At 41.9% G+C, this 128,157-nt stretch overlaps 11 protein-coding genes across 14 annotated transcripts; all 11 read left to right on the top strand.

Annotated features, from left to right (window-relative positions):
* Positions 1-8,338: 8,338 nt before the first annotated feature.
* Positions 8,339-40,299, top strand: plch1 (phospholipase C, eta 1). Of its 4 annotated transcripts, XM_079560386.1 has the most exons (23): positions 8,339-8,676; positions 12,830-12,976; positions 15,545-15,788; positions 15,925-16,054; positions 19,031-19,201; positions 19,672-19,765; positions 21,585-21,788; positions 21,851-21,971; positions 24,814-24,985; positions 26,965-27,072; positions 28,235-28,390; positions 29,255-29,320; positions 31,529-31,623; positions 32,822-32,919; positions 32,987-33,166; positions 33,274-33,381; positions 33,467-33,591; positions 33,678-33,762; positions 34,786-34,932; positions 35,312-35,391; positions 35,498-35,557; positions 36,140-36,536; positions 37,219-40,299. In XM_079560386.1, the coding sequence occupies exons 1-23, from the start codon at positions 8,484-8,486 to the stop codon at positions 39,636-39,638; spliced, it is 5,601 nt and encodes a 1,866-aa protein (XP_079416512.1). In that variant the 5' UTR covers positions 8,339-8,483; the 3' UTR covers positions 39,639-40,299. The 4 variants fall into 4 exon arrangements, with proteins under 4 accessions (XP_079416512.1, XP_079416514.1, XP_079416513.1 ...); XM_079560388.1 differs by lacking the exons at positions 8,339-8,676; positions 12,830-12,976; positions 15,545-15,788 and adding an exon at positions 36,910-36,934 and having other exon boundaries at positions 15,911-16,054; positions 37,219-37,355; XM_079560387.1 differs by lacking the exons at positions 8,339-8,676; positions 12,830-12,976; positions 15,545-15,788 and adding an exon at positions 36,907-36,934 and having other exon boundaries at positions 15,911-16,054; positions 37,219-37,355.
* Positions 40,300-42,876: 2,577 nt separating this feature from the next.
* On the top strand, positions 42,877-45,771 carry LOC306962152 (extracellular calcium-sensing receptor-like; the record flags this gene model as incomplete). The annotated part of the gene is made up of 10 exons (XM_079555225.1): positions 42,877-42,892; positions 42,962-43,053; positions 43,143-43,322; positions 43,412-43,534; positions 43,691-44,113; positions 44,178-44,387; positions 44,454-44,577; positions 44,701-44,894; positions 44,973-45,254; positions 45,327-45,771. The coding sequence occupies 10 exons, from the start codon at positions 42,877-42,879 to the stop codon at positions 45,747-45,749; spliced, it is 2,067 nt and encodes a 688-aa protein (XP_079411351.1). The 3' UTR covers positions 45,750-45,771.
* Positions 45,772-49,365: 3,594 nt separating this feature from the next.
* LOC306962065 (extracellular calcium-sensing receptor-like) lies at positions 49,366-52,652 on the top strand (the record flags this gene model as incomplete). The annotated part of the gene is made up of 7 exons (XM_079555103.1): positions 49,366-49,404; positions 50,561-51,001; positions 51,066-51,275; positions 51,383-51,506; positions 51,601-51,794; positions 51,876-52,157; positions 52,230-52,652. 7 exons carry the CDS (start codon positions 49,366-49,368, stop codon positions 52,650-52,652), a joined length of 1,713 nt encoding a protein of 570 aa, XP_079411229.1.
* Positions 52,653-53,346: 694 nt separating this feature from the next.
* LOC306978722 (extracellular calcium-sensing receptor-like) lies at positions 53,347-56,446 on the top strand (the record flags this gene model as incomplete). The annotated part of the gene is made up of 10 exons (XM_079577392.1): positions 53,347-53,581; positions 53,650-53,759; positions 53,852-54,031; positions 54,097-54,285; positions 54,364-54,804; positions 54,883-55,092; positions 55,186-55,309; positions 55,400-55,593; positions 55,671-55,952; positions 56,024-56,446. Exons 1-10 carry the CDS (start codon positions 53,362-53,364, stop codon positions 56,444-56,446), a joined length of 2,373 nt encoding a protein of 790 aa, XP_079433518.1. The 5' UTR covers positions 53,347-53,361.
* Positions 56,447-62,718: 6,272 nt separating this feature from the next.
* LOC306978714 (extracellular calcium-sensing receptor-like) lies at positions 62,719-65,407 on the top strand (the record flags this gene model as incomplete). Its single annotated transcript, XM_079577378.1, has 9 exons — positions 62,719-62,757; positions 62,836-63,015; positions 63,072-63,260; positions 63,338-63,778; positions 63,858-64,067; positions 64,161-64,284; positions 64,371-64,564; positions 64,632-64,913; positions 64,985-65,407. 9 exons carry the CDS (start codon positions 62,719-62,721, stop codon positions 65,405-65,407), a joined length of 2,082 nt encoding a protein of 693 aa, XP_079433504.1.
* A 4,571-nt stretch (positions 65,408-69,978) lies between these two features.
* Positions 69,979-73,345, top strand: LOC306970613 (extracellular calcium-sensing receptor-like; the record flags this gene model as incomplete). The annotated part of the gene is made up of 9 exons (XM_079566620.1): positions 69,979-70,038; positions 70,817-70,996; positions 71,056-71,241; positions 71,315-71,755; positions 71,834-72,043; positions 72,106-72,229; positions 72,306-72,499; positions 72,568-72,849; positions 72,923-73,345. The coding sequence occupies 9 exons, from the start codon at positions 69,979-69,981 to the stop codon at positions 73,343-73,345; spliced, it is 2,100 nt and encodes a 699-aa protein (XP_079422746.1).
* A 3,019-nt stretch (positions 73,346-76,364) lies between these two features.
* On the top strand, positions 76,365-79,771 carry LOC306970588 (extracellular calcium-sensing receptor-like; the record flags this gene model as incomplete). Its single annotated transcript, XM_079566585.1, has 9 exons — positions 76,365-76,424; positions 77,245-77,424; positions 77,485-77,670; positions 77,743-78,183; positions 78,262-78,471; positions 78,534-78,657; positions 78,734-78,927; positions 78,996-79,277; positions 79,349-79,771. 9 exons carry the CDS (start codon positions 76,365-76,367, stop codon positions 79,769-79,771), a joined length of 2,100 nt encoding a protein of 699 aa, XP_079422711.1.
* Positions 79,772-83,781: 4,010 nt separating this feature from the next.
* LOC306961994 (extracellular calcium-sensing receptor-like) lies at positions 83,782-87,161 on the top strand (the record flags this gene model as incomplete). Its single annotated transcript, XM_079554987.1, has 10 exons — positions 83,782-83,830; positions 84,363-84,454; positions 84,521-84,700; positions 84,761-84,946; positions 85,019-85,459; positions 85,538-85,747; positions 85,843-85,966; positions 86,123-86,316; positions 86,383-86,664; positions 86,739-87,161. 10 exons carry the CDS (start codon positions 83,782-83,784, stop codon positions 87,159-87,161), a joined length of 2,181 nt encoding a protein of 726 aa, XP_079411113.1.
* A 3,122-nt stretch (positions 87,162-90,283) lies between these two features.
* Positions 90,284-93,667, top strand: LOC306961903 (extracellular calcium-sensing receptor-like; the record flags this gene model as incomplete). Its single annotated transcript, XM_079554860.1, has 9 exons — positions 90,284-90,343; positions 91,092-91,271; positions 91,335-91,520; positions 91,592-92,032; positions 92,110-92,319; positions 92,415-92,538; positions 92,630-92,823; positions 92,891-93,172; positions 93,245-93,667. 9 exons carry the CDS (start codon positions 90,284-90,286, stop codon positions 93,665-93,667), a joined length of 2,100 nt encoding a protein of 699 aa, XP_079410986.1.
* Positions 93,668-111,488: 17,821 nt separating this feature from the next.
* Positions 111,489-115,034, top strand: LOC306961821 (extracellular calcium-sensing receptor-like; the record flags this gene model as incomplete). Its single annotated transcript, XM_079554739.1, has 9 exons — positions 111,489-111,635; positions 112,458-112,637; positions 112,699-112,884; positions 112,958-113,398; positions 113,476-113,685; positions 113,781-113,904; positions 113,996-114,189; positions 114,257-114,538; positions 114,612-115,034. 9 exons carry the CDS (start codon positions 111,489-111,491, stop codon positions 115,032-115,034), a joined length of 2,187 nt encoding a protein of 728 aa, XP_079410865.1.
* An 8,432-nt stretch (positions 115,035-123,466) lies between these two features.
* On the top strand, positions 123,467-126,900 carry LOC306970536 (extracellular calcium-sensing receptor-like; the record flags this gene model as incomplete). The annotated part of the gene is made up of 9 exons (XM_079566529.1): positions 123,467-123,526; positions 124,294-124,473; positions 124,539-124,724; positions 124,797-125,237; positions 125,308-125,517; positions 125,613-125,736; positions 125,860-126,053; positions 126,122-126,403; positions 126,478-126,900. The coding sequence occupies 9 exons, from the start codon at positions 123,467-123,469 to the stop codon at positions 126,898-126,900; spliced, it is 2,100 nt and encodes a 699-aa protein (XP_079422655.1).
* Between the last annotated feature and the right edge of the window lie 1,257 nt (positions 126,901-128,157).

Below are 128,157 nucleotides of genomic sequence, written 5' to 3'. Positions count from 1 at the left end.
TGCTAAAACATACTGCTTAACTTCGGCTTTGGCACATGAGGCGACTACTTGTGTTACAAAGTGTCAGGACAAGAAATAGTGTCTGGGTCACCACCTGCGTGTAGTATATGCCTGCCTAAAACAGCATAATCAGTGTTACATATGACTGACGTGTTGACAGTCTCACTTACAATGTGCCAGTTGAGAGTCCTCTATGCTTTTCAGGTGTTTTAGAATACTAGAATAATTACTATTATACTTGTGTCATTTGATACACTTAAACGAAGCGTGACCATATAGTGCCTCATTAACAATGTTTTGCTGTCATCGTCCCAATGAAGACACTCGGCACATAAGCCCAAAACAGAAGAGCTGGCACAGAAAACCTGCAGATAAACCTCAAGGTGGTTTTAGGGCTAAGACATTAATCATGTGGGCGATGGACAAGCAACAGGTGAGAAACTGTGACAAATTCAGTGGAGTTAAGTGGAAAATCGGAAATCCGGTGTGAATGGAGATGGGACACCAAGGCAAGAATAATGGAAGCAAATGCCTTGAAAGGTGAGAGGGGAATCGAATGGGTGACCTGAAAAAAAGCTTAAGTTCTTTAAAGGAGGTGAGGGAGAGGTTAACACCACACACTGTTTGGTTTACCTGCAACCTAGCTCTTAAAATGTACAGTTAACAGTTAAATAAACAATTAATTATATGTAACTGCTACAATAACCATTGATTGACATTGTGTTTTTCTTGTTTTTCCAGGAGACTCACAGTAAATCAGTCCCTTCCCTTTCCCCGCCATGAGCTCCCGGGTGGTGTTCAGAAAAGGAGAGCCTCAGTATCGCCGTCACTTTCTGACCAGCAACAGCATCTTTCAAGGTAAGTAAACATGTTTTTTTCAGGTATTGTTCAGAGGGCTCCCAGATTAATAGCAACTGAATTGAACTGCATCCAGCAAACATCACTTGGTATTGTATTGTATTGTCCTCCACATACTATAAAAAGTAACAGTCTCCCTGACTTCTTACATGTAAAGATGAATTGCTTGTATTATTTGTATTAGTTTAGCCACATATTGCAGTCTCTCAAATATGAATCCCCCAACCCAGTCTCAACACATAAACGTATCTCCTATATGTGTTTAACATAAGCACTATGGACTGAATTGTGATCGTAAAACATAAATCACAATTGCGGCCTTTTTAGAGAAATTGCTTTTTGATATTTTTACCAAATTGTTCAGCCCTCCTCTTCATACTGTAGTTCTGTTGAATTGTCAGCAGAGGGAGACTTATCCTTAGGACTGTAGTGTGATTAAGTTAACGTACTCTAATCGTTGACATGCTGCATCTTTATAATACAGTGCTGAATGAACACACTCAACCCAGAGCACAGCAGCATGTTGTAACACTATCAGTTTGAACCAAGGGTAATGAGATTTGTTTCCAGTTGCACTCGCTTGTCTATATTGAAAAATCCTGGGAATGTTTCACTGGATGTCGCAACAGTTGGTGACAGTAGCAGTGCGTTACTGCTATAAGACCTACATCTCATCTAATGGACATGTCACTCTATGAGGCATGCCCAACGTACTGCAAAGGTGCACTATTGGTTTCTAGCAGCTTGACAAAGGAGGATTGACAAAAGCGTACTGAGATGTATGGCTAAACAAGCAGCAATATTATCTTTTTTATTCATTCCTTTGCTTCACATAATAGTCTTTTAGGAATACATTTTGTCTTTGGCGTAAAGATATAAGCCTAAATGTTCTTTGCACAGCAACCATGTCCAATTATTTTTGGCTTGGGACCGCCACATTTTTGAGCAATTGTATCTATCATTGTGTTTGCAGTTTTTGTTGCCCCCATTTCCACATGTTTTTCATTAAACTCACAGGAAAGGCTAGAATAGACCTACAAATTGGAAAAAAAGGTGCAGGAGAAGGACACATCACATGATCTTGACTTCACATGCTTGTTCCAATCTTACTGCCCTCATGTTCTTGTAGCCCATGGCATATTGTGTAAACTATGCCTCATTTAGCCTCTACTGTTTATTTTCTGCTTGATTTTGCTGCTTACTGGCCCCTTTCGTTACTCTTTGCTGGATGTTTCCAATCTTTTTGTGATTGGCTGTGGGGTGATGGTTTGTGTTTGACCATGGCTCATAAATCACTTTAGTGTTTGAGGAGGGAGGGGGCAGCTGCCTGTGATCAGGCAGGTGTGGAGAAGAAGCTAGAACTACATTTAAAAAAGAGAGCTCTGAGTTGAGCTTCAGTGGCATTTATACATGGAGGAGATGATTTCATGGCATAAGGAATGCAGTAATACGTATCCTAAAAGATTTCAACAATAACAAGTAAGAGACAGACCTTAAGACTGTTTTTGCATACTATATTATCAAAGGGTCTCTTTTGGTTTCGAAGAAAAGGATTAGCTGGAGGTGCACCCTGGATGCTACGCCTTGTGGTGCGCACAGAGAGTGGACAGAGATTGACAGGTCTGTCCTTCCAGACAGCAGTCGATTTTGTGACCTCTGCCTCGTGGTGTTTCAACACTGGTGTGTACGTGACTCCGTCACTCTTTAGCCTAATTGACTGAATTAAAAGACTTCACTTCAGTGAACTCGAAATAATCCGCGAACTCCCTCTGAGACTAAGTTTGATGAAATGACTCAACATGTGTGACACGGTCAAAGGCGGACTTTTAATAAAGCCATGGCATTAATTAACAAGAACAAGTCTTTTTACATCGCACGGGATTCCTCATGTGTGCGCACCACAAAAGACCTTTTATGTTTTGATGAAGTCTGTCTCTTGCTCCATAGAAGAATTTGCTGGGGTGCAAGTGAGAGAGAGGAAGAGTAAAGTGGGTCATAGCGCTGGTATGTTTGCGCATTGGTTACTTTCCTCCGCTGAGATGCAACTCGAGGTACAGCTGAGCTGACTCCGTGAAACGGCCGTGTTTGTTTGGAGGACAGTTAAACGGGAGCTTGTGTAGACAGCGAGAGAAGCCTGTGTAATTTATGAGTGCCATTTTTAGGTCATACTATGGGCATTTCCATCATCTTTCACGGCGCGAGCTCTACTATGCCCAACAGTAGTCCGGGCGCGTAAAGGATCGTCTTGATTTACCAACTCCCGTGCGTCTGGCGGGCAGGCGCCGTGCGCGCGCTGGAGACTGTGGTTGTGGGAGCTCTGTGACGGGCTGTGGATTCTCTGTGACCAAAGGGCAAAGACAAGTGCAGACGTGCACTGGCACTCGTATTTTTGATTTGGCGATGAAAAAGTGTCAACATGGCGCTTTGCATTGACATGGATTATAAGAAATGTCGACAACACAAGCCGCTAAAATGCTACCCAAAACGCACGGACGGATAATATGAGACAGAACACCCTTGAAATAAATGGCTGAACTTGAAGTTTGCAGAAATCCAAATCTGGAAAAGGGTAAGATTCATTATAAGCTTTTGTCACGTGTTATAGATGCAACCGTGCCTTTTTATGCGCCGTTTTTCCTTTATCTACGTCTTGTCTGTTTGAAATTTTGAAGGCTTTGTAAATATTGACTGTAGATGTGATTACAAGCGTGAAGGGTAAATACTTACTGGCTGATTAAGCTATTTGTAATAACATACAATGAAAAGCCTCTGTCACAATTACGATGTTTACAGACAAAAACATGTGGGGAAACTGTCCCTGGTGCTGAAAATACCCCTTGATTTTTGTCACTAGGGGGCAGAATAGCATATGTATATGAGTGCTCTTTGCATAATATTTTGTCATTTACAGAGCTTGAATTCTCTTGGGATGTAGATGTATTGAGTCAATGGGAACACCCCCTTCACAATGGCTGGGGACAGACCTTCATTTCATGCCATGTGCTGAGATGGTTTAGAATTTGGTTGGCATCGGCTGAAACAAGAGCCCCAGAAGCACCCGAGCTCAATGTGACTGGGCATTGGTCAGTGATGACACACTCAAAGTGTGGTCCCAGGGCTATCAAGGAAATCCTTTTTTCTGTCTCTTATATCTTAAAATTCTGTTTCTTCTATGGCACTTAGAAAGCACTGATGTCAAAATTGTCAGTCATCAACCCCTGCAGCTCTCACGCGTTCCATCTCCAACTTTGTGTCAGTGAGTGGGTTGCTTTATAGTGGATCCACTCTTTATTCATTTTGGCAACATTCGGGCTCAGAGGATGGTGTGATGAGCTCTTGCTGAGAGACAAAAACAGGAAAATGACACAGGGAGAATACCATAGATGGAGAGCAAGCATGCTTTCAAATCTACTCTGCATGCTTTTCAGTGCAAAATGTGTGTCTTTATTCATCTCCACTGTGCTGATGAGGATTTTCAGCATGTTGCCCATCATGACTTTGTCTCTGGCTTTTCTTTGTAGCTCCAGGGCAGAGCAGTAACACACACCAGGGGGCTGCACACATTTATATCCTTCTGCTCCTCAATTCATCATCTAATTCTCTACCCTTTTGCTTTATTGTACAGTTTCAATGTGAGCATATATACAGTTTGCCATTCCAGTCTATCCATGGGTTTCAGTCTCATAATTGTTTCCTGTTGTGGCGGCTATTTTGAGGCTCAATTCAATATTTTGTTGTTAATTGGTGGCAGTCCTAATTGTTTTTATTTGTGTCATTTGGCCTCCATGGATAGCCACATTGATAGCCTGGATAAATAGAGATGATTGCATCAGGATCACATTTGCACATTTTTAGTCCTGATTTTGTTTAACCGTAATCAAGACCTGGTGAATTAAGTGTCATAGTTTTTGCCATAGTCTGAAATGTACTGTCAAAATGGTCTATCTACTAGAGCAATATTCAATCATGTTGCCACATATTCTCCTGTAGCACATTCCTTCTCAATATTAAGGCAACAAATGTTTCCTCCCTTCAGTAGTAAAAGGCATAGGCGAAGATTGGCACTCCGTGTATCACAATATAAAGCAAACCTTGAACACCTAGTTTATCTAAAAGCAGCAGCTGGCCAAAGGGCTTATAGCGGACTCCATACCTGTTCATTTGTGCCTATGTGTGCGAGTGAGTGGGGAGGAATAGCAAATTACCCATAACCACTGCTTTTATTTTCTCTCCTTGTATCCTCTTGACAGCTTGGACCTCTCACTGATGTAGTCCCACTTTTGTGTGATTAGAATAAGGAGGCAGACCATGTAATTTCGCCCCTGTGGAATGGATGGTGAATGATTAGGCTCTGTGGCTAAAGATACTGTATCCTATTTTACATACACTCTTTCAAGCTGTGGAAACTGCCGGATGTGCACTCACTGTTTGTCTCAGCCTTCTTTGATGTGAGTATTGAACAGCACTAAGGGAGCCCCTCGTAGCTTGGCTGCTGAATGCATTATCGTTGTGAACTTGTCATGTGGTATTTTTATTCATGGGCAATTCTCACCGCAGGCGTTGGGAAACCCGCAAGCACATTTGGTGACTTGTTACTGATATGAGTGCTCTTAATTAGACCTCCTCTGTAGCTTAGGGATTTTCACTACTAATGTTTTTTTTCTAATTTGCTTCCTCGCCTTTTACTGTGACAGCACTGGCAACGCTACAACAATTTTGGTATTATTATTATTTCTTTTTTTGTTAATTGAGAGGAAAGTGCTTTTGTCTTTGTTTTTATTTTCTTGGCGAATTTGCTGCCTCTTTGTGTGCAAGAGATTTTAATAGCACAAAAGTACAACCTCTTGTGACCTCTGAGTTATAAACCAGAATGAGTTGATTGTGTTTGTAGACTTTAGCGAGCGTGTACAATTATCTATGTGGTTTTGTCTGTAATAAGACAATTATTGAAATCATTTTTACACACACCTTCATTTTGGACCATTTGTTTGTTTATTTGTTGGGACAATGAAAACACATGAGACTCATGCATGTCAACACATCACACTGGATTGCAGCCATGGGCTAATTTCCATTTGCTGTCCTGCAAACACACACACACTGTCTCATTCACCCCGACTTATTGTACATGTTTTAGTCGCACTACAAACATGTACAAAGCATGCACCCAGAGCAAACCTATGCAGGCACGGAACATGCAAACTCCGCACAGAAAGACCCCTATCTGGCCCAGGAATTGAACCTGGGACCTTCTTGCTGTGAGGCACAAGCACGAATTTCTGTCTAGGAACAGACAGCCCTTATTATTTGTTGCTACAATAAACAAACTCAGCAATGAGCTGGCCTCCCTGCATCGATCCATAAAGCAATACCTGAAAGTTGTGAGAATGTTTGAGTCTTGTTATGAGTGGTAATCTGGTGGTGTTGTTGTTTTGAATCATTCAGCTTTTAAGTTCATCGGGTTGCTAAAATTACAGTTTTGTTCTTTTAGTAAGACAGAAGGTTTAGTTTACCTGCTGTACTAGTTTCGATCACTTCCTGTGATCTTCCTCAGGTGACACTTCTGAGAAACTAGTAAAGCAGGTAAACTAAACCTTCTGTCTTTCTACAAGAACAAAACTGTAATAGGCTTAACCTAAGAAGACAGTATGAACCTTTTACAAAGAGGTTGCTAAAATAGTTAAAGTACAGTACAGTAGAGTACGGGGAGTCCCCTTGATGAAAATTGTCCTCCGCATTTGATCCGATCTTAAATACTGCTTGAGCAACCTGTTCGGGCTTGTGTCCAGGGAATCATGTCCAGATCACCAAGGGTCATTGTCCGGAGTGTCTCGTTACCTTCTGACTGGATGAGGACATACCCAATGATACTCAAAGATGGAGCAGCATTTAGAGAGTACAATGAAACTCCCAATTTCAATCTCAATGTGTAAAGTTTTTGATCAACATTAAATGTCAAGCTGATACATTTTTATGAATATGAAGATCAGACAGTGCAATCAGGGGTGAGTTAAGTATGAAAGGAAAAGTTTACAATCTGTGTGTGGATTGACAGAGGATGAGCCTAGAGCTGCCAAAAAGAGTAGGACTACAGAGGACATGTATGGATGTTGTTGTGAGAGAGAGATGTCTACAGAGGATATCACTGACATGAAGCAACCTACTGTAATAAGTGACATATATGCAGCTTATACCTTTTGTACAGTGTTGGAGCCAGTGATGGTGTTTGGATTAACGGCAATTGTCCCATAGTACAGCTACAGATTTTCACACACCTTTTTCCAGATGTCATCATCCATCATAGCGCGGTGCGTCTGAATAATTTAATTTAAGCCGTCTGAATGTCCTCAGAGAAACTGTAGGAAAAGGGTGGGAAGTGGATGATGTAACTGAGAATTTAACAGGGGCTTTGATGGATTACATGAGGTGAAAAAGGTTGATGGTTGTTTTTCTGCTGTCTGGCTTTGGTGTCGTACGTCATGTTAGAAATTTAAAAAATAATAATAAATAATGAAGTGATACAGTTTTGTATTTTTTATTCTCAATTGGTGTGGCTCATTTCTTGAAACAGAAATTACATTTTCAAATCAGCAAGTCTCCAAACGACTGGGCATTTGTTCACAACAAATTCAGGTGTTCTCCTTTCATTGTTTGAAAATATAATTACGGAGTCTAATCAGCGAACGCATCATTTTGAAATATGTATCTAAAGCTTTATAAACTGTCAAGTTATATATATAAAAAAAGAAAGAAGAATTTTACTCCCTTAACCACAGTGTGTTTCGAGACCTGTGGGGGTGTTGAGCCCCATTCAAGAATTCAGGGCTATAGAAAATGCCAATATTTCAGTTATTCTCCCAGTTTTCAAGCATTTACTTTAAGATAGTTCTGAATGGCCATCTGGACATACATGTACGAGTTTAGGTGGCGAGGCCGCGGAAATGAACAGCCAAAAGTTGCTTAAGCAAGTTGATTAGGACCAACTTTTCCAAACTTCCTTTCTTCTTGTCTCATGGAGTGTTTATGATGTTGCTTTTTGTGCATCCAGTAATCATCATAATGAACTGTCAGGAGGAACAGCGGCGTGTGGGCGCGCAGAGGACTCCAGCCTGAGGGGTGGAGGGGGGGGAGTAAGAGAGGAGCATTTAGTGCAAGATGGACAGATGTGCTGCCTCTGTCTTTCGCTGCGTCTCCCTTTGGCAACACACATGTCAGTCCATTAAACCTTATACTTTAACTGCGGCCGTATTATCATGCCGCGTTATGTCATCGTCCTTATCCCCTGTATTCTGCCTAACGGACTCCAATGCTATCCTGAGTCCCACATCTGGCTCTCTTTTATAATCACTGTACAATCATAATACTAAGAACGGCTTGGAGCTGAGAGCATCGCAGGTCTTTTAGGTGCATGGCAGTGTGGCATCAGCACTGATTCATCTGCACAAACATCAGAGGGGAGAGCAAGAGAAGGGGGGGTGTATTTTAGACAGTCGGATTAGGCGCAGGTCAGGAGGCAGCGCTGAGCATGGCAAGCAGACGGATTTGGGAGATGTTTGTTGGTGGCAGGAGTTGATTCAGACACAGTGTAATTCTAGGCGACAGGTGACACGGGATTCTTGGCAAACATGGAGGATGTGTCTTCTTCAGTCCTGGGTCCGAACAGTCTGTCTGGGAATGTTAAGAGACGCTCACCTTACGTCTGCAAGGCGAATCCTGGAAAATCAGCGGTCTTGACTGTAGCAACTTTGCTGGCTAGGAATGTTTACCATGTCGGGGGCACTGTGGCTGTACCGCTAAAAAGCAGACTGCCTCATAGTGGTAAGTTCACCGAGGTCGAGGCTTTTCCTAAAGAACTTATTTGCTCCTACAATTTATAACAATATAGCAAAATAATAGTAATGCATTCAGTTCATTAATAATTCAGTTACAAGGTGCAGAGGCTGTAAGTTAGTAAAAACCTAATTAATGATCTCTAAAATATGACAGATGCTACTAATGTGATTGATTCTACAGTGATGCTTTTATGTGAATATGTTGAATATTTTAGGTGGCGCACTTATAAGTCCACTTGTGTTGTCTGGCCGTCCCTGCACCTGCACTATTATACTTCTTTATGAAGTTTGCTGTTTTGTGCAAAACAAATACATAAATGAAGAAATAAAGGAATTGCACAGCTCTCCCTGCAGAACATGAAAACAGCAGGGGAATGTAGTTTTAATGAGCCATTACATTAATTACATGCATGAGCAGTGTTGTTTTATTTATGTTAATTAGTGCATGTTATTATATCCTACAAAAGGTTAGTGTGCATTTACATCGGATTTGTTTGGCCAGTCAAGCAGAAGTGATAAATGTTAACAACAGCAAACAAACCAGTGCATTAAACGAGCCAACACTGTCATTCAGGCTGTATTATTGTTATTACAGAGATGTAGACCTAGCCTAAACTGTGTGCTGGGCTGGGGTGCCTTATGTCACATGAATAGTGTATGAAGAATCGGGCAGATGCTGCTGCATATGAATGTATGCAGTTATGAATATATTGAAGTGTGTGCAGTCGTCATCCTTAACAGAGATCTCAGAGCTGGTCAAGGGTGGGAAATCCATTTAAACTCATTACAATAGAAATGAACCTGCCAAAGGAAAAACACAGTTTTTGAGCTACAATGCAGAGTGGCAGTTTCTATTGAAAATAATCAATGAGAAACTAATACAAGCCCAGGTGCAATGTGTTTGTCACTGTGGCCTGGCAGGTATTGTGGTGATCTAAGTGAGGAAAAGCTTTGTTCACAATGCCATCAGAGCATCGCCCGTCACTAAAGCTTATTAAAAATCTATTTGAATTGCAAGAGCTGCAGTGGCGAGACAACGCTTTGATGTGTCCTCAAAAGATGATAAGCTTATTATTGACAGAGGGAGACTAATAAGTATGGGCCAATAGACAGCTATTTTAAGAAACCCATATCTCAAATACAGAACTGAGTTAAGATTAACTAAAACCAAACCTAATTGGTATTAGAAACTATTTTACAATGTATTTTGAATTTTCATGTGATGCATGTTGTGATTTGCATTGCTTAAAACAATCATGTGCCCTTCCTGATAAAGCCCTCTGACACAGAATACAGTCTTGTAACTGAAAGAACTAAATGCTCTCCGAAAAATGCACTGTATATCACGGTTTCTCAACGGGTGTAGCTTTGGGACCCATCATGACACACCGTGACCCAAATAATATTATTCAAAACAGTTAAAAACACTTTGTTATTTGATCCTGTTTCTAGTATTTTCTCACATAGGTAAAGTATTGATCATAAGCTATCAAGCTATCGACAATTTAAAAAAATGGTGAAATTGTACGTTTTTGCAAAGTCCCGTCAGGCAGCTCTGCCCTCAGACGGCTCTGCCACATATGTTCTCTATTGCCATCCCTCTAACAAGCCGGTGCACTGTTGGATAAATAATGCTTTGCAGGCTTTCTCTTTTAATTCTCTTTTCTGTGTATTGTCTTGATGTGTATTGTTGTTCTGTTCAGTCGGATTGAATATTACAGCGATTTTTTTTTTACATGCAGCGAAATTAAACATTTAGTTATATAACATGTTCACATTTTTATTTGTTCTGTATTTAACCAGGACAGTCCCACTGAGATTAGGATTCTCATTTCCAGGCCAGTACTGGCCCCAGAGGAGAACCTATTGTACATGGTTTTAGTGGGGAAAACATGCAAACTCCACACAGAAGCACAAGCTTTAACCGCGCTACCGTGCCGTCACATGACTCAGTTATGAACTACAATACTAATACACAAATCACACACATTTCAGAAGCTGTTACAGATGGCAAGTTTTATACATCAAACCCACCATCTTTCATAGATAAGACCAACAATCTGTAGTTCATGGACATTACTTTACATTATATTACCTAGAAATTGCAGCCTTTGCGATTGGCAAATTGTGGACTTTCAAATTGCGATGCTACATTGAGGTGCATCTATTTCAATGGCTCACATTCTCAAAATGCTTTAAATGACTTCATCTAAATATTGCATGAACAGAGATTCATGAAGCAAGATCCAAATGATGAAAATCAAAACAGCTATCACACCTTCACTTTCATTAGGATATACATTTTGATGTCAATGTTTTAGTCGTTATCTGGTATTCTGCAATACCAGATAACTCTCCTCAATTCTTAAATACTATAGTTTTATTTTGGAAATCCTGGTTAGTTCTTTATCAAACACCTTTGTCCTTACTTCTTGAGCCTGAGAGGAGCCGAGACTTTAAACCTCAGGCATTTACCGATTTACACTGTTGTCCTTCTGAAATAGATTCTTACCTTTTTGTGCTCAACATGAAGCCAGATTCCTTTTAATGATACCTTTGAAGCCTTTGCGCCACACTCGGTACGATTTGAGATTCCTGAAGTGAACTCAGGTGCAGTGGAAGCCCGGAGTGGAGTTAATGTTCAGAGATGTAAAAATCCATGTTTTGATGGTGCTCAGATTAAGAAAAAGCTTAGCAGATAAAATATGTGCTCAAATGTTGTCACCAGAGATACTTGAATCTGATCGAACGGCATGCATTTCATTTCTAATGACTCCACATAAATTTGTATGGGGCTTTTATTTTTAAACTTTTATTGTGGTTAAGAGTTGTTCTGCAGACACTACTGTCGGCATTTCTGAAAAGGTTATCACTCATTAAGCCTAAAAACAAGTAATGCTCTGAAAGCTCTGCGAGACGAGAAGATTTAGGCAATTTTCCTTCAGCCATTTCCGACCTATTAAACTGTCAGCATCACAAAATCATCTGTCACCGGATAGCAGCAAGAAAATCATTATGCAAATGAAACATTTAAAGATGTCAAATATATAAATATTATTGTTAACAAATGTAAATGTGTGTTGCATCAAAGTGCTTTTATTTAAAGATTTATACAGTGTACACTTGAACAGATTGTAATTAGCGTTGGTAAATGGACACAGGTTTAATGACTTTCTGGACGTCACAGCGGGGCTTTGAGGATGCGCCTGTGGGCAGAACATGCTTTGATATTCTTATGAGGGAGTGGAGAAATAATCCACACTTCCTCTCTGATGCGATCATGTAACATATTTTAGTATATTTGTAACTGCTCTGAACCAAACCTTCCGCAGTAGTAGTACCAGTATTCACACATAGCAGACTCACGCGACATAATGAGAAATAGATCCTCCTGGCACTTTGCTGTCATCCCAGTCTGCTCCACCAGCTGTTTGGAACTTTTCAGTGCTGTGTTTTTGCTAGTTCGTCTATAAAAATAAGATAAAATAAAATACAGAGGCAGAACATGTTACCCTCATCTATTGTATTTTCCTGTGAAAATAACACAACAATACCATTTTTGTACATGCCAAGTCCCCAAATGAGTTTGCATAAAATTCCAGATAACATTGATAGCAAGTGCTTCTTAATGAATCCTGTTGTGGGTTGGATTTGGCACTTTACCAGAGCCAACTGTTAACAAATAAGACAAACACAAAGGGAGAGGAACTGCTTTCATATGCCAATCATTGATAGATTGTGTTTTGTTTTACAAGTCAAACATAACTGATGATCTTGTCTTGATAAGGCAGCCGTTTGTGGTTATTAAAATCTAATAGGAGCTCTGTGTACGGCTTTGTGACTTGATGAAAATGGCAGTAAGACTGAAGTGTTTGCCCTGACCCTTGTCCTCAGATCCTCAGTGAAAGATCAGCACAGACAGGTCTTGTGTGGGCTCACAGAGGTTTCTCTGTGAGAGTTTGGACTCAGAACCACCTCAGCTGTGGCTGTGGCAAAGTGCACCATGCTGCAGTTCTTCCACTGCTTCCTGATCTGTCTGGGAATGCAGCACCTGTTACATTTCAGTCTTTATAGAGTGACTTGTTACATACTGTATGTGTTTGCATGCTGTGACCACTGATCCCTGTGTGTCTCTACAGTGGAGCGATGCATGAGTGTGATGCAGTCTGGGACGCAGATGGTGAAGCTGAAGGCGGGCTCCAAGGGGCTGGTGAGGCTCTTCTACCTGGACGAACATCGCTCCTGCATCCGCTGGAAGCCCTCACGCAAGAGCGAGAAAGCCAAGAGTGAGTACACCATGCATTCATCAGCATCCATGCCTCTGACTGCATAAAATAAGCATACATTATGCACACATAGCTGAGCAGCATGTCCTGCACTGCTGTTTACAAAGCACTAGCCTGCACTAGGTTTATTTGTGTTTTTCATTATTAACAGCCAGCACACTGAGTGGATGACTATTATGTTCACTTCACTACTATCGAAGCAGTTACACACTTCTCACCTGTCCTGCTTAATTAAACTTCTGTTTATGGCAGTGGTTCCCAAGCTGGGGTGCGGGCCTCCCACTGGTTTATGGCATCGCCGCTAATGGAAGTAAACAATGGCTCCAGAAGTTACTGTTTTTTTTTTTTTTTTTTTGACACATTACCTTAAACAACAAAAACAAATAATGATTTATCCAGTAATGGCAAGGCAAGTTTATTTGTAGAGCACAATTCATACACAAGGCAATTAAAAGTGCTTCACAGTTGCATAAATACAAGAAAACAAATAGAATCAATAAAAACATCAACATAAAATTAATCAATTACAGTAAAAGGCAAGAGTGCAGATAAAATACTTTCAGATATATGCATGGGCAAAAAGAACTGTTTCCAGCCTGGATTTGAACATTGTCAGAGTCTCACATCCTCATGAAGACTGTTCCAGATATTAGATGCATGAAACTGAAACGCAGCCTCACCGTGTTTATTATTGACTCTGGGAACCACCAGGAGGCCCCTCCCTGAAGTTCTCAGGGCCTGAGATGGTTCATACAGCTGTAGCATGTCAGAGATGTACTTTGGTGCTAAACCATGAAAAGACTTGTACACAAGCAGAGCTGTTTTAAAGTCTATTCTCTGAGTGACAGGAAGCCAGTGCAGAGACCAGAGCACTGGACTAATATGGTTATATTTCCTGGTTCTTGTCAGGACTCGAGCAGCAGCGTTCTGGATGTACTGTAGCTGTCTGATAGCTCGTTTAGAGAGGCCAGTGAGCAGGCTGTTACAATAGTCTAACCTGCTGGAGACAAATGCATGGATAAGTCTCTCTAAGTCTGGTTTTGACACTATTCCTCTGATCTTAGCAATGTTTTTCAGATGGTAAAAAGCTGCTGATGTTATTGCTTTGATGTGGCTGTTTAAGTTCAGGTCTGAGTCCATGATTACTCCTATATTTCTAACCTGATTTTTTTGGTTTTAAAGAGAGAGACTCTAGGTGACTGATAACACTTAGTCTTTGTGTCTGTGGGCCAAAAACAATTATCTCAGTTTTGTCTGCGTTTAGCTGGAGAAAGTTGTTTTGCATCCACAAACTGATCTGTTGGATGCAGTGACAGAGTGTCATCTGCATAGTTGTGGTGCAACACATTGTTGCTGTTTATTAGCTAACCCAATGGAAGCATGTACAAGTTGAATAAGAGGGGTCCCAAGATTGACCCCTGGGGGACTCCACAGGTCATGGCAATTTTGTCTGAGACACAGTTGCCAATTTCAACAAAGTACGTCCTGTCCTCGAGGTAGGACTTAAACCAGTTTAGAGCAGTACCAGAGACCCACTCAGTTTTCTAATCTGTGAAGTAAGATCCCGTGGTCCACTGTGTCAAAGGCAGCGCTCAGGTCCAGCAAAACTAAAACTGAGACCTTACCTGCATTGGTGTTCATGCGGATATAATTTGTCACTGCAATGCAGGAAAGTCCTTCAATCACACCTTACTTTTGGATAGTCTAACCAGTGAATATATAGTGATGCATTACTCAGAACACAATATTCCAGAAATGTGGGAGATTATATTATTCACTGTTGACCCCCACATTGCCACCTTCGATTGGAGTGTTTTAATGCACCAACCCACTCGTACCAAGTGGAATAGCTGAACCTATGTGTGTGGGGAGGTTGTCAGCATAAGCCTCTTTGATCCTCTCCTTTGACATGATTAAGAGAAACACAACAGATGCCCTTTTCTTGTTTTGTTTGAGCGTGCTGTCACACTGCCACAGTTACTTTGAGAACAGGTGGTATGAAATGTGAGTAGATGAAATAGTTGTGGAGTACATGGTATAACATGCTAATTAAAACCACATACTCAGGAAACTGCAATATGACATTCATTAAATCGGTGAGATAGATAAAGACGGCGCATGCGGAGTATTATTAAGTTTGATCAAGGCCCAATTTTGTATGCTGCTATGATACAAATTACTCTACATTCAACTAATGGTGCTGCATTTGGGCATGTGGGAACAAAGTTGTGTCTAAGAAACAGTGGTAGCAGGAACGGTTAATGGAAATGCAGCACAGAATGTGATTTACCTGGAGCCATTTCACACATACAGTAAACTGCAATTGCTGACATTACACTCCAATCCTATTAGACCATGAGGAAGAAGCCTCCTAAATCAGAATGTCTATTTTTTGCGGACGTTGGCTGCTTAAGCCTTTCAGACTTGCTGCAATTCTGTGCAAAAGTTCTGACACGTTTTAAATGAAAGCAAAAATTTTCTAGAAGCTTTTGCCCAGTGCCATGTTTTGTCGTTTTGTTGTGACAGTAACCTTTTATTGCTGATAATTTTATTTTCTCCATTGTTCAGTAACCATCGATTCGCTCTACAAAGTGACAGAGGGCGTACAGTCAGATATCTTTCACCGTCAGGCGGAGGGGAGTCTGGACCCTGCCTGCTGCTTCACTCTCTATCATGGAAATCACATGGAGTCTCTGGACCTGGTCACGTCCAACTCAGAGGAGGCTCGGACCTGGGTCACTGGCTTGCGCTACCTGATGGCAGGTATCAGTGACGAAGACTCTCTCGCCAGACGCCAACGCACACACGACCAATATCCTTTTAAAGTTCCAGTAATTTCCTGTTATTGGCGCTATTTTGAGGACTTTAATCAACATCAGTACAAACGGGGCAATACAATGTACAAGGGATCTTTTGAAAATATATAGATTTCCTTAATGTATTTCAACGTGGATGAAGCAGACGTTTGAGGAAGCAGATAAAAATGGAGATGGCCTGTTGAATATCGATGAAATCTACCAACTTCTCCACAAGCTCAACGTCAATCTGCCAAGACGGAAAGTCAAGCAAATGTTCCAGGTATGTTGAGCAGCGGGACTTGAAAATGCTGCGTTTTTAGTTTGGGTAATTTTGACATTGTGCTAGTGTATTTTCTCCTGTTCAGCTTTACCCAAATCTAAACGTAACGCCTCATTTGAAAGCTAAGACCTACGAAACTCATTTAATCTCTAATCTGTTACCTTTTTTAATTTTTTTTAACCTTTTTTTTTAAATGTTTTTTTGCATTTATTTTTACATATTTTTGTGGCTTTTTGTTGCATTTTTGCCACTTTTTTGTCACATTTTTGTCATTTTCTCGTCATATTTGTGTCAGTTTTTCATCGCTTTTTCGTGACTTTTTTGTTGCTTTTTTGTGGATTTTTTGACTTTTTCAAGACGTTTTTTGCTACATTTTTATAGTCACATTTTCATCCCTTTCTCATCGCATTTTTGAAACTTTTTCGTCATAAATTCGTCACATTTCAAGAAGCTTTCAGATTTGGGTAAAGCCAAACTAGAGAAAAAGTGCTTGGTTCAGGTGGGGCTTAATGTTGAACGTCTAAATTGAACTCTCAGAGCATCTCAGTCAGTAAAATGTCAGATATACATCAGGGAATGTATTGCAGGTCAGCCACTTGCTTACGCAACACGAGGTATTTGTTGACCCTCTCTTTATTGCTATTGTGCTTGCAGCCACTATGGTAATTTCGCAACAACGTGCTGTGGTCTTTCCCTGGGGCTTTCTACACCCTGCATGATATCTCACTAAAGAACACTCTGATCATTTTACGCTTTGCACTTCACAAATAACAAACAGTGAATATGATTAGCATGCATTTTTATTGTTGATTGAAATGCATTTATTGGCACGAGCGGAAGACTTTCTCTTTTGAATCGGTATTTAACCATCTATCTAAAGGGGACTCCTGGAAGCTTGTGTGGTTGTTTGAAATACCCTCAGTGTTTTCTGCCCGGACTGGGAATGATGTGAATCCCAAACATGGTGATTTATCCTGGCTCCGGCTTGCAGATTGTGTGTGTGTGTGTGTGTGTGTGTGTGTGTTCTGTGGTGTTCCTAGAGCCCACAGCCAGCTCATTACAAGAGTGTGATGGAGGCATTAGCCGGTATTATTAGATTTGGTGTGGATAGGAATAGATCCCTCTGAAATTCGGCCCGTATGAGCTCCTGGATCCTAAAGAAAGGTGACAGGAATAGAATGAGCACTGTGACTCTCGGTAAATATACTGTAGCTAAGGGAAAGGAGAATAGATAGCAGAAGTCTTGCAGCAGAATCATTTGTGTTGTTTTGGGGGATGTGATGTTACTAAAAGATGGTGCATTTGAACATCTGCTCTTCCTGTGCGGCCGACCCGGTCATTCAGGTGCACTGACCCGGCAGCAAAGACATGTAATCACAGTCTATAGTGTGACCTTTTTATCCTTTTGATCCATAATCCAATCAATCAATCAATCAATCAATCAATCAATCAATCAATCAATCAATCAATTACTCAAAGTGATAAAGCATCAATCGTGATCAGACCTGTGACAATCTGTTAAACACATTTCCCCAACCATCCGTTTGTCTTGCCAATGAGGATGCAAAATATAATGTTAACCTCTTAACCCCCACCTGAACCGAGCACATTTACTCCAGTTTGCCTTTACTCAAATATATAAGCTTCTTAAAAATGCTTTTTTTAAATAGCGACAAAAACAGAAACACAAACGTGATGAAAACGTGACGAAAATGTGACGAAAACATGACAAAAATGTGATGAAAACATGACGAAAAAAACTATGAAAAAGTGATAAAAATGTGACGTAAACGCAAGAAAAGAGCAACAAAGAAAGTGACAGAAAGTTATGAAAATGTGGCAAAAATGTGATGAAAACCCAACAAAAAAACAATGGAAAAAAATCTCCAAATAAGTGACGACAACACGTGGACAAAGCTCCATTCAGATGAGTTTTGTAGGTCTTAGCTTTCAAATGAGGCGTCACACTGGCCTATACGGATATGACTTTTAGTAAAGCTGAACTGGAGAAAATGCGCTTGGTTAATGCGGGGGTTAAATAAGCTCAGTAGTTCTGAGCAATTTTTTTGGAAACTATCAAATATAGGAGCGACAGCTGTTGTTTCTTACTTCCACACTGTTTGTTTACGTCACAGCTCGGTCACAGCACAAGGGAAGCATAGTTCTGTTTGTGAACTTTGTTTTTGCCTGTCATAGAACCTACATTACACCAAAGCCCCGGACGTAACCATCGATCAAAACTCGATTCATTTAAGCCATGGTTCACTCTTATAACTTGTCCAGAAGTATTCATTCAAATTTGAGAGACTCAAATATGATTCATAATATAATTCATAAAATCACATGCATCTCTGAACGAGGATAAAAGATTACCTAAAAATGAATTGCAGTCATTGCGATTTGTTTTTGCAGCCATTCAAATTGTGATTGTGATTTGACAAAGACCTCTGGAAAAATACGTAGTAGTTGTTTGCACTTTTGTCTCTAATTTTCAGAATGGGTGGAGAACCAAGAAAGAAGTCTGTATGTTCTCCCCGTGCTTCCCCGTATCACCTCATCCTCATTCATACACAAACTTAAAAAAATATAACAAAAGGACAAGTCCGTCCATCTGACTGATTTGACTGATCGCAACACTAGATCATTTGTTTGCTGTGCCAAATGTTTAAATCTTCCATGTTTATTTTATCCATGTCTCTTTCAAATGTACATAGTAAAACTGTTAGAGAGAGACTTTGTGAATCACAGAAAGAAGAAATAGACAGTAGAAGAAGTTTTCTGAATGAACAATAACACTGGCTCATGATGGTGATTATAAATCTCTCGTTGCCTTCCAAAAACCTGCTGACTTCTGCAGGGTAAAATGCTTATTATCCCAATGCCCCATCCACAAAGCAATAAAGGAGTTACACACAATGTACTGTTTTCGCCAGGTTCCACTCATCACTCCTTTTCATGCTGTTTGAATTGTCGCAGGAAGCGGATACGGATGACCAACAGGGGACATTGACGTACGAGGAGTTCAACGTCTTCTACAAAATGATGTCAATGAGGCGCGACCTGTTCCTGCTCATGATGGCCTACAGTGACAGAAAAGATTACCTGAGCACAGAGGAGCTCGCCAACTTCCTCCGGAACGAGCAGAGGGTGAGGGTGGAACCGTTGTTGTAGGTTGCAATATTTTTGTGAGACGTTGCATCGACAGTAGTGGTCCCCTAATCACTTCCAGTGTCACAGTGATATCCTGCCACTAAGTCACTTGTCACACTGTCTGCCCAGCCTGCTGCCCTTAGGTAATCTCTCAAGCCTAAAATGACTTTGTCTCGAAGGGGGCACACGTCTTGTCCTCTGCAGTCCTTTATTTATGGTCTTACTGCTGATACCATTGTGTCATACCTGCATTCATCAGATACTTGATCTTGATCGTGCTGCATCAAAATGGCTTATTATTCAAAGTCACCTTTTGAAATTAATAATGCATTAATAAACACAACAGCGTTTCTGTCAGGGGAAAACTGGACACCACCGAGTATGGAGTGAATGTATAATTGTCTCATGTAAAGCGCTTTGTGTCTGTGAAAGGTGCTATATAAATAAAGTTCTTCTTCTTTTTGCAGATGACAAACGTAACGCCGGAGTATGCAGAAGAAATCATTGAGAAGTTTGAGGAGTCTACAGAGAACAAACAAAGAGGAATCTTGGGCATTGAAGGTATTTTCAGTCGAGGTCGACTGATATGGGTTTTTCTCAGGCTGATGATCAATGTTTGTGGATTTTGATTGGCCGATGCAATGTTTTTGGCAGATTTTTAAAAATGTCTCACCTGTAATCCCGTGCATGCGCGTGTGCGCAGGCTCTTGGGAATTGAGATTTTCCAAATAATGGAGCTACGCACTATGCATCTTTGCCACTTGCAAGAGGGTGTCGCAAGAGGAGGCGACGATGGGAGAACCACTGACATTCATTTCCTCGTTTACATCACGCTGCCTTGCATTCTTCCTTAAAGAGACTAGATGCAAGTTGATCATTTAATACTCACTACTGCCACCTCAGGTCTTACATGTAACTGCAGTCTCTATATTAAGCTCGTGCATGACGGCATTTCACACCCGAAAAAACAACTTTTTGAGTGACAGTGCAGGATTTTAGAGGCCATTGTGGTGAATAGGTCTGAGCTCATTCTACACATTAGGACATGGCTGGACCATGTAGGGGGAGGAAAATACTTAGTTTTTAACATTTTAACATTTTTAAACTCCATTTGGTCCCTTTTAGCATTACAGGCTCTCACAGGACAAATTAACTCCATCATGAGCTAAACAATGTTCGTGTCTTGAGAGAAAGAGATGTTGCCTATGCCCTCGCTTGACCGTAAATGCGAAACAAAACAAATGCACATGTTCACTCCCTACTCCCCCACAACCCCTCTCTCTGGCCCCGCTTTGGCCAATCTGGTTGGAGGAAAAAAGCGTTTCTCCACCCAATGTACATCCCACTTAAATGAGCTAAGTCTAGAGCTGCAAGATCACAAAGTGCGCTCCTACTCAGCGCAAAATGTTACACTATAGTCTGCCTTTTGATACACACGATTGGGCCCTCTATCTCTTATGGTTTCAAAATTATGATAAAATATATAAAATAGGTGTACAAACTTCTGAAATGTTCCACTTTCGGTTCTGGAGATATAGGCCTGTTAGCGGCATGATATCAGCTGCAAGCCGATATAGTAACATTGCCAAATGTAGTCGGTCACTACTAATTTTGGGTTTAAAAAGTCAATTTTCCGTGGAAAACTCACACACTATATATGCACAGTAATATAGTCTTTCATTTGAAAACATAAATTGAACAATGGCAGTCTTACGTCTTGGCTGGAGTTCCATGATGGAGTTTGCCCCAACTGTCTAAATCGTCTCTATTTGCCAATTTATGCCAATTAGCTAACAATCATTATTTAAAAACTAATCAGAGTTAAGTTGATTTACAGCGCTGTAGTATTTAGTATGTAGAGTAGTGGCTCAGCTGTTATGAAGGAGGCAGTTGAAGGGTGAGACTAACACCAGCCTTTTTCAATTCTCTGTATGTCAGACCAGGCAGCCTCCTCCCACAACCCCTCACTTTCTCACACGCTCAAGCGAAAGCTACAATTTTTTTTTTTCCCACTATGTGAACACCTTAGACGCTCACCAAACAAATTGTCCACATTTCACATCAAATCTGATCATTGATTTCCAATGACAACATTTTTTCCTCCCTGTACTACAATCACCCGGTTCCTCTTGTGCCTCTGATTGAACGAATCACTTCCTCGGCTCTTGGCATTCTCGTCTCATTTTCTCTGTATAAAGGTTGCTTTCTTCCCCCTTCCCCCTCCCGCTCATGCTGTTCCACCCTAAAAAGTTGATTTTCCCAGCTGCACTGTGGCTTCAAGGCACACCATTGGCCTCAAAGCCTGTCGCGGCACGGCCAAAGCAGCTGGCTATTGTGAATACTGCATGTTTGCCCATATAGACTTTGTTGTATTTTTCAGGATTCACAAGTTTCATGCGCAGCCCAACGTGTGACATCTTCAACCCTTTGCACAATGAGGTGAACCAAGATATGGATCAGCCTCTGTGTAACTACTTCATAGCCTCCTCCCATAACACGTACCTGACCGGGGACCAGCTCCTGTCGCATTCAAAGACAGACATGTATGCTTGGGTCCTGCAGTCTGGCTGTCGCTGTATAGAAGGTACCTGCAAAAAATTAACGCAAATGAATGAATCTGTTATTATAATGGTTTATTTCTTCTAGTGGATTGTTGGGACGGTTCTGATGGAGAGCCAATGGTCCAACACGGCTACACGCTAACGTCCAAAATCCCCTTCAAGTCTGTTATTGAAGCCATCAATAAGTATGCCTTTGTGAACAACCAGTAAGTGAAGCATTTTGCCTTGCTTTATTGTGCCTTAAGATAGATTTTATGCAGATTAGATGTTGTAAATGAATCGGTCGATGACATCATGACTAATGGCAGTTTGTGGTATTGCAGATTATTGTTTCATCATGCTAAGTGTATGGATTTAAGTGACTTTGAGAAGAATCGAAATATGCTGGCTGAATATCTGGGTCAGACCATTTTGAAAGCTGCTTCTTGCTTGTGTGTCAGTATCTAAACAGAACTGGACCAAAGTAGAGATAGAGAATAACCAGAGAGTCACTGCATGGGAACCTCAAATTTCTGCGCACATGTAACAGACAGGTGTTCATACATACATTCAACATTCGCATAATTGTTGAAAATACTGAAAATACTCAGAATGCAACAACAACAAAACATCAAATCAGAGCCAGTTGTCAGTAATTCAATGTAACCTATTCTATCTCCTGTGAATAAGTGCGTCGCAATATAAAACAATGTGAATCCTGGCGGTAATTACCACTTATTACTGTGCCATCTGCTTCCTGTGTTTCCCCAAGGAGCCCCTGTTTGTCCCTGCTGAGACCAATAATATCCAAACAAAGTATTGTGCGCCACGCTGCTGCCACAATGGTTTTATTTAGCATCCATCACTTCTTGTAATGGCTTTAAAGCACCAGTTGTTGGAAGCGCGAAAAAACATTTTTACTTTTCTCCATATGGTTAAGATGAAAAGACTTGGGATACTTTTTTTTTTTTGCTTATTTGTGTCTGGGTATTCAAGTAGCTTTGCATTTCAATCAGGATTCGGTTTGGAGATAAAAAATAACCAGAACAATATTTTGGCCTCTCATTTCACTGATATCAAAGAGATTCGGGCTTGTCATCATTTTATTTGAAGGTGTCTAATGAAATTGTTGTATTTCCCTGCGGCTTTCTCCTGGTTAATACAATTATAGCATCCCATTTCTCTAATTAAGAGATACCTATTGGCAGTGGTGACTCTGATTCCTGCCGCTTCATATTTTATCGGCACCACCAGCTGTTAATGTGCCTAATGGCTTGAGGGCCGTGCTCATAGACAGGACACATCACAAGGATCGCTGGGCTCTCCTGGTACCTACTTCTGTCTGATTCAGATTGTGGCAAAAGCAAAAACGACTTTCCACTTGAGTGTGTGTGTGTGCATGTGTCAGAGGCCGCATCCCCTGAGGCAAAGCTGTCAGTCTGACAAACCTGACATTTGAGCTGCGTTTCGCTGTGGCCACAAGTTATTTAGCTGTTTCCGGATACAACTGCGTTACACACTAGACCTAGGGGTTCTTTATGTCATATGCCTATCTGCCAAATATAAAGCTTATCAGATAGTTAGATTGTAGTATCTGGGGTAGCAGCAGTTCATTTTACTGTACAGTTATAGCATGGTTATAGTATGGAAATAGCATTAAACCTAAAAGTAGAGATGCACCGCTCCAGCTTTTTTGCTACCAATACCGATACTGGGTTTTGAGTATCTGCCGATACCCAATATTTAGTGATAGTGAAAAATGGAATTGACTCTTTTCTCCATTTTAAGATCAACAAAGTCATATTTTATTGTCATGATAATACGGATCAATTATCAATTATATCTATTGATAAACCTATGGATAAACATTTAACAAGGATGACTTTTCTACACTAAATATCCTTGGGTAAATGACAAGCTTTTTGTTGCATTAATATAAACAACTCACGTGATCTGATCATTACAAATATGTTAGATCAGTTATTTCTTAAACTAAAATACTAACGCTTGGCTTCAGCAGTGGTCTATTTTATTTTACTAGGCTACTTTAGGTATTTCTATGTTAGTTTCTGTCCCAGCCTTGATTAGTTTTCGCTAACGCTAGCTTTAGCACACTGATGCTAACTGCAGCATTTTACATGATGATAAATAATGCGTTTGCGGAAGTTGAAGCTATTCTCCAGATTCTTAGCTTTCCAATGACATGCCCATATTCACCTAGATTTAGGTGGTAAACGTCATGTTTTTAAGGCGTTGAGAGCCAAAACCAGCATCGGTTCAGCATCGGATATTTGTAGCCAATCCCCGATATCGTATTTTTTTCTCCAATATCTGATACCAGTATTGGATTGGTGCATCTCTACCTAAAAGTCTAATAATATGGAAACAGAAGTTTATTTATTTCACAGATTACCCTTTCTCTAACACGGTAACTCTCTAAAATTGGCTTTGTTTTCGTGTAGTAACTGATTTTCTCTGGACTTCTCCAATCCTATGTTAACTGATAGGAGAAAAGGGGCGGGCACAATTCATGGGGCATCCACGCGACTTTCCGGAATAGGGTGAATAAAGACTGTAGATTCCCAGAAAACATGCTTATTTTCTTGGTTTGAAAACAAGGCTGTAAAATGAATTATAGGCTACTGTATCCTGTTTCCTTTTGTTGTTGGCAGAAGTGATAATCTAGATGAAGGTGCTTTCAATAACAGCGTGGTGAAGATTTTGAAGCATCCAGACGACAGTTTAAGGATTAAGGTTTTTGTGCACAACTCAATTTCGGTGAATGCCGCAGCTTAGCGTAATGGCGCTTTTTGTGTTAGCTTTATTGTCAATTCTGCCACATATAAAAGCACATGCAGGGAATCGGAATAGCCCTTCTCTCAAACCCTTGGTGCAGAAAGACAATGATATCACCGTCAAATGTGCACAAAAGGGGGTGGCAGAGAGATTGTTGTCATATAAGGATACAATCTTAATATTCTCTCCTGAAAAGGGAAATGTTTGGAGCTGTGAATATACACATAATATGGCCAGCCCCACTCCAACAAATTTCCTTTCCATTTTTCTCAGGTTTCCAATCATCCTGTCCATAGAGAACCACTGTAACATTCAACAGCAGAAGAAAATCTCTCAGTATTTGCGTGAAATCTTTGGAGATAAGTTGGACGTTGGACATGTGTTGACTGGAGACTCCAGGACTTTACCCAGTCCTCAAAGTCTTCTGGGCAAGATACTCATTAAAGTAAGTCACCAGCTTGTGAGGCAGATGGAAGCCTGCCTTTGTTTAAAACCCATCCATGAATTCCTATTTGATGCTCCAACACACTTAAATAAGCCATTTTGCACGCACGCCTACCACTTACATGAGAGGGGGGTGGGGGGGGTTGAGAGAGAAAGGAAGTGCTCATTATCTTTGTACTTATTTTTACATTATAAGCGATGCTGCACCGAGAGAAGTGCAGCGGGCACCCAATTATTTTCTATAAACAGGAGATAAGAGAGAGGAATGGGTGAGGAACAATAGTCCATCATAATTATTGAGCCCATGTGAGAAGGGAGCATGACAGTTTAACATAATTCTAGTCCTCAGTGTTGACAACAATTGACTATTCCACTAGTCTGCACAAAAGGTCTTATTTTGTGAAAACATTGAATAAAAGACTTGCAATACATTTTCCCCTCATATTTAAGTCAGTAATCTACAAGAAAAGTTTCAAGTTGATATCCCTAAAGGATCTCCTCCATTTATCTGGAGTGTCTCCTGTTAATTAAGGTTAAGGCTCTTCCAGAAACTAGTTGTCGCTTTACAATTTTGTATATTCATTTGTATGTCACATTCATGGTGCATAGAATTGTAGCGCTAACCTTTGGGTTTATAGGCAACGCTTGCAGTTGCTCTACCTCTGAGCCGGTGCAAGTAAATGTTAAGCCCCAGATTTTAAATGCAGTGTTCATAACAGAATTATGAATGTAATATAGTAAATCCTACAAAGAACGTAAAGAATGAATACCTAATCCCTTTCTAATTGCTCTCGTGTAAATAATTAGCACTCTTCTGAAATGTATCTTGTATTTACCGAAATATGGTTAATAAATAATGCAGCAGGGATTACTGTGTGTAAAGCCCCTGCTCATACTTAAATCAGGTCATTCATCCAAAACTCTTACATCAAAACATAAAAATGACAGCAAATTTGCATTTATTTCAGACAAATACAAATAAATTTCAGTGTTTTTTCTGACACGACCCTCTAACCAGACTCAGCTCAGGTTTGACTTGTAGTTAAAGAAAAGCAGAAACATTTCCATGGAAAGCCAGTCAGGTCTGAGAAGAGGCGAGGCCGCTCACTGTACAGAGAATTTTCTTGTGGTATTTTTCACCATCACAAAACACCATTAATGAAATATTAAATTCTTTATTTTATTCTATGTATTGAGTGAAATGTTATGAAATCTTGATTTAAAGAAAACTGTACGATTAAGAATAAACCAGTGGGATTCAAATCGGATGCATTGATATTCTCAAAAATAAATGGCCATTGAATTGTGGATATTCCATGGCGGCATCATGATTTCTATTATACCAACTGAACACAGGCCTGTGTCCAGACCAATCATCTAACAAGCCAAATAAAGAGGGAAGGCAGACTCAGACATTATCATTATGTCCGAAACCGCAATCAAATTTTTTCGGGATCAGTACAAATCTTCTTTCTGGCTTTATCCTGTTTCCGGTCTGGCGTCTGAAAAAGTAAAAGATCAATATTGATTTTCTATAAAGCCCCTTTGCTCTTCTTATACACCCTTCCTCCCTCCCCCTGAACTCATCCTTTCACCTCTCCATCCCCCGGCAGTGTCACAGACCAAAGAGTCACAAGACAATAAAGAAAAGTGCATAAAGCTTTGTGACGCTTGGTGACAGACAGAGGATAAGACCACAGCTGACTGTGGCTGTGCCACATTTTAATTTATTTTTTGAGGGACCAGAATATCTGTTCTCCCACCTCCCACTCTGTAGCTTATCGGAGGAGTCTGAGATGTCTGTCTGTGTGCATAAGTGCTTATTAATATAATAAAAAGCACCATAGGGAATAACAGGGGAGGCTGTCTTTTATGCATATCACCAGTGTTTTACGTTGCATCCTTAAGAGCTGCGTTAAAATCAGTTGTGGGTGTAAGAAAATAACATTCAATTTGATTGCTCCTGCTCTGTCTTACCAGGGGAAGAGGCTGCCTGCCTATTTGTCTGCAGACGCCGAGGAGGGGGAAGTGTCCGACGATGACAGTGCGGATGAAATTGAGGACGACTTCAAGCTCAAGAGCACAAATGTAAGAAAGTACACACTGTTATTGTGCATAAATCTCCGAGCTGACACAAGTGAAGTTTGGGTTTGGTACATAAGCATCCCCAAACACTAATTCTGACAGAAAAAAAGTAAAATGTTCATAACCTAAAAAAGCCAAAGATGGGAAAAACTCCCCTGATATTTCACAGCACCATTATTCAAAGAAAGAAATCAGTAAATGCCAGGTTTAGGTAAAGTTCACACAAAGTCCGGCTTTTGGGGAAATAACACACACAATCAACTAGTTCAATAGACTCTATTGTAATAATTATTGCTCTTCTAGCAGCAGGTTGATAATATACCAATACAGCTGGGAATAGTGGAGCTTGTAATAGGTACCACAGAACAGCTGCAACACAGTACAGATGGCAGCTGAAGATCCTTTAGCCGACGCCTGTACGACTGAGAGCATATTTACAAACAACCTCTGACAATTCCTTTTCTTCGCTAAAGGGGCTAGCCATGAGAAAACACATTCATTCCCTAATGTCGCATTGTGTGTGGCTGCATTCTTGAATATTCAGTTGAGGGCGTGAAACTGGTTGGGATAATCAGTGCCATTTAGGCAGCTCAATGGTTGGGTTCCTCTCAGGTCAATGCAGTCTATTGAATCAGTCACAGCAGCTCCAGGTCTGTGTGCATAGACCGTCGCAGCAGTAGACATAGACAAAACACAATAGCAGTGCACTCAGATGACTGATCCAACAGGGATATGTGGGTGCGGATGGGTAAAGGCAAAATGTATTTTGGAAATCACTTATCACTACAAATTTGCTTGGGGTTCAAATTTGAGAGTGTGGGGATTTTATGAGCCAGTGGTGCACTACAATTTGAAACAGTAACAATGTAGATTGGGCTTCTTATCATTGAACTTTGAAGTATATTTTGTCATTAATGTTCGATTAGTTTATGCTGCCAATTTTACTTTCACAATCTGCTCCAATTTCAGAGTGTTTAAAGGAAGCAGCACTTAATATAATTTTATGAGTTTTTTTTTTAGCTCATCGACCCATTTTTAACAGCAGTTTGGACCCTCAGGAATGTACTGTTCCGTAATTGCTTGTCTGTGAACTGGCCCATCCACATTTGTTTTAATGACTTCATTATGTCTCGCTGCTTATTCACACAGTTTTTTTTTACTGCAGGGCAACGGTCAACACCAGGTGGAGTCTCACATCAGGAAGAAGCTGGACTCTCTGCTGAAAGAGTCTCGGATCGGGGATAAGGAGGACTCGGACAGCTTCAGTATCAGGGCTTTACTAAGAGCCACACACCAGGGCCTCCAGAAGAACCTGCGCCAGGTACTGCCCGAAAGGGGTTTATTACCAAGATCTTTTATTGACGACTGATGCTGTCACTCAAGTCTGCCAGGTCACTGTTAGACTACACCATTATTTCATGTCGGATGTGTCACCCGCCAAATGTGCAATAAATAAAATCAGACACTGCCTTAATATTCCTTCTATGAGCCCCATCTGTCGGATTGACCTAGATGCGAGCAGACTTAAGGTATCAAATTCCAAACAAGAAAGCTTAATTGCAACAATTTACTTTACACATCTGACAAAGTGAAGTTAAATCATAGAGTCATAAGCACTGTTGTTGACACCTTTACCTACTTTATGTTTGGATGCCTTTTTGTCGAGAAACAGGGAAAACAAAGCACCAGCCATTTTGCGGGCATCATCTTGGGTGTCATCTAATTGAATCATGTCATAACACAAGATGAGAAGCCAAAAATCTGCAGAGGGTCTTAATATTTAATTGGCCCGCATGCTCCTTGTTCTATTTTTAGCCACACCCTGACAGCCGTTTTCAAGCACTTGGGCGTGTGTATTGGGGTTTCCTATTCTGTTTGTTGTCTCTTGCCTTCTCGGTGTTTCCCTTTACCTCATTCTGTCTGGCTGATTCTACGCGCGCCCATCTTCCCGACTGTATCCCTGCTCCTCGTTTCTCTCGCACACGACCGCTGTCTTTGTAGGCCGGTCTCTGATGCAGCCCCCCCCCTCCAGCCACAAACTCGAGGCTTTAGTGATTACCACGAGTCTCACAATGAGCTTTTAATCTGGAGTGTTTGTTTGTTTATTTACACACCGAATCACCTGTGGTCTGATGAACCAAAAGTCGAAGCACGTCTGAGCCCTGGCGTTTCTCTCTGTCCCCAGGGATCCAAGGGGGTTGTTTTGAAGAAATCTCAGAGCAGATCTCTCATCACGACGCTCAAGCAAAAGGTAAAGCAGGAATGTGTATCTACAGCTCGTGCAGTTTGTGTTAACAGTTGTCGGAGTACTTCACTTGGAATTTCATGTTTTTTTTTTTCTGTTGAAGTGTAATTGGTTTGGTTCATTTTTGCAATTTCAGATTGGGATACAACTTAATAAATAAAATCACATTATAATATTAATATTTGGACACAGTGAACACAATTTTATTAGGGTTGCAACTGAACAATTTAATTTCTAGAGCAATAAACAACAATAATTAATCCTAGTAAGTGCAAAGAGCATCACAATTAAAAGAGCCTTCCTTATCTGTCAGTGCCACCCGTTAGATCAGTGCAGCAGAAGCAGCTGTAGCACCACCTCTATCATGCAACTGTGATGTCTTTATCAATCCCCCTCTGAGGCATGGGTCTGTCCCTCTGAGTGTTGCTGATGCTGGAGGCCTTGGAGAGAAACCATCTTCAAATGTGTTGTCGCTCAAGTCAGCCAGGTTACTATTGGAGCACGGAGTTGCCCGCCAAATATGCAGCTCCATGAGAATTAAAGTTAAATCGGAAACAACCTGACTGTTTCCTCCTTGATCCACATTGTTTTTGTTGGACTGACCACTATTGACCGCTGACTGGAGACATAAGACCTGACCTGCTGTGAGAGATGCTCATGCACAGTCGTCTATCCATTGTAGCTTTGCACAAACTCACTCCCACCTTTATCCTATTTGGAAGAAATATCTCTGAATTTTACTAGTTTTTATTTGACAACCTCATCTGTATTTAACAAAGCATTCGTATGGCTCCCTCTTGTTTATCCAGCCACCATATTCTCTTCATTTGTGATTCTCCTCTTTGCATGTTGTACTACCTCCTCCCACGTGTGTTAATGTGCATATGCATGGGTGCATGTCATCTGCTGGCAAGTAGCCTAAACCATGTAATTATTGCAACCCGCATTCTCCTCTAAGCCCTTTTTCTCTCCATCAAACTGCTACTACATGAGTTAAAAATACCACACTAGAATACACATGTTTCCCAAGAGACACCACCAGCATCTGTGCCCACTATTGAAATCTGTGTGGGCAGTTTCGACCCTATGGAATACGCACTATTGGATAGGTTTTTCTCGCTTCACTGTTAATAACATGTTTATTGTATGTGTTAGGACCGCACGATTTCTGAATGCTTTTTTTCTGACAAGCATTGCAAAGTATGTTTTAAAATCATGAACATTTGATACTGAAAAATGAACCTTTACAAGAAGAATAGACAAGATCACTGGCATTTCAGAATACATTAGTAAACTAATGAGTTTGTAGCTTTTATAAATAATAACACATGGAGATTGAATGTTTTGTAGTCTGCAAGAAAAATTCTGAATCCTAATGTTAAGAGCACACTAAATTGCACGTTGAGATTTGCTCATTGATTGACTGCGGAATTCTTCCACAGTCAATTATTGGTTTTCATGTTCTTTATTATTATTCCTCTTCCATCTTTTTCCCGATTTTCTAGAGCTTTCAGCACCTTCATGCTTTGTGCAATGTATGCAAGTTATGCATCAAAATGTTCCGCATGTTGAGGAGAAGGGTGCTATTACTTTTGGGACTTCTTCAACTTACGTTTTTTCCGCAATCGGCCAAAATGTCGGAGATTTTTCCCATTGACTTATAATGGGGTTGCTGCAAATCCATGCTTTTCTGCACTTTTTTCAGCATTTTATGCAATTTCTGCACTTTGTGCATGTTCAGCTTCTGCAACTTGTGGGTTTATGCAACTTAAGAGTGTATGCCATTTAGGATTTATGAATTTTAAAGAGCTTATGCAATTTACATAATTTATGCAAATTAACCAATTCATGTATTTTACCACTTTATGCATTTTACCCGTTTATGCAAACTAGATTATGCAAATTAAGCAATTTATGCAATTTGAACAGTTTATGCAATTTCTGCATTCGCTTCCCGCAATTCCGCAGTCAATCGCAATGGCACAGCCATTGCATTTCTAGTTACCATTAATATTGTTTTTGATGTGATTGTGATTAATTGTTCAGCCCTGTTCACTGTTATTAACATGTATATTGTGTGTGTTCTCCGCCCTTCACTTCGCCCCCTACTTTACATATTTAATGGCATTGTCGAAAATAGAAACCACCGGGAGTCAGAAGTGTAACAGTAATCCCTGTTCGCTTGTTAACGCAAATGTGTGTACCCTTGTCTAGAGGCACTCCAAATCCAGGCTGACCTGCCACAGCGTGGACAAGGAGGACGAGTGTCAGGAGAGGTCTACGAGGGACAATGGAGGGCAATTTAACAGGTGACTTTTGACCCTTTCAGCACAACTGGCAGTTTGACAATGAACGATGTTTGACTGATTCCAAATGTCCCCCATGTGCTAATTAATGATAGCACACAAAGAACCAACATAAAACATGTAATAGTGGATATGCTTTTCAAGTTGCTGGCTCAAAAAGATTAAACTTGCCTAAACCACGTTAAAGCAGTATTAAGGAACTCATGCCCCTAGAGGCCACAAACACCACTGCAGGTGTCATAGCATTCGGTGTGTTTTTTTACTCATTAATTGTCTGTGAGAGTAAATACTACGCTGACAGAAAAGACAAAGGGAGAGAGGGATATTGTACATCCAATAACACAATGGAGATACTTTTTTCCTGTTAAACTTGGCTGCAAATACTGTTTAAGTGGCGCTAGTCCGCAGTTAGCTTTGCCCGTTAGCCTGTTAGCTTCTTCTTCGTGATTCTGGCCAGAGACACCAGGGAGAGATGATCGTTCAATCATCCCATTAACACTTGTGTTACCCCCAGAGGGACTACGAAAAGGATTTATTAAGATAAACAATTACATAGTACTGCTTTAAATGCAAATTCCTATTAATCAACAGTGTGCCGAATTATCTTCCCAATGATAATGACCGATAGCAAACTGGCCTTCAAGTCAGCCTTTGGACACATACATACAGTCGAGTAAAATTGTTCGGCCTCATTTCGTGAAAACAAGTGGCTGAACCGCTTAGACGTATAAACAAAGGAAATCATGAAACATTGACATGCAAATGAGTGATTATGTAACCTACACAGTGCACTATGAATTCTGAAAGAGCATTAATGTCACTATCTCTAGTCACTCTGGTTTTAAATATTTCCCTGTTTTCTTCTGCACGTCATTTCTTATTTATACAGTGTATGTCTAAAGGATTTGTTTTGCTTCTCAATCTCTGTGACTGCCTCTGCATCATTATATATATGTGTATGTTTTGTCTACATGTGAGCCCCACTCCACTGCGTGCACTTTGGCGCCTGTTAAGCTTTTTTTGCTTTGATGCTCTTTCCTGTGGTTTTTCAGGCTGTCTTTTTGATGGGGAGTATCCTATCGCCTGCTGCAGCTCTAAATACTTTAGGCACATACGGAATATGTGACTGTGTGCTGCACATCCATCTTACTTTCCATAGTTTTACATGATCTCCGTCTCTCTCGCTGCGTCTGGGATTTAGGTGCGGAAGGAAGAGGAAGACCATGAAGCTAAGCCGAGATCTGTCCAACCTCGTGGTGTTCACTAACTCTGTAGCGTCTCACGAATGTCTCAATGAAGGTTGGACATGAGCACATTTACTTTTGAATTCACCTGTGGTTAGTATCTAAGCAATGTCCCTCCACAGGCACGCCCGGTGATGTCCTGTCCTTCAGTGAGGCCCGTGCGCAGTCCCTGGTCAACCACAAAGCTGAACAGTTTTTGGCCTTTAACCAGAGGCAGCTGTCCCGGATTTACCCCTCGGCATATCGGATCGACTCCTCCAACTTCAACCCTCAATTCTACTGGAACGTAGGCTGTCAGCTGGGTGAGACAGATGCTCCCTTTTGAATACACCCCTTTTTACACAGACCTGCATAGAGTATCACTACTGTATTGTTGAAATGATTTTTTACATTTTTATCCCATGCACAGTGGCTTTGAACTATCAGACAGAGGGCAGGATGATGCAGCTGAATCGGGCTAAATTTATGGTGAATGGATGCAGTGGTTATGTTCTTAAGCCCCCACCTATGTGCAAAGGTAACCCATTTGTTATACATTTTAGTAGGCAATTGTAATTTACTGCACAATACACAGTACCACAAATGTTTGTTTCTTTATCCAGGCTCCTTCAACCCTTTTAGTGAAGACCCTCTACCAGCGTGCCCCAAAAAGCAACTCATCCTGAAGATCATTAGCGGACAGCAGTTGCCCAAACCCCCTGACTCCATGCTTGGGGATCGAGGAGAGGTATATAGATTAATGATATAGATAGTGAGTGAAAAAGATCCACAGCCTACAGGTCTTTGTCTAAGCATATTATTTGTTTCTTCCAGATTATTGATCCATTTGTTGAAGTGGAGATTATTGGTCTTCCAGTTGATTGCTGCAAGGAACAAACACGTGTCGTGGATGACAATGGTGAGGTACACAATATGTAGTCATGGTAAGGTGTAAATGTAGATCAGAAATATAAAGAGTCTCATTTGCGTGAAGCTTAATCATGATCAAAGGAAACAAATAATTATTCTATTTACTGGGGCATAAAGGGGTTGACTGTTTTTCCAGAAAAACTGAAGTAAACAATAGTCAAAGGAAAATCTTGGATAATTATGTTTTAATGAACTGAAATCACAACCACCCGTTAGATTTTTGAAGTGCGCATACAACCCATGCTATATCAGAGCCTAACAATATAAGTGATGGCTGACCATCATTGGTGTGGGCCTGCGAGTGGCAATTCACTGGGAGCAGCACATTCATTGTGTTTTTATATTACAGTAACATCACGTCAGACGTTCCATTATGAGCTCATGTGGAGTTTTAATGTTATTATCTCAACGTTTAAATGTTTAATGCACTTGTAGTTTAATTTTCACTTAAAAGTACCTCACTTGTCTTTGGAATTACTCATGAAGAATAACACAATGCAACCAATGATGATTATTTAATTTATTTCAAAGATGTTAAAACCCAGGGTTTTACTTTTCATAGCCACCGTTTCAAAAGTTCAAACACTCAATCGGCCTCTTCAGCAGTAGTTCTCAACCTGGGGGCTGGAAGAACCAGTGCTCTAAACAACACTAAAAGATTGGAAGATATGGCTCGGTGATGTATACTTTAATGAACAATAGCCATGGTAAAATTGTAATACAGTACAATAACGGTTAGTGTATTGGTTTGTTCAGCTTGTGAGATAGAAGGCTTTTTTGGATGTTTAAAGCAGCTGATTGTGACTTGTCTCTGATGAGGACACCTCGGGAAATGGGAGAAGAGTCTCCCCCTTTGAAAGGTTATTGTGCCCTCAAAGCCTTATGTCATTACAATAAATAATAAGAGGTGTAGTTAGACAAAAATACCCCCAGTTGTCATTTCACTTCAGCTTCTGTTTGTGGATGTGACGTCTTTCTATTGGAACAGATAATAATTGTCTGTCTGTATCAGGATTTAACCCGGTTTGGGAGGAGACACTGTCCTTCACACTGCACATGCCGGAAATGGCCCTAGTGCGCTTCCTTGTCTGGGATCATGACCCCATTGGGCGTGACTTCATTGGACAACGGACTGTGGCTTTTTGCAGCCTAATGCCAGGTTTGAAATGTTTATTATTTGCTTCTTTTAAATACATTGAAGAATGAAACATATCTAAATATTTGTTTGACCAAAGCAGCATTGCTACAACAAAATATTCCTATGCTGTAAACCAGATCATCACATCGCTCTCCTCCTGCCTTGAAATTGTTAGAGGGTGCATTATGTTGCATCCAGTAACTTGTTTAGGGCTTGATTTGCATACAGCCCGTATGACCCGTGGCTTTTGAGGTTATTTCTGTTGTCTTCATCCATCACACTGTCTATGAACTCCTGATGCCCTCTCCTCAGGCAAATTCTCTACAATGTGTTTGGAGCTGACAGCTGGGATCTTTCATTGACTTACTTCAGCTCATACACTTCCCTTTGCCCTCAACAGGCTATCGCCATGTGTACCTGGAGGGTCTGACCGAGGCATCCATCTTTGTGCATGTGTCAGTGCATGATGTCTATGGCAAGGTAAGAGCTGTAAAAGCAAATGTATTTTAATTCCATCATTTGACCTTTAAATATACTTATTAACTTTACAGTTATTAAAGACAACCACAATCCTTTGTCTTTTTAGTGGAGCCCCCTAATCCTGAATCCAAGCTTTACCATAATGCACTTTTTAGGAACACATAAGGTATCTGGATCCCCAAGGATCTCTGTGCTGTTGCATGAAACAGTAATGCATGTGCAATCTGTGAGGCAACATTCATGACGCCATACTCATGCATTGCATTACCAACAAATGTGAATAATACTGTTTGTTTTAATGCACTTCATTTCGTTTCAGTGTTGTTTCATTTATATATATTTTTTAAAGCATGGCACATATGCTTTGCTTTGGAAAAAATATTTGTCAATGTGAGATAAAACAGTGCCATCTACTGTTGCTACATGTTGAAGCATGCAGTTGTATTTTTCAAAGCAATATTTAGTACATGTGCATTGAACATGCAAAAGTAAAGTTTATTCAAAGTGAAATGATTGATAGTTAGGCTTTGGAGTGTTTATTAAAACAAAAATTCAGTACCACACAGAATGTTTTTGTTCACTTTGTACCACTAATTTTCACTTTCTCACAACTTCTTATTGATGTACAGTGTTTTCTTTTACTCTCAGTGTGTACATTGCAGTTCATTCAGCAATTGCTTACAATATAACAGAACTAGAATCAATCCTGTAGAACTATAATGATAATAACTTGTTTCTCTTGCTTAAGGGAAGTCAACTTCGTGGCATTCGGGGATTGTTCAACCGTTCTTCCAAGTCCTCTGTGGACACTAACACTGGCGGCCTTCGGAAGCGCTCCATTAGTGACCATCTCCTCCGACGCACGGCCAGCGCTCCAGCCAAAGGCCGCAAGAAGACCAAGATGCCACTGTCCGAGTCTGTGGCCTCTATCTCGGAGCAGAGGAACGGGATGGGGGCAGCAGCAGCATCAGGAGGGGAACAGAGCACCTCAGGACAGGAGAAAAGGACTGAGACACGCTTCCAGCCTCGATCCCCTCTGATCCACAGACCCATGTCCATGCCCTTGGACAGACTTTTACAAGGACAGTTATCTCTGAGCTCATCGGATGCAGAACAGAAGGAGACGGGGTCAGACTCAGTCATCGGTAAGAACTCTGTAAATTTCTGAACATATGATCATATAGTAATTTGGGTTTGACAATAAAAAAAAATGTCATCAAAGATTGTTTAGTACTTGAAAAAAAAAAAATATATATGTATATTTCTTTTTTTTTTTTCTTTTTTGTTGTTGCTGTTGTTGTTTTCTTTAGAATTACTTTATAAAGTATTTATGAAGGAATTTGGCATGCTAAAAAACAAAAACAGTATTTGTTAATCAATGCTTAATAACAATGCACTGTGTTACACACTTCTTTCTACTTTCTCCTCCAACTGAAGCACATCTTCACACAAATTTAATCATCATAAAATCTTAACCTGCCTTTTCTGTCTCATCTTCATTTCTTTTTTTTATAGTAGAACACTGATTAGGATTGTCCTGCAGGTAATTTGAAAATGCCTTGATATGAAAAAACATTGGTATTTTGTCCAGTTGGTGTATTCTGTGCGGCAGTCATTGAAAGAGCTGTTGCTGTTTCACTTGATCCCATTCATTCCTCAACTCGTGTTTGCAAAAATGGATACCCCATATCTATAGCTTCCCTTTCTCACAGTTCATGGCAATCCATCTGTGTTTGCATTGCTGTTTGTGCCTTGTTTGTGGCATAACATGTCATTTTTAATATTTGAAGACATTTCTTTAAACAACTTACCCTTTTCTCTCAACAGGAGGAGCCCTGTTTAGGCGACCCCGTTCTTCTTCACTGGACGTTCCTATTACACCAACCAATGAACGTGCCATCTCTTCGCCCTCCAAAACAAGTGTCAGCCGCATCGACCAATCTGGGGGAACTTCATATCTCGTCATTGGCCAGGACAACGGCCAAAAAGAAGCAGATTATGTTAATTATCAAGTGAATGGCAATTCCCAAAACCGGTCCAAATTTTCGGCAAGAACTGAGGAGTACCGATTCTTATCCAAACCTGAATCATCGTCGAACAGCGCTGCATTCCCAGTAGCCCCTTCACTCTCCTCGTCTTCGACCGCTTCGTCAGTGCCACGTCCCAACACGGATGCGAAAGGCCTGAGGTCTCTGCACGATAGCACTCTCTCCAGACTCATAGACGCCGTGTCCCTGGATGATGACACGTGCGGGTCTATCTCCGCTCTGATTGGCCAGTTAGACACCTCTACTACCACTGACCAGCAGGACCTCACCTTATCCCCGAACCGCACCTTCTCCATTCACCACCAAACTACCTCCTCTCTCAAGTCACCTTTCAAGACAACGTCAACTCCCAATGATTCCCACAGGCCAAATCATCTCAGCTATTCCACCCCTTTACCATGCAAAACGGCAAACACGCTCCACCAGAAGAATCTATCCAGCCCAGAAACGGCAGATCTTGAAGACGTTTACACAATTCTGGATGAGGAGGTTTTGTCACCGGCTCCTTCTTGCAACCTTAATCAACAGATTTTAAGGGGTAACACTCCATTGCAAAGTTTGGGCCCCTCGCCGGTAAAAGCTCTTAGTCACTGGAATAGCAGCAAATACACAGATGAGACAGAGGAAAGTATCTATGAGGAGGTTCTTGACCCTTCAGAGAGAATGGCACCGATGGACACACCAAGGACGAATCCCCCCTTCAGCCCAACTTTGGAAAATTGCTACAACTTTCCCATTCAAACCGGTTACAACGAAGTGGAGCTCAACGTTGACGAGGATCCACTGGATAGGATTATGGCTACACCTCAGCGCGGCAGTCCATGGAAAAACCTCACGAGCCCCACCAAACGGCACGCTATTTATCAAAACAATGATTCACCGACCAATTACTACGACCCCGTCAAATCATACAACGAACGGCAGCAACCGTTTATCAGTAAACCCCATTTGTTATCTTCACAATGTCCTTCCCCTGTTAATAAATTACAATTAAGACAACCCAAGCAGCACTATGTTCAAAACGCCTCTAGGTCTTATACATCGAGCCCACTGCATCAAAATAGCTGTCAAGTCAATTCAGACAGTTACAGCAAAGATTTCAACAGAAATTACGCACAGAACAGAGAAGGAAACTATAATGCTAATCATATCCGAAATATAAATAATCATGAAGAAACGTGGCACAAAGACACAGAGAAAAGCTCATTAGGCGTGCAATGTAGACTTAATTCTTCGGAAAATCTGAACAGACAGTTAGTAGCATCCTTGAATAACAGCAGAGATACAGTTTCATCTCCTTCTTTTGACAATGTACCACAAAACCACCTGCGGTACAACTGCATATCACCCCCACCCGAGTCCCCACCAGTCCACACTCCCTATCGCCCCTCAAGTAGGACCAATCAAAGATCAATTTGTGGTCACAAGCAATTTCCAGAAGCCAGATTTTCATTGCAAACAAGCTTAGAAATTCCCGTGACACAGTCTAGCGACAAAGAGTCCACTTCCCCAAGTCAGGCCAAGTCTAAATCTTTAGGCGACTTGACCTCTGAGGACATCTCCTGTGAGTTCAAGGGGAAATACCACATCATCAGCCGTAGTTTTATCTCTGCAAAACAAGATCGGACTGGCGTCACAAACGTTGGCCACTTGCAGACACAGTCATGTGACCCTCTAACAGAGCAACTTCGTAAATTGGTCACTCTTGAAGGAGAAGATGGCAGCAGGAAAAGACCAGGGTCGCCACACCATCAAGCGACGAATGCCCCTTTGTTCCATCGAGAAACAAGTCCAATGAACGTAGATGAGTCTCCGCCATTACTGACCCGCCGCCTGTCCTCACGGAGCCAAAGCCGAGTGCGTAACATCAACAACCGTGCCCGTGAAAGGCAGCAGGAGGCTTCAAGGGCACGGGGAGGGGAACTTCAAAGCGGCACTGGCACGAGCATAGGTGGTGTAGTTCTAAGGAGTAAAGGTCCTATATTGAACCCGCCTTCAAACCGCCACTCCACGGGCTCCTACATTGCGGGTTACCTTAGTCAGATGGAGGACAGAGGGCTTCCAGAAGGGGCCTGTACATCTTTACGATACGGGAACGATCACCACAGGGATCGCTATTACACAGACGATACTCTGGTACCGCCCAGTGCTGCACAGTCAGTGTCTGAGCCAGAGGTGTACTTTCTACTTCGGCTATAGGTTTAAGGGAATACTTGTCTTCATTCTGTGTGAGCTTTCTTCTAGGCCATAGCCGGAAGATTCAGTATCAACCATGTTTGGAAGTTTGAATTTGCGCTGTCTGTTCAGTAATATGGTCTGATAATGTAACGTTGATATTTTTGGTTAATGTATAAATGCTCTCAAACAGATTGTGCCGTCTTTGTGTCACTGTTTAAAATGTGTATAGTGATTATAAAGAAATAGAAAAGACTTGGGTGTTGTGAAACAGAGAAAGAGCTTCTTTCTTTGTATCCTATGAATGTGTAATATAAACACAATGACACTTTTCTTTTGTCCCCTCGTCATGAAAGGTTTAAGAAATCCCTGTAATAATACCAAGAATAAAAAGCCTTTTCATATTCATATCAGGGCTATGATAAATGAGCTATATGTCTGTAAAAGAATGAGGTGAGAACACATAAAGTCTTCCTTCTCTTCCAGTGGTGAAAGGGTGTTGTTTTGTTGTTCTAAGTATCCTGGATTGTTTAAAGGTCCTATATTGCGCATCATCCTGGCTTTAGAAAATACCTTTTGACACCTTTGGTATTTCACGTAATATAACTTAAAGGCCCTGTGTCTGACTGTTTCTCTTGTTGTAAAGTGCATTGTAAAAGCAGTAATTTCTGGGTGGAAACGGCTGCATGCAAACCAACCGAACCAAACTCGGATGATTTGTTGGTTTTTGTCTTTGGTCAACCCTACTGTCATTTTGCAGCAAAAAGCGTATGCCGTTTTGTCTGATTAAAATAGTTATTTAAGGGATATGTTCGTCAAAGTAACTATTTTGTGAAAAGAAAAAAGGACAGGTAAAACGTTTTTTATTACTGGGCCTTTACCATCATGTATACGTATGGAATACATTTACGTAAATGAACCCATGAACTGTAGATTCAATGGACGTAGCATTGCTTTTCGCTGCGGGAAGCCGAATAGGAAGTGGGAAGTTCCTTGCTCGAATGGACTTTATATTGACACTTTTTTGCCCCTCTATAAGACACGCTTGGACACTGGTCATTCTCACCTCCACGTGTTGTTACTAAATTATGTCGCGGCTTCAAAATCACAGCTAATCGGTTAACATGAGTGAGCTTCTTTTGGCCTACGCTGAACACTATGAGTTACACAAGGACCCTGTCCTTTTAAAAATCTAAAGTCTATGGTGGCACCAAATTTCTGAGCATATAAAGAACTAAAAACTGCCGTTGCCACCTATTTCCATAATAGTCAGAATGAGCATGAACTTTACTCACAGAGAAGTGCAACGCCTCATGACAGGGGCACGGATCAATGAAACAGAACAAAACAAAACACTACTCCAATATGATTTTGATCATGGAACAACATTATAACACTCAATACTCAAAACATCAGTGTAGCAGAATATTCAGTTGGCCCTGTAGTTCAATAAAGCTTTTAAGTGTTCCTGTACATTTGCATTACATGTCTGTTTGTGCATGTTACATGTCAAACTGTCAAGCATGACTATGCACTCCTTTTTACAGTAGATGTTGCATTGTTTAACAACATTTTTACGATAACATTTGCATTGAAAAAGAATGAGAACTGGTGCAATACAGTACACATACTTATGTGCTTGAATTTTAAAGGGTTTTTATTTTTATAATTGCTTTGATACAGACTGTAAACTAATTTCATGTTGCTTATTATTATTTGTTTTTGTATATAGAGAGGTAAAAAAAAAAAAGGATGTGGGCAGCAATTTAACTGTATTTTTTCTATGGTTTCAGTGTTACACCATACTTTATTTGTATTGCTGCTCATCAGAGGAATGCGAGCAGTTTCAATGCAATAAAACTTGAGTGTTTGATTTCATTAGAGTGTTTCCATGTTTTGTGTTCTACTGTACTAATTTTCTGAAGGACTATGTTGATCTTTTGAAGCAGCAGTGACCTTGGAGTTGGAGAGAAATCTTGATATTTCTTATTTAATGATCAGTTGTGTGTAAGAGTAACCTTGGCTTAAATTTCAATGATTGCCAGGTACTACACATGGAGAATAATAGGTTTGATTCGAGCTTACTCGGACTGGACTAAAGAGTCCGAATTGTACAAAGTGTAAGCTATGATACGGCGAGTGGAACTCGATGGATAATGGGATGTAATTGTTCATGAAATTGCTTTGATAGAGACAGTAAATGGCACACCTGCTGCTTGGGGCATTGTATTCCCCAAACAAGCTCAAATCCAACAGAGTACTGACAAAGTCCTTAAAGTCCTTTTACCTGATTTGTCTTGCAGTTGTGGATTAAAATCCTTCAGTATTTAAAAAAAAAAAAAAAAAACCTTTCTACATGCTTCCAGTTCTATAGCCTTTCCATCAATGGTGAACTAGAAGACAAGTCGTTGTGCAAAATTACACCTTTGCTTATTTACAGGCTATGGCTCTAGGGAGGAGTAATTTTTGTGCCCATGTCACCTTTTGCTGTTTATAACAAGTTCAATCTCACCATTGCTGGCACATATAGTGCTACAACCGTGTTATGTTGATGTGAATCGCATACGTTTGTTAGCACATTTGAAGTGATCCAAGGAATTATTTCATGTCCTGAGGTAAGTTTGATCTTCAGTTCTGATACTTATGGATAATTGTTGACTTTTGCATTTTTTAGGGAATCATTTTCATGCATATTGGGTGAAGATGCTAATTCTACTTTGGCCCTGGACAACCTGTTCTTTGCTGTTCCTAAGTATAGCTTACTATGGACAGATTCGAGTGGTCCATTCAATGCCATGTTCACGTTATGGCAATGACATCCACAACGGGCTCTCTCTGAAAGGAGATATCATCATTGGTGGGCTCTTCAACCTGTTTTACAAACCATCATTTCCTAAATACTTGAATTATACAGAAGAGCCGTATTATGGACCATGTACGGGGTATGTTTGTTGAGAATTCATTGAAATATAATATTCAGTAAAAAATCCTGATATGTTCATGCATATCCATGATTTTACTATTGAATTTACATTTGTTTCCCTCTAATGTCAGTTTGGAACCCGAGACGTTAAAGTCTGTTTATGCAATGGCGTTTGCTGTGGAGGAAATAAATCACAACACCAGTCTCCTTCAGGGAGTGAAGCTTGGCTACCGAATACTGGACAGTTGTACCCGATACCCGTGGGCAATCAAAGCTGCACTTTCATTGATTGCCGGTCGCACTTCCACATGTCAATCAGAGGGTCCTGCACAAAGGGATATGAATGACAATGAAGGTACAGCATTTAAAAGGAAAGAGTGGTGTAAAATAAGCAGAGTTTTATTTATTTATTTATTTATCTTAGATGATCTGGTTGCACCAGTGATCATTGGTGCATCTTCTTCAACCACGGGAATTATATTGTCCAACTTAGTGGCTCCTCTTTCAACACCAATTGTATGGATTTTATCTTGCTGTAAAATATACTACTTAAAAATAAATAAATAAATAAACAAAATGATTTCAAATGCGGTGTGTTTTGACAGATTAGCGACCTTGCAAGTTGCCCATGTCTGAGTGACAGGGCAAAATACCCAAACTTCTTCCGAACAATTCCAAGTGATGTTTTCCAAAGTTGGGCAATGGCACAACTGGCCATACGCTTCAAATGGTCCTGGGTTGGAGCAGTAATAGCAAACAATGATTATGGTCATCTGGCTTTGCAGGTGATTCCTGAACTGAAACCTTTGACAAAAAAATAAATGAAAAAAATCAATAGTTTTTTTATTTAATTATTATCTTTTAAATATTCCAGGTTTTTAAAAAAGAGACTGAAGGAAAAGGCATCTGTGTGGATTTCATTGTTCCTGTCAGTAGAGCAACTATCAAGACTGATGCTAAAAAAGCCGCATCAACCATACAAGCTTCTACTGCTCGAGTCATTCTCATCTTCTGTTGGCGTACAGATGTGCGGGAAGTGTTTATACAACTGGCACAAAGAAATGTACAGTAAATGGCCTCAATATACAAAATAATTACACTAAAATATCTTGTGTTTTCAAAAAAAAACCTCATATCTATGTTTTTTCTTCAGATCACAGGCAGACAGTTTATTGCCAGTGAAGCTTGGAGCACTAGTGAGGAACTTATTAAAAATGTTGCTCTTTTGAAGGTGGCTAGTGGTGTTCTTGGAGTGGCCATCCGCAGTGCACAGATACCGGGCTTTGAACATTATGTGCGCAGTTTACACCCATCTCTGCGCCCACATGACGTGTTCTTAAGAGAATACTGGAAAAAAGAGTTTGGCTGTGATCCTGTGTCCCAAGCCTGCAATGGGACAGAGTCACTGTATGAGGTGCACAGTCCCTTCACTGACATGTCCCAGTTAAGAGTCACATATAATGTATATCTGGCAGTTTATGCAGCAGCTCATGCCCTCCACAGCCTTTTGTCCTGCCCCAACACTGACACCTCTGCATCCAGCTGCTCCTCTCCTCACCAGGTCACGCCAGCACAGGTAAAATCAACTGTGGGTCGTTTGTAGAGTTTATCAGTTCTTGACTGTGGCCTATTTGCGACAGCTTTTACAGCACTTGAATAAAGTAAACGTATCCACACCAAATGGAGAGTGGTTTGGTTTCCAGGGAGCTGACATTCAACCAAAATTTGATTTGGTTAACTGGCAGAAGGCTCCAGACGGGTCACTAAGACTTGTTCTTATTGGGAGAGTGGATGGATTTGCGATTGAATTAAATGAATCAACGGTTCAGTGGAGTACAGGATCAAGTCAGGTAATGAACTTTTAAAAGCAGAACACATTTTATTTGTTCATTAGATCTAAATGTATCTTTACAAAGGTGCCTGTGTCAGTGTGCACTATAAGCTGTGAGCCTGGGACTCGAAAGGCCATACGGAAAGGAGAAGCTGTCTGCTGTTTTGACTGCATCTCCTGTGGGGATGGGGAGATAAGCAACAGAACAGGTGATGCTTTGTAATGTTTACATCAATTCATGTTTAAGAAAATTGTCAGTTTATTGTCTGTCCATTGTCCGTTTATTTCTGTAATGATTGTAATAATTAAAAAAATCTTCTGAGTGCTCTCAGACTCTCTCCAGTGTGATCGTTGTCCTCTTGAGTTTTGGTCCAATCCGGCCCGAACTTCCTGCATCCCTCGACAGCAGGACTTTCTGTCCTTTAATGACACTCTTGGCATCACTCTGACTACAGTGGCTGTGTCTGGAGCTGTAGTGACCACAGCAGTCTTCGTAGTTTTCCTTTACTACCGAAAAACACCCATGGTGGGATAATGTATATCAGTGTAAAATATTTTCAGCATCAAAAGTAGAATTTTTTTCATCCATGTACTTGTTACTCAGGTTCGAGCCAACAACAAAGAGCTCAGCTTCCTGCTCCTTTTGTCCCTGAAGCTGTGCTTCTTGTGCTCGCTGGTGTTCATTGGTCGACCGTCAGTCTGGTCCTGTCGTTTCCAACAGGCAGCGTTTGGCATCAGCTTCGTTCTTTGTGTGTCCTGTCTTCTAGTTAAGACTATGGTTGTTTTGGCGGTTTTCCGTTCAGCACGACCCGGCTCAGAGGCTCTGATCAAGTGGTTTGGTCCTCACCAACAGAGAGGAAGTGTCGGCCTCTTCACCACTGTGCAGGTCAGACAAAGTTGTGACTGTTCTATATAAACGCATTTGATCATATATTATATACTATGTTTTGTTTCCTAGATCATCATCTGTGTTGTGTGGCTGAGTGTCAGTCCTCCAGAGCCTCACCTGGACCTGGGTGTCCAGGGGTCAAAGGTGACTCTGGAGTGTGCCATGGAGTCAGTGCTGGGCTTCTCTCTGGTCCTGGGATACATCGGCCTGCTGGCCTGCACTTGTCTCCTCTTGGCTTTTCTGGCTCGAAAACTCCCCGACAACTTCAATGAGGCCAAACTCATCACTTTCAGCATGTTGATCTTCTGTGCAGTTTGGGTGGCCTTTGTCCCTGCCTATGTCAGCTCTCCAGGAAAATATGTGGTTGCTGTGGAGATTTTTGCCATTTTGGCCTCCAGTTATGGTTTACTTATATGTATTTTTGCACCAAAATGTTTTATTATTCTTCTACAACCAGAGAAAAACACCAAGAAACACTTAATGGGAAAATGACATTGTTTCATAAGATATCTGATCTAAAAGTTAATAGAAGGTCAACAGTTATCATTATGTGATACATTTATTTGCTTAATCCATCATCATCATCATCATCATCATCATCATCATCATCATCATCATCATCATCATCATCATCATCATCATCATCATCATCATCATCATCATCATCCATTTTAAACACTGTACTTTTATTTATTCACTTATTATGTGAATAAACAATAAATGCTGGCTTTACTGACTTGTTGTCCTGCTCTGTTTGTCCACTAGATGGCATCCACGCACCATTAATGCTGTCAGTATTTTCAGCAGCCCTATTTTTAAGTGCCTTCCGTTGATTGTGAAATACAGCCCTCAACAACAATGACGCATGTTTTACTCCAGAGATTTTCATAATTGGATGTCTGCCGTGCACCTGTTGCTCAGGGAATCCAGCTCTCTTTACAGTTAACTTTGGTCACAAAGCTTTTCTTTTAGCATGGTGATTTTTTTGTGTGTGTTGCTGTTCTGTTCAACAATTTGCCCGGAAATTACCTAAAATTACTCCACAAATGAGAAAATCTACATAAACTTTAGATAATCCCTGTTCTGCTCCATTTTTCTAATAACCATTCTCTTCAAAATTAGCCATTTCCTAAAATGCTTGGAGAGCACGCCTGAAGCACATGTTAGCCACATTAGCATTTAGGCACACATTCACAGGGCCATTGATTTCATTGTTGACAATGATAAATCTGAGAAGAGATTCATTATCTCTGCCAATGAATATGCCATAGTCCATATCAACAGTGAATTAAGAGGTGTAAAAGGGCTCTTTTCTGAACAACAAAGGCAACACATTTTGCTAAGAGGGGAGGCTGTGTGAAGTACACTCCATTGTGCACATTGATAAATATGAGAAAAGGACTGTAAGAACCGATAACGTAATAACGATTAGCCGACAAGAGGAAAATCGTTCACAAATGTAAAAAAAAAAACTTACTGACTTTAAAAAACAAAAAACAAATTGTTAAATGACCTGTTATTATTGTGGGTAGTCTACTTCATCAGCATTATTTTGTTGGCTATTTTACTGTTTTTTCACTTGTAACTTCGTAACGTCGTATCTCACATGCCTTTTCCGACGGTGGCCCACAGTTTAAAGCAGATATCTCATGAAGGAATTTCGAGTCCCTCCTCCAACAAGTGCATGACGTCGCCATGTCCTTGGGCAAGGCACTTCACTCACCATGCATATGTACACATGTGGGGCATGTGAGTGAGAGCTTGGTAGTGGTGGGAGAAGCCAATGGCACAGTTTGGCAGTCTAACCAGTGCAGTTGTGGCAGTTTTTTTTTTTTTTAAAGGGGGGGGGTATTAAGCAAAATCGACTTTTTCAAGCTTTACATCATCTGAAGTGTTGCCTTGGCACATTCACGTATTTTTGAGTAATCTGTAAAAACTCTGATGGCAGCCATCTTAGGGATAGGTTTGCCTGAGTCCTCCTAGGAACGCCTCCACCTCCTGGAGACGCCTCCAACCTTTCATCACCAGCCGAGTAACCAACCACTGCTCCTCAGCAGAACCCCCTCCCCACTGATGCCACAGACAGCGTGTGGAGGGGGCGTGTCGGGAAGGGTCAGAGGTTCTTAAAGAGACAGAGGCCTATTTCAAGAAATTCACTACAGCCATTTTGAGAGAGCAATTTTATGCAAGGCAGTTATTTTAATTAACTGCATTTACAGACCAACAGAAGGTTTCGTCATCATTGTAGTTGGCTATAGACTGGTGCTATGTGATTGAAAAAAGCATAATGCCCCCTCTTTAATGGGTGGCACGGATTTATTTAATTTAATTTAATTCATTTATTTATTTGACAGGGGCATTGCACAACAAATGTGTTGCACAGACCAGAGACAGCCACAAGCTAATTTTCATCTCTAGTCTCTAGGCAGCAAACATTCAGATGCAGTATTTACAGTATTTACACTTGCAATTACAATTATATACAGTTTTTTTTTTTTATTGTACCTTCTTACATTTTTAACACTGCCCCGATTAACCAGTTTTGTGCTAATGATTACAAATCTGACTGTCTTTCAACCCCTTGTTCAGGTTAAGTTTAAGCTGTTGCAAGGTGCTACTCAAATCAAATAAAAAAAATCAAAACAACTTTATTCATCCCAATGGGCAATTCTGTTCACTGCTCTCTGGTCATACTCTCTCCAGCGTACAGTGGTTAGAGCTCATGCTTCACAGCTAGAAGGTCCCTGAATAACAGGCTAGAGTAGTTTGATTACCACCTAGACGGGGCCTTTCTGTGTGGAGTTTGCATGTTCTCCTCGTGTCTGCGTAGGTTTCCTCTGGTTTCCCCTACCACTAAAAACATATACAATAGACCAGGATGAATGAGAGTGTGTTTGAGAGTGCGCATGGAGGACGATGGATGGAAATTAGCCCAAGGCTACAATCCAGTGTGGCATGTTTATATGCATGAGACCCATGTATGTTCATTAACATGCACTGTCCCGACCAAATAAACCAATAAAGGAAAATCATTATCCTATTGTCATTGTACCACACTGTGTTTTAGTCTGTGGTGGAAGAAGTCCTCAGATACAGATTCAGATACAGGAGCAGGGAACTTATTATTAGTCCGATCAGCCACTCGGGCCACCACCAACCACTCCTCTCACATGCACCACATTCATACACAGGTAATACAACAACAACAACAACAACAACAACAACAACAACAACAACAACAACAACAACAACAACAACAACAACAACAACAACAACAACAACAACAACAACAACAACAACAACATTAAGCTCAGGGTGTTTCATTAAGTATAGAAGTTTATTGTCTAAGTCTACTGTAATCATCAAATCGGTACAGAGGTTAACTTTAAGTCTCCCATTTGTTGGAATGACAATATCTTTTCAAATAATCATAAGCATCACACATAAACATCTCATTTGTCGTGTGTTCTGCATACTAGATATCCGAGAGCAGCTTTTCCCAATGTCTCGAGCATTGTGGCCCCCTTATCGATCTCAACTTTCCACTGCCCCCTCCCCAATAAAAATAATTTACTTCATTCAAAAGATTTTGGAACGTTTGACTGCTTCAGATTTCAGAACAAAAAAGGATAGCATTGGAATATATATGTTTTCTTTCAAACTTCTTTCCAGTGGGCCTTTTTGTGGACAAGTTTTGAAGGCCCCCCTGCAGTGTCTCTCAGGCTCACCAGGGGGACTTGGACCCCACTTTGGGAACCACTGCCCTGGAGAGTTACAGCTCACAAATGGTGTTTGTACAGTGGCAGCGGTTATAAAAACTTCTGCCTCACATTTACGGTTGGTTCTGAGCGTTAAGCGTAGAGGGTGTGTTTCTTGACGACTTGAAACCAGTCATTACAGGTACAGCTTACATTTTTGGGTATCAAATATAATGTCTTAACAGAACAATTTTAAAATGTACTTTATGTTGTTTTTTATTCATGTGTATGTTGAATGTGCAGATCTGATGACACCATGCAGGAGTTTATTTGGATCACTCCTATTATTTCTGCTCCTTCCTTATTTCTGGATAAGAGAGTCCTATGCAACACAATGCTTTCTAAGGAGCATGCAAAACAACCAGGAGATCTCCAGAGAAGGGGATGTGGTAATTAGAGGAATGTTCAGCCTTTATAATGTGCCAGAATTTTTTGAGCAAGATTTTACGAAGCCACCACATTATAAACAATGCCAGGGGTATGCACATTACAACAGTTACCATGATTTAAACCGCTAAAAGTATTAACATGTCTGTATTCTCTTTGATAAGGCTGCTCTTAGACATAGATGCATTAAAGTCTGTGTATGCTATGGAATTTGCGGTGGAGGAGATTAACCGTAACAAGAGCCTGCTGCCTGGAGTGATGCTTGGATACCAAATAATGGACATTTGTGGTCGTTACCCCTCCTCCCCACTTTTGACAGCCATGTCTGTAATTGGAGGGCAAATACACACCTGCAAATTAGCCAATTCCACAACTGAAAAAGCCGGTATGAATGGAAAGTAACCACTGACGAGATATTTTATTCTCGTGTACCGGTAATAATAATAACAATAATAATATAATGATTATTTTGTTCAAGATGAACTGAATGTGATAATTGGGCCTGCTTCATCCACATCATCAGTATATGTGTCTAATGCACTGAAACCTTTCTCTATCCCACTTGTAAGTTTCATTTAAATGGGAAATAATTCACCGATTCAGGTCATTTAGACGTCACATTCTTTTTTGTTTTTAGATAAGCTATCTTGCTGTCTGCCCCTGTTTAAGTGACAAAGATAAGTTTCCAAGTTTTTTCAGAACAATTTCAAGTGATGTATATCAAACACGGACAGTGGCCCATCTTGCCATTCATTTTAAATGGTCTTGGCTTGGGGCAATTATAGCAAATAATGATTATGGACAGTTGGCAATAAAGGTAGTACTTTATTTTTCAGCGTATTTAAGTGACCTTCAAACACATTGTGCATTCTTATTTCTGTTCTTTATTCCAGGTATTTCAGCAGGAAATTGAAGGAAAAGGCGTGTGTCTGGATTTTGTATTACCAGTGAGCAGACGGTCTATACGAACCGATGCCAAAAAGGCAGCGGACTTAATTCAAGCTTCTACTGCAAGAGTGATCTTGATTTTTTGTTGGTACACTGATGTTATGCAGATCTTTGTTGAGCTTCTTAGAAGAAATGTAAGTGTTTCTTTAATTTTACAGCATTTATAAATGATTTAAAAGGAACTTGTATTGATTTTGTTTGTCATGTCAGATTACTGACAGACAGTTTCTGTCAGTTGCGGCTTGGAGCACCAGTGAAGACATTCTGCAGAATGAGGCCTTTTCAAAGTTAAGTCATGGTGTTCTTGGAGTGGCCATCCGCAGTGCACAGATACCGGGCTTTGAAAATTATGTGCGCAGTTTACACCCATCTCTGCGCCCACATGATGTTTTCCTAAGAGAGTACTGGGAAAAAGAGTTTGGCTGTGCTCCTGTGTCTTCATCCTCCGCTCCTCTTCCTCCCTGCAATGGGACAGAGTCACTGTATGGGGTGTACAGTCACTTCACTGACATGTCCCACTTAAGAGTCACATATAATGTATATCTGGCAGTTTATGCAGCAGCTCATGCCCTCCACAGCCTTTTGTCCTGCCCCAACACTGACACCTCTACATCCAGCTGCTCCTCTCCTCAATACTTCACATCTGCACAGGTTGTAATATTTTTCATCAGATGGGTTGAATACAACCGATTGATGAATCAAATCACATTTGTAGCTTTTGCAGCACTTGGAAAAAGTAACCATCTCTACACCACATGGAGAAACATTTGCTTTTCAAGATGGTGACTTTCCCCCCAAATTTGACATTGTCAACTGGCAGAAGACGCCTGAAGGCAACCTGAAAAATGTTATAATTGGTAGTGTGGATGATCTCGGCATTCACCTGAATGAATCTGCTATTCAGTGGAGAACTGAATCTGGTCAGGTAGTACAACAAGAAAAATAAAAGAAAAAAAATAAATAAATAAATGAAAGAACAAATGAATGTGAAACATGATGTGCCAAGTTTAAACTGTGCCTATGTAAATACAGGTGCCTGTGTCAGTGTGCACGATGAGCTGTGAGCCTGGGACTCGAAAGGCCATACGGAAAGGTGAAGCTGTCTGCTGTTTTGACTGTATTCCCTGTGGAGATGGGGAAATAAGCAATAACACAGGTGATGCTTTGTAATAATTGTTTATGCTTGATATTATGCCCTATTGTTTATTACATTCTATATTATGATACATTTTCCTTCTGAGTGCTCTCAGACTCTCTCCAGTGTGATCGTTGTCCTCTTGAGTTTTGGTCCAATCCGGCCCGAACTTCCTGCATCCCTCGACAGCAGGACTTTCTGTCCTTTAATGAAACTCTGGGCATCACTCTGACTACAGTGGCTGTGTCTGGAGCTGTAGTGACCACAGCAGTCTTTGTAGTTTTCCTTTACTACCGACAAACACCCATGGTGGGATAATGTATATCAGTGTAAAATATTTTCTGCATCGACAGTTTTTTTAATTTTTTTATCTATGTATATATTATTCAGGTTCGAGCCAATAACAAAGAGCTGAGCTTCCTGCTCCTTTTATCCCTGAAGCTGTGCTTCTTGTGCTCGCTGGTGTTCATTGGTCGACCGTCGGTCTGGTCCTGTCGTTTCCAGCAGGCAGCGTTTGGCATCAGCTTCGTTCTTTGTGTGTCCTGTCTTCTAGTTAAGACTATGGTTGTTTTGGCGGTTTTCCGTTCAGCACGACCCGGCTCAGATGCTCTGATGAAGTGGTTTGGTCCTCACCAACAGAGAGGAAGTGTCGGCCTCTTCACCACTGTGCAGGTCAGACACAGTTGTGACTGTTCTATATAAACACGTTTGATCATATATTATATACTATGTTTTGTTTCCTAGATCATCATCTGTGTTGTGTGGCTGAGTGTCAGTCCTCCAGAGCCTCACCTGGACCTGGGTGTCCAGGGGTCAAAGGTGACTCTGGAGTGTGCCATGGAGTCAGTGCTGGGCTTCTCTCTGGTCCTGGGATACATCGGCCTGCTGGCCTGCACTTGTCTCCTCTTGGCTTTTCTGGCTCGAAAACTCCCCGACAACTTCAACGAGGCCAAACTCATCACTTTCAGCATGTTGATCTTCTGTGCAGTTTGGGTGGCCTTTGTCCCTGCCTATGTCAGCTCTCCAGGAAAATATGTGGTTGCTGTGGAGATTTTTGCCATTTTGGCCTCCAGTTATGGTTTACTTATATGTATTTTTGCACCAAAATGTTTTATTATTCTTCTACAGCCAGAGAAAAACTCTAAAAAGTATATGTTGGATAAATAATTTACACAGAAAATTACACAATCATGTTTAGTTTCTGACTTCTTATGTTAGACATGAATACTTTTGATTTCCAATAGTAAAAAAGTTCATGATAATGTAATAATTAATGAATAAAAAAATGTCAATAAGCTACATCAGTCTACATTTTTGTTATCGTCATCTTGTTTATGATTCGTTGGGAGCAGGCACCACTATAAATACCAGTCACACATACAGGGAGTTCAGAGGAGGTGGGGGCTGTGCCACTGACTGGTACCATATTTTACTATGCTGTTCGATATCTACTTCATTTTGGGGATACTTTATTGACGGTTTAAAGAGAATATTTTCTTGATTTCCTTAAAGCGCTTCATCAATGCCTTTCTTATCTTTCTCTTGGCTCTTGTCATTGTGGTTGTGGGCTGCTCCTGTTCTTCTTCTGATGGGGCTGATGGGGAGACAGCTGAGCTTTCGAGTGGGGCTCCATGGTGTGCAGTCACTCTCCTGCACTCGCTGGACTTCTGCTTCTGACAAGGGTCTATACCAGGATGGGGACGTGGTTATTGGAGGGCTCTACAGTCTTCATTACCAACCGCCAAACATTGACAGTGATTTTACTCAGCTACCTCAATTTAAAACATGTTCTGGGTAATGCACAAACCTATGCTTCTATTGCATCATGTATAGCATTTCTCAATGAGTTCTGTGCCACAGTATAGAGGATCTTCCAATGCAGTACATCTATGCCATGATGTTTGCTGTGGATGAGATCAATCACAGTGAATCTCTGCTGCCTGGAGTGAGGCTTGGCTATCGTATACTCGACAGCTGTGGTCTGCACCCTTGGGCGATGGAGGCAGCTCTCTCTCTAGTTGGAGGATACGACACAAACTGTTCAATTACTCCAGAGAATAATACGGGGTCTGTAGGCAAGACAAAGGAAATGGGTGGTAATATTCACATATAAGTACTGTGTTTGTCCACATGATGGAATGATGCTTGTAATGGTATGTAATAGTATTTTTCTTTTCCAAAGGGGTTAAAAATGTGCCTTTAATTATTGGTGGCGCTTCCTCAAAAGCAGCCATTATTCTAACAGGTGTCCTTGGTCCACTGTCTGTGCCTCTAGTAAGTTTTATATACAGTACATACCTTTACATTATACAATAACAATATAATTTGTGGACTACAATATTGCTAAATGTTTCCAATCATTTTAGATGAGCTACCAGTCTAGTTGCCCCTGCCTCAGTGACAGACGACTGTATCCGAACTTCTTCAGGACAATCCCGAGTGATATTTATCAAGCTCGTGCTCTAGCACAGCTGGCCATACGTTTTAAGTGGACTTGGATTGGAGCAGTGATGGCACAAAGTGATTATGGGCTTGTGGCATTAAAGGTACAACAGAAAATGTTATGGAAATTTGATTGTCATTATAGAAGTACTTTTCTTATTATTCATAGGTATTTCAAGAGGAGATTGCAAAGTCAGGGCTGTGTTTGGCTTTTGTGAAAACTCTCAGGAGACAAAACATAGTGGCTGATGCCAGAGAAGCTGCTCTTACCATTCAGGCCTCAACTGCTAAAGTCATACTGGCTGTTTCCTGGTACACAGACATCAGAGAGCTGTTTGTGCAACTAGACAGAATCAATGTGAGAAATGAAAAAAACAAAAACAAAAAAACACCTATTAAATATTCATATCACTGACGCCTTTTCCCCTTTCATAAGGTGACTGACAGACAGTTTCTGGCCACCGAGGCTTGGAGCACTAGTGGTGATCTCCTCCAACATCCGGCCACTTCCAGAGTCGCTCGTGGTGTTTTTGGTGTGGCCATTCGAAGTTCCAATATCGATGGATTTGAAGCATACATCAGAGGTTTACATCCATCTCAGAGTCCAGACAATGAGTTCTTAAGAGAGTACTGGGAAAAAGAGTTTGGCTGTGCTCCTGTGTCTTCATCCTCCGCTTCTCTTCCTCCCTGCAATGGGACAGAGTCACTGTATGGGGTGCAGAGTCACTTCACTGACATGTCCCAGTTAAGGGTCACATATAATGTATATCTTGCAGTTTATGCAGCAGCTCATGCCCTCCACAGCCTTTTGTCCTGCCCCAACACTGACACCTCTACATCCAGCTGCTCCTCTCCTCACCAGGTCACGCCAGCACAGGTAGGTCAAGATGTGCTTTGTATTGAAAATACTGACTGAATATTACCATGTTTTTCACTTGGTGTATTTTGCATTCAGCTTCTTGAGCACTTGAGCAGAGTGAACTTCATAACACCCCAGGGTGAGAGCTTTTATTTCCAAGGAGGAGATATTCCAGCTAGGTATGACCTGGTCAACTGGCAGAAGAGTCCTGAAGGGTCACTCAGACTTTCACTCATTGGGAAAGTGGATGGCTTTGACATTGATCTGAATGAAACAGGAATTCAATGGAGCACAGGATCAACTCAAGTAAGTGTGTCAGTATACAGTATATTGTAATACAATAAAGCTAAATTGTTGAGATTGTGGTGTATGGAGATGATCATTTGGTTTGTTCCTGAGGTGCCTGTGTCAGTGTGCACTATGAGCTGTGAGCCTGGGACTCGAAAGGCCATACGGAAAGGTGAAGCTGTCTGCTGTTTTGACTGTATTCCCTGTGGAGATGGGGAAATAAGCAACAACACAGGTGATGCTTTGTAATGTGTGTTTATGTTTGATATTATGATGATTCGTTACATTCAATATTACATTATATTTTCCTTCTGAGTGCTCTCAGACTCTCTCCAGTGTGATCGTTGTCCTCTTGAGTTTTGGTCCAATCCGGCCCGAACTTCCTGCATCCCTCGACAGCAGGACTTTCTGTCCTTTAATGAAACTCTGGGCATCACTCTGACTACAGTGGCTGTGTCTGGAGCTGTAGTGACCACAGCAGTCTTTGTAGTTTTTCTTTACTACCGACAAACACCCATGGTACATTTTTTACAAAAGTAGACAGTTGTGTGGCATGCCATTAAATTATGAAAAACTTTGTCCTTTTTGCTTTTCAGGTTCGAGCAAACAACTCAGAGTTGAGCTTCCTTCTTCTTGTGTCCCTGAAGCTGTGCTTCTTGTGCTCGCTGGTGTTCATTGGTCGACCATCGGTCTGGTCCTGTCGTTTCCAACAGGCAGCGTTTGGCATCAGTTTTGTTCTCTCCGTTTCTTGTCTGCAAGTCAAAACAATGGTTGTTTTAGCAGCTTTCCGTTCGGCTCGACCCGGTGCTGAGGCTCTGATGAAATGGTTTGGTCCTCACCAACAGAGAGGGAGTGTTGGCATCTTCACTAGTATACAGGTAACTTTAACAGTACAGCGTTAACTCAGAATTGGTCAATTGTGATAAAGTTTTTATTTTCTCTCATCCAGGTCCTTATCTGCATTATTTGGTTGTCACTCAGCCCTCCCCAGCCACAGCCTGACTGGGAAATGACAGGAGTGAAGGTGGCTGTGGAGTGTGCCATGGAGTCAGTGCTGGGCTTCTCTCTGGTCCTGGGATACATCGGCCTGCTGGCCTGCACTTGTCTCCTCTTGGCTTTTCTGGCTCGAAAACTCCCCGACAACTTCAATGAGGCCAAACTCATCACTTTCAGCATGTTGATCTTCTGTGCAGTTTGGGTGGCCTTTGTCCCTGCCTATGTCAGCTCTCCAGGAAAATACTCAGTGGCTGTAGAAATCTTTGCCATTTTGGCCTCCAGTTATGGCTTATTATTTTGCATATTTGCTCCAAAATGCTTTATAATACTTTTGAGGCCTGAAAAAAATACTAAGAAACACCTGATGGCTCGATAACACACCATCAAATATAAACAAATACAATTATATTCTCATCAAGTACATGCGCACATTCTGTATATCGCTAACTAGATTTACATAGACTTTTGTAACATTTTTTGTTTTCATCTCTTTGGCTAAAAGTTCCCTGTTGTTCAATCTGCTAATCAAGAGTACTTAATGAAAACAGTTTGTAGTCATGAAAAATAAATTACATGAAACAGAACCTCTCAGTTCATCTTTGTAAACAACAAATAGCAAGTCCCTATAATAGTCTTCACATTCTAGTAACTTAAGTTAAGTTAAGTTATTCTTTATAATCTCTGTAGCGATGTACAGTGCCTCTCGTAAGTATTCATACACCTTGAACTTTTGCACATTTTGTCATGTTGACAACCCTAAACATAAAGATTTTATTTTGATTTTTTTACTGAACGTTCACACACAAGTAACAGACAACTGTTAAGTGAAAGCAAAATGATACATGATTCCGTTATTTTTCCAAAAATAGAAAATTGAAAAGTGGGGCGTGCATAAGTATTCATACAGCATTTTCTGAGTGCATTAAATTGCCTTTATAACATTCCTAATGACGGCAGAATGTTCACACCTTGGCCTAACGGTTGAATAGAGGCCACCTGTGTGTAATCTACTCTCAGTATAATTTCAGCTGTTCTTTTAGGCCCTCAGAGCTATGGTCGGAGTGTATCGGTCACTAAACAACATCATGAAGGTCAAGGAGCACCAGAGAGGTCAGGGATAAAGCTGTGGAAAAGTTTAAAGCAGCATTAAGTTATACAAAGATTTCCCAAGATTTAAACATCTCCCGGAGCACTGTTCAATCCATCATTCGGAAATGGAAAGAGTATAGCACCACTGCAGACTTACCAAGACACGGCTGTTCACATAAACTAACAAACTGAACAAGGAGAGCACTGGTCAGAAATACAACCAAGTGCCCCAAGATAACTCTGGAGGAGCTGTGAAGTCCTGCCGCTGAGCTGGGGGAATCTGTACATGGGACTATAAGTCGTATCTACACAGATCTGGCCTTCATGGACGAGTGGAAGAAGAAAGACATTATTGAAAGGAGGCCATAAGAAATCCTGTTTGAAGTTTGCTAGAAGTCATTTGGAGGACACAGCTCCATGTGGAAGAAGGAGCTTTGGTCAGATGAGACAAAAATTGAACTTTTTGGCCCAAATGCGAAACGTTATGTATGGAGCAAACCTAACACTGCTCATCGTCCTGAGTGCACCATCCCCAGTGTCAAATATGGGGGGGGGGAGCATCATGCTGTGGGAATGCTTTTCCTCAGCAGGGACTGGGGAGATTGTAAGAATAGTTTTGAAAATGGATGGAGCCAAATACAGAGACATTTTGGAGGAAAACCTGCTGGAGTCAGCAAGAGAACTGAGGCTGGGACGGAGATTCACCTTACAGCAGGACAAGGACCCTAAACACAAAGATAAATCTACAATGGAATGGTTCAATAAAAACATATTAATGTGTTAGAATGGCCCAGTCAAAGTCCTGACCTAAATCCTATTGAAAATCTGTGGAATAATCTGAAAACTGCTGTTCACAAACGCTCTCCTTCTAATGTGACAGAGCTTGGGTTGTTTTGTAAGATGAATGGGCTAAAATGTCAGTCTCTACATGTGCAAATCTTGTAGAGTCAGACCCCAAAAGACTTGTGCTGTTATTACAGTAAAAGGGGGTTCCACAAAGTATTCATTCATGCTGTATGAATACTTATGCAAGCCCCACTTTTCACTTTTCTATTTTTTGAAAAATAACAGAATCATGTATCATTTTGCTTTCACTTCACAGTTGTCTGTTACTTGTGTGTGAACGTTCAGTAAATAAATCAAAATAAAATCTTTGTGTTTAGGGTTGTAGACATGACAAAATGTGCAAAAGTTCAAGGTGTATGAATACTTTCGAGAGGCACTGTAGTACAGATATTTTGACCCAGTCATGTATGCTTGCCAATTGCATCAGATAGATACAGTAGATCAGTACAATATTATTCAGTGCAATTTAGTACACTATGTCATTTTGAAAACAGCAACAAACAAATACAAATGAGGACAGAGGAGAGACTGGCTGTGCGTGTCAAAAGCAGTCAAAAAAGGTATGGAGGCACTCCGGAGTAGAAAAAATTAAAAATCCTTTATTAATGCATGGACAAGAAGGTTAATAAACGCCAACGCGTTTCGACAGCTATATCTTCATCTGGGCGATTTTTGTGACACACAAAAATCGTCCGATATGTCCGAAGAGCTACTTTACTCCACTGCTTGGGAACCGAAGGACAGCGTTTGTTCTACTCTTTACCAGAGACGGGTGATACTTCTGCGTCAGCCGTTACTGCTTTAGAAAAATACTTTACTCCAAAAGTAAATGTCGTTGTGGAAACACATTTATTCAGAAAAAGAAAACAAGCACCTCATGAAACAATCGTACAATATGTGGCTGCTTTACGTGATCTCGCTTCAAGATGCAACTTTGAGGACAAAATGGATGAAATGATACGCGACCAGCTGATTGAACACGTTACTGCGTCCCGTATCAGAGAAAGACTTTTGCTTGAACCTGATTTGTCTTTGGATAAAGCCATTACACTTGCTACTCAGGTGGAATCTGCTGCGAATCAAGCTAAATCAATGGCAACAGACCACACTACTCCAGTACAGGCCATACAAGAGCGTCTTCCTTAAAAAAAGAAAAGTCAACAAACCAAACGCCCAAGTAAACCTCCAGATACTGCTGCTTCTTCCGCACAGATGTGTTGTTTCAGGTGTGGCTCAGATAAACACTTGGCAAACTATCCACAGTGCCCAGCTGCCAAGGCAAAATGTAAGTCATGCTCCAAAATTGGCCATTTTGCTCGTATCTGCCGTTCAGCTAAAACAAGTGATGTACATGAGATACACCTACCAAAAGTGACTGTACTGTATCTGAGAGATGCTAGCCGTGCCCCAAAGAAAATCCACTGTGATGTTACGGCATGCACTCCTACTTCTCCAAATGTGGATTTGAGCCTTGTTGTGGACTCTGACTCTGACCTACACAAAGAGAAAGATTCCAATGCTGGGTTGCCTCAGTGTTAAAGTGAGCCGAGGAAACGTGTCCTCCATGGGAACTTTCTATGTAGTGAAAAGAGGAACACCCATACTTGGAAGAGACCTGATGAACGCACTAAAAATATGCATCAAAGGTAACACTGTCCTGCCTCCACAAACTGCTGTGATGACTACTGACTCTGCACCTACTCAAAACAGTGTTTCTCTGATATTGGCTGCGTGCAAAACTTTGTCCATAAGGTAAAACTTGACCCGACTGTCAAACCTGTGAGACAAAAATTGAGACGTTTACCTTTTGCTGTCAGATCTTCTGTTTCAGCTGAGTTTGAATGCCTACTGAATGCTGGTGTCATCGAGAGGATCGATGACACCAGCACCTGGGTTTCACCAATTGTTGTTACAGGACCCAAAACTGGTGGAATACGGATGTGTGCAGATCTCCGTTAACCAAATAAAGCTGTAATAATTGACTGCTACCCACTCCCACATGTAGATGAGCTTTTCACAAACCTACATGGTGCCAAAGTGTTCTCTTCAATGGACTTGGCTAATGCATACGACCAACTGCCCCTTCATGAAGATAGCAGAGATCTCACTGCCTTCATTACACATGAGGGACTATTCAGATTTCGTAGAGTGCCCTACGGACTTGCATCTGCTCCTTCAGCCTTTCAAAAGATGATGGCGGAAATCCTCAGAGACATTCCTGGTGTCCAAAACTACTTGGATGATCTTATTGTCTATGGTAAAACTCTACAGGAACATGATGAAAACCTCCACACAGTTCTACACAAATTGAAAGAAGCTGGATTAGTGTTAAACGACAACAAGTGTCACTTCAGAAAACCTTCCCTGCGATTCTTGGGACATGTCATTGCTGCAGATGGCATCCTCCCTGACCAAGAGCACATCGATGCTGTGACTAAAGCTCCGCCCCCATCAGATGCTGCAACTCTAAGGTCATTCCTTGGACTTGTTTCATGGTATTCAAAATTCCTGCCCAACTTTGCCACAGTTGTAGCCCCCATGAGAGAATGTGCCAATAATAAAGACACATTCACATGGTCATCTGAGGCACAAAGCAGTTTTGAAGAAGTAAAACAATTCCTTGTAAACAGTCCCGCACTCACTCTGTTTGACCCTGCTTTACAAATTGTGATGTCAACAGATGCTAGTGACTATGGACTGGGAAGTATTTTCACACAAGTTCAAACTGATGGAACTGAGAAACCTGTTGCTTTAGCCTCGCGCACACTTACCAGTACAGAACGCAAATACACAGTTGAGAAAGAAGCTCTTGCATGTGTAACAAGAATGTTACTCATTCTTATGATTTTGATGAAGATCAGACCACATTTAGTGACCAATTTAGGCAGAAATGTGAGAAATTCCAAACTGTATATTTGTTTTATTTCATTTGATTTGATTTCTATTTGCCTGATAGCTATTTATTCTTATTGCTTGTCTATGTTTCATCATATGTAACATCACTGAACTGAAAAACATTCCTAGTTTGTGAAATCTTTCACTTAGGGTGACCAAACCTCCTGAAAAATTTAGGACAGTCCCGAAATCCAGGCTTTCGTCCCGAATCTGACCCAAATTGTCCCAAAAAATATTTTTAGAATGTCGAAAGTGCTGTGTGCGCTCTTAAAATAGAAGAGGGGCTTGATCTGGACAGGCTATACAGCAAAAACTGTGCTCTGCAGAATGTTCCCATTTTTTGAAGCATGGAGCGCATCCCTTTGATCGCAGCGCGCTACAGCAGGACCGCGGCACATTCTCTCCTCTCTCTTTCTCTGTTCATTTAACAGCGGGACAAAGGCAACTCTGTCCTGTGAAAGCGTTAAAGGTGGTGAGGAACAGTTGTGATGAGCTGAGGGTGAAAGCAACAGAGAGAGAAATGCACTGGTGATCAGATAGTGCTGCCAACACATTGAGCAGTACGAGGCTGGGCTGATTCTGTCTGTAATAAAACCAGATGAACTCCAGTCCAAAGGATTCCTTGGGTGACTTTCTATCATGAGTTTCACTACATATCTATGGATGAGCTTATTGGCTTGTTGACAGGCCAAAGATAGGACAATAGTTTATAAATTATTTCCTATTTCTCTGCGGCCTAATGCCTAATGTTTATTTTTGTAACGTATTCCATTAGTTTGATTTGCAGTTGTGCATAATGTGCTTAATTGTATATGTGTGGATTGTGTGTGGATCGTCAAATCAGAATGTTGTTTGTGTCTGTCATCTGATTTGCATATTTATGACCTCACATTAGTATTATAAATGCCGACAAGTGAGCAATGATTACATCCACTACAGTTTCACAGAGGAGCTTTTTTTAGTTACATTTTTTTTAAACAAGATGTCTGATTGTGTCTCTTCTGTGCTGTGGTTTTGCTGTGCTCTCACATTTGGGCTGTGGGGTCTGGGGATGGGATTGCAGGATTCGGAAACAGTGCGCTGCTGGATTTGGGAAACCAACCGCAATCTGCCTCTGTCACAGGATGGAGATATAGTCATGGGTGGAAGCTTCAGTCTCCATTACAAAACTTCAGCTATTGATGATGTCTATGAGCAAGTACCACAATACAATTGTACAGGGTAAATTACCACTACTTGGCAATTTTGATCATTTAGGATTTGCTCATCTCAATTTTGCCTTTTTTTTTTTTTCTCTTTTAGAAGTTTACAACTATCTCAATTACAGAATGTTTATGCAATGATCTTCGCTGTGGAGGAAATCAATCGTAATAATAGGCTGCTGCCCGGTCTAAAAGTGGGTTATCAAATTTTTGATAATTGCCGAAGGGCCTCTTGGGCTCTTCAAGATGTTCTGTCTTTTGTTGGAGGAGAAGCAACAAGCTGCACATTTGTGAACAAATCTGCTGTTTTCAAATTCAACAAACAAGGTGATCAAAAGAAAGTCTTTTTGTGTGTGAAGTGATCCTTAAAATGCAAATAGTAACCAATAACATGTGACAAGTGTGACTTAAACTAACCATGTTTAAAGCAATTTCCTGAGCCTTTTAGTTTTTGAACGATATTTTCTTTGTTGCTTATAAATGAATGATAACAACTTTGATTTTGCAACGCAAAGATGCAAGTATGAAGCCTTAATGCAAGCTTGAATGTGTTATTTCCACAGTTAAAAGTTTTATTCCCATTATTATTGGAGGTGCATCATCAGCTACAAGTAAGATGCTGTCATCAATCCTGGGACCTTTGTCTGTGCCAGTAGTAAGTGAAGTATCACTATGTCATGAATTGCTGTGAGCTTATTATACATTGGAAATGATGTGTATAATGCTCTTTTAGATCAGCTATTGGGCAAGTTGCCCCTGCCTCAGTGACAGACGACTGTATCCTAACTTCTTCAGGACAATCCCAAGTGATATTTATCAAGCTCGTGCTCTAGCACAGCTGGCCATACGTTTTAAGTGGACTTGGATCGGAGCAGTGGTGGCACAAAGTGATTATGGGGTTGTTGCAATAAAGGTACAACGGAAAAAAAAAAAATGTTATTGTAGAAGTACTTTTCTTGTTATTCATAGGTATTTCAAGAGGAGATTGCAAAGTCAGGGCTGTGTTTGGCTTTTGTGAAAACTCTCAGGAGACAAAACATAGTGGCTGATGCCAGAGAAGCTGCTCTTACCATTCAGGCCTCAACTGCTAAAGTCATACTGGCTGTTTCCTGGTACACAGACATCAGAGAGCTGTTTGTGCAACTAGACAGAATCAATGTGAGAAATGAAAAAACAAAAACAAAAAAACACCTATTAAATATTCATATCACTGGCGCCTTTTCCCCTTTCATAAGGTGACTGACAGACAGTTTCTGGCCACCGAGGCTTGGAGCACTAGTGGTGATCTCCTCCAACATCCCGCCACTTCCCGAGTCGCTCGTGGTGTTTTTGGTGTCGCCATTCGAAGTTCCAATATCGATGGATTTGAAGCATACATCAGAGGTTTACATCCATCTCAGAGTCCAGACAATGAGTTCTTAAGAGAGTACTGGGGAAAAGAGTTTGGCTGTGCTCCTGTGTCTTCATCCTCCGCTTCTCTTCCTCCCTGCAATGGGACAGAGTCACTGTATGGGGTGCACAGTCACTTCACTGACATGTCCCAGTTAAGGGTCACATATAATGTATATCTAGCAGTTTATGCAGCAGCTCATGCCCTCCACAGCCTTTTGTCCTGCCCCAACACTGACACCTCTACATCCAGCTGCTCCTCTCCTCGCCAGGTCACGCCAGCACAGGTAGGTCAAGATGTGCTTTGTATTGAAAATACTGACTGAATGTAAACATATTTTTTCACTTGGTGTATTTTGCATTCAGCTTCTTGAGCACTTGAGCAGAGTGAACTTCACAACACCTCAGGGCGAGAGGTTTTATTTCCAAGGAGGGGATATTCCAGCTAAGTATGACCTGGTCAACTGGCAGAAGAGTCCTGAAGGGTCACTCAGACTTTCACTCATTGGGAAAGTGGATGGCTTTGAAATTGATCTGAATGAAACAGGAATTCAATGGAGCACAGGATCAAATCAAGTAAGTGTGTCAGTATACAGTATATTGTAATACAATAAAGCTAAACTGTTGAGATTGTGGTGTATGGAGATGATCATTTGGTTTGTTCCTGAGGTGCCTGTGTCAGTGTGCACTATGAGCTGTGAGCCTGGGACTCGAAAGGCCATACGGAAAGGTGAAGCTGTCTGCTGTTTTGACTGTATTCCCTGTGGAGATGGGGAAATAAGCAACAAAACAGGTGATGCTTTGTAATGTGTGTTTATGTTTGACATTATGATGATTCATTACATTCAATATTACATTATATTTTCCTTGTGCTCTCAGACTCTCTCCAGTGTGATCGTTGTCCTCTTGAGTTTTGGTCCAATCCGGCCCGAACTTCCTGCATCCCTCGACAGCAGGACTTTCTGTCCTTTAATGAAACTCTGGGCATCACTCTGACTACAGTGGCTGTGTCTGGAGCTGTAGTGACCACAGCAGTCTTTGTAGTTTTCCTTTACTACCGACAAACACCCATGGTACATTTACAGTCAATATCACTTTTATGACTTGATATGAGTAAATAAAAACTTTCCCTTTTTACAGGTTCGAGCAAACAACTCAGAGTTGAGCTTCCTTCTTCTTGTGTCCCTGAAGCTGTGCTTCTTGTGCTCGCTGGTGTTCATTGGTCGACCATCGGTCTGGTCCTGTCGTTTCCAACAGGCAGCGTTTGGCATCAGTTTTGTTCTCTCCGTTTCTTGTCTGCAAGTCAAAACAATGGTTGTTATAGCAGCTTTCCGTTCGGCTCGACCCGGTGCTGAGGCTCTGATGAAATGGTTTGGTCCTCACCAACAGAGAGGGAGTGTTGGCATCTTCACTAGTATACAGGTAACTTTAACAGTACAGCGTTAACTCAGAATTGGTCAATTGTGATAAAAAAATTATTTTCTCTCATCCAGGTCCTTATCTGCATTATTTGGTTGTCACTCAGCCCTCCCCAGCCACAGCCTGACTGGGAAATGACAGGAGTGAAGGTGGCTGTGGAGTGTGCCATGGAGTCAGTGCTGGGCTTCTCTCTGGTCCTGGGATACATCGGCCTGCTGGCCTGCACTTGTCTCCTCTTGGCTTTTCTGGCTCGAAAACTCCCCGACAACTTCAATGAGGCCAAACTCATCACTTTCAGCATGTTGATCTTCTGTGCAGTTTGGGTGGCCTTTGTCCCTGCCTATGTCAGCTCTCCAGGAAAATACTCAGTAGCTGTAGAAATCTTTGCCATTTTAGCCTCCAGTTATGGCTTATTGTTTTGCATATTTGCTCCAAAATGCTTTATAATACTTTTGAGGCCTGAAAAAAATACTAAGAAACACCTCATGGCTCGATAACACACCATCAAATATAAACAAATACAATTATATTCTCATCAAGTACATGCGCACATTCTGTATATCGCTAACTAAATTTACATAGACCTTTGTAACATTTTATGTTTTGACTTGTAAACTGTAGGAAAGTTCAATATGACCGGGCTGTGGAAGAGAAACCTTGGGACTGTTCTCTCATCTGACCAGCCCAAAAGTAGCCGGCCCAATGGAAAAATTCCCAGTGCACCCAATATACAGTCCAGCTCTGCTCATTTTTATTACAGACGGGACAAGTGCGCCGCCTTACCTTTTAAAAATTATATCCAAACATATCCAAGTCCATGGCAAAGTAAAACTAGTGAAGCTCCTGTATTACTATATATTAGTGGTCAGCATAGATTAATTTTCTTTATTTTGATTAATCTCACTGTAATCTTGGAATTAATCTAGATTAATCAAGATTAAAATGGCTCATTTGAATTCTGCCGAAAGCATTCAGAATATGTGCGCTACCCAAATAATGATTAAAAGCAAGTCGTAGAGAATGGATTTCTCAAGCCAGGTGGTGAATTAGACCACGGGCTCATCTCCTGTTTCCAAAATGCATCACAAACTGCTTGAGAAAGCTGTTCTACTAATTGGTGATAAATAAATCAAGTTAAATAAGATGCACTTGTGTTTCCTAACTGTTTATTCAGTTAAACATGTCTTGTCAGTCCAAGTTCTATTTCTCCATCTTCCACTAGTCACTCAGTCAGATCAGCTTGTTCACATTTTCTGGTGACAAACTAGATCTCTCTAGACCAGACCTGGGAATATTATGGCCCGCGGGCAACATCCGGCCCGCGAGATGAATGAATCCGGAGTATGTAAAAAAAAAAAAAGTCTCTTGCCCATTCCGTTACAGAGTTATGATTTTTTTTTAAGAAATTGCCAGAATGCTCACTCCAGCCACTAGAGGGCTGCTTAAATGAAAATAAAAGGAAAGAATTCCACACTAGTCCAGCAGAGGGCACTGACATAATGAGAGATCAGTATACAAACGACACATTGGCGCCAGGCTAATTATTTTTCATTTATTTAAAAAAGTTTCCTCCATAGTATTTTCCCAATCCAAATATATTTTTATTTAGGAGCTTTTGTTAATGGACGCCAGCAATACACTCCCCATGTATGTTTTGGCCCCCAGGGAAATTGACTAGGAGACCCTGCTATAGCTTCACTTCCCACAAACTCCCTTTGAAGGAAGCACAGAGGTGTTTTCAGTGCAATGGTAGAAGTTAACGAGTACGATACACACATGCACGTCCTTGGCTTGATATGCCTAAATATTTTCAAAAAATAATTGTCCTACTAAATACCAGTATCAGCTATTCAAAACATCTGATACTGGTATCAATTCAGGCTTCTTATGTGGCCCCTTATGAAAATGAATTGCCCACCCCTGCTCTAGACTGACACTGGGCTCTACCTTAGCACGTCACGTTTGATGTGGTAATTTCACAGTAGGCATGCATACAAACAGGTTTGATGACTCGTTCTCTTCCCCCTACAGTAAAATTCGGCTAGGTACTGTATCCTTGCTAATATGTCAAGATAAAAGTCATCATAGCTTGCGCTAAGAGTCTCATGCTAACGCAGCACGTTAACACTGATAACGGGCCCACCTCATTTCACTTCATTTTATTTTTATTTTCCTGATAGTTATTTATTCTTGTGAGTCTATTAGGATGATTTTGTGCCTCTAAGCGCAGACTATAGTTCAACATTTTGTGATTCATAGGAGCGCACTTTGAGATCTTGCCATTCCAGACTTAGCACATTTAAGTGGGAAGTACGTGAGGTGGAGGAAACAGCCTCTTCCTCCAACCAGACTCCGCAGGGCGAGGGTTTGTGGGGGAGTGGGGGGTGAATATGTGAATTTGTTTTCATCTCAGTAATTCATTTACAACCAAGCGAGTGCCGATCCGCGCCACAGTGGTACCGGACTGTGGTAATGTGGTCCGCATTTTCGAGATCCATGGCTTCTCTTCGAACATGAAGTTATATACGTGCCGTGGTGCTGCGCGGTTTAGGTCTATGGCCTCAGACACGCTGCACATATGACAAACTGTAACTTTTTCCCCTTTTCACACATTTTTTTAATTGATGTGATAACACATTTTTTTAGAACTCAGTTTTATTATGGCTATGTTTGCAGCTTTTACAAGCTATATCACAAATGTTCTATGCACTTAGGGGGCACCTAAACAAGCTTTAGGTGCTTTAGGCTGCACAGGGAGCCTACGACCCCACTTTGGGAACCACTGGGCTTCTGGTATATGGCTGGCTTGCAAATACCGTCCACTTTTACAGCACAAATTTGGAGTAAATTGAGTTCAAACATGGTCACAATTGAAACAAAATGCTATATTTGAACAAGTATTAAAAAGTACTCAAGAAAGCTTTGCAAGATATTTCACTGCAGTCATGGCCTCATTGCTGCCGCCTATCCCCCTGCAACAGACTGTCCACTTTTACTGTAGAAATAGATTGAGAATATTGAGTGCAAACATGGTCATAATTGACACAAAATGCCAATTTTGGCATCTTGAGAGCTATTTCAATCAAGAGCTATTTCAATCAAAAAAGTATTAACAGGTCAAGTTATATTTTAACATTCGAGCCCTTGTGTGATAGCAGCTTTAATCCATTAAACTTGTGAGTTTTTGGACAGTCTGCTTGGATTTCTTTGCAGGATGTCAGAACAGCCTCCCAGAGCTGCCGTTTGGATGAAAACTGCCTCCCACCCTCATAGACGTTTTTTTTGTTGAGGCTCCAAAGGTTCTCAATAGGGTTGAAGTCAGGGGAGGAGGGGGTCCACATCATGAGTTTCTCTCCTTTTATGCCCATAGCAGCCAGAGATGCAGAAGTATTCTTTACAGCAGGACATGGTGCGTTGTCATGCATGAAGATCATCTTGTTAGGGAAAGCACGGCTCTTCTTTTTGTCGCATAGAAGGCAGTTGTCAGTCAGAAACTCCACATATTTTTCAGAGGTAATTTTCACACCTTCAGGGAGCCTAAAAGGGCCTAAAGGGGCCGACCAGCTCTCTCACCATGATTCTGACCCAAAATATAACTCCGCTACCTCTTTACTGACGTCACAGCCTTGTTGGGACATTGTGGCCATTCACCAACCATCCACTACTCCATTGATTTGACCATCCAGGGTTCCACAGCCTCATCAGTGAACAAGACTGTTTGAAAATGAGTATTCATGTATTTCTGAGCTCGTTGCAGCCGTTTCTGTTCTTCAGCATTCACTTAACAGTTTAGAGGAGGCCCGGATAGAAGGTTTATGCACAACTGCAGCCTCTGGAGGGTCCTACACCTTGATGTTCGGGAGACTCCAGAGGCACCAGCAGCTTCAAATACCTGTATGCTGCTTTGTAGCATCTGTTCTCTTAATCTGATGTGTTTGTCTGGCAGAAACCGTCTATATTGTGCCTTTATCTGCACAAACCCGAGTGTGCTCTGAATCATCCACAAATAACTTATCTGTATGATGATTACGCTTAATCTTTCATGAAATATTGAAGGTTTTCATACCTAGACCAAGGCATTCAACTATTTCATGCTTTTCATCAGCAGAGAGATCCTTTTTCTTTATCATATTGCTTGAAAATGATGATCTGCATAAAAAGTGGAACACCCTTTTTCAGTAGTTTTTCCCTTAACTGGGCTTAATCTGAAAACTAATCATCCCAGGTCTCTGAGATTTTTTTTTACCTTTTTGACACAAAAATACAATTTGCATAATAATTTGGAACGCAGTGTATTTACCATAGCACTTTAATAAATGTCAAATGGCATTGGGTTTATAAACTTTGGACAAAAAACAATTTTCTTTTTTACACATTTTAAGATAAACATATTACAAATCATAATTACTTATTGTATCGCAATACGTATCGGCACTAGGTATCGTGATACGTATCAGATCGTGATAAAAGTGGATCGTCCCAGCCCGACTATATACTATTTAATTGTGTGCACAATTCCTGTCTATTTTGCACACCGTGAGTGTTTCTTGAGAGATGATCTAATACAGGAATTTCTCCGAGATCAATAAAGGCTTATTTTATCTTATCTAATCTTATAGTGGCCTGTTATTACTTCATTTGATTTGATTGTGACAAAGTAGCTGAACACTAAAACTTCAAATGGTGTAATTCACTTACAATGTTGAATGATTTTGAAGGTCTAACAAACTTCAAGGGAGGAATACACATTTGTGTATCTTGTGGATCGTCAAATCAGAGTGTTGTTTGTGTCTGTCATCTGATTTGCATATTCATGACCTCACATTAGTATAATAAATGCCGACAAGTGAGCAATGATTACATCCACTACAGTTTCACAGAGGAGCTTTTTTAGTTTATTTTTTAAAATAAGATGTTGGATTGTGTCTCTTCTGTGCTGTGGTTTTGCTGTGCTCTCACATTTGGGCTGTGGGGTCTGGGGATGGGATTGCAGGATTCGGGAACAGTGCACTGCTGGACTTGGGAAACCAACCGCAATCGGCCTCTGTCACAGGATGGAGATATAGTCATGGGTGGAAGCTTCGGTCTCCATTACGAAACTTCAGCTATTCATAATGTCTATGAGCAAGTACCACAATACAATTGTACAGGGTAAATTACCATACTTGGCAATTTTGATCATTTAGGATTTGCTCATCTCAATTTTGACTGTTTTTTTCTCTTTTGTGTTTAGACGTTTACTACTATATCATTTACAGAATGTTTATGCAATGATCTACGCTGTGGAGGAAATTAATCGTAATAATAGGCTGCTGCCCGGTCTAAAAGTGGGTTATCAAATTTTTGATAATTGTCTCAGGGCCTCTTGGGCTCTTCAAGATGTTCTGTCTTTTGTTGGAGGAGAAGCAACAAGCTGCACATTTGTGAACAAATCTGCTACTTTCAAATTCAACAAACAAGGTGATAAAAAGAAAGTATTTTTTGTGTGTAAAATGATCCTCAAAATACACCATAGTAACCAATAACACTGCGACTTAAACTAAACACATGTTTAAAGCAAGTTGCTGAAACAACAGAAATTATACTTTTAAGTGGATTTTCACATTTCCCAAGCCTTTTAGTTTTTGAAGGTTATTTTCTCTGTCGCTTATAAATTAATGATCACATCTTTGATTTTGCAACGCAAAGATGCAAGTATGAAGCCGTAATGCAAGCTTGAATATGTTATTTCCACAGTTAAAAGTTTTATTCCCATTATTATTGGAGGTGCATCATCAGGTGGAAGCAAGATGCTGTCATCAATCCTGGGACCTTTGTCTGTGCCAGTTGTAAGTGAAGTATAACTATCTCATGAAGCGCTATGAGCTTATTATACATTTTAAATGATGTGTATAATGCTCTTTTAGATCAGCTTTTGGGCAAGTTGCCCCTGCCTCAGTGACAGACGACTGTATCCTAACTTCTTCAGGACAATCCCAAGTGATACATATCAAATTCGCACCCTGGCCCAGCTAGCCATACGTTTTAAGTGGACTTGGATCGGAGCTGTGGTGCAACAAGATGATTATGGGCTTGGAGCAGTAAAGGTGTGTAGTTTTATATAATACTAATACATACAAGACTTATGGACACCATTATTTTTTAGGTGTTTCAGAAAGAAACTGAGGGTTTTGTGTGTTTGGCTTTTCTGAGAACTGTCAGAGGAGAGAATATAGTAACAGACGCCAGAGAAGCTGCTCTCACCATTCAGGCTTCAACTGCTAAAGTCATTATGATCATTTCCGGGTCCAATGTCGTCAGAGAACTGTTTGTGCAGCTAGACAGACTCAATGTAAGAAATAATGAAATAGAATAAAATGTAAAAGATTATGTAATTAAAGTCTGCTGGTATGACCGTGTGACAGGTGACTGACAGACAGTTTCTGGCCACTGAGGCTTGGAGCACTAGTGGTGATCTCCTCCAACATCCGGCCACTTCCAGAGTCGCTCGTGGTGTTTTTGGTGTGGCCATTCGAAGTTCCAATATCGATGGATTTGAAGCCTACATCAGAGGTTTACATCCATCTCAGCGTCCAGACAATGAGTTCTTAAGAGAGTACTGGGAAAAAGAGTTTGGCTGTGCTCCTGTGTCTTCATCCTCCACTTCTCTTCCTCCCTGCAATGGGACAGAGTCACTGTATGGGGTGCACAGTCACTTCACTGACATGTCCCAGTTAAGGGCCACTTATAATGTATATCTTGCAGTTTATGCAGCAGCTCATGCCCTCCACAGCCTTTTGTCCTGCCCCAACACTGACACCTCTACATCCAGCTGCTCCTCTCCTCACCAGGTCACACCAGCACAGGTAGGTCAAGATGCACTTTGTGGTGAAAATACTGACTGAATATAAACATGTTTTTCACTTGGTGTATTTTGCATTCAGCTTCTTGAGCACTTGAGCAGAGTGAACTTCACAACACCTCAGGGCGAGAGGTTTTATTTCCAAGGAGGGGATATTCCAGCTAAGTACGACCTGGTCAACTGGCAGAAGAGTCCTGAAGGGTCACTCAGACTTTCACTTATTGGGAAAGTGGATGGCTTTGACATTGATCTGAATGAAACAGGAATTCAATGGAGCACAGGCTCAAGCCAGGTGATCAATACATAATGTTGCATAAACAATATTTTCAAAGTTTCTAACTTTGGTACACATAGGTGCCTGTTGCTGTTTGCAGTGTAAGCTGTGCTCCAGGGACACGGAAGGCAAGGGAAAAAGGAAAACCATCCTGCTGTTTTGATTGTATCACATGTGCAAGTGGAGAAATAAGCAACAAAACAGGTACATTTCCTTCTTTCTTCTATTTACTCTTTTTGTACCAAATGTTGATCTGGTTATATTTCCTTTTTACGGCAAGATTCTTTAAATTGTCAGCGTTGTCCTCCTGAATACTGGTCAAATGCAAAAGGAACGGCCTGCATCCCTCGACAGCAGGACTTTCTGTCCTTTAATGAAACTCTGGGCATCACTCTGACTACAGTGGCTGTGTTTGGAGCTCTGGTGACCACAGCAGTCTTTGTAGTTTTCCTTTATTACCAACAAACACCCATGGTACTTTTACAGTCAATATCACTTTTATGACTTGATATGAGTAAATAAAAATCTTTCCCTCTTAACAGGTTCGAGCAAACAACTCAGAGCTGAGCTTCCTGCTCCTTGTGTCCCTGAAGCTGTGCTTCTTGTGCTCGCTGGTGTTCATTGGTCGACCATCGGTCTGGTCCTGTCGTTTCCAACAGGCAGCGTTTGGCATCAGTTTTGTTCTTTCTATTTCTTGTCTGCAAGTCAAAACAATGGTTGTTCTCGCAGCTTTCCGCTCTGCACGACCCGGTGCTGGGATGTTTGTTAAATGGTTTAGTCCAAGAAAACAGAGGGGCAGTGTGTGCCTGCTCACCAGTATACAGGTGAAAAATGTTCCTACTATTTGGTTTTGATTTAACTTTCAAACCAAAACTAAAACACCCTTTTTTTTAACAGATCATAATCTGTGTTGTGTGGCTGAGTGTCAGTCCTCCAGAGCCTCACCTGGACCTGGGTGTCCAGGGGTCAAAGGTGACTCTGGAGTGTGCCATGGAGTCAGTGCTGGGCTTCTCTCTGGTCCTGGGATACATCGGCCTGCTGGCCTGCACTTGTCTCCTCTTGGCTTTTCTGGCTCGAAAACTCCCCGACAACTTCAATGAGGCCAAACTCATCACTTTCAGCATGTTGATCTTCTGTGCAGTTTGGGTGGCCTTTGTCCCTGCCTATGTCAGCTCTCCAGGAAAATACTCAGTGGCAGTAGAAATCTTTGCCATTTTGGCCTCCAGTTATGGCTTATTGTTTTGCATATTTGCCCCAAAATGTTTTGTAATACTTTTGAGGCCTGAAAGAAATACTAAGAAACACCTGATGGCTAGATAACAAACTATAAAATATAAACAAATACAATCTTAGTACATGAGCACATTCTGCATATTGCTTACCAGATTTACATAGCCTGGCATCCAGAATGATACCCCTCTGTATATTTTATACATGGTGGATATCAGTCTGGGCAGGAAGCTCCCTGTTGCTCCTTCTGCTAAACTCAAACGGATCCGTGCAATCAGAATTGTTTATTTGCAGTCATTTTATATTTGTTGTTCGCGATTGGCGTCACGCATGGGAAGCGGAAGTCCTCATGATAACGATCTACGGGCGGTGCAAGGGAGAGACAAGTTTTTTTTTCTAATCAGCGGTAAATTACACAAAACTCATCGCCAGAAGGTGAGTTTTGTGATTCATAATTCTGTTTCAAAATAAACGCAAAACCACACCACTGACTGCCCTTCACTGATTGGTTTACTCCACTTCTTGTTTGCTTGTGTATGTTACGCTGCAGAAATCAAGTTGATGCATTGTCTTACCAGACTCACACGCTGGTACAGGTAACTGTACCAGTTACCTGTTGCCAATGTTAACTGCTGGTAACATTGTTCAATCTGCTCATCAAAGCGTGCCTAATGAAAACATTTTTGTTATAAAAAATAAATTACATGAAAGAGAACCTCTCAGTTCATCTTTGTACACAACTAATAGCAAGTCCCTATTCACCTTATTCCGGAAGTTCGCGTGGGCGCCGCCATGAATTGTGCCCGCCCCTTTTCTCCGATCTGTTAACATGGGACTGGAGAAGTCCACATAAAATCAGTTACTACACGAAAACAAAGCCGTTTTTTGGCCACGCTGAGAAACGGTGCAGTATTGACATGTTGGTACACGTGAACATTGGACATTTTACATAAATCAATCTACTAAACATCAGATTTGAGCAGAAAATATTTTCCCTCGTTCTCCGTTTAAATGAACGGGCTTCACGCTCGACCGGAAGTGTCTGTACAATGGAAGTGCCGAGACAAGGCAGAAGTGGCAGAAGTGGGGGGGGTAAAACAATTCATGAAGAAGAAAAGGACTTGCACTTGAACATCTCATAGAAATAAAACCCATTTTTTCCAAGATGGCAAAACATCACAAATATGAGGTATATTTCCATAATGGGAACAATTTAGGCTGAAATGTATATTGATTGACCCGGCACTCAGCATCGGGTCAGCTCTGTGAGCACAGGGCTACAGGGACTAAGGATTATGGGCTGGAGAGCTGTGAACTGTAGGTATAGTTCAGTATGACCGGGCTGTTGAAGAGTGACCTTGGGACTGTTCTCTGATCTGACCAGCCCAAAAGTCGCCGGCCCACCGGACAAATTCCCAGTGCTCCCAATGTACAATGTGCAACTTACCTATTACATGTTATATCCAAAGGAAACTAAGGAAACTCCTGTATTACTATACATATTTCTTTTTTTTAAATTTGATTTTATTTGTATTTGCCTGATAGCTAGTTATTGTTATTGCTAGTCTATGCTTCATATGTAACATCATAGAACCAAAGAAAATTCCTTGTTTGTGAAACCTTTCACTGGTGATAAACTTTTTCTGATGCTGATGTTGACCAAGACCAATGGGAAGCAACTTTCTGAAGGTGGCCATTGTCTATTAAAAGTATTTGAAAAGATGGTCAGGGGCCGTATGAAACGATAACGTAACTGTTGTTATGTCCTTGGGCAAGACACTTCACCCTACTTGCCTCCAGTGTCTGCGTACATTGGTGTATGCATGACAAAGTGAGTGGGTGACTGTTTCCTTACAGCGCTTTGGGCTTATTTTTTATTTATTGGTTTATTTGGTCGGGACAGTGCATGTTAATGAACATACATGGGTCTCATGCATGTAAACAAGCCACACCGGATTGTAGCCTTGGGCTAATTTCCATCCTTCGTCCCCCTTGATAAAGGTAGAAAAGCGCATTATAAGTTGAGTCCATTTACCATTTTACTACCATATAGGAAAATTAATATGAGCTGCGACAAGTTACTCAAATAAAAAAAAGAAACAATTTGATGAATTTGGATGAAAAACACATACCTTGGTAAAAATAATTGGTCCTATAACATTTTTTTATTAATACATTTTATTTAAAAAAATAATATTTAAACATTTGAACAAAAGAAATATTAAAAGTAAATTAAAAATAAAACAAAGCAAGAAAAAAAAAAAAAAAAGGGAAGCTCAGGCCCACTCGCTCATTCTTCATTCATACATTTGCTAGTTTAAATTTGCCGAAGTGCTCCAAAAACGAAGTGCTGATGAAAATCAACTACATTCTCTTTTAGTTCAAATTAGATTTTTTTCCAATTGCACATATTTCATAACATCATGTGACAAATTAATGTAGTTGTAAATTCCAATTTAGTGGGATCAGTTCTCTCAACAGCACTGAGACAAATTTAATAACCGTTTTCTGCTTGTTAAAAAGATTAGCCTTTACTGGGGGCACTCCAAAAAGTGCAAACACAAATATCAGACATCAATTTAAAAATGTCAGTCTCGTTTATGTTTGGACAGTTCCATAAAGTGTGCCAGTGAAGCCTGTTCTTGGCCGCACCGATCACAAACTGTTCATCCCATGGAACATTGTGGAAAGCCGTACTTTGGAAAGCTATAGAATAGCTAATGAACACTAAAAATTCAAGTAGAGTTTGAAGGTCTAATAAACAACTTCAAAGGAGGAATACACATTTGTGTAGCTTGTGGATTGTCAAATCAGAGTGTTGTTTGTGTCTGTCATCTGATTTGCATATTTATGACCTCACATTAGTATTATTAATGCCGACAAGTGAGCAATGATTACATCCACTACAGTTTCACAGAGGAGCTTTTATAGTTTAGCTTTTTTTTAAAATAAGATGTTGGATTGTGTCTTTTCTGTGCTGTGGTTTTGCTGTGCTCTCACATTTGGGCTGTGGGGTCTGGGGATGGGATTGCAGGATTCGGAAACAGTGCGCTGCTGGATTTGGGAAACCAACCGCAATCTGCCTCTGTCACAGGACGGAGATATAGTCATGGGTGGAAGCTTCAGTCTCCATTACAAAACTTCAGCTATTGATAATGTCTATGAGCAAGTACCACAATACAATTGTACAGGGTAAATTACCACTACTTGGCAATTTTGATCATTTAGGATTTGCTCATCTCAATTTTTTCCTGTTTTTCTGTTTCAGAAGTTTAGTACTATATCAATTACAGAATGTTTATGCAATGATCTACGCTGTGGAGGAAATTAATCGTAATAATAGGCTGCTGCCCGGTCTAAAAGTGGGTTATCAAATTTTTGATGATTGTCTCAGGGCGTCTTGGGCTCTTCAAGATGTTCTGTCTTTTGTTGGAGGAGAAGCAACAAGCTGCACATTTGTGAACAAATCTGCTACTTTCAAATTCAACAAACAAGGTAATAAAAAGAAAGTTCTTTATTGTGTAAAGTGATTTGAGACCAATATAGTAACAAAAAACATTGACAGCCGATAATGTAATAGATGTGACAAGTGTGACTTTAATCTAAATACATGTGAAAAAAAAATGAAACTTTTTATTGGATTTTTACATTTCTTGAGCTATTTAGTTTTTGGAGGTTATTTTCTTTGTCGCTTATGAATTAGCCAAAGTTACAACATGGAAATATATTTTTTTAATTACTAGACTTAATGATCTCACCACATTGATTTTGCAACGCAAAAATGCAATAATGGAAGCTTGAATTTTTTTCTTCCCACAGTTAAAAGTTTTATTCCCATTGTTATTGGAAGTGCAACATCAGGTGGAAGCAAGATGCTGTCATCAATCCTGGGACCTTTGTCTGTGCCAGTAGTAAGTGAAGTATAACTATCTCATGAAGCGCTATGAGCTTATTATACATTGGAAATGATGTGTATAATGCTCTTTTAGATCAGCTTTTGGGCAAGTTGCCCCTGCCTCAGTGACAGACGACTGTATCCGAACTTCTTCAGGACAATCCCAAGTGATACATATCAAGCTCGCACCCTGGCCCAGCTAGCCATACGTTTTAAGTGGACTTGGATCGGAGCTGTGGTGTTACAAGATGATTATGGACTTGGAGCAGTAAAGGTGTGTAGTTTTATATAATACTAATACATACAAGACTTATGTACACAATTCATTTTTTAGGTGTTTCAGAAAGAAACTGAGGGTTTTGTGTGTTTGGCCTTTCTGAGAACTGTCAGAGGAGAGAATATAGTAACAGACGCCAGAGAAGCTGCTCTCACCATTCAGGCTTCAACTGCTAAAGTTATTATGATCATTTCCAGGCCCACAGTCGTCAGGGAACTGTTTGTGCAGCTCGACAGACTCAATGTAAGGAATAATTAATTAAATAAAATATAAAAGATTATGTAATTAAAGTCTGCTGGCATGACCGTGCTACAGGTGACTGATAGACAGTTTCTGGCCACTGAGGCCTGGAGCACTAGTGGTGATCTCCTCCAACATCCGGCCACTTCCAGAGTCGCCCGTGGTGTTTTTGGTGTGGCCATTCGAAGTTCCAATATCGATGGATTTGAAGCATACATCAGAGGTTTACATCCATCTCAGCGTCCAGACAATGAGTTCTTAAGAGAGTACTGGGAAAAAGAGTTTGGCTGTGCTCCTGTGTCTTCATCCTCCACTTCTCTTCCTCCCTGCAATGGGACAGAGTCACTGTATGGGGTGTACAGTCACTTCACTGACATGTCCCAGTTAAGGGTCACATATAATGTATATCTAGCAGTTTATGCAGCAGCTCATGCCCTCCACAGCCTTTTGTCCTGCCCCAACACTGACACCTCTACATCCAGCTGCTCCTCTCCTCACCAGGTCACGCCAGCACAGGTAGGTCAAGATGCACTTTGTGGTGAAAATACTGACTGAATATAAACATGTTTTTCACTTGGTGTATTTTGCATTCAGCTTCTTGAGCACTTGAGCAGAGTGAACTTCACAACACCTCAGGGCGAGAGGTTTTATTTCCAAGGAGGGGATATTCCAGCTAAGTATGACCTGGTCAACTGGCAGAAGAGTCCTGAAGGGTCACTCAGACTTTCACTCATTGGGAAAGTGGATGGCTTTGACATTGATCTGAATGAAACAGGAATTCAATGGAGCACAGGCTCAAGCCAGGTGATCAATACATAATGTTGCATCAACAATATTTTCAAAGTTTCTAACTTTGGTACACATAGGTGCCTGTTGCTGTTTGCAGTGTAAGCTGTGCTCCAGGGACACGGAAGGCAAGGGAAAAAGGAAAACCATCCTGCTGTTTTGATTGTATCACATGTGCAAGTGGAGAAATAAGCAACAAAACAGGTACATTTCCTTCTTTCTTCTATTTACTCATTTTGTACCAACTGTTTATCTGGTTATATTTCCGTTTTATGGAAAGATTCTTTAAATTGTCAGCGTTGTCCTCCTGAATACTGGTCAAATGCAAAAGGAACGGCCTGCATCCCTCGACAGCAGGACTTTCTGTCCTTTAATGAAACTCTGGGCATCACTCTGACTACAGTGGCTGTGTTTGGAGCTGTAATGACCACAGCAGTATTTGTAGTTTTCCTTTACTATCGACAAACACCCATGGTACATTTACAGTCAATATCACTTTTATGACTTGGTATGAGTAAATAAAAATCTTTCCCTCTTAACAGGTTCGAGCAAACAACTCAGAGCTGAGCTTCCTGCTCCTTGTGTCCCTGAAGCTGTGCTTCTTGTGCTCGCTGGTGTTCATTGGTCGACCATCGGTCTGGTCCTGTCATTTCCAACAGGCAGCGTTTGGCGTCAGTTTTGTTCTTTCTATTTCTTGTCTGCAAGTCAAAACAATGGTTGTTCTCGCAGCTTTCCGCTCTGCACGACCCGGTGCTGGGATGTTTGTTAAATGGTTTAGTCCAAGAAAACAGAGGGGCAGTGTGTGCCTGCTCACCAGTATGCAGGTGAAAAATGTTCCTACTTTTTGGTTTTGATTTAACTTTCAAACCAAAACTAAAACACACTTTTTTAACAGATCATCATCTGTGTTGTGTGGCTGAGTGTCAGTCCTCCAGAGCCTCACCTGGACCTGGGTGTCCAGGGGTCAAAGGTGACTGTGGAGTGTGCCATGGAGTCAGTGCTGGGCTTCTCTCTGGTCCTGGGATACATCGGCCTGCTGGCCTGCACTTGTCTCCTCTTGGCTTTTCTGGCTCGAAAACTCCCCGACAACTTCAATGAGGCCAAACTCATCACTTTCAGCATGTTGATCTTCTGTGCAGTTTGGGTGGCCTTTGTCCCTGCCTATGTCAGCTCTCCAGGAAAATACTCAGTGGCAGTAGAAATCTTTGCCATTTTGGCCTCCAGTTATGGCTTATTGTTTTGCATATTTGCCCCAAAATGTTTTGTAATACTTTTGAGGCCTGAAAGAAATACTAAGAAACATCTCATGGCTCGATAACAAACTATAAAAAAAAATAAACGAATACAATCGTATTCTCATCAAGTACATGAGCACATTTTGCATATTGAACAGCAGCAGTTTGCCGTGAAAGTTATGGTCATTGTCACACAGTGATCAGGCAGGATCAATATGTTAGCATCCTGCCCGTTCGTCTCGTACTCGTTGTCCCGGACAGTGGAGACACAAACCTAAACTTTCACGGCAAACTGCTGCTGTTTAATGGCAGGTGGCATCGGGTGCGAGGACCAAAACGTGCGTCTGGGCAGACACCCAACGAGCGTGGTAAGACCAATCACTACACTCCTCAAGATAGCGCGCATTTATAACTTGAAATAGCGCTGCGAATGATCTGCAGTCACACAGGCTGTCACTGATCTTAAAAGCCCACAAAAGTCAGAAAAACATTATTAGCAGAGGGTCCATGAAGGGCATAGAGGGATGTGTGCACTAAAAAGGGAGGGAGGGGCCAACAGGATTGATATGCACTCCGCACTATTGGCTTCAACTGTATGAGCCCTATTAGCCTGTGTCTGTCTATAGCAAAGTTATTCCTAAAGTATGTCTAAGGAAATGAGCCCAGATTTCCTGGTTTCACTCCTCTGTCAGTGGGACTGAGTGGACTATACCGAGTTTTATACTGTGGATGAATTAAGGTTACTATAAAATTATGCCCATAGTTATTAGTTATTCTCTTTGGATGATATTAGTCTATAATCTTATTGAAACTGCTCAGAGTAAAAGCACTGTTTGGGACCAAAATGGGTTGATTCAATATTTTTGTGCATCAGTCTCTTTAAGTAAAGGGTATCACTCTCCAGGTGCTAAAATTACCCCAGAATGCAGGGAACTGCTTGTATTTGGCTCGAAGTGTCCCCCCCCAGACCTCCCCATATATTCTGTCACAGAGAAACATAACATTATTTTGGAATCTTGACCTCTCCAATGTTGAGATGAACGCTACGCCCTTGGACTCACCGCTGTACCAGCGTGAGTCTTGATTTTCCAGGCTAAGATTTAAATAGACCTTTGTAACTTTGTTCAATCTGCTAATCAAAGGGTGCCTAATAAAAATAAAACAATGTTATGAAAAATAAATTACATGAAAGAGAACTTCTCAATTCATCTTTGTACACAACTAATAGCAAGTCCCTATAGTGATGGTATTCACATTGTAGTAGGCAACAGATATTTTTTCCCCATACATGTACAGTGCCTCTCGAAAGTACTGATACACCTTGAACTTTTGAACATTTTGTCATGTTTACAACCATAAACATAAAGATTTTATTTTGAATTTTTTAATGAAAGTTCACACACAAGAAACAGACAACTGTGAATTTACCAAATTTTGAACATCTCATGAAGCACTGTTCAATCCATCATTTTGGATGAAATGGAAAGAGTATAGCACCAGTGGAAACTTGCCAAGAACTGGTCGTCCACCTAAAATAACAGACCCAACAAGGAGAGCACTGGTAAGAAATGCAACCAAGTGCCCCAAGATAGCTCTGGAGGAGCTGTGAAGTCCTGCCGCTGAGCTGGGGGAAACTGTACATGGGACAACTATAAGTCGTACTCTACACAAATCTGGCCTTCATGGACGAGTGGCAAGAAGAAAGCCATTATAGAAAGGAGGCCATAAGAAATCCCGTTTGAAGTTTGCTAGAAGTCATATGGAGGACACAGCTCCATGTGGAAGAAGGAGCTTTGGTCAGATGAGACAAAAATTGAAATTTTTGGCCCAAATTACCAAATGTTATGTACAGAGCAAATCTAACACTGCTCATCGTCCTGAGTGCACCATCCCCAGTGTCAAACATGGTGGGGGGAGCATCATGCTGTGGGGCTGCTTTTCCTCAGCAGGGACTGGGGAGATTGTAAGAATAGTTGTGAAGATGGATGGAGTCAAATACAGGGACATTTTGGAGGAAAACCTGCTGGAGTCAGCAAGAGAATTGAGGCTGGGGCGGAGATTCACCTTCCATCAGGACAATGACCCTAAACACAAAGATAAATCTACAAGGGAATGGTTTATATATACAAAAATAAATGTTAATGTGTTAGAAAAGTCCTGACCTAAATCCTATTGAAAATCTGTGGAAAGACCTGAAAACTGCTATTCACAAACACTCTCCTTCTAATGTGACAGAGCTTGAGTTGTTCTGTAAAGGGGAATGGGCTAAAACGTCAGTGTTTAGATGAGCAAATCTTGTAGAGTCAGACCCCAAAAGACTTCCTGCTGTTATTGCAGTAAAAGGGGGTTCCAAAAAGTATTCATGCATGCTGTATGAATAGTGGAATACATGCACGCCCCACTTTTCGGTTTTCTATTTTTTGAAAAACAACAGAATCATGTATCATTTTGCTTTCACTTCACAGTTGTCTGTGTGAACTTTCAGTAAAAAATTCAAAAGACATTTTTGACAAAATGTGCAAAAGTTCAAGGCGTATTAGTACTTTCGAGAGGCACTGTATGAATGCCAATTGCATCAGATAGATACATTTTGAAAAGAACAACAAACAATTAAAAATGTTGTGCGTTACTAGCATGTGCACATAGTAAAAGGCTGAAAATGTATGTACATTTTTGGGTAAAACAATTCATGAAGAAGAAAAGGACTTGCACTTGAACATCTCGTAAAACATCACCTAGGCTATATGAGGTCTGTTTCCATAATGGGAACAATTTAGGCTGAAATGTATATTGATTGACCAGGCACTCAGCATCGAGTCAGCTCTGTGACCACAGGGCTACAGGGACTAACGATTATGGGCTGGAGAGCTGTGAACTGTAGGTATAGTTCAATATGACCGGGCTGTTGAAGAATGACCTTGGGACTGCTCTCTGATCTGACCAGCCCAAAAGTCGCCGGGCCACTGGAAAATGTCCCAGTGCTCCCAATGTAAAGTCCAGCCCTGCTCATTTTTATTACAGACCGTGACAAGTGTGCCGACTGTTTACCTGTTATATCCAAACGAAACTAGAGAAACTCCTGTATTACTATATTTGTTTTATTTCATTTGATTTTATTTGTACTTGCCTGATACCTGTTTATTCTTATTGCCAGTCTATGCTTCATAACATAGACATAGTCATAGACATTTCAGCTTCTTCCTCTAATGTTTTGCTCATAGCATGCCAATATAAATGGCACCGGGTTGGCAAATACCAGTATGTTGTGACGTCATGTGGGAACTATGTATAAGGTGCACAAGTCCAAGCTGACTGCAGTGAACATGAAAAGGGAAAATCACAGAAATTCTCAACAAACACAGGAAATTGGAGTAAGAGTGCATGTTTTTTCTATTGTTCATGCAATTAGTAAATCTTCTGGTGAAGGTTCCATGTCATATTAATTTCAAATTGATGAATTGTGACAAAGTAGCTAATGAACAATAAAAAATCAAATGGTGTAATTCACTTTGAATGAATATGAAGGTCTAATAAACAACTTAAAGGGAGGAATACTCATTTGTGTAGCTTGTGGATCGTCAAATCAGAGTGTTGTTTGTGTCGTGTCGGTCATCTGATTTACATATTCATGACCTCACATTAGTATTATAAATTCCGACAAGTGAGCAATGAGCGATGCATCCGGTACAGTTTCACAGAGGAGCTTTTTTGGTTTCCTTTTTTTTTTTTTTTTTAAAGATGTTGGATTGTATCTCTTCTGTGCTGTGGTTTTGCTGTGCTCTCACATTTGGGCTGTGGGGTCTGGGGATGGGATTGCAGGATTCGGAAACAGTGCGCTGCTGGATTTGGGAAACCAACCGCAATCTGCCTCTGTCACAGGACGGAGATATAGTCATGGGTGGAAGCTTCAGTCTCCATTACAAAACTTCAGCTATTGATAATGTCTATGAGCAAGTACCACAATACAATTGTACAGGGTAAATTACCATTACTTGGCAATTTTGATCATTTAGGATTTGCTCATCTCAATTTTAACATTTTTTTTTTCTCTTTTAGAAGTTTACAACTATCTCAATTACAGAATGTTTATGCAATGATCTACGCTGTGGAGGAAATTAATCATAATAATAGGCTGCTGCCCGGTCTAAAAGTGGGTTATCAAATTTTTGATGATTGTCTCAGGTCCTCTTGGGCTCTTCAAGATGTTCTGTCTTTTGTTGGAGGAAAAGCAACAAGCTGCACATTTGTGAACAAATCTGCTACTTTCAAATTCAACAAACAAGGTGATAAAAATAAAGTTCTTTATTGCGTAAAGTGATTTGAGACAAATAGTAACAAAACACATTGACAGCCAATAATAATAATAATAATAATAATAATAATAATAATAATAATAATAATAATAATAATAATAATAATAGTGTAATGTAATAGATGTGACAAGTGTGACTTAAACTAAACATGTATTAAAATGAAACTTTAAATTGGATTTTTACATTTCCGGAGCCATTTAGTTTTTGGAGGATATTTTTTTTTGTCGCTTATAAATTAGCCAGTTACAACATGAAACAATATTTTTTTAATTACTAGACTTTATGATCACCACATTGATTTAGCAACGCAAACATGCTATTATAATGCAATAATGGAAGCTTGAATTTATTTTCCTGACAGTTCAAAGTTTTAATCCCATTATTATTGGAAGTGCATCATCAGATACAAGTAAGATGCTGTCATCAATCCTTGGACCTTTGTCTGTGCCATTAGTAAGTGAAGTATCACTATGTCATTATGAGCTTGCATTGGAAATGATGTATATAATGCTCTTTTAGATCAGCTATTGGGCAAGTTGCCCCTGCCTCAGTGACAGACGACTGTATCCTAACTTCTTCAGGACAATCCCAAGTGATACATATCAAGCTCGCACCCTGGCCCAGCTAGCCATACGTTTTAAGTGGACTTGGATCGGAGCTGTGGTGATGCAAAATGATTATGGGCTTGGAGCAGTAAAGGTGTGTAGTTTGACATAATACTAATACATACAAGACTTATGGACACCATTATTGTTTTAGCTGTTTCAGAAAGAGACTGAGGGTTTTGTGTGCTTGGCTTTTCTGAGAACTGTCAGAGGAGAAAATATAGTAACAGACGCCAGAGAAGCTGCTCTCACCATTCAGGCTTCAACCGCTAAAGTCATTATTGTCTTTGTCTGGTCCAATGTCGTCAGGGAACTTTTTGTGCAACTAGACAAACTCAATGTAAGAAATAATTAATCAAATAAAATATACAAGATTATGTAATTAAAGTCTGCTGGCATGACTGTGCGACAGGTGACTGATAGACAGTTTCTGGCCAGTGAGGTCTGGAGTTCCAGTGGTGATCTCCTCCGACATCCAGCCACTTCTAGAGTCGCTCGTGGTGTTTTTGGTGTGGCCATTCGAAGTTCCAATATCGATGGATTTGAAGCCTACATCAGAGGTTTACATCCATCTCAGCGTCCAGACAATGAGTTCTTAAGAGAGTACTGGGAAAAAGAGTTTGGCTGTGCTCCTGGGTCTTCATCCTCCGCTTCTCTTCCTCCCTGCAATGGGACAGAGTCACTGTATGGGGTGCACAGTCACTTCACTGACATGTCCCAGTTAAGGGTCACATATAATGTATATCTAGCAGTTTATGCAGCAGCTCATGCCCTCCACAGCCTTTTGTCCTGCCCCAACACTGACACCTCTACATCCAGCTGCTCCTCTCCTCACCAGGTCACACTTGCACAGGTAGGTCAAGATGCACTTTGTGGTGAAAATACTGACTGAATATAAACATGTTTTTCACTTGGTGTATTTTGCATTCAGCTTCTTAAGCACTTGAGCAGAGTGAACTTCACAACACCTCAGGGCGAGAGGTTTTATTTCCAAGGAGGGGATATTCCAGCTAAGTATGACCTGGTCAACTGGCAGAAGAGTCCTGAAGGGTCACTCAGACTTTCACTCATTGGGAAAGTGGATGGCTTTGACATTGATCTGAATGAAACAGGAATTCAGTGGAGCACAGGCTCAAGCCAGGTTATCAATACATAATGCTGCATCAACAATATTTTCTATTTTGTTTTGCTTTGTCAGTCATTTATGTCTAAAGTTTATAACTTTGGTACACATAGGTGCCTGTTGCTGTTTGCAGTGTAAGCTGTGCTCCAGGGACACGGAAGGCAAGGAAAAAAGGAAAACCATCCTGCTGTTTTGATTGTATCACATGTGCAAGTGGAGAAATAAGCAACAAAACAGGTACATTTCCTTCTTAAGTAAGTAAGTAAGTAAGTAAACTTTATTTGTATAGCACTTTTCACAGACACAAAGTCACAAAGTGCTTCACAGAAAAAACTTCTATTTACTCATTTTGTACCAACTGTTGATCTGGTTATATTTCCTTTTTATGGAAAGATTCTTTAAATTGTCAGCGTTGTCCTCCTGAATACTGGTCAAATGCAAAAGGAACGGCCTGCATCCCTCGACAGCAGGACTTTCTGTCCTTTAATGAAACTCTGGGCATCACTCTGACTACAGTGGCTGTGTTTGGAGCTCTGGTGACCACGGCAGTCTTTGTAGTTTTCCTTTACTACCAACAAACACCCATGGTACTATTACAGTCAATAACACTTTTATGACTTGATATGAGTAAATATAAATCTTCCTTTTTACAGGTTCGAGCAAACAACTCAGAGCTGAGCTTCCTGCTCCTTGTGTCCCTGAAGCTGTGCTTCTTGTGCTCGCTGGTGTTCATTGGTCGACCATCGGTCTGGTCCTGTCGTTTCCAACAGGCAGCGTTTGGCATCAGTTTTGTTCTTTCTATTTCTTGTCTGCAAGTCAAAACAATGGTTGTTCTCGCAGCTTTCCGCTCTGCACGACCCGGTGCTGGGATGTTTGTTAAATGGTTTAGTCCAAGAAAACAGAGGGGCAGTGTGTGCCTGCTCACCAGTATGCAGGTGAAAAATGTTCCTACATTTTGGTTTTGCTTTAACTTTCAAACCAAAACTAAAACACCATTTTTTTTTAACAGATCATAATCTGTGTTGTGTGGCTGAGTGTCAGTCCTCCAGAGCCTCACCTGGACCTGGGTGTCCAGGGGTCAAAGGTGACTGTGGAGTGTGCCATGGAGTCAGTGCTGGGCTTCTCTCTGGTCCTGGGATACATCGGCCTGCTGGCCTGCACTTGTCTCCTCTTGGCTTTTCTGGCTCGAAAACTCCCCGACAACTTCAATGAGGCCAAACTCATCACTTTCAGCATGTTGATCTTCTGTGCAGTTTGGGTGGCCTTTGTCCCTGCCTATGTCAGCTCTCCAGGAAAATACTCAGTGGCAGTAGAAATCTTTGCCATTTTGGCCTCCAGTTATGGCTTATTGCTTTGTATATTTGCCCCAAAATGTTTTGTAATACTTTTGAGGCCTGAAAGAAACACTAAGAAACACCTGATGGCTAGATAACAAACTATACAATATAAACAAATACAATTGAATTGTCATCAAGTACATGAGCTAGATTTACATAGCCTGGCATCCAGAATGACACCCCTCTGTATATTATATACACGGTGGACATCAGTCTGGGCAGGGAGCTCGCTGTTGCTCCTTCTGCCAAACTCCCACTCCAGCCTCCACCATCTTGCCTGCTCCGAAAAACCACAACCTCTGTTCTGCCCAACCAGCCATCAACCAGCTTTGTTATAATAAATCTTGTACTTACCTTCTCTCCGTCTACTATTTGGGTCTGCCAAGCATAGGTTGTAACAGGAACATTGATTTAACAAAACTATACGGATTTGTAGGCATTTAAAAAAAAATCTGCATTAATGCCAGTTGGAACTCCATTTAATTAAATTAACGATGAATTTAATTAATTTGAAACGCCACACGGACACTCAGGTTTGCTGTTATTTTTTATTACCGCGATTTTGACCGGATGTGAGCAACAGATTTCTCCAGGCGTAAAGAGCTGTTTATTAAAATATAATGAAGTAATAAAAATGATGAAACTCACAAGTTACCAGTTATCAGCATACATAAGACAGTACTGAGTAAATTACATCTGTCAACACATTATTAGATACAATACGCACCTGACACAAAGTGCTCTGAGCATGAGGGAGTTTCTTTCCTGTTAATAACCTCCGTCGTTCAGACAAAAGCTTAGTCTTCTCACGTTCATGAAGTCTAATGACGGGTATGCTGTAAAATACAAATTTAACTGAACCTCCGGCACAATTTGAACATCCATTGACCCGGCAAGAGATGACCATTTTCACTTTTTACATAGAAATTAACACGTTTCAGCTTCTTCTTCTAATGCTTTGCTCACAGCATGCCAATACAAATGGCGCCGGGTCGGCAGATACTCATATGTTGTGACGTCATGTGGGAACTGTGTATAAGGTGCACAAGTCCAACATGAAAAGAGAAAATCACAGAAATTCTCAACAAACACAGGAAATTGGAGTAAGTGTGCAGGGCTTTTCTATTGTTCATGCAGTAAGTAAATCAACTAGTAAAAGTTCCATGTAATATTAATTTCAAATTGACGAATTGTGACAAAGTACCGTATTTTCCGGACTATAAGTTGTTCCGGAGTATAAGACGCACCAGCCATATAATGCCTAATGGGAAAAAAACAACAGGCTGAATAGGCGTACGGTTTGCTAACATGACACATTACACAACGAACTAAATAGGTGTCTGTTATGTTAACGTCACATTAACAGTTCAGATATAACTAAAGCATAAGGAACATACCACTGCACCGTTGACAAACCTCTTCCACCAGCATGTTTTTCAAGCTCTCATTTGCAAAGTCGTTCCTCTAAATGTGGCCAGCTAGTTTTAAGCCCGTGATTAGCTTTGGCTCCTTCCGAAACCATCAAATTGCGAAGAGCTCTTACGCCAAACCGGATGTGTGTCAGCGTCCGCCATGGCAAGTTGCTTCCGAATTGGTAAGTCAGTTAGGAAGTAGTTAGGAAAAGGAGCCTTGATGCTAACTATCATGGCCACTTTAGCATAGGGACCTCTGATGCTAACTAACCAGTGATTAGGAGCTATGTGCCATCCCACAAGCCACTGCGCCAAACCCCCCACCCCCCTCGCCCCCACCCTCGAGTGATTCATGCGCAACCACTGTTGATTGACAGGAGCACATTTAATAATAAAAATAATAATAATTTAAAAATAAGATTGTGCACAAGCCAAACTTTATAAAAGTGATAAATCCATGTTGTCGTCCCCACAGCTCAGTCACATGTCAGTGTTAAAGAGTAAACTCAGGAAACAGATTAAATGCTTTTGTTTTCATTTAGTAGAAACTTAAGCCACATGGATCATTTGCATAATGTAGCTTTATGAAACAGCTGTTGAAATAAAATAACACTAAAGGGAAATGTATGGATCATTTGGATTTATTGTTCTCCTTAAATGTCTTTGTTTGGACACTATGTTGTTGTTGGACACTGTACAGTAGGGGGCGACATGCACTTTTGTTTGGCCTGCACTCCACCAATAACTAAAGAAGTAGAAAAAAAAAACTGCTGGTGATGTCACTTCCCTTTCCCCTGTTTAAGAATGGACGGATTGTGCAAATACGAGCGATCGCGATGTCGTCACATCCGTTGGCCGTGGTAGGCATTTTACATTTTCATATTTGATAAACATTTTGTTAAAATCCTATAATCAGCAAAAACAATGTCCATAAACAGGGCATTGCTTCTCTTGCGTTGTAACAGATCTATCATTTTATAAAACCGAGTTAGAGGCCTGTATGCATCAGCTGCCTACCAAACATCCGGCGAAAATTGCGGAAGTAAACAATAACAGCGATCGCTCGTATTCTGCTGAAGGTCTAGTTCACTAACTGCATAGAGGTTTAACAGTCGACCCCATGAAAGGTTAAGGAGTTAGTTGCTAGTGTTAGTGCTCAGAGGCTACAATTTGACGGTTTCAGACGCAGCCTTTGTTTTGTTTTCTTCTAAAAGTAACCTCCACTTCTCGCTCACTCCTAACTTTCTTTCTAATGCTTGACTAGCCTGCAGTGCCCTCCAGTGGCAAAATTATATAATTGAATAAAAAAAAAAAAATCCACATATTAGTCGCTCCGGAGTATAAGACTCTGCCAAACTATGAAAAAAAGTGCGACTTATAGTCCGGAAAATACGGTAACTAATGAGCACTAAAAATTCAAATGGTGTAATTCACTTTGAATGAATATGAAGGTCTAATAAACAACTTCAAGGGAGGAATACACATTTGTGTAGCTTGTGGATCGTCAAATCAGAGTGTTCGTGTCTGTCATCTGATTTGCATATTCATGACCTCACATTAGTATTATAAATGCCGACAAGTGAGCAATAAGCTATGCATCCGCTAGTTTCACAGAGGAGCTTTTTTAGTTTAGCTTTTTTTTAAATAAGATGTTGGATTGTATCTCTTCAGTGCTGTGGTTTTGCTGTGCTCTCACATTTGGGCTGTGGGGTCTGGGGATGGGATTGCAGGATTCGGAAACAGTGCGCTGCTGGATTTGGGAAACCAACCGCAATCTGCCTCTGTCACAGGACGGAGATATAGTCATGGGTGGAAGCTTCAATCTCCATGAGAAAACTTCAGCTATTGATGATGTCTATGAGCAAGTACCACAAAACAGTTGTACAGGGTAAATTACCATACTTGGCAATTTTGATCATTTAGGATTTGCTCATCTCAATTTTAACTTTTTTTTTTTCTCTTTTATGTTTAGAAGTTTACAACTATATCAATTACAGAATGTTTATGCAATGATCTTCGCTGTGGAGGAAATTAATCATAATAATAGGCTGCTGCCCGGTCTAAAAGTGGGTTATCAAATTTTTGATGATTGTCTCAGGGCCTCTTGGGCTCTTAAAGCTGTTCTGTCTTTTGTTGGAGGAAAAGCAACAAGCTGCACATTTGTGAACAAATCTGCTACTATCAAATTCAACAAACAAGGTGATAAAAAGAAAGTTCTTTATTGTGTAAAGTGATTTGAGACAAATATAGTAACCAATAACATTGACAGCCAATAATGTAATAGATATGACAAGTGTGACTTAAACTAAACACATCTTAACATTTCCTGAGCCTTTTATTTTTTAGAGGTTATTCTCTTTGTTGCTTCTAAATTAGCCAAAGTTAGAACATGAAGTAATATTTTCGTAATTACTAGACTTTATGATCACAAATGTATTTTTCCCACAGATAAAAGTTTTTATCCCATTATGATCGGAGGTGCATCATCAGGTGCAAGTAAGACGCTGTCATCAATCCTGGGACCGTTGTCTGTGCCAGTAGTAAGTGAAGTATCACTATGTAATGAAGAGCTATGACCTTACATTGGAAATAATTTGTATAATGCTCTTTTAGATTAGCTTTTGGGCAAGTTGCCCCTGCCTCAGTGACAGACGACTGTATCCTAACTTCTTCAGGACAATCCCAAGTGATATATATCAAGCTCGCACCCTGGCCCAGCTAGCCATACGTTTTAAGTGGACTTGGATCGGAGCTGTGGTGATGCAAAATGATTATGGGCTTGGAGCAGTAAAGGTGTGTAGTTTTATATAATACTAATACATACAAGACTTATGTACGCAATTCATTTTTTTTTAGGTGTTTAAGAAAGAAACTGAGGGTTTTGTGTGTTTGGCTTTTCTGAGAACTGTCAGAGGAGAGAATATAGTAACAGACGCCAGAGAAGCTGCTCTCACCATTCAGGCCTCAACTGCTAAAGTCATTATTGTCTTTGCCTGGTCCCATATCGTCAGAGAACTGTTTGTGCAACTAGACAAACTCAATGTAAGAAATAATTAATTAAATAAAATATAAAGATTATGTAATTAAAGTCTGCTGGTATGACCGTGCGACAGGTGACTGATAGACAGTTTCTGGCCAGTGAGGCTTGGAGCACTAGTGGTGATCTCCTCCAACATCCGGCCACTTCCAGAGTCGCTCGTGGTGTTTTTGGTGTGGCCATTCGAAGTTCCAATATCGATGGATTTGAAGCCTACATCAGAGGTTTACACCCATCTCAGCGTCCAGACAATGAGTTCTTAAGAGAGTACTGGGAAAAAGAGTTTGGCTGTGCTCCTGTGTCTTCATCCTCCACTTCTCTTCCTCCCTGCAATGGGACAGAGTCACTGTATGGGGTGCAGAGTCACTTCACTGACATGTCCCAGTTAAGGGTCACATATAATGTATATCTTGCAGTTTATGCAGCAGCTCATGCCCTCCACAGCCTTTTGTCCTGCCCCAACACTGACACCTCTACATCCAGCTGCTCCTCTCCTCACCAGGTCACACCAGCACAGGTGGGTCAAGATGCACTTTGTGGTGAAAATACTGACTGAATATAAACATGTTTTTCACATGTGTATTTTGCATTCAGCTTCTTAAGCACTTGAGCAGAGTGAACTTCACAACACCTCAGGGCGAGAGGTTTTATTTCCAAGGAGGGGAAATTCCAGCTAAGTACGACCTGGTCAACTGGCAGATGAGTCCTGAAGGGTCCCTCAGACTTTCACTCATTGGGAAAGTGGATGGCTTTGACATTGATCTGAATGAAACAGGAATTCAGTGGAACACAGGCTCAAGCCAGGTTATCAATACATAATGTTGCATCAACAATATATTCTATTTTGTTTTGCTTTGTCAGTCATTTATGTCTAAAGTTTATAACTTTGGTACACATAGGTGCCTGTTGCTGTTTGCAGTGTAAGCTGTGCTCCAGGGACACGGAAGGCAAGGGAAAAAGGAAAACCATCCTGCTGTTTTGATTGTATCACATGTGCAAGTGGAGAAATAAGCAACACAACAGGTACATTTCCTTCTTTCTTCTTTATGTTACTGATCTATTTACTCTTTTTGTACCAACTGTTGATCTGGTTATATTTCCTTTCTATGGAAAGATTCTTTAAATTGTCAGCGTTGTCCTCCTGAATACTGGTCAAATGCAAAAGGAACGGCCTGTATCCCTCGACAGCAGGACTTTCTGTCCTTTGGTGAAACTCTGGGCATCACTCTGACTACAGTGGCTGTGTTTGGAGCTGTAGTGACCACGGCAGTATTTGCAGTTTTCCTTTACTACCAACAAACACCCATGGTACTATTACAGTCAATAACACTTTTATGACTTGATATGAATAAATAAAAATCTTCCCTTTTTACAGGTTCGAGCAAACAACTCAGAGCTGAGCTTCCTGCTCCTTGTGTCCCTGAAGCTGTGCTTCTTGTGCTCGCTGGTGTTCATTGGTCGACCATCGGTCTGGTCCTGTCGTTTCCAACAGGCAGCGTTTGGCATCAGTTTTGTTCTTTCTATTTCTTGTCTGCAAGTCAAAACAATGGTTGTTCTCGCAGCTTTCCGCTCTGCACGACCCGGTGCTGGGATGTTTGTTAAATGGTTTAGTCCAAGAAAACAGAGGGGCAGTGTGTGCCTGCTCACCAGTATGCAGGTGAAAAATGTTCTTACTATTTGGCTTTGCTTTAACTTTAAAAACACAACTAACACACCATTTTTTTTTTAGATCATCATCTGTGTTGTGTGGCTGAGTGTCAGTCCTCCAGAGCCTCACCTGGACCTGGGTGTCCAGGGGTCAAAGGTGACTCTGGAGTGTGCCATGGAGTCAGTGCTGGGCTTCTCTCTGGTCCTGGGATACATCGGCCTGCTGGCCTGCACTTGTCTCCTCTTGGCTTTTCTGGCTCGAAAACTCCCCGACAACTTCAATGAGGCCAAACTCATCACTTTCAGCATGTTGATCTTCTGTGCAGTTTGGGTGGCCTTTGTCCCTGCCTATGTCAGCTCTCCAGGGAAATACTCAGTAGCAGTAGAAATCTTTGCCATTTTGGCCTCCAGTTATGGCTTATTGTTTTGTGTATTTGCCCCAAAATGTTTTGTAATACTTTTGAGGCCTGAAAAAAATACTAAGAAACACCTAATGGCTAGATAAAAACTATAAAATATAAACAAATACAATCTAAGTACATGAGCATCTGCATATTGCTTACTAGATTTACATAGCATGGCATCCAGAATGATACCCCTCTGTATATTTTATACATGGTGGATATCAGTCTGGGCAGGGAGCTCCCTGTTGCTCCTTCTGCCAAACTGAAACGGATCAGTGCAATCAGAATCATTTATTTGCGGTCACAAACACTCTCCTTCTAATTTGACAGAGCTTGAGTGGTTTTGTAAAAAAAATGTCAGTCTATAGATGTGCATATTGTGAAGAGTCATACCCCAAAAGACTTGCTGCTGTTATTGCAGCAAAAGGGGGTTCCACAAAGTATTAATTCATGCTGTATGAATACTTGTGCATGTCTGACTTTTCGGTTTTCTATATTTTTGAAAAAAAATAAAAAAATAAAAAAAAACAGAATAATTTTGCTTTTGCTTCACAGTTGTCTGTTACTTATGGAAGCCCGTTTCCGCCATGTTAAAAAATAAAAGCCCAACGGGAAGTCGAAATTACGAGATTTAAAGTCAGAATTTTGTGTTTAAAACACAACATTTTGAGTTTAAATCTCGAAATTAAGACTTTACGACTTTTAAAACTCAGAATTTTGTGTTTTGCAAATCCGTGATCATAGACGTCGGTACGGCGGGGACAGCGGAACCACTGGCGCAAGATGTAAACAGTCATGGAGGATTAGCTTCATCGTGTTGTGAACTGGAGTTACAGCAACCCTGGGACTTTTACAAAGACACACAGAAGTGTTTATTTTACCTCAACACCCAGGATTAAAAGCAGTGACAAGAAAATGTATCCACGATAGGAATGTGTTTAGGCCTTGATGATGCAGGGCATTCCCAAAGCTAATGCTACGATCGTAGCATCATGAACTTCGATGAACTTCGGATGATCATGATCATGTGAAAATGGGAAATATGCATGAATAAAGTCAATAAACCCATCGTCTACATAAAGCATCACTTTAACAACGATCACGAGCCGGGCTGGTTGATTTAGCAGTTTATTACTCACACTTCACGTACAATTGTCCGTAGCCGATTGCTTAGCACCCGGAGCTAACTAGCTTCTTAGCAGCTCTAGCATCCAGCTCCAATTATGGATCTTGTGGAATTAAGTATTATACACTAAAAACGTCAATAAAGCCAGTAACCACATAATGCAGCCTTGAATATTATCACACACTGGGTCGGGATTGACGCATTGGTGGTTGATTGCAGACTTTTTTTTTATCAACAATGAGGAGGATTGCACATGCTAACCGGGCAAACCTAGACTAGCCATTGTTCACCGGCATCGCCCTTTTATCAAGCGGGGAGACCATGGGGGGGGGGTCCATAGGACATGGCAGAGGCAAAGAGGCACGAGTTTGCCCCAAAATAGCAGTTGTTTTTCAGGCATGATATGATTCCAAGATACGGCTATGTCGGCCAGATCAAGCTCCACAGTTCAGACGCATCAGACAGGAAAGAGAACGGCAACAACATCCAAGTAAAATAGGGCTGACGTCTATGATTACGGATCTTAAAACTCGTAATTCCGAGTTTAAATCTCAAAATTCAGAGTTTTAAAAGTCGTAATTTCGCGATTTAAACTCGAAATTTCGAGATTTAAACTCGTAATTTCGAGATTTAAACTCGTAGTACGAGTTTAAATATTCAATAGGCCTATTTAATATTCAAGGCTGCATTATGTGGTTACTGGCTTTATTGACGTTTTTAGTGTATATGTAGCAGGCTGGGATGGCCACTAGATGGCGCCAACCCTAAAATATGAATAGCCCCTGCTTTAGCTTTACGTCCTCTGTTTTCACTGTCACCGCCCCCACATACGCCGCCTCACCGTCCCTCTTCCGGGTAGTCACGGAGCGTTAGCTGCGGGCGGCTCACAGGTAATCAGTATAGTTCTCTTTATCATAACTATCGTATCTTACTCGTTGTTGATCAGGCGATTGTATCACTTTTAGCTCCAGTCTGCGCCGCGTTGTACAGGGGCCGGCTATGGTGGCCGATGGCCTAGCTTTTGTCCTCCGTGTGTGTCCCTCTGGTTGTTTGTCCTGACAGTGCTGCCTCTGCGCTCGGAGGAGTGTTTGTTTTGATCAAGGCAGTGGTAAACGTGATCATTTCGTAGCCTAACGTTTCTTTTTTAAATACAGTGCCTCTCGTTAGTATTCATACACCTTGAACTTTTGCACATTTTGTCATGTTTACAGCCCTAAACATAAAGATTTTATCTAGATGTTTACTTAACGTTCACACACAAGCAACAGACAACTGTGAAGTGAAAGCAAAATGATACATGATTCTGTTATTTTTCAAAAAATAGAAAAGTGAAAAGTGGGGCGTGCATAAGTATTCATACAGCATTTTCTGAGTGCATTAAATTGCCTTTAAAACATTCCTAATGACTCCAGAATGTTCACACCTTGGCCTAACGGTTAAATAGAGGCCACCTGTGTGTAATCTACTCTCAGAATAATTTCAGCTCTTCTTTTAGGCCCTCAGAGCTGTGGTCGGAGTGTGTTGGTCACTGAACAGCATCATGAAGGTCAAGGAGCTCACCAGAGAGGTCAGGGATAAAGCTGTGGAGAAGTTTAAAGCAGCGTTAAGTTATACAAAGATTTCCCAAGATTTAAACATCTCCCGGAGCACTGTTTAATCCATCATTCAGAAATGGAAAGAGTAAAGCACCACTGCCAACTTACCAAGACGTGGTCGTTCACCTAAACTAAAAGACCGAACAAGGAGAGCACTGGTAAGAAATATAACCAAGTGCCCCAAGATAACTCTGAAGGAGCTGTGAAGTCCTGCCGCTGAGCTGGGGGAATCTGTACATGGGACAACTATAAGTCGTACTCTCCACAAATCTGGCCTTCATGGACGAGTGGAAGAAGAAAGCCATTATTGAAAGGAGGCCAAAAGAAATCCCGTTTGAAGTTTGCTAGAAGTCATATGGAGGACACAGCTCCATGTGGAAGAAGGTGCTTTGGTCAGATGAGACAAAAATTGAACTTTTTGGCCCAAATGCAAAACGTTATTTATGGAGCAAACCTAACACTGCTCATCGTCCTGAGTGCACCATCCCCAGTTTAAAATATACAGGGGGGAGCATCATGCTGTGGGGCTGCTTTTCCTCAGCGGGGACTGAGGAGAGTGTAAGAATAGTTGGGAACATAGATGGAACCAAATATGGGGAAATTTTGGAGGAAAACCTGCTGGAGTCAGCAAGAGAACTGAGGCTGGGGCGGAGATTCACCTTCCAGCAGGACAATGACCCGAAGCACAAAGCTAAATCTACAATGGAATGGTTCAATAAAAACATATTATTGTGTTAGAATGGCCCAGTCAAAGTCCTGACCTAAATCCTATTGAAAATCTGTGGAATAATGTGAAAACTGCTGTTCACAAATGCTCTCCTTCTAATGTGACAGCGCTTGAGTTGTTTTGTAAAGAGGAATGGGCTAAAATGTCAGTCTCTACATGTGCTAATCTTGTAGAGTCAGAACCCAAAAGACTTGTGCTGTTATTGCAGTAAAAGGGGGTTCCACAAAGTATTCATTCATCTGTATGAATACTTATGCACGCCCCACTTTCCGGTTATCTATTTTTTGAAAAATAACAGAATCATGTATCATTTTGCTTTCACTTCACAGTTGTCTGTTACTTGTGTGTGAACGTTCAGTAAAAAAATAAAAATAAAATCTTTATGTTTAGGGTTGTAAACATGACAAAATGTGCAAAAGTTCAAGGTGTATGAATACTAACGAGAGGCACTGTAGGTCTCCACACCAACACCATGGCTGTCTCGCCTTCTCGCTGTCTCGCCTTCTCGCCTCTTGCACTTCTGCTTTGCACCTATGTGTGTGCCTGGGTTGTTTCAATCCCTGTGGTCAATCCACTGGCGCACTTCGACAAAACTAAATGAACGATTGTGCCCACGTTTGTCACAACCAACGGGAGAATGTGAACTGAAACTTATGTTTTTATGGTACTGGGTATAAGGAAACGAAATGAAACCAAATAATTTATTGAACTTAATACAAAGTAAATAAATGAAATACTATGTTTTTTATAATGGAACTGTCTACGCCTCTCATTCAATTACGAACCTGTGTGTCCTTTAGTGCTTGTTTATTCAAGCTGGCGTTGTTGGTATTTTAGTTACTTTTAAGTATATTATGTTTAATTTCTAACACCTTAACCACTCGTCATGCCACATATAATACTTAATTCCACAAGATCCATTATTGGAGCTGGATGCTAGAGCTGCTAAGAAGCTAGTTAGCTCCGGGTGCTAAGCAATCGGCTACAGCCAATTGTACGTGAAGTGTGAGTAATAAACTGCAAAATCAACCAGCCAGGCTCGTGATCGGTGTGTGATCGTTGTTATAGTGATGCTTTATGTAGACGGTGGGCAAACTCGTAATACGAGTTTAAAAGTCGTAATTTTGAGATTTAAACTCGTAATTTCGAGTTTAAATCTCGAAATGTCGAGTCTGAATCTGAAACCTTGCTGTTTGCCATCTAAATCTGGAGAATAAACCCTTTTTTGAAATCCTAAGTTTGTTTGGACATTGTACTCTTTTGAATGCTGCGTAAAACCAAAACCCATGGTGCCTCTAAGTGTTTTTTTGAAGTTTGCTTATGTCGCAGTATATGTATATATGTATATTATGTTTCTTTTATTAGTTGACAAATAATCACTACAGCAACTGATCAAAAGACGTCACGCAAACACATTTTCAATAAATTGTGTAACAAATGAAATCCTTTGACAGCGGAGATGCCCAAACTTCCCGATCCACGCACACCTCCTCCAGCTGTTCTGGGGGGACCCCAAGGCAACACCAGGCCAGCTCGTAGACATAGTCCCACCAGCGTGCCCTGGACCTTCCACGAGGCCTTGTCCCACTAGGACATGCCTGGAACACACCGACCAGGAGGCATCCAAAACAGATGCCCTAGCCACCTCAGCTGGCTCCTTTCAATGTGAAGGAGCAGCGACTCTACTCTGAGCTCCTCCTGGGTAACTGAGCTTCTCACCCGATCTCGAAGGGTGCGCTCAGCCACCCTGTGAAGGAAACTCATTTTGGCCGCTTGTATTCGCGATGTTGTCCTTTCAGTCATTACCCAAATCTCATGACCATAGGTGAGGGTGGGAACGTAGATCGATCAGTAAATCGAAAGCTTTTCCCCCTCGACTCAGCTCCCTCTTCACCACGACAGACCGATACAGCAACCGCATCACTGCTGACGCTGCACTGATCCGTCTGTCGATCTCCCGCTCCATCCGTCCCTCACTCGTGAACAAGACCCCGAGACGCTTGAACTCCTCCACTTGAGGCAATTAATCGGGATTAATACTGAAATATCTTGCCAATTAAAATGTTTTCCAATTTGATGGTGTATTTGTTGCAAACAACCTGGGACCAGGGCAGTGTCCGCACTAGTCTCTAGTAGTCTTTACACCGTATCGTTCGGATTGGGGATGGAGGGGCGAAGGGGCGAAGGGGATCTGGAGCCAGGTGAGGCGGGAGAGGGAGGAAAAGGGATTGGGGCGAGGAACAAAAACAACTAATGACGGGAGAAGGGACCAAGGGGGAAGGAGCCAAAGTAGAAGGGACCAGATGAGAAGGAGAGGCCCGCTCGGATTCCAATCCTAAGAAAGGTACATTTTTAGACACAATTGATCCTATATGGCTGTAGAAAACCTGCGCAGCAGAGAAGAGCACACGTAGCCTACTTACCCAAAAGCGCTTCGGCGCCACACGTATTTGAAAAGAGAACGCCAAACGGATGGCGTAAACTGAGTGCCACGCTAGATAAGGAAACGCTAATTAGTGAACTGGAATTACAGATTATATTTAATATTAACAAAGTTCTTATCGGAGTGTGGCACGAGCAAGGCGCGGCACGAGCCTGGTGTAACACCGTCGTGCGTAAAAGCACTCGCCTGACGCTGCGCACTACCAGCGCCAGATTAGGATATAGTTTTAACAAATGACGATATTGTGCACGGAGATGGCTTACCGGGACTTTGTTAACGGAGATGCGTGCAGCACGAGCCGCAAAGTTGTTCCAAAGTGACTGAGCCAAGCTGTAGAAGCGAACACACTTGCTGTGCGTCAAAGGAAGCTGGAGAGAGGAGATTTGTTTTAGTACGACGGAATGAACGAAAGATCCTCACTGTAGAACGATAACGCTTTCGGATAAATCGCTGGTTTAAGACCAAATGGATTGGCAACGTTTGTTTGGCAAGGCTCCAGTCCGGCTCGTGCTGCTGCCAGCTCCCAGGCAGCGGGTGACGTCAGAGGCTAGAGAGAGCTAGCGCAGGTGAGGTACCCTCACCTTTTAAAGGCTCAGTCGGCGCGCCATAGGCCGCCCGCGATTAAAGGGGCCTACTACCACATTTGCTTCATACGAGACAGTGTCATGACTAATCGTTCAAATTTACCCAGATCATCAAGCCTTGTTGGTGGCAAGTCTGGCTCAATGTCATCGTAAATAATTTTCAAGACATCAAATAAAGGCAATCCAGTGTAGCATGTTACCAGGTCTTCCTGTGTCATCCTGAATGTCATCCTCAATTGTAGTGGGCGATATGTTTACAGACAACAAACGTTGCAATTCCCCTTGAACATCAGGTGTAAATGGTTTAAGATGATCTGCATCTAGGTGTTTTGGTTACATGTTGGTGGTTCCATTTTCCCAAGTTTGCGAAAAGAACAGTTGGGTCCTGCAGCAACATCGGTGACGTCTTCCAATTCCTTATCGCTTACGGTGGTAGCATGCAGCTCCAAAAGTGCACTTGCAGCAGCTTCAGATTCAGATTCTTTCAGATTCTTTCCTCTTTTCTGCCCATATATATCTGGAAATGAAAAAATAATAGAAATATTAGAAATATATACCCAATAAGTAGGGATGGGACGGTATGAGATTTCCATGGTATGATAACCTTGACAAAAAATACTGCGATGTCACGGTATACCGTGAAATTGCGTATTTTATATATTCAAAAAGTAAAAACAGGGTTCGCATTCAACAAACAGGGTTTGTTTATCTTTCATTTGTAATTGGTTATGTCTAAACATGCTGCTAAGTCAAATAAAGTGTACTACTATGAACAAATGAATAACTTATTATCCAAAATAACACTTTAAAACAAAGGGATATTTTTTTTACCTTAATCTCTTCAGTCACAGGCGGTGTTCGCTGATGATCTAATCACTGTTTGTTCAATGTCTGCCCAAAAAACTTCCAAAGCCTTGCCATTAAAATTTGCTGCTTGATTTCTCACTAAAGTAGTCTGTGCCTTCAACTTCATATCAAAAAAATAATCCTAATAGTAACAAAAAGTGTCCCATCGCATCAAGCGTAAACAAACTCCAGTGCTTGTCTAATAATTGACCGACTAGCAAACTGCATCAGGTAAAGGTTCCACCTATGTCTCTCCCTTATCCTCTAGTGAAGCTTGCTTCTATGAGTGAAGCCTAGAGGGTAAAGAATAATTATGGTATCTGCCTATGCAATGCATCAGATTATTGTTTGTAGAGACTTTAATAGAGTAGTGCGTAGGTTTGTTTACATCACGTAGTGGCGAGTAGTAGTAGCAGCCCTGGCGATGCGTGACAGCGAGTGGAGTTTGGAGCTAAATGAAAATCAGTGTGTCTTTGATGAGTGTGACATGACGAGTGGTAGTGGTATATTAAATTAAATTGCCTGTCTGGCAATTTAACGCCATCCAGTAAAACTGGAAAAATGTGCTTTAAGGTGTTAAGTACTGAAATGACAACAGGAAACCAGTAGTCTCGCCAACCAGACTCCGCTTCTTTACAGAAGAGGGTCTGGCAACACTCCATTGCGCGCTTTCAAAGGAAGTGACGCAGCGATATGGAGCCTACCGACCAATCAAAGCAGCTCCCTGAACGGGCGTCACGTTGTTGCGCGTTTGTTTTGTAGTTTTTCAACACAAGCAACCACTTCACATAATGCTCCGGTATGCTTGTATTCTTAAGTTTTTCTGACATTAAGGTCAGCACACACTACACGACGTTTCCAGTCGTAAACGATTTTATATAGAATGGGGGGTCCACACTACACGACTGGATTCAGTACGATTTTCGAACGTCTGGGGTTCACACTTAGCGACTGAGAATCGTAAGAGCGAACACACTACACGATTCTGACAAACAGCTGATGTTTTATAACACAGCGCGTCTGTCGTCTCTACGGCTTCGAAAACTGACCCCAAATCCGCAAAGACAGGTCTGTGTTTGTGAGCGTGGGATAACGTGTGCGGGTCCCGATTGAACAACGGTGTCAACGATGTCACTACACCGCAGCGCTAGGCTAACGCTACTACGAAGCCTTCAACTTGGCTATAGTTCTGTCAAATGGAGATAAAAGTTGGCGAGAGGAAGGAGCGGGACGTATTTCAGTGGATTTAATAAGAAAAGGAGACGGGCGTCAACCTCAGGATGGAGGAGATAACGGAGGAGACGGAGGAGAAAGCGGGGAGGCGAAGCTAAACAGTTCGTCTCCAAACACAGTAAGTGCCGCTAAACTCTGTTCGTGGTTGAAATGTAGCTGGAAAGGGTGACTGTCGTGAACTTTTGGTGATATAAAGTTGTGCTGTTTCGTGTGTGGGGCTGTGGCCATGAAATGAGTTGTTTGTGCCGCTGTTTTAACAGAGAAGTGAAAAAAGGAGGCGCTGCGGTGTTTTTCTGTCTTTATATCTCTCTGTCATTCACATTTGGGACGGTAAAATCACCCACGTTTCTCCCGTGCGTCCAAAATCGGGCTTAAAAATCAAACATGTTTGATTACCTACGACTGAAGTCTAGTCACGTCTTTCTACCGCCCACACTACACGATTTGAACAGTCCAGTCGTGACGACTCTGTGTGACTGCCTTCGACTAGACGCGACTCGAGAAGACTCGGCACGACTGAGAATTAGATCGAAATCGGGCATAAAAGTCGTGTAGTGTGTGCTGACAGAAGTCATTTACTGAACTCCGAGTGGCAGGGAGCGCCATTATTAATCTCCGAATGACTACAACTTTCTTGTCTCTGTTTCTGTCGTCACATCCGCTATGTTCTCATTGGCTGCTATGCGCTTCGGTTGTCCCACATTAGTCCCGCCTCCAGCAGTAGCTTTTCTACGACAGGGTCGCCAGACTAGTCTCCTGTTTATTAATTAATAAACATCGGAGATTAGTCTGGATGCCAGGCTAGGAAACCAGCGTGCTGTAGGCTTGGACTTTTTACTGCAGAACAACGTTACATGCTTTTTCTTCCTGTTAGTATCAAGGCGCGTAAGTAGACAACACAACAGAGTCAGACTAAATAGAACGATGTCAGAGCAACCGATGTAATAAGATAAGATAAGATGATACTAATACTCCACAATTCCTCCCTTTCTAGATAACAAATACAGTACTTACTTGAAACAACTCAACACTTAACTTAGAAAAGGATAAAAGGTAATAATAATGCAACAGTATATTACTCAAAGAGATAGTCTGTTAGGAGGTCGGTGAATGCGCATTGGATAACGTCTCTCAGGTGTAACCGCTGGGCTCGCACCAGCTCTAGGGAGACTCAGGCGTGGTGTCAGGGGTGGACCAGGGCTTGGCAGACACCCCATGTCACTGTCGGAGCTTTGCAGGTTCCAGCTGTCCTGAGCAGTGGAGTTGTTCTCCAGAGTAGCGCAGGCAGTTGGCAGGCTCGGGCAGCGGTGAATGGCGCCGCAGGATCCACTGTCTCCGCTGCAGCACATACCTATTTCTACAGTGTGGGACAAGGGTCCTTGTCTCTCTTTGATTATGCCGGGAACCCACTTGTGTTCTCCACAGTAATCCCTGGCAAGCACAGTCTGCTAAACTTCCAGTTGACATGTTTCTTTGTCGTGTGTCCCTTGACCCTGTTTGAGCTGACGATCCATTACTGTCCGTCGCAGGTTTGGCTTTAGAAGGTCCAATCTTGAGCGCAGCCCTCATCCCAGGAACAGCATGGCAGGGGTACGGTTAGTAGTAGCATTAGTGGCATTACGGTAGGCAAACAGGACGTTGGCTAACTTCTGTTGAAAAGAAATAGGAACATCCGCAAAGGCTCGCAGACCTTGTTTTAGAGTTTGTACAAACCTCTCGGCGAGCCCATTAGTAGCCGGCTGGTAGGGAGCTGAGGTTATGTGGCGGATTCCATTCAGCTTCATGAACATCTGAAATTCACCAGCTGTGAATTGAGGACCATTGTCGCTCACCAACTGTTCGGGGATACCAGTTCTAGCAAAGAGACTTCTCAAGACGTCGATTGTGTGGACTGTTGTCGTGGATTTCATGGCGAACACTTCTGGCCTCTTTGAACATGCGTCGACCACTACAAGGAATGTTGTTCCCATGAATGGCCCGGCAAAATCAATGTGAATCCGTTGCCATGGCGATGTGGGCCATTCCCATACATTGAGGGGTGCCACTGTCGGTTCGTTCTGTATACGCTGGCACCCAGGGCAATGCAGTGCGAGCTGTTCTCTTCCAGCAACCTGGACCTAAGCTTGGTGGGTATGATGATCCTCATTCCCCACATAAGGCACCCAGAGTCAATGGTAAGCTCATCCCGGCGTTGGAAATATGGAGCAAGGAAAGACCTTTCACTAGTTGCCCAGCCTGTCTGCATTGCTTATACACTTGTGAGAGAGTCACATCTTTCCAGGTATCTCTCTCTACCATCTCTGCTGTCACTGGGAGACTTTCGATCTGCATGAGTGTGAACATCTCCACTGGTTCATTGTCCCCCTTTGTGTTTGTTGTGGTGTCGAGTGGCAACCGAGACAACCCGTCTGCATTGGCGTGATTTAGTGTTCTCTTAAATTCAACCTGGTACCGATGCCCTCCCAGGAACAGGGCCCAGCGTTGCATCCGTGCTGCAGCCATCACGGGGATCGCCTTCTGGGGGTTGAATATTGAGACCAGCGGTTGATGATCAGTCACTAGGGTGAACTCCCTGCCATATAAGTACTGGTTAAATCGTTTTACGCCTCAAACCAGGCCCAGCGCCTCCTTGTCTATTTGAGAATAATTTTTCCCAGCCGAGGACAGGGAGCGGGAGGCAAACGCTATTGGTCTCTCGGTACCGTCCCGCATGACATGTGACATAACAGCCCCTATACCAACTTTACAGGCAAGGAAGGGTCGTAGTGTGTGAGCACAGTTTCTGATGTCACCAGCCTCTTCACTTCCTGGAAGGCCCATTTACATTCTTTGGTCCATTTCCATTTCCGTTCTTTCTGAAGTAGTTCGTTCAGTGGATGGAGCACCGTAGACAGGTTAGGCATAAACTGGTGGTAGTAGTTGATGAATCCAAGAAATGATCTCAGTTGCTGTACATCTTGTGGCTGAGGAGCCTCCATGACGGCTTTGATCTTTTCTTTGCATTTATGCAACACTTGTGTATCAATGGTGTGGCCACAGTATGTGATACAGGGTTTGAAAAACTCACACTTGTCACGTCTGGCCCGGAGTCCGTAGTCTTGAAGTCTCTGTAAGACCGTATGGAGGTTTCCCAGGTGTTCTTCATCGTTGGCCCCGTCACAATGATATAATCTAAGTAACACTGTGTGCCTGGAATCCCCTGCAACACCTGATCCATAGCGCGCTGCCAGATAGCCGGGGCCGAGGCCACTCCGAAGACCAACCTGTTGTAGCGTTATATACCCTTTAGAGTATTGATGGTCAGGAACATCTTCGAGTCTTCCTCTATCTCCATCTGTAGATAGGCCTCGGCCAAGTCCACCTTGGTGAACCGCTTCCCACCTGCCAGGTTTGCAAAAATGTCCTCAATCCTGGGCAATGGATATTGTTCTGCTTGTAGCACAGGATTGATTGTGATTTTGAAGTCGCCACACACCCTCACTGCCCCTGATTTCTCGGCTACTGGGACAATGGGTGTGGCCCATGGGCTCCAATCAACTTTAGACAGGATTCCGTCGGCCTCTAGGAGGTCCAGCTCTGCTTCCACCTTCTGTCGTATGGCGTACGGGACAGGCCGTGCTTTGTGGAAACGTGGGATAGCCCCATCTTCAAGAACAATTTTTCCCTTTATGTTTTTTAATGTCCCGATTCCATCTTGGAATACAGGTGCTGCAGCCACCAAGACTTTCTGCAATTTGACCTCTGTGGACTTGTCGGTGGTGCTTGGCGCCACCTGCAGGCTTTTAATGGACTTCCAATCCAGCTGTAGCTTCCTCAGTCAGTCTCGGCCCCACAGTGCTGGTCCTCCCCTTTTTACAACGTACAAGTCCAATGTGCATCGTTGGCCGTTGTGCTGTACATCCACCGGCAATACGCCGAGGGGCTTGATTTTCTCTCCAGTATATGTCTTTAAGAGGACAGATGACGAGTTCAGCGCTTGGTCTCCAAAGTACTGTACAAAATCACTGTGTGCCATCACCGACACAGCAGAGCCGGTATCCAGTTCCATCTTCACTTGTTTGCCATTCACCTGGGGTGTGAGCCAGATGGCTTCACGGCTGCCACCTTTTGCGTGGTACACATCCAAGCAGTTGGTATGTTCACTTTCGTCCGACTCATCGCCTGCAGTCTCCTCTACATTGTACACTTTCTTGTTGTTTTGTGCATTCCACCGCGTCTCCCTCTCGCTTTTATTTACTCTTGACTTTCCTGAGTGACAAACCCTCTGAATGTGCCCCGTCTTGTTACACAGCCTGCAGATTTCATCCCTAAATCTACACTGTGAAGGGGAATGGGAACCCCTCCCACACCTGTAACACGGTTCACGCTCTCTTTCTTGTGGGACTGTTGACATTTTATTCACATTTATTGCCTTTACTCCCGTCTGCAGTTCAACAGCATCTCTGGCTGCTGTTTCCATTGAGACTGCGATTTCAACTGCCCTTTTGTAGGTAAGCTTGTCCTCAGTAAGCAGTCTCTTCTGTATGGCCTCATTCAAAATACCGCATACCAAGCGGTCTCTCAGCGCATCATCCAGTCCCTGTGCAAATTCACAGTGCTCAGTGAGTCTCTTCAGCTCAGCCACATAACTAACAATAGATTCTCCCTCACGCTGATTGCGCTTATGGAATCTAAAATGCTCAGCAATTAGTAGTGGCTTTGGCGATAAGTGTTCTTTCATCACTTTCACCAGTTCATCAAAAGTCTTGTCTGATGGCTTATCTGGTGCAGTCAACCTCCACAACAGGCCGTATGATTTTCCCCCCATCGCACTCAGCAACACGGCAACATGTTTTTCAGCTGCAATGTCATTTGCGACAAAATACTGGGAAACGCGTTCAGTATACTCCACCCAGTCATCCGTGGCACTGTCAAAGGGGTCAATAGATCGAACTCTAGCCATCTTGCCACGCTTTGTACACTCGTCGGAATCACTACTGTCTGTTTCAATACACTGCTCCTGTGAGACAGTAGAATTGCTCATCGCCGAGACATGGGTTCACTTTACAACCACCTTGTCGCCACTGTTAAGTACTGAAATGACAACAGGAAACCAGCGTGCTGTAGGCTTGGACTTTTTACTGCAGAACAACGCCACATGCTTTTTCTTCCTGTTAAGGTGCGTACAGACCAAAAGCGTCCATGCCTCCAACTTCCATGTTAACCCTATGTAGAGGCGCTTCAACGCGCTCCGAAATGCAAGTAAAGCTGTCCACGCGTATTAAGCGTAGCAAACGCGAGCGGTGAGGAAGGACGCACGTGAAAGCCAGGGAGAACAGCGCGGTGAGCGAACAGGGAGCCGCGCCCACTGCTTCATGCACTCAAGTAATCCAATCTACACGTGCGTTCATTTATGCCTTGTTAACCAATCAGGGATGCTGACTGGGCTCAGGCGTCACCTGTTACCTGCAACAAACCATGCCCGAGTCGGACTCGGTTCCGGACTTTGGCCGCTTGGAGGAGGGGGGCCGAGCGCGGCTCGGTTGCTCATGTATGTGCACACACACAGATACAAGCGGCCGTTGTATGGGCGGGTGCATTCGTCACGTAAAACAGTGAGAAAAGGCTGTATTTATCAAACAGAGCAGCGGCTGCCTCGCTCTCGTCTCCCCGGCCCCCGACCGCTTCGCTCCCGGGCGGCTCCCCGGACCCCCGGCCACATACCGCTCGTCTCCCCGACCGCTCACTCCCGACGCCCTGGCCGCTTCACGCACGTCTCGGGCTGACTATACGGGGAGTGGCTGCGCTTCTCCCGCCCTCTCTGCTACTGTACCCGGTTTGGCCGCAGGCTTTAGTCGGACAGATAAAACCTGCGGGTGCTTTTAGATCACTTGTGATTTTGGTGCGCGTTCGTGTTAAGTGCTTTGTTGTAACGTAAAGCGTAGACTTCCAGGAGTTCGCCGACATAAAGCTGTTTAACCAGTGGCCGAAGCAGCAATGAATGTCATAAACTGAGTGTCATATCTTCTGTTCTCGTAGCCTTTTTTGAAGGCTGTATATGACTCCAAAGAAAGGCTCAGAGCGGCAGGTGCTGCTCCACCCCCCGCCTCAGCTGAGCGGGGACAGAGGGACGCGCACCTCTCTATTTCTCTGCTTTATTAAAATCGACTATTATATTCACCATAGCCCTTTTTGTTAAACTGTAGTAAAATGCAAAGAAAAGTGGAGTGAAGAGATTTGACAGGGGCTCATAGTAGACATTATTTCATGCAGCTGTATAGTTTTTTTTTCTTCCGCGCTGCTGCTGCTCACGTGCACTTGTAAACAACTCCTCGTGGTCTGCCACGGCTCGGTTTGTTTGTGTAAGTGTGAGCGCGGGCCGTTCGGGGCATCCAGGCCTTTCCTCAAACGAGCTAGAGAGTGGCAGGTTCGGATGTCAAGTGTGAGTGCGCCTTGCGTGGCCAGACACGCCTCCTATGTATGACGCTTGCAAAACTTTACGCGCCAGCAAACAGGCGTTTGTCGCGAGTGTGAAGTGTGTGAAGCGGCGTTGTTTGGCGTCCAACGAGAGGCAGATGGGGCGTGGACGCACGTTTGGTGTGTACGCACCTTTAGTATCAAGGCGCGTCGGTAGACAACACAACAGAGTCAGACTAAATAGAACGATGTCAGAGCAACCGATGTAATACTCTACATAAGGCACACAGGTTCGACCCATAAGGACAGAGGCATCATGTTCCTTTTTCACACAGTTTAGTTTATTTCTATGTTGTACTTTTATCTTTCAGTTCCTTGTTTTATACTTTTTGTTCTCATTAGACATTGCACCATTTTCAACATTCACTTGGACAGTTTGTACACTTTAGATCTCAGTCGGTTCACAGTATTTTCATTTGGGTCACTAGCTTCTCAGTTCGTACAAACAAAACAAAAACAGGAAGCAAGACAAGAAACAAGACAAGCAAAATAAGCAAAGGAAGACAGCAGCCGATGGGTCCACCGTCGCACGCCCATCTCTAGCCCTACTCGGCCGGTGCGGTGCTTCGATAGCCTCCCGGTTACGCGAGGGCCCCAGCAGACCCCGGACCAAACACACCGAGAGAGCTGTGGACGCCGTGAGGTGGGGCGCGTGAAGCTTTCGGCCACCCGCGACGCCGGACCCGTGGAACAACACGCACAGCCTGGGCACAGCCCAACCAGCCGGGAGACGCCAGTGAGGAGACAGAGGAGACAGAGGAAGTGCGTGTGAACCAGGGTGGGCTTTTATACCTTTTACGCGCTGGCGCCATCTGCTGTCCAATAGTTATTTTGAAATACATTACGTTTTATTGGAATAAAATGCATAAAACTGATAATGCCACATGAGCATTTGGCAAAGGAAGGCTGAGCGTCTTCTGATTAAAGCAGTGTTGTCTAGTGCGCGTCTGATAAACAATGGACTGTATGATGGACTATCCAAACCACAAAGCTAACAGGTTAGCGTAACGCGAGCGCTAAACAGCTGCTTCTCAGCTTTTAACGCGACAGATCCAAACAAAGCTTCATCTCAGCGGCAGCAATACTTTTCACAGAGGACAGTGACTTTTTACTCTGCTGCTACAGGCTGTGTTCAACAGGCTGACGGCTGAGAGAGAGAGGGGGAGAGACAGCGCCGCAGTGTCAGGTGAGGAGCAGTGCAGGAGAAGGGTACAGCGGAGCGCAACTTTTTTTTGGCAGGAATAGCATGATAAAACAAGCATTTTTAATACCGTCAGACAGGGAATCCTGTCCCATCCCTACCAATAAGACAAAGTTGTTACTTAGGACATTAGTGTGTGGTTGAAGTATTAAAAGTAGATAGAAGTGGATATGACTGCCTATGCAAAAGTGATTCAGATCAGTGTGCCTGTTTCTGCTGCCTGTGGCTTCTTTCAAGTTGCTTTCCGATCCTTGGTGTCAAACATCCGGCCAACTTGAGGGAAGGTGCCCAATCTGGATAGGTGAGGTCAAATAGGTCCGATGGTTTGCCTACATTAATCAAATGTGTACATTTGTTAGAATTAACAAAGGAAATCATGTCCTAATAACAATGGTAAATCTGCAGTACAGAAACCTAATCATATTGTTGATGTGATAATTGAGTGTAGATCTTCATGGTTTCTACATGTAGCAATGCTTTTTAATGTCATATTATTGCCCAAAGGTTTTTCTTTTATTGCCCCAAATGCAAAACAATAGTTTATTTCTCAAGATTTGAAAAACATTCAATTAAACAGAAGAATGAGAATAAATGTACATATTCAAACGCAAATTGGAAACAGGTGTGCTGTTATTGTTTATTACCGTGATTTAGATTTATTTATTTTATGACACAGATCTTTTACAGCGCTGATCTTTTTACAGAAGCAATGTTCTGTTTGTGAACATTGTTTGAGGTCACCATAGTATTATTACTGTCTAATACATGTGTTGCCCACGAGAGCCTCAGACGTGACAACACCGATCCTCCCCACAATAAGGTAATCGAAATAATGAAACTCACAAGTTACCAGCTTATTACAAACACATTATAAGATACGATTCGCACCTGACACAAAGTGATCTGAGCATATTCTTGAGGGAGTTTCTTTCCTGTTAATATCCTCCATCGTTGTTCTGACAAAAGCTTAGTCTTCTCACATTCACGAAGACTAATGACGGGTGTGCTGTAAAATCCAAATTTAACTGAACAAAATCCATTGACCCAGCAGGAGATGACCATTTCCACTTTTTACCAAGAAATTAACACGTTTCAGCTTCTTCTTCCAATGTTCTACTTCTAATGCCCACAGCATGCCAATACAAATTGCGCCGGGTTGGCAGATACCAGCATGTTGTACCATCATGTGGGAACTATGTATAAGGTGCACAAGTCCAAGGCGACTGCAGTGAACATGAAAAGAGAAAATCAAAGAAATTGTCAACAAATGCAGGAAATTGGAGTAAGTGTGCATGTTTTTTCTATTGTTCATGCAGTAAGTAAATCTTCTGGTGAAGGTTCCATGTCATATTAATTTCAAATCGAGGAATTGTGACAAAGTAGCTAATGAACACTAAAAATGAAAATGGTGTAATTCACTTTGAATGAATATGAAGGTCTAATAAACAATTTAAAGGGAGGAATACACATTTGTGTAGCTTGTTGATCGTCAAATCAGAGTGTTGTTCGTGTCTGTCATCTGATTTGCATATTCATGACCTCACATTAGTATTATAAATGCCGACAAGTGAGCAATGAGCGATGCATCCGCTACAGTTTCACAGAGGAGCTTTTTTAGTTTAGCTTTTTTTTTTTTAATAAGATGTTGGATTGTATCTCTTCTGTGCTGTGGTTTTGCTGTGCTCTCACATTTGGGCGGTGGGGTCTGGGGATGGGATTGCAGGATTCGGAAACAGTGCGCTGCTGGACTTGGGGACCCAACCGCAATCTGCCTCTGTCACAGGACGGAGATATAGTCATGGGTGGAAGCTTCAGTCTCCATGACGAAACTCCAGCTATTGATAATGTCTATGAGCAAGTACCACAATACAATTGTACAGGGTAAATTACCACTACTTGGCAATTTTGTTCATTTAGGATTTACTCATCCCAACTTTTTTTTCTCTTTTGTGTTTAGAAGTTTACAACTATATCAATTACAGAATGTTCATGCAATGATCTACGCTGTGGAGGAAATTAATCGTAATAATAGGCTGCTGCCCGGTCTAAAAGTGGGTTATCAAATTTCTGATGATTGTCGAAGGGTCTCTTGGGCTCTTCAAGATGTTCTGTCTTTTGTTGGAGGAGAAGCAACAAGCTGCACATTTGTGAACAAATCTGCTACTTTCAAATTCAACAAAAAAGGTGATAAGAAAAAACGTTTTGTGTAAAGTGATTTGAAACAAATATAGTAACCAATAACATTGACAGCCAATGATGTAACAGAGATGACAATTGTGACTTAAACTAAACACACGTTAAAAATGAAACTTTTCATTGGATTTTTACATTTCCTGAGCTTTTTAGTTTTTGGAGGTTTTTTCTTTGTCGCTTATAAACTAGCCAAAATTACAACATGGAATAATATTATTTTAATTAACTTGACTTTGACTTTTGATGATCACAACATTGATTTTGCAAATATGCAATTATAATGCAATAATGGAAGCTTGAATTTATTTTTCCCACAGTTAAAAGTTTTATTCCCATTATTGTTGGAGGTGCATCATCAGATACAAGTAAGACGCTGTCATCAATACTGGGACCTTTATCTGTGCTAGTAGTAAGTGAACTATCACTATGTCATGAAGCGCTATGACCTTATTATACATTGGAAATGATGTGTATAATGCTCTTTTAGATTAGCTTTTGGGCAAGTTGCCCCTGCCTCAGTGACAGACGACTGTATCCTAACTTCTTCAGGACAATCCCAAGTGATATATATCAAGCTCGCACCCTGGCCCAGCTAGCCATACGTTTTAAGTGGACTTGGATCGGAGCTGTGGTGATACAAAATGACTATGGGCTTGGAGCAGTAAAGGTGTGTAGTTTTATATAATACTAATACATACAAGACTTATGTACGCAATTCTTTCTTTTAGGTGTTTCAGAAAGAAACTGAGGGTTTTGTGTGTTTGGCCTTTCTGAGAACTGTCAGAGGAGAGAATATAGTAACAGACGCCAGAGAAGCTGCTCTCACCATTCAGGCTTCAACTGCTAAAGTTATTATGATCATTTCCGGGCCCAAAGCCGTCAGGGAACTGTTTGTGCAGCTAGACAGACTCAATGTAAGAAATAATGAATTAAAATAGAATATAAAAGATTATGTAATTAAAGTCTGCTGGTATGACCTTGCGACAGGTGACTGACAGACAGTTTCTGGCCACTGAGGCTTGGAGCACTAGTGGTGATCTCCTCCAACATCCGGCCACTTCCAGAGTCGCTCGTGGTGTTTTTGGTGTGGCCATTCGAAGTTCCAATATCGATGGATTTGAAGCCTACATCAGAGGTTTACACCCATCTCAGCGTCCAGACAATGAGTTCTTAAGAGAGTACTGGGAAAAAGAGTTTGGCTGTGCTCCTGTGTCTTCATCCTCCGCTTCTCTTCCTCCCTGCAATGGGACAGAGTCACTGTATGGGGTGCACAGTCACTTCACTGACATGTCCCAGTTAAGGGTCACATATAATGTATATCTTGCAGTTTATGCAGCAGCTCATGCCCTCCACAGCCTTTTGTCCTGCCCCAACACTGACACCTCTACATCCAGCTGCTCCTCTCCTCACCAGGTCACACCAGCACAGGTAGGTCAAGATGCACTTTGTGGTGAAAATACTGACTGAATATAAACATGTTTTTCACATGTGTATTTTGCATTCAGCTTCTTAAGCACTTGAGCAGAGTGAACTTCACAACACCTCAGGGCGAGAGGTTTTATTTCCAAGGAGGGGATATTCCAGCTAAGTACGACCTGGTCAACTGGCAGAAGAGTCCTGAAGGGTCACTCAGACTTTCACTCATTGGGAAAGTGGATGGCTTTGACATTGATCTGAATGAAACAGGAATTCAATGGAGCACAGGCTCAAGCCAGGTTATCAATACATAATGTTGCATCAACAATATTTAATATTTTGTTTTGCTTTGTCAGTCATTTATGTCTAAAGTTTCTAACTTTGGTACACATAGGTGCCTGTTGCTGTTTGCAGTGTAAGCTGTGCTCCAGGGACACGGAAGGCAAGGAAAAAAGGAAAACCATCCTGCTGTTTTGATTGTATCACATGTGCAAGTGGAGAAATAAGCAACAAAACAGGTACATTTCCTTCTTTCTTCTTTATGTTTCTGATCTATTTACTCTTTTTGTACCAACTGTTGATCCGGTTATGTTTCCTTTTTATGGAAAGATTCTTTAAATTGTCAGCGTTGTCCTCCTGAATACTGGTCAAATGCAAAAGGAACGGCCTGCATCCCTCGACAGCAGGACTTTCTGTCCTTTAATGAAACTCTGGGCATCACTCTGACTACAGTGGCTGTGTTTGGAGCTGTAATGACCACAGCAGTATTTGTAGTTTTCCTTTATTACCAACAAACACCCATGGTACTATTACAGTCAATATCACTTTTATGACTTGATATGAGTAAATAAAAATCTTCCCTTTTTACAGGTTCGAGCAAACAACTCAGAGCTGAGCTTCCTGCTCCTTGTGTCCCTGAAGCTGTGCTTCTTGTGCTCGCTGGTGTTCATTGGTCGACCATCGGTCTGGTCCTGTCGTTTCCAACAGGCAGCGTTCAGCATCAGTTTTGTTCTTTCTATTTCTTGTCTGCAAGTCAAAACGATGGTTGTTCTCGCAGCTTTCCGCTCTGCACGACCCGGTGCTGGGATGTTTGTTAAATGGTTTAGTCCAAGAAAACAGAGGGGCAGTGTGTGCCTGCTCACCAGTATGCAGGTGAAAACTGTTCCTACTATTTGGTTTTGATTTCACTTTCAAACCAAAACTAAAACACCCTTTTTTTTAACAGATCATCATCTGTGTTGTGTGGCTGAGTGTCAGTCCTCCAGAGCCTCACCTGGACCTGGGTGTCCAGGGGTCAAAGGTGACTGTGGAGTGTGCCATGGAGTCAGTGCTGGGCTTCTCTCTGGTCCTGGGATACATCGGCCTGCTGGCCTGCACTTGTCTCCTCTTGGCTTTTCTGGCTCGAAAACTCCCCGACAACTTCAATGAGGCCAAACTCATCACTTTCAGCATGTTGATCTTCTGTGCAGTTTGGGTGGCCTTTGTCCCTGCCTATGTCAGCTCTCCAGGAAAATACTCAGTGGCAGTAGAAATCTTTGCCATTTTGGCCTCCAGTTATGGCTTATTGTTTTGCATATTTGCTCCAAAATGTTTTGTAATACTTTTGAGGCCTGAAAGAAATACTAAGAAACACCTGATGGCTAGATAACAAACTATAAAATATAAACAAATACAATCTTAGTACATGAGCACATTCTGCATATTGCTTACTAGATTTGCTCAGCCTGGCATCCAGAATGATACCCCTCTGTATATTTTATACATGGTGGATATCAGTCTGGGCAGGAAGCTCCCTGTTGCTCCTTCTGCTAAACTCAAACGGATCCGTGCAATCAGAATCGTTTATTTGCAGTCATTTCATATTTGTTGTTGGCGATTGGCATCACGCATGGGAAGCGGAAGCCCTCATGATAACGATCTACGGGCGGTGCAACGGAGAGACAAGTTTTTTTTTTCTAATCAACGGTAAATTACACAAAACTCATCGCCAGAAGGTGAGTTTTGTGATTGATAATTCTGTTTTAAAATTAACGCAAAACCACTAATAACACCACTGACTGCCCTTCACTGATTGGTTTACACCACTTCCTGTTTGCTTGTGTATGTTACGCTGTAGAAATCAAGTTGATGCATCTAGACTCACCGCTGTACCAGCGTGAGTGTCTGGATTTTCCAGGCTAAGAGTTACATAGACCTTTGTAACATTGTTCAATCTGCCAATCAAAGGGTGCCTAATGGAGACATTTTGGTATGACAAATAAATGACATGAAAGAGAATCTCTCAGTTCATCTTTGTACACAACTAATAGCAAGTCCCTATAGTAATAATAATAATAATAATAATAATAATGCATTGGTTTTATATAGTGCTTTTCTGGACACTCAAAGACGCTTTACATTGCACTATTCATTCACTCCATACTCGGTGGTGGTAAGCTACAATTGTAGCCACAGCTGCCCTGGGGTAGACTGACGGAAGCGAGGCAACCAGTCTGCGCCATCGGCCCCTCCGACCACCACCACTCACTCACTCACTCACGCACTACATTCGCTAGGCTTCCTGGTGTTCCCAAACGGTCTCCCATCCAAGTACCGACCAGGCCCTTCCCTGCTTAGCTTCCAAGGTCTGACGGGATTGGGCATATACCGCCTATGCTATGTGATGGTATTCACATTGTAGTAGGCTACTGATATTTTGACCCATACATGTATGAATGCCAATTGCATCAGATAGATACATTTTGAAATCAACAACAAACAAATAAAAATGTTGTGCGTTACTAGTATGACATGTGCACATAGTAAAAGGCTGAAAATGTATGTACATTTCCGGGTAAAAACAATTCATTAAAAAGAAAAGTACTTGCACTAAAACATCTCATAGAATAAAACCCATTTTTTTCAAATGGCAAAACATCACAAATATGAGGTCTATTTCCATAATGGGAACAATTTCAGCTGAAATGTATATTGATTGACCAGGCACTCAGCATTGGGTCAGCCCCTGACAAAGGATTATGAGCTGGAGACCTGTGTAGGTATAGTAACCTCAGTATAACTGGGCTGTTGAAGAGTGACCTTGGGACTGCTCTCTGATCTGACCGGCCCAATTGTCGCCGGGCCACTGGAAAAATTCCCAGTGCTCCCAATGTACAGTCCAGCCCTGCTAATTTTTATTACAAACCGTGAAAAGTGTGCCTGTGACCTGTGCCAGTGTTTACATGTTATATCCAAACGAAACTAGAGAAACTCCTGTATTACTATATTTGTTTTATTCATTTGATTGTATTTGTATTTGCATGATAGCAATTTATTCTTATTTCTATTCTATGTTTTGAACATTTAAACGTTTGAACAAAAGAAAGATAAAAGTAAATTAAAAACAAAACAAAGTAAAAAAAAAAATATATATATATAAATAAAAGGGCTGTGGGGAGGGGGGTTCTGGCCACTGATAGAAGCACTGATAAAAATAACAGACCTTCTCTTGTAGTTCAAATTTGCACGTACTTTATAACATCCATCCATCCATCCATCCATTCATTTTCTTCCGCTTTATCCGGGGCCGGGTCGCGGGGGCAGCAGTCTCAGCAGAGATGCCCAAACTTCCCGATCCACACACACCTCCTCCAGCTGTTCTGGGGGGACCCCGAGGCGACACCAGGCCAGCTCGGAGACATAGTCCCACCACCGTGTCCTGGGCCTTCCACGAGGCCTTGTCCCACTAGGACATGCCTGGAACACCTCCCACGGGAGGCGACCAGGAGGCATCCGGAACAGATGCCCTAGCCACCTCAGCTGGCTCCTTTCGACGTGAAGGAGCAGCGACTCTACTCCGAGCTCCTCCCGGGTAACTGAGCTCCTCACCCGATCTCGGAGGGTGCGCCCAGCCACCCTGCGAAGGAAACTCATTTCAGCCGCTTGTATTCGCGTTTTTGTCCTTTCGGTCATGACCCAAATCTCATGACCATAGGTGAGGGTGGGAACGTAGATCGATCGGTAAATCGAGAGCTTTGCCCCCCGACTCAGCTCCCTCTTCACCACGACAGACCGATACAGCGACCGCATAACTGCTGACGCCGCACCGATCCGTCTGTCGATCTCACGCTCCGTCCCTCACTCGTGAACAAGATCCCGAGATACTTGAACTCCTCCACTTGAGGTAAGGACTCCCCACCGACCTGTAGAGGGGAAGCCACCTTTTTCCGGTGGAGAACCATGGCCTCGGATTTGTAGCTGCTGATCCCCATCCCGGCCGCTACACACTCGGCTGCAAACCGCCCCAGAGCGTGCTGAAGGTCCTGGTTCGTTGAAGCCATCAGAACAACATCATCCGCAAACAGCAGAGATGAGACTCTGAGGCTCCCAAACCGGACACCCTCCGGCCCCTGGCTGCGCCTAGAAATTCTGTCCATAAAAGTAATGAACAGAACCGGTGACAAAGGGCAGTCCTAGCGGAGACCAACATGCACCGGGAACAGGTCTGACTTACTACCGGCAATGCGAACCAAGCTCCTGCTGCGGTCATACAGGGAACGGACAGCCCTTAGCAGAGGGCCCTGGACCCCATACCCCCACACGGCACCACGTGGGACGCGGTCGAACGCTTTCTCCAGATCCACAAAACACATGTGGACTGGTTGGGCGAACTCCCACGAACCCTCGAGCACCCGATGAAGGGTATAGAGCTGGTCCAGTGTGCCACGACCAGGACGAAAACCGCATTGTTCCTCCTGGATCCGAGGTTCAACTATCGGCCGGATCCTCCTCTCCATCACCCCGGAGTAGACCTTACCGGGGAGGCTAAGGAGGGTGATTCCTCTGGAATTGGAACACACCCTCCGATCCCCCTTCTTAAAGAGAGGGACCACCACCCCGGTCTGCCAATCCAGGGGCACTGTCCCCGACCGCCACGCGATGTTGCAGAGACATGTCAGCCAAGACAGTCCTACAACATCCAGAGACTTAAGGTACTCAGGGCGAATCTCATCCACCCCCGGAGCCCTGCCACCGAGGAGCTTTCTCACCACCTCGGTGACTTCAGCTTGGGTGATGGACGAGCCCACCCCCGAGTCCCCAGCCTCTGCTTCCTCATTGGAAGACGTGACGACGGGATTGAGGAGGTCCTCAAAGTACTCCTTCCACCGCCCGACGACATCCCCAGTCGAAGTCAGCAGCTCCCCACCCGCACAGTAAACAGTGTTGGTGAAGCACTGCTTCCCCCTCCTGAGGCGCCGGATGGTTTGCCAGAATCTCTTCGAGGCCGACCGATAGTCTTCCTCCATGGCCTCCCCGAACTCCTCCCAGACCTGAGTTTTAGCCTCCGCGACCGCACGAGCTGCAGCACGCTTGGCCTGCCGGTACCTCTCAGCTGCCTCAGGAGTCCCACAAGCCAACAAGGCCAGGTAGGACTCCTTCTTCAGCTTGACGGCATCCCTTACTTCCAGGCGCCACCACCGGGTTCGGGGATTGCCGCCGCGACAGGCACCAGAGACCTTACGGCCACAACTACGAGCAGCCGCATCGACAATGGAGGAGGAGAACAGAGTCCACTCGGACTCCATGTCCCCAGCCTCCCCCGGAATCTGGGTGAAGCTCTTCCGGAGGTGGGAGTTGAAGACCCCGCCGACAGAGGGATCAGCCAGACGTTCCCAGCAGACCCTCACAACACGCTTGGGCCTGCCAGGTCTGACCGGCTTCCTCCCCTGCCAGCGGATCCAGCTCACCACCAGGTGGTGATCGGTTGACAGCTCAGCCCCTCTCTTCACCCGAGTGTCCGAGACACGCGGCCGGAGGTCAGACGACACAACTACAAAGTCGATCATCGACCTCCTGCCTAGGGTGTCCTGGTGCCACGTGCACTTATGGACACCCTTGTGCTCGAACATGGTGTTCGTTATGGACAAACTGCGACTAGCACAGAAGTCCAATAACAGAACACCACTCGGGTTCAGATCGGGGAGGCCGTTCTTCCCAATCACGCCCTCCCAGGTCTCACTGTCGTTACCCACGTGGGCGTTGAAGTCCCCCAGCAGAACAATGGAGTCCCCAGTCGGAGCACTATCTAGTACCCCTCCCGGGGACTCCAAGAAGGCCGGGTACTCTGCACCGATGTTGGGCCCGTAAGCCGAAACAATCTTTATAACATCATGTAACTAATTAATATATATTTTTCTTAATTCCAATTTAGTGGGATCAGTTCTGTCGACAGCACCGAGACAAATTTAATAACCGTTTTCTGCTTGTTAATAAGATTAGCTGTTACTGGGGGCACTCCAGTTGTTAGGACAGTTCCATAAAGTGTGCTAGTGCTAGTGTGCCACTGAGAAAAAGTAACTTCATGAAGTGCTGGGTTGAACTCATGGTTAAGTGTAATCGGGATTAATACTCAAATATCTTGCCAATTAAAATGTTTTCCAATATGGTGTATTTGTTGCAAACAAGACCAATGACACGTTCTACATGTATCCGTACATGAGCAATTTTTTGTGTCTGTTCAACTTCAAGGGGTGACTGTTGGGATTTTCCTCTTGTGAAACTGGTAATGTTGATTTGAGCGCACTAGAATCCTACACTGTCTGAAATGTCAAAACCCCAGTCAGCAAGAATGAGGTCTCCAGGCAGTAGATTTCTGAACAATCCACGGTTTTCCGTGATGTGCTTGTCACTGGCTCTTCCACCACATGCACTGGATAAGAAGGAAACTGACCAGTTATACTAACCAGGAACTTGATTGTATTGCAGTGCTCGTAGACAAACCATGTTTTCTCCCCTTACCATCATGTTCTTCGGTCTCTGAATGTGTATTTCGAAGCAGTCGAAATTATCACTGCAGTTTTCTGCCCAAATGTTTTCATAACTCTTCCCCTGTTGACCAGCGAATAATGTGTTTCAAACTCACATAAAGAATGTGTATGTACAATTAGGAAAATTCTGAAGGCTGTTGATGTTGACGTCTGATAGCGATGAGCCAAATCTTGTAGCGGTGTGTTTGCTTCATACCAGACAGTGTCATGACAAATTGTTCAAATTTACCCAGATCATTAGGCCTTGTTGGTGGCAAGTCTGGCTCAGTGTCATCGTAAATCCTTTTTAAGACATCAAATAAAGACAATCCAGTGAAGCATGTTACCAGGTCTTCCTGTGTCATCCTGAATGTTTTCTATTTGTTTTCAGACAAAAAATGTTGAAATAAGGTGTAAATGGTTTAAGATGATCTGCATCTAGGTGTTTTGGTTACATGTTGGTGGTTCCATTTTCCGAAGTTCGCGAAAGAACAGTTGGGTCCTGCAGCAACATCGGTGACGTCTTCCAATTCATTATCGCATATGGTGGTAGCATGCAGCTCCAAAAGTGCACTTGCAGCAGCATGTTTGGGTTTTGATGCTTTCCTCTTTTCTGCCCGTATATATCTGGAAATTAAAGACTAATAGAAATAATACAAATATATACCCAATAGGACAAAGTTGTTACATAGGACATTTTACTAATAGTTTGTGGTTGAATTATTAAACGTAGATATAACTGGATATGACTGCCTATGTAAAAGTGTTTCAGAATTCTGTGATAATCACTTATCAGTGTGCCGTTTACCTGTTGGCTTGTATCAAGTTGCTTTACTATTTCCTTGGTGTCAAACATTCGCCCAACTTGAGGGAAGATGTGGTCAAATAGGTCTGATGGTTTGCCAACATTAATCCAATGTGTACATTTTGAAGTACACAAAGGAAATCATGTCCTAATAATAATGGTAAATCTACAGTACAGTAACCTAATCATATTGTTGATGTGATAATTGAGTGTAGATCTTCATGGTTTCTACATGTAGCAATGCTTTTTAATGTCATATTATTGCCCAAAGGTTTTTCTTTTATTGCCCCAAATGCAGAACAATAGTTTATTTCTCAAGATTTGAAAAAACATTCCATTAAACAGAAGAATAAGAATGTACATATTCAAACACAAATTGGAAGCAAAGGACAACTTTTGAGCAAATAATTGTATACAAGGCACCACATGCTTTGGACGTGCTTTGCATATTTGATTAAATTATGCAGCAAAAATTAACAAGCAATGCAAACATTTCTCAAAAACTTTAGATTTGTTGCCAGTTGGAACTCCATTTAATGCTTTTAATTAATTTGAACGCCACACGGACACTCTGGATTGCTGTTATTGTTTATTACCGTGATTTTGATTTATTTATTTTATGACACAGATCTTTTACAGCGCTGATCTTTTTACAGAAGCAATGCTCCGTTTTTGAACATTGTTTGAGGTCACCATAGTATTATTATTATCTAATACATATGTGTTGCCCATGAGAGCCTCACACGTGACAACACCGATCCTCCCCACAATAAAGTAATCGAAATTATGAAACTCACAAGTCACCAGCTTATTACAAACACATTATAAGATACGATACGCACCTGACACAAAGTGATCTGAGCATATTCTTAAGGGAGTTTCTTTCCTGTTAATAACCTCTGTCGTTGTTCTGACAAAAGCTTAGTCTTCTCACATTCATGAAGTCTAATGACGTGTATGCTGTAAAATCCAAATTTAACTGAACCTCCGGCACGATTTGAACATTGATTGACCCAGTAGGAGATGATCATTTTCACTTTTTACCAAGAGATGAACACGTTTCAGCTTCTTCTTCTAATGTTTTGCTCACAGCATGCCAATACAAATAGCGCCGGGTCGGCAGATACTCATATGTTGTGACGTCATGTGGGAACTGTGTATAAGGTGCACAAGTCCAAGGCGACTGCAATGAACGTCCATCCATCCATCCATCCATTTTCTTCCGCTTTATCCGGGGCCGGGTCGCGGGGGCAGCAGTCTCAGCAGTCTCAGCAGTCTCAGCAGTCTCAGCAGAGATGCCCAAACTTCCCGATCCACACACACCTCCTCCGGCTGTTCTGGGGGGACCCCGAGGCGACACCAGGCCAGCTCGGAGACATAGTCCCACCACCGTGTCCTGGGTCTTCCACGAGGCCTTGTCCCAATAGGACATGCCTGGAACACCTTCCGCGGGAGGCGACCAGGAGGCATCCGGAACAGATGCCCGAGCCACCTCAGCTGGCTCCTTTCGACGTGAAGGAGCAGCGACTCTACTCCGAGCTCCTCCCGGGTAACTGAGCTCCTCACCCGATCTCGGAGGGTGCGCCCAGCCACCCTGCGAAGGAAACTCATTTCGGCCGCTTGTATTCGCGATCTTGTCCTTTCGGTCATTACCCAAATCTCATGACCATAGGTGAGGGTGGGAACGTAGATCGATCGGTAAATCGAGAGCTTTGCCCTCCGACTCAGCTCCCTCTTCACCACGACAGACCGATACAGCGACCGCATCACTGCTGACGCCGCACCGATCCGTCTGTCGATCTCACGCTCCATCCGTCCCTCACTCGTGAACAAGATCCCGAGATACTTGAACTCCTCCACTTGAGGTAAGGACTCCCCACCGACCTGAAGAGGGGAAACCACCTTTTTCCGGTGGAGTGAAAAGACAACGTGAAAAGACAAAATCACAGAAATTCTCAACAAACACAGGACATTGGAGTAAGAGTGCATGTTTTTTCTATTGTTCATGCAGTTAGTAAATCTACTGGTGAAGGTTCCATGTAATATTAATTTCAAATGGACAAATTGTGACAAAGTAGCTAATGAACAATACAATTAAAATGGTGTAATTCACTTTGAATGAATATGAAGGTCTAATAAACAACTTCAAGGGAGGAATACACATTTGTGTAGCTTGTGGATCGTCAAATCAGAGTGTTGTTCGTGTCTGTCATCTGATTTGCATATTCATGACCTCACATTAGTATTATAAATGCTGACAAGTGAGCAATGAGCGATGCATCCGCTACAGTTTCACAGAGGAGCTTTTATAGTTTAGCTTTTTTTTAAAATAAGATGTTGGATTGTATCTCTCGTGTGCTGTGGTTTTGCTGTGCTCTCACATTTGGGCTGTGGGGTCTGGGGATGGGATTGCAGGATTCGGAAACAGTGCGCTGCTGGATTTGGGAAACCAACCGCAATCTGCCTCTGTCACAGGATGGAGATATAGTCATGGGTGGAAGCTTCAGTCTCCATTACAAAACTTCAGCTATTGATGATGTCTATGAGCAAGTACCACAATACAATTGTACAGGGTAAATTACCACTACTTGGCAATTTTGATCATTCAGGATTTGCTCTTGCCAATTTTGACTTTTTTTTTCTCTTTTAGAAGTTTAGTACAACATCAATTACAGAATGTTTATGCAATGATCTACGCTGTGGAGGAAATTAATCGTAATAATAGGCTGCTGCCCGGTCTAAAAGTGGGTTATCACATTTTTGATGATTGTCTCAGGGCCTCTTGGGCTCTTCAAGATATTCTGTCTTTTGTTGGAGGAGAAGCAACAAGCTGCACATTTGTGAACAAATCTGCTACTTTCAAATTCAACAAACAAGGTGATAAAAAGAAAGTTATTTATTGTGTAAAGTGATTTGAGAAAAATATAGTAACAAATAACATTGACAGCAATAATGTAATAGAGATGACATGTGTGACTTAAACTAAACACTTGTTAACATGAAACTTTCATTGGATTTTTACATTTCCTGAGCTTTTTAGTTTTTGGAGGTTATTTTCTTTGTTGCTTATAATAAATTAGCTAAAGTTAAAACAAAATATTTTTTAAATTACTAGACTTTATGATCACAAATATATTCGTCCCACAGTTAAAAGTTTTAATCCAATTATTATTGGAAGTGCAACATCAGGTAGAAGCAAAATGCTGTCATCAATCCTGGGACCTTTGTCTGTGCCAGTAGTAAGTGAAGTATAACTATGTCGTTAAGAGCTGTGAGCTTATTATACATTGGAATTTATGTGTATGATTCTCTTTTAGATCAGCTATTCGGCAAGTTGCCCCTGCCTCAGTGACAGACGACTGTATCCTAACTTCTTCAGGACAATCCCAAGTGATATATATCAAGCTCGCACCCTGGCCCAGCTAGCCATACGTTTTAAGTGGACTTGGATCGGAGCAGTGGTGTTACAAGATGATTATGGGCTTGGAGCACTAAAGGTGTGTAGTTTTATATAATACTAATACATACAAGACTTATGGACACCATTATTTTATTTTTTTAGGTGTTTCAGAAAAGGACTGAGGGTTTTGTGTGTTTGGCTTTTCTGAGAACTGTCAGAGGAGAGAATATAGTAACAGACGCCAGAGAAGCTGCTCTCACCATTCAGGCTTCAACTACTAAAGTTATTATTATCTTTGCCGGGTCCAATGTCGTCAGGGAACTGTTTGTGCAGCTCGACAGACTCAATGTAAGAAATAATTAATTAAATAAAATATAGAAGATTATGTAATTAAAGTCTGCTGGTATGACCTTGCGACAGGTGACTGACAGACAGTTTCTGGCCACTGAGGCCTGGAGCTCCAATGGTGATCTCCTCCAACATCCAGCCACTTCCAGAGTCGCTCGTGGTGTTTTTGGTGTGGCCATTCGAAGCTCCAATATCAATGGGTTTGAAGCATACATCAGAGGTTTACACCCATCTCAGCGTCCAGACAATGAGTTCTTAAGAGAGTACTGGGAAAAAGAGTTTGGCTGTGCTCCTGTGTCTTCATCCTCCACTTCTCTTCCTCCCTGCAATGGGACAGAGTCACTGTATGGGGTGCACAGTCACTTCACTGACATGTCCCAGTTAAGGGTCACATATAATGTATATCTTGCAGTTTATGCAGCAGCTCATGCCCTCCACAGCCTTTTGTCCTGCCCCAACACTGACACCTCTACATCCAGCTGCTCCTCTCCTCACCAGGTCACGCCAGCACAGGTAGGTCAAGATGCACTTTGCGGTGAAAATACATATTTTATATATTATATTTTATATATTTTGCATTCAGGTTCTTGAGCACTTGAGCAGAGTGAACTTCACAACACCTCAGGGCGAGAGGTTTTATTTCCAAGGAGGGGATATTCCAGCTAAGTACGACCTGGTCAACTGGCAGAAGAGTCCTGAAGGGTCACTCAGACTTTCACTCATTGGGAAAGTGGATGGCTTTGACATTAATCTGAATGAAATAGGAATTCAGTGGAGCACAGGCTCAAGCCAGGTTATCAATACATAATGTTGCATCAACAATATTTTCTATTTTGTTTTGCTTTGTCAGTCATTTATGTCTAAAGTTTATAACTTTGGTACACATAGGTGCCTGTTGCTGTTTGCAGTGTAAGCTGTGCTCCAGGGACACGGAAGGCAAGGAAAAAAGGAAAACCATCCTGCTGTTTTGATTGTATCACATGTGCAAGTGGAGAAATAAGCAACAAAACAGGTACATTTCCTTCTTTCTTTTATTTTACTCTTTTTGTACCAACTGTTGATCTGGTTATATTTCCTTTTTATGCTTCAAAAATTAAATATTTCATTTCAATCATATTTTCCTTTTTATGAAAAGATTCTTTAAATTGTCAGCGTTGTCCTCCTGAATACTGGTCAAATGCAAAAGGAACGGCCTGCATCCCTCGACAGCAGGACTTTCTGTCCTTTGGTGAAACTCTGGGCATCACTCTGACTACAGTGGCTGTGTTTGGAGCTGTAGTGACCACAGCAGTCTTTGCAGTTTTCCTTCACTACCGACAAACACCCATGGTACTATTACAGTGAATAGCACTTTTATGACTTGATGTGAGTAAATAAAAATCTTCCTCTTTTTACAGGTTCGAGCAAACAACTCAGAGCTGAGCTTCCTGCTCCTTGTGTCCCTGAAGCTGTGCTTCTTGTGCTCGCTGGTGTTCATTGGTCGACCATCGGTCTGGTCCTGTCGTTTCCAACAGGCAGCGTTCGGCATCAGTTTTGTTCTTTCTATTTCTTGTCTGCAAGTCAAAACAATGGTTGTTCTCGCAGCTTTCCGCTCTGCACGACCCGGTGCTGGGATGTTTGTTAAATGGTTTAGTCCAAGAAAACAGAGGGGCAGTGTGTGCCTGCTCACCAGTATGCAGGTGAAAAATGTTCCTACTTTTTGGTTTTGATTTAACTTTCAAACCAAGGCTACAACACCCCCCTTTTTTTCTAGGTCATAATCTGTGTTGTGTGGCTGAGTGTCAGTCCTCCAGAGCCTCACCTGGACCTGGGTGTCCAGGGGTCAAAGGTGACTGTGGAGTGTGCCATGGAGTCAGTGCTGGGCTTCTCTCTGGTCCTGGGATACATCGGCCTGCTGGCCTGCACTTGTCTCCTCTTGGCTTTTCTGGCTCGAAAACTCCCCGACAACTTCAATGAGGCCAAACTCATCACTTTCAGCATGTTGATCTTCTGTGCAGTTTGGGTGGCCTTTGTCCCTGCCTATGTCAGCTCTCCAGGAAAATACTCAGTGGCAGTAGAAATCTTTGCCATTTTGGCCTCCAGTTATGGCTTATTGTTTTGCATATTTGCCCCAAAATGTTTTGTAATACTTTTGAGGCCTGAAAGAAATACTAAGAAACACCTGATGGCTCGATAACAAACTCTACAATTTAAACAAATACAATTAAATTCTCATTAAGTACATGAGCACATTCTGCAAATTGCTTACTAGATTTACATAGCCGGGAATCCAGAATGATTCCGCTCTGTATATTTTAAACACAGTGGATATCAGTCTGGGCAGGGAGCGCCCGCTGTTCTCCTTCTGCCAAACTCAAATGGATCCGTGCAATCAGAACTGTCTATTTGCGGTCACGCGTGAGACACAATTCTTCGGCCCAAATGCAAAACGTTATGTATGGCGCAAACCTATCACTGCTCATCGTCCTTAGTGCACCACCTCCAGTTTCAAATATGGTGTGGGGAGCATCATGGGAAGATAGATGGAGACAAATACAGGGACATTTTGGAGGAAACCCTGCTGGAGTCAGCAAGAGAATTGAGGCTGGAGCTTCACCTTTCAGCAGGACAATGACCCTAAACACAAAGTTAAATCTATAATGGAATGGTTTAAAAAAATAAAATAAAAAAAATAAACACATATTAATGTGTTAGAATGGCCCAGTCAAAGTCCTGACCACAATCCTATTGAAAATCTTGGTAAGACCTGAAAACTGCTGTTCAAAAACACTCTCCTTCTAATTTGACAGAGCTTGAGTTGTTTTGTAAAGGGGAATGGGCTGATATGTCAGTCTCTCGATGTGCAAATCTTGTACAGTCATATCCCAAAAAACTTCCTGCTGTTATTGCAGCAAAAGGGGGTTTCATAAAGTATTAATATAATGCTGTATGAATACTTATGCACGTCCCATTTTTCACCTTTCTATTTTTTGAAACATAACAAAGTCATGTATCATTTTGCTTTCACTTCACAGTTGTCTGTTACTTGTGTGTGAACTCTCTGTGAATTAAAAATAAAATCTTCATGTTAATGGTTGTAAACATGACAAAATGTGCAAAAGTTTAAGGTGTATTAGTATTTTTGAGAGGCACTGTATATTCCATGTCTGACAGTTCATACATATTTTAGAAATTGACTCTTTTTTCAATGGATCCTCTAAAAGTATTGTATTCATGTCTGAACTGGGAGGCTGAGAAAGAAAAAGATGGGAACATTGATTTAACAAAACTATACGGATTTGTAGATATCTAAGAAAACTCTGCATTAGCCATTTGATATTTCTGACGCAACTGATCAATAGATGTCACGCAAACACATTTGCAATAAACAAATCCTGTAACAAATTTATTCCTTTGACTTTCCACTGAGAAAAAGCAACTTCATGAAGTGCTG

The sequence above is a fragment of the Gobius niger genome (genome assembly GCF_951799975.1).
Source record: "Gobius niger genome assembly, chromosome: 1".
In the NCBI taxonomy this organism is placed as follows: domain Eukaryota; kingdom Metazoa; phylum Chordata; class Actinopteri; order Gobiiformes; family Gobiidae; genus Gobius; species Gobius niger.
This window is presented reverse-complemented; position numbering and strand designations above follow the sequence as displayed.

Bases quoted from the DNA above. Each gene is read 5' to 3' on its own strand.
- plch1 (XM_079560386.1), top strand. From the start codon at position 8,484: ATGGAGGATGTGTCTTCTTCAGTCCTGGGTCCGAACAGTCTGTCTGGG. The intron at 19,202-19,671 runs GTGAGGGTGGAA...TTCTTTTTGCAG, and splicing joins TCCTCCGGAACGAGCAGAGG to ATGACAAACGTAACGCCGGA. The intron at 34,933-35,311 runs GTTTGAAATGTT...TGCCCTCAACAG, and splicing joins TTTTTGCAGCCTAATGCCAG to GCTATCGCCATGTGTACCTG.